This window comes from Corvus moneduloides, chromosome 13, assembly GCF_009650955.1.
Source record: "Corvus moneduloides isolate bCorMon1 chromosome 13, bCorMon1.pri, whole genome shotgun sequence".
In the NCBI taxonomy this organism is placed as follows: Eukaryota; Metazoa; Chordata; class Aves; order Passeriformes; family Corvidae; genus Corvus; species Corvus moneduloides.
Window position 1 is genome coordinate 414193 of NC_045488.1, and position 144179 is coordinate 558371.

General features: G+C 37.0%; 1 protein-coding gene across 4 annotated transcripts; it reads left to right on the plus strand.

Moving 5' to 3' along the window:
- Nucleotides 1-6384: 6384 nt before the first annotated feature.
- Nucleotides 6385-109462, plus strand: WDR72 (WD repeat domain 72). 4 transcript variants are annotated; one of them, XM_032123221.1, is made up of 20 exons: nucleotides 6390-6897; nucleotides 15269-15430; nucleotides 16448-16554; nucleotides 19524-19602; nucleotides 22354-22528; nucleotides 23032-23108; nucleotides 24878-24997; nucleotides 26102-26247; nucleotides 26608-26704; nucleotides 29087-29228; nucleotides 29529-29774; nucleotides 30312-30532; nucleotides 31835-32030; nucleotides 42819-43021; nucleotides 59078-59895; nucleotides 62290-62381; nucleotides 63874-63956; nucleotides 68250-68361; nucleotides 103195-103293; nucleotides 109051-109462. In XM_032123221.1, the coding sequence occupies exons 2-20, from the start codon at nucleotides 15278-15280 to the stop codon at nucleotides 109104-109106; spliced, it is 3222 nt and encodes a 1073-aa protein (XP_031979112.1). In that variant the 5' UTR covers nucleotides 6390-6897; nucleotides 15269-15277; the 3' UTR covers nucleotides 109107-109462. The 4 variants fall into 4 exon arrangements, with proteins under 4 accessions (XP_031979115.1, XP_031979114.1, XP_031979113.1 ...); XM_032123222.1 differs by lacking the exon at nucleotides 103195-103293 and having other exon boundaries at nucleotides 6388-6897; XM_032123223.1 differs by lacking the exons at nucleotides 68250-68361; nucleotides 109051-109462 and having other exon boundaries at nucleotides 6387-6897; nucleotides 103195-103287.
- The last annotated feature ends 34717 nt before the right edge of the window (nucleotides 109463-144179 follow it).

The following is a 144179-nucleotide window of genomic DNA, read 5'->3' on the forward strand; positions in this document are numbered from 1 at the left end:
TTGGTCCTGAAATTCAGAAATAAATAGAATATTCGTTTCACATTAACCTCAGGGTCTTTATGTACAAATTTTGCATGTCACTTCACATCTCCCTTCCTTGACTTCAATTTCATAAAGACTCAGAAAACTACCACTTTTCTATCTTTTGAAAATAGTGTTGAATTAGCATCTGTACTGTGGTTTTGGATCTTCTAATCAAGAATGTGTTGGAAAGAAGATAAACATTTCTAGTATTTTGCATTGTACCACTACAATAGTTGGGCAGAGGATCACATACTAGTGATTATGGCCCTTAAATGTGGGTACAGTTCTGCCCCCACTGTGGCCTCTGTCTCTTCAATGATGCAGTCATTTGGACCACTGACCTCACATGGCCCAGAAAGCACTGCCCTCTTTGTGCAGCAAGACAGCTCAGAAAAAGTGACCTTAAATAATGCAAAGAAATATAAATCTTGTTAAAATAGATTTTTCTTTTTTACAATCTATTCTAAGTTAACCAAGATTTTCTAAAGTTTTTGTTTTGCTGTTAGTATTGCTACTCATTGGTATGATTTTTGTAAAATTGCCTGCTGTCACAAAAAAATTAAACTGTGCTTGTATTAATTAAGAAGGAATAAGTTTCAAAAGAAACTTAGCTCATCAGAGGCCAAACCAAACATTTGTGCTCAGTAACTGATTGCCAGAAACACCAGTATGTTCTCTATGAAAGGAAATGGTTTGCAATCTCTCTTATTGGTGTTCCACATGTTCTTATGTAACCTTAGCTACCTTCTTGACTACTTTTATTTGACATTTAGGGACACCTAGTGGCTCATGTCTGACTCTGGAAAGCAGCAATAATTTCGCATTTCCAAATGAACTTCAGGGGTTTCCACATCTTACTTATCTCTTAAACCATAGCATAGGAAACATTTCACTTCGCAAAAGAAACTACAAAAATACAGAACTGTATTTCAGAGTACAAATGAAAAGTTTGAGACAACAACAACAACAAAGTCCCTTTTTTCATTCTTTTTGAAATTCACACCCAGGGAGTAACCATATCCATTTTTTTTAATACCATAGAAAATGTACCTTAATTATTTTTCCCCAGAAAATTCAATTTTATTCATCTTGTGCAATAGATTTATTACTTTGGCCTCTGTATCTTGTCCTAAATACACATCTCAAACAGATGACATTTTTCACTGTTTTATGTTTGTATGCATACAGTCCTGCCTTTGAACTTTTGATTTAATGGAGTGCTTGAACCTAATCAGCTCTCTTGGTGTTAGTAGTATTGCTCTACATGTGAAAAAAAAAGATGGCAGAACAAAGCTCCTACCAAAAAATTAGGTAAGGCTCAGTAATTCCTTCATCTCCACTCTTAAATGAAAAAAAAAGTCCCTCAGCAAACAAACAGTTTGACTACTCTGCTATTTAGCAGAATTTTTTCTAACCCAGTTAACCCACATAATCTTATGAGTATACCATTAGTTACATATGCTGCAAATTTAACACACCTGTTCTTAATGCTTTCCAAAATCCTCCATTTCTGGGACACTCACTGATTGCTTTTAATTTACATCAGCTCTGTACCCATATTTTTAAGATCATACTCCTCTCTTCAGCTCACTCTAAAATATTTGTATTCAAGAGAAGCCATGATACCATAGCAAAAATCAAAAAATTCTCAGGTATCTTTGTTTCCTGTCTACGTTACATAAATACATAGGAAGTCCTTAATTTAATTTTTTTTAAAGTATCTATAATATCTCAGCTTTTTCAGCCTTTTCTATTTAAAAAAATTACTTTCTACCCTAAAGCCACATTAAATACATACCTAAAAGAAATCAAAGTATTTCCTATCCTGTTTCTCTTGAAAAACAGAAGATAATAGCTTTCTGCTAGATTCTCATGTCCCGTGAAAGTATTAAGCGAGGAACTCTTAGAAACAAATATATATGGTCTTACAGGATCAAGAATATTGGAAAAGGCATGATCATGATCCTCATTACGAGAAATTTTAAAATTGAGAAAAGTTGTTACAAAAATTCCCTTATATTTTTCTCCCTTTCCACACTTATCCTCAGAAAAACACAAAAAATGAATCATAAGTCAATTTTATACATATAATCTTGCAAGGCAAAAGTGCGAAGTGAGGAACAATAGCAAGGAAAAAGCCCTCAAAAGTATTTGCGAGAAGAACAGAACACGGAGGTGACTCCCACAAGCTCACGATGCCGTTAAACTGCAACTGAACAGTAACGAGTCACGTTTTGCACGCCGAGCACAATCAATCAGTAATTAAGAGTTTTACCTTCCTCCCTGCTTGCACTTTGCTCCCTCTCGTGGCTAAAATTGAGTATGACGGTCCTTGATAATTACAATAAATAAGCAAAAACGTGCTTATTGCTCATATTTTAAAATTAATAACGTTGTGAAACTACCCCTTTTTTGGATCTAGTGGCTACAGTTTTATTATTTTCAGGGAAAAACTCAAACAAAAACTACAGTTTGTAAATACAATAAGAAAATAATTAAGAGGTTGAATTCTGTGTTACCAAACACTGCCTGGCTTTATTTCCACAATATAACAAATACAGGCTTATCTCACCCTTTTATCTGTCAGCAATTTGTGAAATTACATTTATTCTCATAAAGGTTTGCTGATTTAATCAACAGCATTCTCAAGCCTCCAGAAGTCTAGCCAATGGTGAACACACCCATATCTTATTTTAGCAAAACAATATCTCCATTGACATGAAATGTGACATTTTTTCATCAATATTTCATCACATTATACATAAGATAATACAATAAATTCTCACAACTTGACAACTATCCCGTAATGCAATCTAAGCTAATGCTGTTTCATATTTCAGTATGTGACATCTGTCAACAACGTTGTTAACCACTAATAGCTCTTGTTCATCTCAGAAACATGCCTTGATTGCTAATTGAGGGCAGATAAATATTTCAGTTTATTGAAATTGCTTTGCTGCCCATTCAGATAAAGAGGAAAAATCTTTAAAAGAAGATGAAGAGAAGGAAACTAGTGAAATTAATTATTGGATGATGATCACAATAAAAACAGAGACTAAAATTATTATATGGTCTGAATGATTAATAAAATAGTGAGCCAACACTATTTTTTGTGAGAAGTATGAATGTACAGGTACCTATAGAACCCCAGATCCTCAGAAACAGGCCCATTTTTTCACATTCACATAGGATTTTTTCAGTGTTTTGAAGTGCTTTTCAGTAAGAGTTGTCAGTCTTCCACAATAGAAGTAAATATAATTTATTAAATTAGAGATGGGAAAAGTAAATCACTGATGGGCAAATTGGCTGCAGAGTGTCTCCAAGTAGATGAATATTCAAGCCTGCAATGCAACATTGCATTTCTGAATCTAGCAGTACTTCACCAAGCCAAAATAAAATTTCTTCAACAAATGAAACTGAAAAATACTTTACGAAGCAAAGATTCATTTTATGCATTCTGTTACAAAGAATTATGTTTGGATAAAATGAGATGAAGTGGTGTGCAGACCAAAAATTAAGAAAAGAACTAGAATTAGAATGCAAGCTTTCTGTAACAGCCTATGAAAGCAATGCCCAAGGAATACAACTAGCAACTGATGCCTGTAGCTGTGATTCAGAAAATTCACTTTAGGAAAGAAGTCTGACTTTCTTCAGTAGAGATTTTTCCCATGACTACATTGCTCCCTGTCTCCACTATGTGCACATATTCATCACTGAACTGCCCCTCCCAATGCGGATTCATTACTGATTTCAATTCAAGAATATCTGCAAACATCACAAGTTATTCATAAAAGTTGAATCAAGGTAATTCTTACAGATTGTTTTCACATGCAAACCCAGCTGATATCACAACAGACAGGACTTTGACAAGTCTGTTCATACTGTCTTCCCCATAATGCAGGCTCTTCCCAAGAACCACTGCCACAAAACAGGGAAATACAGAAGAATACCTAATCTCTGAAATTTTATCTTCCTCTATGAATCTCGTCTTTGCCATTACATTTTTAACTTAATGCGTATGTGTATTTTTACTTATGTAAAAAATATTAAAGTGTTTACATGAAAAAAATATTGAGCACCATAAAATAATTAAAGGATCAAATCTTTGACCTCATCTAATTACTTTTCCTACTACTGCTATGACCTATAGGGGATTTCTCAGCGACATAACAGCATCATTCAGTGATTCTCTCTGCTCAAGGAAATAATGAGATGGCTAAACCAGGGATAGTGAGGAAGGGACACAGCAAGGCAGTGTTTCACAGGAAGAGTGATAAATCATAGCTCTGTGAACTTGATCACCATATCAACACTTTCAGAAATAATATGAAAAAGTTCCAGTAATGATTCCAATAACTGGTTCACCCTCATACTCAACACAAGCCCATTTTTTGGCTTTATAACTAAGATCTTCTATCCCGCTCTTGGAATATGCTTCAAAATCTCCCTTCCTAGTTTCTTAAGAGAAATTACAACAGAGCTCCCAAACCTTCAACAATGTCATATTAAAAATCTTGTGCCATCTGTAAGTCATACAATATGTCTTCAGAACCAAATAATTATTTTTAGAAGAACAGTGGAATGTGAACACTACAATTTTCAGGAGAAGTCTTCTATTGATTGCCTGAAGGGGGCCTACAAGGAAGCAGGAGAGGGACTTTTGACAAGGGTAGGTACAACAGGGGGGAACGAGGGAAGGCTTAGATTGGACATTAGAGAGAAACTCTGCTCTCTGAAGGTGGCAAAGCACTGGAAGAGGCTGCCCAGAGAAGCTGTGGATGCCCCACCCCCGGAAGGACTCAAGGCCCAGTTGAAAGGGGCTCTGAGCAACCCGGTCTAGAGGAAGGCATCCTTGCCCATGGCAGGGGTTTGGAACTAGATGGTCTTTAGGGTTCCTTCCAAACCAAACCATTCTAGGATGCTATGAAATATATTTATATGGTATTAATGTGTACTACTTTTATGGGGTAATTTGTTTTCCCAAAGCAACAAATACAATGTTGCAAGACAAAAGAGAAACCACAAAGTTTTGTGATTCTGTCTGAGCATAAGATGCAATTAAGGTCTTTGGTGTGACCTTCCCTTTGTGTCAAATTGTGCTAAAATGTATGTGACAGTTTTTGTTATGGAAACCTCCATGTATCGATGATTAAGGAGAAGCTGTCAAAATAATTTATTTAGGTTCACAGGCAGAATTCGCAACTCACATGAAGTGTCAAAAAGCACAAGCAATATCTAGTTTATCCATTAGGTTACTTGGTCTCATACAATTATATCACTTTCTTGATAGCATTTTTTGACTACAAAAACTTCTGCTGAGGTTCCAGTTATCACTATTGACTTTAAGGGGCCAGTGCTCACCTTTTCTGAGAAAAATAGTATTAAGGTTCTTCAAGTAAGTTGAGTTGTGTAGTCTCATTTTGCTTTCAATATTATTATTATTAAAATCTCCATAAGCAAGCCCAGAAAAGAGGTACCTCTGTAATTTTTCACGGAGATACCACATTTCAGTGTTCTACACTTGGCCTGATGCAGTCTAATCAAATGCCACCCTTTACATTAAAGCTCTATTTTCAGGACTTATAACTTGTCTACATAAAACGATTCATATGGTGAAGTGATTTAAGAAGTATCATCCTCAAAGTTTTTTATTCTATTGTATGAAAAATGTTTTGAAATCTAAATTACAGAAGTGCTAAGATAAAAGTTTGCAAGAAATATGCTTCAACAAGTTACAAACTTTACATGCTTTTGTTTTTATTTATTGCATTCACTTACCTGTAAAATGTAGCCTATTGATGCAGACTGTAATTACATTAGCACGTTTGAGAACATTACTATTTCTATCAAGGCAGATATCTTGGGGAAATATCCTTGGTGTAAATCTGAATTCAGTAATTCCAAAATAAAAACATTGCATACTTTAGTTACCACATTCATTATATTAAAATAGGAAAACCATAGGCAATAGAGTTCAATCTCTTGACATCCTTCCATCTCCCTGTGGATTTTAGGAAAACAAATGTAGGAAGACAAGATTTGAAAGAATAGAAAATTTTTTGTATATAATGAGTCTCGTGATTTTGTTTGCAGCCCTAGATGTGACTGTGACTAAGCAGTTCTGCAGTTAAGATGAACTCACCTGTGCATTGCACAGCCTGTTCACCTCTGCTCCTCGCAAGAATGTCCTGCAGACCTGAGCTTCTCTGGGACTGGCCTTTGAACAAAGAAGAAAAAGACTGAACATAAATCACGTTTCACGCTCTTACGGTATTAATTCAGTGTAGTTTATAAATTGTTTTCAAACAGAAACACATGAACTTACAAGACGCCTCCTCGCCCATGTACAGCCCTCGTGCCAAAGGCGCGCACGCAGCCCGCTGGTGACGGCCCTCGCACTGCCACAGCTGCCTGCGGGAAATCACGCTCCATCCGCCTGCTGCCAGAGCACCTGTTTTCACCGTACTTAAGGGAGGGCGGGCACACGAGAAGCCTCCCGTGCCTCATCGTCTAGCGGGGCAGCTTTGAGGGGCGGGCCGTACTCCTCTGCCCGGCACGCGGGGTGCGGCCCCGCGAGGGAAGCGCTGCGGGGCGGGTGGGGTAGCGGAAAGGCTGCAGTCTGGCTGTTCCCTACGTACTTCTTCTCCAGGCCGTGTTCGCTCCTCACCATTTCGCCCCGAGCAGCCGGGTCAGGGAGCAGCCGCGGGAGCTCATTCGCTCGCCGGGAGCTCGCCGGGCTGGGGGCGGCGCTGCCGCTGGGGCCCGCCGGCTGGATCCGGCCCGCGCCGGGGGTGCCGCTCCCGAGCGGGGTAAAGCCTGTCCCGGCCGCGTCCCCTTCCCTTCCGCGCCCGCGGTGCCTGAGAGCCGCTGGAGGTAAGGGCAGCTCCCCTCGTCCCCCCTCTGTCCTGCCGGGGCGGCCGCCCCTCGTCCCCCCTCTGTCCTGCCGGGGCGGCCGCCCCTCGTCGCCCCTCGCGCCGCTGGGGATGCCCTGTGCGGCCGTAAGGCTCCTCTTCCTCAGTTCGGGTTTGGCAAGAGTGCGTTCCCCAGAGCTGTTTCTGTGGGTGTGAAACCTTTTTAGCTGGGCTGTGTTTATTCTTTCTTACTTGGGCAAATTTCACTCGTTTCTGGGAGGTTTTGTTTGTCCGCTGCATGTTTAGCGTCAGCTTTGTAAGTTCCAGCTCTGATGTTAAATGTCTGATACTTCTGTTTTCACGGTAGTTTAGTGAATTACATAGATTCCATCAATTGCCTTGGCATGTATCTGTTCACTGGATTTATTGGAGAAAACTATTATTGGAGAAAACTACTAATGTGAGAACACAGAGTGCAAAATATTGGCTCCTTGAAGTGTGAAAATGCTTTTACGCTATTTTGATGATTTGTTAATGAGTATTCCTTCTTGAGTAGATGCAAAGCATTAGAGTACAATTTTTTTTTTTTTTTTTACAGCAGTCCCATTTTCTCTTGCAAATACCTCTGTTTAGAGAGTGGAGTTTTTTTGAGACTTTCTCAATTAAAAATTAATTAGGATGGCTCACTTAGAGTCTTGGGGCATTTCTATCATGATTACTTTTCTACTTGGTGCTAGGAATAGTAGTAGTTGTCCTAATAATACATTATGAGATTTTAACGTGTTAGTGATGTCCCTGGTACAGAACTATGGTCTTTTGGGGATTACTCATTGCAAAAATGGCTGTTGTGGTGAGATGGGTCTGCTCAAAAGGTTTGTGTCAGTAGGATTTATTACATGACAATACCAGGTTTTTCTTGTTTAAAAACTTTTCAGTGCTAGAATTTGAAGTTCACTGTAACAAAAACTCCAATCCATGCATTGCAATGCATTAAATAAGTTTTGGACTTGGATCCCACTTCATAATAAACAGTGTCTTTTTACTTAGCAGGTTAGACTGTGTATATAATAATCAGAGTTATTTACACTAAACAGCTGCATGCCCTGTAGCAAAGAACACTGCAGAGATGTGTTATTTGAGAGTATTCAAAGAGTAAAATTGAAAAATAAGTAGTTCTTCTTGTCAGAGTTTAGAAATCCTCATCATGATGCAATTGCTTACACCACTGATTAATGAGTATTACATGACAACTGAAAAAACAAGGCCTGGTGAAATGTCCTGGTTTTTTTATTTTCACCATCTGATGTCAACTTTGTTTGTTGTTTAAACATCGCAGAGTACAGTGCAGCTGAACTAAAAACATTACCTTTCTATGATCAACAGGGTTTTTTGTCTTAAGTGAATTCAAGGTCACTTAAGGAAGACAAAATTATTGACTTAAAACTTTGATTCATATTCCCTGCCTGTCAGTTTGAGATACTTGCGAATTTTGGTTTTAGCTTTCACATGTCTTGACTTTACCAGCTCCTGTATTTTGTGATAAAACAGTGTAAACAAAAATTACTTCTGTAATTAGGGCTAGTTCATTACAGAATTTGTGATATTTCATAAAAATGAAAGTCAATCAAAGCTCTTGTTGTTTACAAGTGAATTTGCTTATGTCTGTGGGATGTTTTGATGCAGACTCAAAGTTGATTACTCTCTACCCTTTCCAAGTTCTGAAGGCCATAAACTTGGAGATGACATTGCTTTAGTAGGTCATTTGATTCGTATGGGATTACGTTGGGATCATTGACTCTTTAAAGGGGATAAATGTTTTTCTGCTCAAAAACCAATTTATAATTAAGAAAATGTAAGGAGCTGTCTTTTTACCAGGATGGAGCACTGTCTTGCATGGAAAGCTGTTACTTTCAATAAACCCAGGCATGACTGAGTGTGTATAAAACTGAGGGCAGAATCTGTCTTTAAGTAAGATGCAATTTCATAGAAATCAAAGCTTAGATTCTGGAGAAACTGATGGCCCTTTCTGTTACATGTGCTTTCATTTAAGAATTGGTGTGTGAATGTCCTAAAACCTGATGGTAACTCTGCAGCAAAGCATTTCACCATTTGGCTGTGAGTAACTCCACTGGAGATGACTTAAGGTGATACTTTTTCTATGCTTGATGCTTTGGGCGTGACAAGTAACTTGCATGCACGTAGCTCTGCATAGTGCCTCAGCAGGGCTTAGTTTCTGGACATACCCTTTCTTGCAGTTACGGGACATTCAGAAACCATATTTCAGACAGTAAAAGTGGATTTTTTTTTTTTCCCCTTAAGAGGAGACATCTTTTATGGCTACACACACACTTGCAGAATATATTTTGGTCTTTGTTCTGTTTTTTGATTAGACTTGGCTTATATCCTTGGTATGTGATTTAAAACCAAGTTTGCTAGCTCAGATGCATTAATTGTTGTCTAATGTGTTTAAACAGCTACTATGTTGTTGAAGCCTTTAATGACAGTTGAAGACAGTGAAAATTTAAATTTTTGGACACATTTTTGATTTATCTACTTAGCAAACAATCATGTTGTGGTATTTTTCTAGGGAGCTTAATTTAATGTAACTGTTTATGAGGTAAAACAGGAACTTCAAGGAAGTGAAGATTGTTTTACTGTACCTTATGACAGTGTGAAAAGCACAAATGTTGAGTTGCTATGTTTTCACTGCCCAATTTTCCAGCTTAGGTGCAACATAAACTATCTTAATTAATATTGTGTCACCAAAAGGTTTTGAGATGGCCAATTGAATTCTGCCAAGATAGAGTCTTTTGATGAAAACATATCTTTATTGATTGTAGAAGAAGAAAATCATTCTTAAAATGAAATCCAGAGAAAAAAAATCATATCCCTCAGAGAAAATTTCTGAGTGGCAGGTTGAGATTAACATCATAAAATTGAATTTGTGCTGCAAACCTTTGATGTAATCAGCAGCTGGGAGATGGTGTTGCCCTTACTGTGCTCCTTCTGATTGTGGTGAATTATTGTGTGGAATGAAATAAGTGTTTCTTGTGTCACTCGTTCAAGAAATACAAACAAGGTATTACCAGGTGCTTCTTGCCAGTTAAAATGGGTTGTATCGATTCCTGGCCCAGTGCCTTGCTCCCTTGGACTGCAGGAGCAGAACATCCCCATCCCCGGGGAGGTGTGGGTATCACTCAGCAGTGACTCCAGCCCTTTAGGGTGTAGCCCAGTAGGTCTTGAGGGAAGTCCCATGGCATCTTAAACTGGATTACCAGAGAGAGTATGCAACATCCTTAAAGAGAATGCAACATTTACATCATAAAATAGAGAAAATTGTGAAAGCTGTACAGAATGGACCAGTAGACTGGTAGAAAAGTAGACTGCAAAGCTACTTTTAAGAAAAATAATTAGCTTTTTACTAAGAGTAAAACCAATATTGATGGAACTTTTTCTCATGCAGAAACTAAGAGAATATGTCAGATAAAACCAAAGAACAGACACGAACAGGAGAATGGGATAGATTAGAAACACAAAACCGTAGGAACTGGTCATGAAAAAATGTAGGCTCTGCCTAAATTTTACTTCCCAAGGCTTCCTTTACTACAAGGATGAACTACAACTACAAGGTTGTGCATGGGGGGAACTTACTGAATCCAATGCAAACTGCTAAATTCTGCTAATATTTTAATATTTTCAGGACTGTAAGCAAATTTCTGCACATTTTTGTTTTCTTTTGTGCCTGCACTGATTGCCAGACATTTAACTGGACTTTTAAGAAAGTGACCTTCTATTGACAGCTTGGAATGTGTAGGAAACATGAAGTAAGTATGGCTATAAGTTTAAAAATGTTGTGTTGGCAGGTTGACTGTTACCTGGAAAGTGATATTTTTTTGTAAGAAGTCTTTCTCCTTCTATAAATAAACTATAAATTTGTATTTGTTAGGGTTTTTTTATGGGTTATAGTGATGAGAAAGAAGTTTGTTGCAACCAGCATTTTATAAGGTGAACTGTTCTAAGGGGGGAGTCCTGCTCCTAATTTTAAGGGCCTTGATATACATATATATGAAGTGCTATATCTGAATTCATTGAAGGATCAGGGTATGTATTATCTTTATCAAGAAATGTCATTCTTACAACTGTAGCTAATAGTTTAACATGTTGAGGATACAGTCAAGCTTCCTTTAGGCTTTTGAGCAAACACTGGGAATGCAAGGACCAATAGGGAATGTGTGCTGCAGTCTTCAGTGGGGGCAAAACAGAACCCAGATTTTTCACTTCTGATCTCTGTGGGTGCATGCTCCTGAGGTCTAAGCCACTCTGCCATTCTAACCCTTTATGTTCCCAGGCCAGTGGCTTTAAGGTTATAACTTTTATTTTGAGAAAACACATCCCAGGGAAGGGATGTGTGCCTGAGGTTAAGCAGTAATTACACAGCTGTTATTGGAAGGACTGAGATGAGCCTAACAGAGAAGCTGAAAATTGTTTCATTTTCTTTGAAGGTCAGAAGAGGAGGCAAAATAAAGAAATATTTAGTATATATGGGGAAAGCATATGTTATGATGGCACTGTTTCTTTGTGGCATAATCTGACCTTTTTCATTCTCCTCAGTTCGTGACCAGTCCTAGTTGAAAAAGCTGAGTGATGAGGAAAAGACCTTGCATAAATATGTGCTTTGTAAGGCATTCAAGGTCAGACCTTCGGCTTTCTGACTCCTTAAAGCTTGCTTTTGATTAGACTTTTAAATATCTAGGGGCTCCTGTAGAATAAGAGGTGGTGTACTTAGCTTTCCAAATTAAGCTCTAATACTACACAAATCGTCCAAAGTTACTAAAGTAGTACAAACAAAGTCCTTGAAGCTGTGGAAATTTGGATAATTTTCCAAGTTAGCAGTGGTTCGTGGTGTGGTTTTGGTGTGAAAAGTATTCAGGAAACTAGAGACAGAATGGTAGAGATGTAACAAGTTAGTGATGAGATGGGCTGGTTTTTTAACTAAAACCAGGGAACTTCTCAGTAATGAAAGAGCACTCTTTGGCAGTATGGTTATAAGGGCAGGACAAATAGCTTACTAGGCTGTAAGCAGGGAGAAATGGGCAGTAGGACTGAGAAACATGATTTCAAGTTGAATTATGGGTTAACACTGCAAATCAGACATGCTTGAGTGGGCAGAGCTGGAGGAATTTGACAAGTGCTGATAAGCTACATGCAGCTCAGATACGCCTTGGGCAGTATTTGACTTTGTGAAAACAGTTTTTACCTTTTTGAAAGGAACAGTCTGATAAATATCTGTTGATTTTGTTTCAAAAAAGTTTGCTTTAGGTGGCATCAGTATCACTAAAAAATTTGATAAAGCTCAGTATTGTTAGACAAAATAAAAGTTAACCAAGAAGCATGTGAAGAAAAATGTTAAGAACTGTTGTATTAATAGGAAAATTCATATACCTTCTGCTTTCCTTCTCTTGGGCTGCAGTCATAATATAAAGGAAAACGTACAAAACATTCTTGTAACATTTCAGTCTAAGTTAGTTCTCTTGCAACCAGTGAGAGTTAGTAGTAGTAGTTTTTTATTCATGTTACTCATGAGTAACTAAAAGGTCTGCAGATTGTTATAAATAAAGTATGTAATTCGTGCTATATTATGTATAAAACTGGAATGTAATCAGACCGTGTTGAGACAGAGTTTCAAAGTCCCTCCGCCAGCCTGGCTGAGAGAAAAATTTCACAACACTAAAGGAAGTTCTCTCACAGATCTGGTCAGTGGGTGGGGATTCCACCTAGGTGGGGTTGGATCTTATCACTGGGACGACTTGATCGCCGCCTTCTGATATCTACATCTCATCCGATAAGGAATCGGACATTCCGGGAACTAAAAATAACTGTTCCAGGAACCAGAGATGGCCCATCCATCATCAGAGATGGCCCTTCCATCCCCAGAAATGGCCTACTCATCACCCAGGATGGACAATTCATCAGACCCAGGAAAGGCTTTGTGCAGCCCAACTCCGGACAAGAAAACTTCATGAATATGCTAAAATTACGAGAAGAACAGAATTAATTCGGACTTTGCCCAAAAACTGTATAAGGAACCAGAACTTGGGAGCTCTGGTGCCATAGAGATCAGATCTATGCGTGCTCACCCAGCTCCGACCCCGGGCTTGGGGCTGCTTTTCTCTATCGTGACCTTTGAGACTGATATTTTGGTCGCATAATAAATGTTATTTCTTTATAAATTTTGATTGGGCAATTCTGTTTATCTCAAGATCTTCTACACATTAGCAAGTTCTATCAATTTGTTTTCTTTTTAACGTCTGTTGATTTGAGTTCTCTATTACTCATCACTTGCTCAGCAGTAGGTCTTTGGCTAAGAATATTGATCTTGATTCTATGCTTTCCTTGTAAGAAAATATAATTTATGACTTAATATTCAATATTCAATGCAGTACAAACCTGAATTGTGCTTCCTTATGGTGTTTTACACTAATTGAACACTCCCATGGTACAAGTATAAATGACTACATGATATGCAAGCAAATGCATTTTAAAGATGCATGATTTGGCTTATCAAACCCTTTTGGCAGCCACCTCTTTATAAACCCTATGAAAAAGGCAACCTTTTTTAGCTTACCTGATAACTAAAAGCATATCATTAAAGATTGTCCAGAACAGCTTTTTCTTCAGGGCGTAAATTGCAAGAGAAAAGGATTTCAGTGTAACCAGTAACTTCATATGACTAGAGATTTGAAAAAAAAAAAAAAAAGTTTTAGAAAAGTCAGATTCTAATGCTGGGATCAATAACGTATCCTAGTATTTTTATATATTCACAAAGAGCTTTTAAATGAAACTAAGTGGGATTTAGCCTAATAAATTAATTATCTCAATTTTTTCTTAGATTCTTCTTCCTCTCCCCTCAGCATTCTGAGGTTGTATGGCAGGACCTCGATAATCTGCCATACCAGTCTTTTCAGCCTTTTTTGTCAGTAGCTGGGCCCTTCATCTCATTTTCCTTTAGTTCTGTGTCACTTTAGGCTTTTAGTAGTCATCATGAAGATACCTCTTGTCTGTGTCCCTGCTTTCAGCTGCTGTTGTGTTGGGTTACAGTTTCTTTAGGCATAACTTAAAAGGCTGCTTCTGTGCTCCATTTCTGTCCTGTGGTCTTTTCTTGAATTATCACAGGAACTGCTCTTCATGTCATTTCTCATCATTCCTGTATTACTTCCTTTGACTCACTGTTACTGGCTGCTGTGCATTTTGTTTTGCCCAGTTCCTGTGTCTCCTCACAAAATTTCAGATTTCCTGTCATGTTTTCTGACTGACTCCTCCCAGCTGCACTACTGTAGCATCTTGTTTCATTTTTAACATCTTTCCCAAGGATATGCAAAGGGCTCTGGTGTCTCGTCTTTCTCCAGGACAAATAGGAGCACACCTTCTCTGAAAGGTGAGTTTTGCTTAGTGGCTGCAAAACAGTTGCTCTGAAGTATGTCTTCAATCACATTATTGCTGTCTGGATTTAAAAAAAGGTGACATACAATACTTTTTGGAAAGAATAATCAAAACATTTTTTTTACTTAAATGACTCTAGAAAATGGTGAATCTGAAACAGCTTAAAGTCTGTTTCTTCTTGTTCACTGATGCTTGGGAATAACATGTTGACATATACAAACATTTTTGACATTGCTCAGTCTGTCAGCTGTCTGTCCATTGCCCAGCTGGTGGGAGTCAAAACTGCCCTCAGTCAAATGGACAACTCCATTACATCAATTTTTTGCAGTAGGGACAAATCTATTAGATGATAAATTTTTTGGACAAGGGCCTCGTGTTGAGCAACAGAGAGTCTGTTCATTCTTGCTTTCTCAGCTTGCAACTCTGCAGCCACCTTTTTTCTGGTTCTTGTCTCTAGAAGATGCCACAGAATGGTTGGGTTTATACTGCTTTGCCATCTTGGGCCTCATTTTACTCTTCCTTCCTGACCCACCACCAGTTCTCTCCTTTTGGCTGTAGTATCTTTCTGTTGCCTTACCCTCTTAGAAATCAGTCTTTATTGACACCCTGCTCCTGTGCCATCTCTGCTAGTTGGAGGGAACAGGGGAGGCGTTGTGTACTCCACCAGCCAAATTTTAGGGAGAAGAGGTGGGCCCATCAGAGCTAAGCCAGGCTGTGTGGGGCAGCACAGAACTCTTGTTGCTGATGTTTCAGTATTCTCATAGTACTGGTCCCTGAAAGTGTTAGTCTGATGTTGGCAACAGCAAGACAATGTTTCAATGACTCATCGACTTCTTACAGCAATATTTCATGGCTTCCCTCTTCAGATGTTCGTTAAATTCCCCCTTTTTTTAGGTTATTTTTTCTTATGTTTAATCTTACTGAAGATCATCATGACTTGTTTCTGTTTTCAGGTGTTGACCATGAAGACATCAGTACCGGCTGTGGCCGTGTGGGGGAAAACAGCTCCCTCTCACAGCATCACTGCTATCATGATTACAGATGACCAGCAGACCATAGTTACAGGAAGCCAAGAAGGACAAATATGTCTCTGGGATCTTTCATCAGACTTAAAGGTTAGTGTCTGCTGTGCTACAGTTCGCCAAATAGACAGGCTGGAGTTTTAGCTTTTATTATTGGCAATAGGATTATCCAGACTTGCACTTATTTAGATGAATTTTTAAAGATAGTGTGGTATTTGTTACAGGAAACTCATGAAGCAGAAAGTGAAATGCCTATATAAGCTACCTGTTATTTGCAGACTTTGGAGAATTTTTCATAGATTAGCATACCCTGTGGATTATAATTTGAGGCTGTGTGCTCTGAGTAATGACAGCAAGTAAATATATACAATTAACATGATTCCTATCTTGTAAAGGTTTTTTTCTATTGTAAATCAATTGGTGAGCATGACCTGTCATTTAAAGAAAAAGTATCAATAAAACCAAATCTGTCTACCAAGATGGAAGCAGCAAGATGAAACTTTTATTTTTGATGTAATTAGGATGCAAATTAATGCTTTGATGATTTAATATTTATTTTCCTGAGAATGGAGCAGAGTCAAAACAGTTCCTGTTTTTTTATTCTGTGTTTCTAGAACTATGTTCTATTCCTTTTTTTTATATTTAGTTGCCCCATTTGTACTCAAACAGCCTGAAAGTTTGCACTTTTATGAGGCTACCTTTTCCAATTAAGATCTTTGCATGCAGTGATGATAATCAGAGAGGTTATTTAAACCTGTGATACGAAACACATGCTTAAGAGCTTTGGTTTATCAGTTTCTACTTCACTCTGCCACTTTTGGTGCATGCTGTAGGGTGAAGGCCAGAGATGCTCTGCACATTGCCTGTTTTATATCATTTGGGGTTCTGTACATTCTCCAGAAGATGAATGCAGTGAATACAAAAACTGAACTTTATGCAAACTGCATAATTCATCCATGTCTTTCTGCATTCCAGAAACATGACTGAAGAACATAAGAATATAAGGCAGGTTAACAATTATGTATATCTGCAAGTAATATTCTCTTGGTTTTAGATATCCTTAGTTTATACAGAAATTGTTTAAGATAAATCATGATGTTATTTTCCTAGATTTCATCTAAAGAAATTCTCTTTGGCCATACTGCTTCTGTAACTTGTTTGGCAAAAGCAAGAGAGTTTGAGAAACAGCCATATGTAGTAAGTGCTACTGAAAATGGGTAGGTAACTCAATATTTCATTGTTCATTTCCTAAATCATGAAATGTATGTCAAATGTAGGTCAGATGATGCATTTGCAGAAATGTTTCAATCCACTTCCATGATACTAAAATGATAGCAACTGCTTAGGATAGTGACTACGTGGTTGGTATACAATAGTCCAACTAAGAGCTCGTCCCATGGACAACAGAAAGGTTTGGCAGATTCACATATCCACTTATAGACAGAAAAAGGGGTCAGCTAAACCTCTTCAAAGGGAAATTAATGCATTATTGGAGGGCATCAGCAAGTTCAACTGCATTTGAATATCATGGTGTTTTTCTCTGTTCCTTCCTGAACTCAGTCTTAAAAACTGAACTGGTAAAAGAGACTAATGTACTCTGATCTGGTTTATGTTTCCTCAGTTGGAATGTATGGAAGCACAGCCTGCCCTTGAATTAAAGGCATGTGTGTTCCTTGTCTATCTTTAAATCTGATGTGCTGTTTTGGAGAATATCCTTTCAGAGGGCCCTGGTCTTGCAGCTTTTCTGCTACATGTTTGTTATGACACAGCCTGTCACTTGAGTCAAACTAGTTTCTGCTAGGTTACACTTAATATTTGGTAATCTTTTCAACTGGGGTCTGAAGCCCTTCTGTTAAGGATTTCATCTGTTGAAAATAGTTAGGGCTAGCTAAGGGCTTTCTTTCTTAAGGGCTTTCTTAAGCAATTTTGTCTCACTGCTTAATTATATTCCCCTCTTATTTTTGGGTTTGTCTTTTCTAGTGAACAGGATGGTCCTTTTAAAATGGTGTTCCGTAGGCGTTACTGTCAATTGTCCTTCAGCCTATACCTTCCAGCACCTTAAGGCTCCTGCTTTCTCACTTAGTGGCTTATTTATCCTTTCCAGCTGCTAAGATCCCTGATTCTCTCGTTCAATCATGAGTATACTAGAAAGGAATAACCTGCAAAAAAACTATTTCAGGCTTCTTAATCTTGAAAGATTGGACTGCCTCAGTGGACAGGTAGTGGTGAACAGTACTGTTTATGTGTGGTGAGAGTGTGAAATCCACACAACCATTATATTGCCCTTCTACAGTTCTACTCAAGGGTTCTGAGCTGAAACTGTTTTTCATCCTAGTTCTGAAGTTCTGGTAGTGCAGTACTTCTTCCAGATGATACTGGAAACAAAGATACTGTATTTCCAAAAAAACTGGGGTGGATAGTGTTAAGCAACAGATGAGGATATTGTTATAGATATACCGTACAGAGATGTTCACATCCTAAAGATTCTAGCTCTGAAGGGATCGTTAGACTTGTTTGGAATGGGTATAGGTGGGATTGAATTGTTTTCTGACCCCTTTAAATGTTCAGTTTTACCAAATTACTGCTGACTTCTCATCTATATTATATAAAGGCAAAGAATCCATCACTGATCCCTGGAAGGTGGCAACAAGAAGTTGAGATAATTACAAATAGGAAGCCTTGTCTTCAGGAGATGGACCGTTTGCCAAACTGCATTTTCTGGCGTGTGAATAATTCACTTCTGCCATTTTCAGGCTTCCATCTCCTTGTAGTAAGGATGAAAGAAATCATATGGAAGATGATTCTATGATACTCTTCCCTGTTCCACTCCAGATTATCTTCAGAGTTTCTGTATCTGACTAATCCCAGAAGAATGAGCATTGAACATTATTTTTGTAGTTCTAATATGGAATCTATAAAGAATCTCTGATGATTCATAAGTTCTCACTGCTGTCCTATGAGTTATAAACCTGTCCTATGGCATATGCTCTGTGTAATGTGATATTGCTCATTCCTTATTAGTACACACAGTAAATTGAATACATCATCCAGAAGCTGAAGTTACATTCTGAAATGATGGCCTCGTTTGTGCATGTTTGTATGTTTGTATGTATCACATGTATCACAGTAATGTAGCTAAAGCAGTAGAGTTCTGATACAAACAAGGAGAAAATCATTGCCATGAAATATTTAACAAACAGTGTAAAACTTCCACTTAAGTTCTGACTTTGGATCTACCAACTTTGATGCTGCTATTCCTCAGCTGAAATATATTAATTAATAATATTTTGAGATTAGCATAAAATGGGAAAGCAGGTAGATTAAAATGTAAATCATTAAATAGCATTTCTGATATAATAAAATACTCTCCCCAGTGTGTTCTTTGTCTTCATACAGAAGAAGTCTTACAATGTAATGTCAGAAATGATGAAATGAATGTTTCAATTTTGGAAGTAATGTTTGTTTTTTTAATAAAATCTAAAAAGCATCAAAATTTAGCACTCAGTTGCTGGACTATGATAGCATCTCATACAACCTCATTTACAACATCTAATTTGATTGTGTCTCTTGTACTCCAGTCCCACTGCATGTTGAATAACGTGTAGATAAGGAGGGTGTGCTAAGGTGTCTTTTCTCAAACAACAATCTTAAATGTACCCAAGTGTAGCTGTAATGTTGCACGGGTACTCAGATGGTTGAGTGTATTGAGAGCAGATTTTGGGAACAGCCTCATGATGGCACTGTTTCTTCTTAACAAAAGTTGTTCCTCTCAAGGACTGAAGTCTGATGTGGGAGAAGGTGCATAATGCTTTTTGAAACGTGTGGTTTAAGTTCGGTGAAATGAATCATTTTCAGGAGGATGTAGTTCCAGTGACAGCTAGTTACAGTGACATGTTGACGAGCTGTAATGGCAGTGCACCTACAGTTTGTTGTAGACCAGAGTTGGTCTTAAAGTCAGGGTGGTTGCAAGGCAGCAGGGTGTAATTACCAAAACAAAAATAAACAGATACTGTATGTCATCCCCTGCTAATGACTGTGTTTTCTTACCCAGCAATCTGTAACAAAAAGCTTTATAAATGACCAGACTGCACTTAAATACAGCACTAAAGAAAAACTTGGTGGCACAAAATTATTCCAGCCAATTGAGTGGAAATGACAGAGAATAATATGAAGTTATCTTTGGCAGGGAGATGTGTGTTTGGAATGTCACTAGTGGACAGTGCATTGAGCATGCAAAGCTTCCTTATAGGCATACAGCAATCCATGTAAGTATAGCAACTTTTCATGGGATCTCTTTACAAGGGTTACAAAGGTTGTGCTTTATTAACATGATATTTTTCAGAAACAATTTTGAATGTATAGCTTGTTACATAGGAGGAAAAACCCTGTCAGAATATAAGTAGTTTTTATATCTTTTTCAGTTTTTTTTCTTCTAAGAAAATAATTGAGATTTTACTGTTCCTTTGAATTCCTTAATCAAATCAGACTGATTATTTTTAAGCTGTAAATATTTGAAATGCATTGATTAACTTACTGTTTGTGCGTCAGGTAGCCTAGTGAACTGGTCTTAATCTTTGCTCTTGTCTTCTATTAAAATCTGCATGGAAGCTTCAAGTTTAATGTTGGCTTTTTTGTGACATTTTAAAAGTACAAGTAATCTAGCCAGACATTGTGAGACAGTCTGCTGAAAGACTTATTTTTAAACTTCTGAACCGTTTTGGTCCTCAGCTCCTGACCTCCAAAAGACTGCTCTTCACCCTGTTGTCAAAAATACGCTCTCATTCATTGCAGAACTTTAGGAAAAATCCCATATTTTCAGAGACTTTCAATATTGCTTCAGATAATTTCAGGTGTCTAGTTGAAACTGTAACCAGGTTAAAAAAAGTAGATTTTGGAGTGTGGGAGTGTTTGAAATACACCTCAGTAAGATTGAGGGGCCCAACATATATGGGTTTGATTCTGGGGTGTGCCTTATTTCTGGATGTGTTAGTAGAAAAGAAGCTCCGGGCTCCTGTGTTAATTAAAATGCTGTTTTTCTTCAGTGAGGAAGTCAAGGGTGGAACTAAGGCTTCAAGTGATGGAAATCTGGAAATTCATGTACAAAGTACAGCCAATTTGGAATCCAAAATTTTTGAAGCTTCCAAAAGAAAATATTTTTCCTGACACTGCTTTGGTTGCTATGAGGAGTTCAAACATAGTTGTTAATTGTAAAGGGAAGAGGAAAAATCTTGGATATATTGCCAACAAAAATTTGGAAGATTAACTTAATTTTTTTGTGTGTGTATAAAAATATAAATTAAGAATTATTCTACACTTTTATTTGTGTGTATGTTTAAAGCATATATGTTCCTTAAATGGATGTATATTCACAAACAAAACAATACTTAAATTATAATTTATTAGAGGTGCAGTATGACCTGCTATGTTCTAGTGCTTAATTAGATTTTAATAGATGATGTTACAGACAAGTTCTGCAGGGAAGTAGGCAAATCTGGCCTAGCTGATTAGCTGACTACCTGTACATTTTTTGTGGAGATCAGAGGTGGAATATTCATTCTTACCCTTCAAGCAGGTATAGCAAATACTTGTAGAAAATAGGTGCTTCATCTCTATTAGAAAGAAGTGAGCTAAACCTAATTATGGCAAATAATTATTTTTCTTTAATACCTTGGGCAAGATAGCTAAAGGAAAATAGGAACATCTAACAGGAAAACTTTCTTAGGAAAAAGAAGAGATACTGCTAGGAGGGGAAACTATTCTTAAAATGCAGCCTTCAGATAGTTATAATAAAGTGGTTTTCTGTGTGTGTTTTGTTGTAGGTTTTTTTTCTTGTTGTTCCATGGGGAATAGTTGCTTGTGCTGTAGTTAATGTTTGGTTTTAATTGAACTACTAACCTATCTGCTCCAGTAGGTTCCTTTTGTTCAGTGTAGATGATTTAGCTATGAATGGCAGATGTCAAGTAGGGCAAACTGAATATTTGCCATTTGAAATGAAATTTAACACCAGGGTCAACACTTAAACATTTGTGGATCTTAACCAGTGTGGAATTTTCTCAGAGGAATAACTGACTATAGAAATCCTCTATTTCGAGCCTAATTTAATGGAAACAGTAATTGCAAATTCCAAGCACTTCTCCTCTGTTTATTCATAATGTCTCTAGTACTATTTATCCTATTTCCAGCTATTTATACTACTTTTGTTTTCACACTTCAGTTAGTTGACTGAAAAAATGAGAATTACTATATAAGCAAAAATGTACAGAAAATTTGTTAATGAGGTGCAGTTTTTTTGGGTTGTCTGATATTTTTTGTCCCACTGCGTGATTGTTCCCTGTATTTTAAGGTTAGTATTACATGTAAATCCCATTCGAGGTGGCTGCTTATGCATTTATAGAAATTGTGTACAAATACAGATAGAGATGGAATGCAGATGTCCTTGTGCATATAAAAGACATAGCACGAAAGAAATCCTCCTAGTCACTCTGCACTACTATCATGTCTGTTTTTTTCTTTATGTGATTGCAGAGAGAATCTTCTGAACATTAGGGCATTTAATGTCACAGTGAAGAATCTCTTATGGAGTAGAAATCCTTCCTGGAAAGTAATCAAAAATTCATTATGAAAAATTTAATTACGAATATCCTGCATCTTCACCTGTTTTTTCCTTTTTGTATAACCCTTGATGACTGGAGCTTTATCAAATGTTTGGAGAGAGGCCTCTCAGAGAAACAAGTCTCAAACTCCTTAGTAATTTATAGGGAAAATTAACACCTGAATTTCTTCCAAAACATACAAAATCCTAATGTATAGGAAGGACAGGTGCTGCTTTCAGTATGAAGCACCTTTTGCTAAGCTGTGTTCCTTGCTAGTGTCACTGGCAATATTGTATATGGTTTCACATATGCCTTAGATTTTTACTGATGCTACAAAAATGTTGATTATGAGAAGTTCAGTGTGAAAAATCTGCATGCCATTTGTGTAGCTGTGTGCTGACTCTCTGCTTTCTGCTTGGACAGTATTACCATTGCTCATTCCGAATGACAGGTGAAGGCTGGCTTCTTTGTTGCGGAGAATATCAAGATGTTCTTATTGTTGATGCTAAAACTTTGGGTGTTCTTCACACTTTATCATCATCTCAGTCTTCTGATTGGATAAATTGTATGTGTATTGTACACTCAGCAAGAATTCAAGGTATATGTTTTAAATATATTTATGTAGGCAAATAAAATTGTGATAAAATATTTCTGTATAGGTGGTATCATACTACCTGATTTAATATCCAATCGTGTTTCACAGAGCTGTTACGTAGAAGATGTTAATGTTTCATTAATAGCACAAGAGGTGTTTTTAAGGCTCCTAATATTGGTCATGCTTTATTTAATATGTTTTTTAGAGAAAAACAAAACACCTTCTCTACTGCATGTAAGCAGCTAATTTCTTGGATTTAAGTATAAATAAGTTTTGTAATATCAGAGAAATTAAAGCCACAATTCCACAGTTACGCCTTCTGTTAATATACTACTTACTGTTTGCTGACATGTTTTGCATTTCTGTGTATCATTTATTTACTTTTTTGTGTAAAACTGAGATTTCATCTAAGCAGTGTCCTACAGAATCCTTGTTTTAGTGCTGAGTAGGTAGGTGCTGTTTGAACTTGGCTTCAAGTTGACTATCTCACTGTTAACTTTACACAGAAGACTCTTTGGTTGCAGTGTCTGTAACTGGAGTTCTCAAAGTGTGGGACCTATCTTCATCTCTGAATAGTATCCAGGTCAGTGATAACATTAATGTTCTCAAGTAAAGGCTACATTGAAGCAGAATATGAATAAATTTAAATCTTCTGGATGTGTATTTAAATAGATTGTATTACTTTTGTTCCAAAATTTTGAAAACACATCTTCATAGTGTTATTTAAATTTGGGCCATGGGACAGCTCTTGTCTTGACAACTGTGCTACCCTTCAGCCAGGCTTCTTGTCTTTTCATATTCCAGGATGCTGAAGCTGCAATGCTTTGCTGCTATCCTGATAAAGTCTTTGAGCCCCTTCACTCTGTCCTTTAAGCTCAAAGCTCTTCAATATTGGCCTTTGTACTCCCTCTTCACCCTTGTTGCTCTCTTCAAAATGGTCCTTTAGGTTTTGTTTTCCTCAGTCTGCTTTTCACAATGCTGTCTTCACTTGGAAAAGGCTCTTGCTGTGTCAAGTGCCCTGTTTTTCTATCTTCAAGCTCACTTACTCTTTTTTGTGTTAATATTCTCAGCAGCTGTCACCTTTCGTGAACAAGTGCTAGAATTGGGATGCAATTTTTGTATTTTAATTAAACTCTAAAAGCTAGATTTACAAAGGGACTTCAACAGTACAGCTAAGTACTATGAGACAGATTGGCAAAATATCAATAGACTTCTCTGAACATTGGTAACTCATGACTGCCTGGTTCAACAAACTGCAGGGCATGGGCAGCACTACTTGTTCATGGGTGGAATCAGGCCCCTGAGGAGAGCCTGTCCAAAGTTTGATACCATCCCAGTGTTTTTGATTTATCTGCAGTGTTTTGGGGTGGGTGCATTTTTTCAACATTCCTAGAGCAAACCCCACTGCCATGTTGTAAAAATTGAAGACTCTGACAACTGGTTACAGATGTCAGAGGAACATATGGTGTGGTGCAGTCTTTTTACTACCTGGGGCCGCCTTTTGTGGAGTGACTGCCTCAGAGTTAGTAACAATCCAGCTAAATTCTAAAGAAGAGTATTTTAATAAGTATGGTTGGCTTTACTTGGAACTAACTGAAGCTGAATGTTGTTGTAAGAAAATGGCTTTCAGTTTTATAGCCATGATTCCAAGCATATGTACCCCTTCTCTGAGAGGTTTTGAGACTGTTGATATCTTTCAAAACAGAAAACATCAGTTTTAAGTGATTTAATCAATGATTTATAAATATACCTCCAATAGAATAATTTTGAGCATGATGACTTTAATAAGTCTTCTCTTCACACACAAAGTGTGAAAATACATACACTGTTTTTAACAGTCTTTACATTTAGCAATACCAAGCTAAGAAAGTTAATTACTCTTACACTACTTTTAAAGGTGTTAAGAGCAAACAAGACATGGCAACACCAACATCTCACTGTCCTGGTTGCAACAAGAATTAGTGGGAAAGTATTATATTCATCAGCTTTTCTGAATCTGATGCTCTCAATTTATAGGTTGTTGTAGTTATTTTTTGACTGAAGAATACTTAGCAGATACTCATTACAGCAGATGCTATTTATGGCCTGCCTTTAGTCCTTCTCCACATTCTTTATCATTTCTTTAAGTGAGATCAAGGTCTGAGCCACACTGAATGTTTACATTCTTCTGTTTACATGTTAATTGTGAACCCTGTTGTCTTTCTATGTCATTTTTAATTAACAAGTATATGTTGCTTTGAATTTTGAAAGTCTCTTAACAGAAAGTTATTTTCAGTGGATTGTTTCCATCCTAAAAGCTCAGATACCTGAAACAAACTTTATAGCTTTTTTTTTTCCCTCTGTTCTGTAAAGGAGAGACAAAGTGTGTGTGAGAAGGAATCAAAATCTCTGGACTGTATAAATTGTCAAGCAGTAAGGTTTTGTACTTACACGGAAAGGCTCCTTCTAGTTGTGTCCTCCATGTGCTGGCAGGTATATTACTGAGCATTACACTTTCTTTTTAATGTTGTTAATTTTGGAAAGCTAATATGATTTTTACATGCAGATATTTGTTTTTCTCCTTAGGTTAAAGAAAATTTTCACACATTGTCAGATATAATTATGCCTGCAACACTTCTCGGCTTATCTAAACTGTGTGAAAGAGATGAAGCTTTTATTTTTTATGAATGTATTTCTGCTTTAAAAGTTTAACACTAAATTGGCTGGAAAGAACAGGGATTTAAGTATTAGACAGTTTTAGAGCACTGGGGGTATTATAGTCCCCTCCACATTGCATTTGAAAGGGAGACAAAGATTAAAAAACCCTGTTTAAGTATGACAGAAGTACTCACAGTTGGCAAGTCTTCAGTAGCCAGGGACCTTTGTTTGTTGATAGAAGCCAGCTAAGGACCCCAGACTATATTGCTTTTACGTGTAGCTGTAATAAAATAACTTAAAAAAAAAAAAAAAATAGTAACAGTTGTAGAGAATACGATGTATTTAAACTGAAATTTATTGTAAAAATTCTGTATTTCTCTTTCCCAGTGCTACAAAATTTCTCTTACACTGATCGCTCAGGATTATTTTAACGTGTACACCTGACTCAAACATCTCTGTGGGGGCAGGACTGGGTTAAAAATTTTTACATACACCTGGGTCAGCTTTGAACAATGTAGTTGTAGACTATCCTTGAGATGTCTCTTGGGCTACTTAAATTCTGTACAAAAGCATTTATAGAGAAATTTCATGTGTAGAATGGATAGGCTTTTCATGGAAAAATATCTCCATCATGCATTGTTTTCTATTAATTTCTATAGTGAGACTATAAGACCCTAATGCTACTTTTTGGTGTGTTTGTTTTTTTTTTTTTTTTTTTTTTTTTTTTAACTGTTAGTATCTTTAACTTTGAGCTGTATGGTTTGACCCTGACTTTGCAGTAGTTTGTTAGTATCAAAACATGTTAGGCTCTAAAAAAAGCAGTTAAACTACAGAGTTGAACTCATGTTCTACTTACTGATCCACTGCCCAAACCCAGTTTAGATTAAAATGGATTTCCCAATACTATTTGTTTATATTTTATTGTTTTTCTGAACTTAGGTCTATGATTATTGTGATTTCTCCTTGCTTTGTACTGAGTTCTGTAAGAGTGGTCAGTGCTTTGCTGGTGGGGAGGTGCTGGCAGCTTACAGACTTATCATCTGGACAGAAGATGGCCACAGTTACATCTACCAGCTGCTGAACAGGTGGGCTCAGATGGGAAATTCACACAAAAAGTTCAGGTACAAGATGAACTTTGGGAGGGTTACTATGGAAAATCTCTGCATGTTGCAAATGATCAAAAACCAGAACAAAACCACTTTGGCACTCAAAGATTTGCCCTGAGTTTGACAGCCCTCAGTCTTTGTTTGACCCAGCAGGGGACATAGGAATAAGATTAGCCATGTAGAACTTGGGCAGCTGGTGCTGTTATTTCAAAAAGTCTCCTGTAATTACTTATTTGGTTACTTTTAATTTAACTTGTGAATCTTGGATGTTACTGTTCTGCTTTCTAAAAAAATTACTTTCTAAACCTTGTATGTTTTAATTTTTTTTTAATTATGCAGTGGCCTTTCTAAAAGCATGTACCCTGCTGATGGAAAGGTGCTGAAAGAAACAGTTTGTCCTCATTTACTCAGCTTTACTGGTATGAAGGAAAATAAGGTAAATTCATAAGGGTTTGAAAGTCTGTTTATTGTCCATTCACAATTACCTGAATAATCCCCAAAAAATTGATGAATTCATCAACAGATTTAATTGTTCTATTAAAAACATGAGTAATATTTATTCCTTCATTTTAAAATTGTTACTTACAAACTTGAAGATGCTCGTAGCATATTTTGTCTTTGATTTTGGCTATATTTAGGTTTTTTTCACAGTGGAAAAAATCCCTCTACAAGTATAGATAGACTGGTTGTTGAAGTAGCTGGTGTTTCTTTTTTCTAATTTTGATAAAAAGAGAAATATTTTTCTAGCATAAAGATGTGTTCTAAAATATTTTTAGAAACTTTACTTTCAAATCTGTAAAAATTAGTAAAAATAAATAATAAAAACTCCCAACAAATAAAACACTGTCATAAAACCAAAATAAAAAAAGGCAACCCAGGAGCAAAATGCAAGCAAGTTACTTAGTTCTTGTTTTATTAAGGAATGTACACATATGTCAATGAAACCACATAAATAGATTGCTTCCCATGTGTATCCACCCTGAATTGAGGGGGTCTGAATATGTGGCATCTTATCTGGAATACTGGCTTCAGCCTTCAGAGGCATAATCACATGCAGAACTTTCTTGCACTGTGAGCAGACTGATGTACCCACAGTGCATAAAATTAGACACATGTGACTCTCTTCAGAACCATGGTCTTGGCATGAAGAAGTCGCTAATGTTAAGAAAAGAGGAAGTTGGAAAGGTAGGTGATCTTTATACTTTCCTTCAAGAATTCATGTTTAGCAGAGCATGTCACACCAATTTCAGATTTGGAGTTACTGTGTGGACAAGTATCTCAAATGGACTGGGCTGTGTTGGAAAACCTTCATCTTCACTCACTTTCTATGTAGTGCTTTGTGTGACCACAAAAGAATGAATAAGGAAACCCAGTTGATTTAAAAAGTAGAATTTATAATTAGGAAGCTGGGGGATGGGAGGCAGGATATGTGGTAGGCCTTCTTACTTGGGCCAAAAATGGATCAAAACAAATAGATTATTCTGTGAGGCTTTGGTTCTGGTGCTTTTGCTAAGTCTGATTGCTAATGCTGTTTATGAAGTTGTAATTGTTGGAAGATGTGGATTTAATTCCTGCCTGAAATGGCATTAGTTTGAGTGTTTGTGTGACAGCTCAAGCAGCTCATTAAGCAGTTTTATGAAGATATGCAGCAGAAACATTTTTTGTAGCTGACTAGAAACACTGTTAAATATCTACCTGTGAGGTTTTGTGGTGTTCTTTCTTTCTCTTGACAAATGTAGGCCCTTAGAAAGTATGTTTGTTGCATAGTCCTGTGAAGCCTGACAGATCTAATTTTCAGTTGAAGGGAAATAGCATAAGCCATTCATCTTTTCCCCAAGTGCTGTGATCTAAAATCAGATGGGATAACTGCTGAAGGATGCCAAAAGGTCAGGAAAGGTGAGGGAAAAGAAACAGCCAAAACACCTGGCTTAGCAAATAATAGGGTTACAGTGGTGGTACAAAGTTCATACATGCTTCCCCCCAAATACATGCTTTTTAAAAAATACTGATCTGCTCTTTTTTAATATTTTTGCTTTAGTAATTACCTTACTACCTAAATAATTTTTATAGCAGATTTGTGAGACAACCAAATTACCTGTGTGATGATCCATTTTGAACTACATTTTGGGACTGTAGACTGAACCATTTTACAGGACATTTAATTATTTTGGAATGGACTCTCAAACTTCAGTGTTGTAAATAAGTGTATCCAAAATATGAGGTGGTCGTAGAGACTGATAAGGCTTCTCCTGAGCCTCCTTTTTTCCAGGGTAAACAACCCCAGCTCCCTCAACTGCTCCTTATCAGAACTGTGCTCCCGACCCTTCAGCAGCTTCATTGCTCTTTTGAGATGCTTCACCACCTCATGACTGAATGGTGGTGTTGTAGACTGCTACCTGTGTAAAAGCATAATTCTTACCTTTCATTATTGGAGTCATGCAAGCTGTGATGACTGAAGCTTTGCTGAATTTGTTTTGATGCAAAGATTATCAGCATTTCACTGCATTGTTTTTTCAGCCTGACTTTGGTGCTTATGCTGGTGAAACAGTAAACCTGAGGAGAACTCCCGGTTCAGTTTTCCATTTGAGGTGTAGGTTTAGCCAAGAATACTTGCAAAGCAGAGGTGATCTTTGAGAGGCTTGTACCAGGCAGAGTGGACTTGGTCTGAGCAGGATTTAGTGGCAAATGAGGAACCAACTGTGGTTTGTTTTATATATTTACGGCTTTTGGTGAAAAAAAGCCTTCACATTTACAATTAATTATTACATTGTTTTGTCAGTTTTCTTTCAGATTATTGATTTACTGTTCTTTTTCACAGAGTCTTCCCTTTGTCATGGGCTTCATGAATGAAAGAAAGGAGCCTTTCTACAAAGTTCTTTTTTCTGGTGAAGCTTCAGGACAGATCACTTTGTGGCACATTCCTGATGTTCCTGTGTCAACGTTTGATGGTTCTCCAAAAGGTTTGGCACTTCTGGCACACTTGCTACCATCTTTTTCATTATGTCTTGGGGTCAGTTTTCATTAAAATCTGAATTCTCATAAAAAACTTTTCACGCTAAAAAGTGATGCTCATTTATTCACTGTGTGATGATTGCCTGTAGTAAGAAGGAGTAGCAACTGCTGGCTTTCCAACCCTAGACTGCAGAAAGGATAAGTTAAGGGAAGTGATCAAAAGATGAAAATGTGTGTTTTATTTAGTTTGACTTTTTATATTTTGTCTTGCATAAACAAAAAAAATCCTCTCTTGCCCCACCCTCTAGAGATCCCAATTACAGCTGTGTGGACTCTTCAGGATAATTTTGATGAACATCATTCCATGTCAGAGGGCATTATTGATCAACTTCGTGGATCTGAAGATGGATTTGGAAGTGCAGTTGTCAGTTCCTCTGTGTACATACCTGCTCTTGATAAACTTGTGTGTGGATGTGAAAATGGGAAAATTTTTGTAACGTTAGGTTTAAAAACTGCAAGAGCAAGACTTTTAGAAAACATATCTTTTCTTAAAGGTAAGTTTTAACAATTTGTTCAGATTCATCTCAGTCAAGCACAGAAGACTTCATACTTCTGGCATCCCTTCCAGTGATCCCTGTAAAAATTCTCTGAAGAATAGGGCTGGTGGTCAGGGATGAAATGAGAAAAATGGAAGATTATGATGATCTTTCTTCTTCTGTAGCTGATCTATTGGATCACATCTTAGCACTACCAAGGTGCTTTCCAGTATTAGGAATCTGGGGATGGCTGTGGGATTGGATATCCGCTAGAAGTGAGATATGTGACATCTCACTATATTGGCAGTTTTCTTTTTTGTTTGCTCTCTAAAAGATCATTCCACTGAAGGGAACATAAAGGGTACATCTCAGTAGATGAAGCTCAGAGTGCAGACCTTTGTTCTCCGTTTTAGGAACAGGTCCAAAATTCTTTGATCCCATGTGAAGGTTGGTTATATTTAGTCCTTTGAATATCCTGACTTTTAGGAAGTACTGAAAAATATGGAACTCCTACTCTTAAAGAGCAAAAATAATTTAGGCACCATCTTGTTTCAGATAATCTACCTTACAAGGTTCTGAATGGTCACAGTAGCAGAGTCACTTGTTTGCTTTATCCACATGACAAGTCAGTAAGATTTGATCCAAGCTGGCTGTTATCAGGGGGCCAGGATTCTCTTGTGATCTGCTGGGATATATTTACTGGAGGAATCCTGCACCAATTTAATCTGCAGTCTGGTCCAGTGACAGAGCTCTTGCAATCCCCAGAACACTACAGAGTAAGTAAAAGCATAATAAATTATGTCCCCAAAAAATTATCTCTATATACCCATCTGTGTGTGTGTATATATACAAGAGAAACTAAAAAGAAACACTGTCTGGCAGTACTTTAGACCACAGCATTTTGTGCTTAATTTACCTTCACTTAATTGTTGTCTTTGAAAGTTGCTTTTAATTTCAGGGAGTTGAGTTCTTGAGTTTGTGGCATATTAAATTGAAGCTCTTATTCTCTCATTCTATTCACCATTTTTAATATTGTGATTATCAATTTATATGTCAATCTGATTAACTACTCCTCCTGAAATTTAAAGTGTGCTCAGTAAGGCTAGGAGCTTGAACACATTTTAATCTGATCTTTTCTATAGGTCCAAAATATATATATACTTCATTTTGGTTGCTGACACATCTTTGTGGTCCTTTGCATGTATGCTTTTGCATTTTATGATATTTAGAATAATTTAAAGTTGTGTTCTAATTAATTGAATTTTGAACTTAAATTTAGGTGAAGATTTACTGTACTGAGTGTTCTGTGTAACTTTGAATGTTGTATTCCATGGAGCTGGGATTTCCATTTTTTCCTCTTAGCCTGCAAAGACACATTTGATACCTATGAATGACTCACAGTTCACTGACATGCCAAAATTAAGTATTCAAGAAAATGGTTTGCAGTAACAAAGTTTTTAATGTTTGTAAGGCTCCTTTTCATCTTTGTTCTAAAAACTGAGTAGGATTTAATGCCTGCCTGGCTAGTGTTTCATCCTGGTTTAAAGAGATGACTTTTTTTTGTAGGGGAATTCCTCTGTGTGTCACCAAAAATTACTTGCAGGAAGGGAAGGCTTTGCAGTATCAGATCCATACAGTATGAAATCAATTTGTAACTTACTCAGTTTTTGTTTGTTAGAAATACCTTGCCCTTGGCTTTTGTTTTTAGACCTGATATAATTTTATATCCCATGAGCACCAGTTTGGTTTAAGGTAGTTTTTTTTACTACTTTCTCTTCTAGGACAACTGCTACTGTATATAATCACTGCTTTGATATGCTGAACATTGTGAATACATGGAATTTAAATAATTATGTCTAAAATACTGAAAAACCAAAGATGATGGTATGTTTTCCTGTCAGGGAATGAGCTGTATAGCCAGCCTGTTGAAAACAAGATGTTGGCTGAAAAAACCCACAATTTCCTGCAATCAGTATGTTCTGGGAAAGAAATCACTGGAGTACTTTTACTAGGCCTGTTAAAATGATGTGGTTATGAATGTGGTTACAGTGTTGAAACTGGAGTTTTCTGTTTTCCAGTTGAGAGACCAGAGTATAGTGTGCTGTGTGTGCAGTGACCACTCAGTAGCAATTCTACACCTTCAGAAGAGAGCATGTCTCTTACATGCCAGAAAGCATCTGTTTCCTGTGAAGAAGATAAAATTTGACCTGCTTGAGAATGTGCTAATTGTTGGATGTGAAGACAATTCAGTTTATATTTGGGAAATTGAAACAGGTAATAACACGGAGGGTTGTTTTGTTCACTTTCCTGAAGGTTTGTCTGTCACATGGTGTTATACGAGCATAATTTATGGAAGACCAAAACATTAGTAGAAATACTAACACATTGATTATATTAATTGGAGAGTTCTAATGTTCCTATAAACAAGCAAGCAAGAAAATTTTCTTATGTTTCAAGGTATGCTACTAGTAAAATAGAATCGCTTAAGTCAGATCCTGACAATCAGAAGTTTAGCTGACATGTCAGTGAACTGAGTAGAATATTCATTCATGGGAGCTATAAATAAAAATCAAACTTATTAAAAAGACTGATGTTTTCAGTCTAAACAGTCCCAAGTTGGAGAACAAAGTTAGGCTTTCTTCCAAAAGTTCATGATCTGAGATCTTTTGATTTAGTTGATAATCACTTAATAGTGGAAGATAATTGTAAAGCTCACAACTGTATAGTCAGCAGAACTAAAGCTGAGTGTTTTCAGGTTAAACTGTAGGTTCCCAGGGGATTTGAGAATGTAATGCTGATTCATGTGGGTAATAAGTGTAGTTATTTAAACTTGGACAGACAGAACTATTAGAAGTTTTAATGGTACTAGACACTACAATATGGGTGTCCAGGCAATTCTGAGCTGTGTGTCCTGAGAGGAGAAAGGTACATTGAGTCCAGAGCCCCTCTGAAATGCACAGCGTGTTAAAACTGTATCAAAACGCAGTTTTACTAACTGAACACTGAGGTCACAATTTACAGGTTATTACAACACGCAGTCTACACTGTTTGTTTTAGACAAAACAGAAAAAATCAGAGTATATTTGAACTATCTCTCCTTTACTCATAAAAACGTTGCCTATTTCAAGATTAATGAGGAAGTAAAATTGGTGCCACTGCTCATGCACGTTACATATTCAGACAGGGTGCAGATGGATAAAAGTGTGTATCTTTTGTTTCAAGTATCACAGAAGAATGAGTGCCACAATCACTGTCTCTTTAAGAATAGCTGGTACACAAGAAAAGATGCTGTTATTTGCTATACAGTAGCAATTAACAAATCTTTTTTTTTTTGGTTCCTGTTTTGCATTGCTGACTAAAAGGTGGCATTTAGGGTCAACACCTGAGAAAGCCTAGTAGGATATACTGTAGTTGCTTTAATGTTGAATTACATCTGTATTGCAGGAGAACACAAGAGGTCACGGCGTTGATCCTTGAAATTGGCCTGACCTAGATCAAGAGTTATGTAGATAACTTCAGTGGCACTCAGGCAGACAAAGCATTGTTCAGATGTATGACAGAGATGCACACAGCATCACTGAGGCAGCTCTGCAGGAACACAGCACCTTTCATTAGGATTTCATCTGTTGGCAAATGAATGGGCAACCGGACATAGTACCACCTGCCTAAACAGTTACTTCTGACTGTGTTCCCTGACTCAGTTAAATAGGATAAAATCTTAAGTGGTAGCCTTGTGCTTGAATTCCATCATGGAAAGGGATATAAGATAGCTTTTATTGCTTCCACAGCCAGAAAGTGTTTGTATTTCTTCTGGCTGTGCAGTTAGCTTCATGACTGAGGCTTTGCCTCTAAGTTAAAGTCAGTGGAGTATTGTGTCAGACTCATCTATCACTGGTTGCAGTTAAAATGCTGAATCTTAACAGTGTTCCTGTGCAAAAGTTAACGGATGACTGGGAAACCGCCAGTCTGGTTATAATTTCAGGCTGTGGATTAAGAAATTTCTATGAATATTTCAATATTTACACAGTTGTAGAGTCAGCAGTAATTCTGTTGAATTTGACAGATGACTTTTCTAAAGTTGAGGCCTAGTACCACTTAAAAACTGTTCTTCCATTAGGTAATTAATAGGATGACCCCTAAAGCAGATGGAAGATTTCATTATGCGTAGCAGTTCATTGTCCAGTTTCCTGTGACAGAGGTTGACACACTTGTACAGAAAGCATTCCAAAGGACTTAAAAATGTTTGTTTCAACAGGCTTTCATCATTACTTTATGAGGCAGAAGAAAATTTGCGTCCTAGGTTAAAATCTAAGTCTGTGCTACTTCATGTACAATTTGTTGTACTCTCTTTTCGTGAGGGTTCTAAAGATAACCTTATTTTACATACTCACTGGGAAGCTTTCTGAGTACTCTAATCTGCATATATTCTAAATAAATGGGATTTTCAGCATAGTTTATGCTGACATGTTAAATACCAGGAGTGTAGGCGACTGCAAGTGTAATTTGTCTGTATCTATTCCCCACTGACTAAGGCAAGACTAAAAAAGGTGGGGGGGGAAAAAAGGGAAAAAGGTAATTGCCTGCTCTCTTACATGGCTAGAATAAGATAAATTTAATTACATCCTTGTGTTCCCTTGATTTACAGAGCAAAGCAAAATAACTTGAAGTTTAGATGTTGGTATTGTTACCTGCATGTGGGTAGTGATATAGGAAACAGTACAGAAGCCATGAAATGATATCTGTGTAGTGTAATGTATTTCACCTAAATTTTAATATATGTATCTGGCAACTTTCCATTACAGTGGAATATCTTTCCATGACAATGAATATTGATCTAATCATACATTTGGAGTATTAATATAGTATGTGTGCAGGATATGCTCCAAACTTGTGTGCTAGAAGACAAATATGAAAATCAATAACAAATTTTAGTCTAATTAAAGTGCAGAATATTTCTTCCAATAGCCACCACTTGAAATCCCCTTCAATAAGGAAATTAGTTGTTATCTGTATTGCTTTTACATTTTCCTAACCAGCTGGTATCTTTGCTTTTTTAGAAAAATAAGTACCAGTATAATAAGATATAGTAATAAAAGGATCAAAGAACTTTTCCTTGCTGTGAACAGCATATGGCAACATGTCTACTAAGCCACCTTTATATCTAATATGTATTAAGAGTGAGGAATGAATGGGTAGACTTCAAATAGAAATCTTCCTTGCTCAGAGTTAATAATCTTCATTTATCAGCAATAAATTGTTTTTCAATTAGTACGAGTTTAAAATGAATTTATTCCTTGAAGTTCATAATACTTGCAGAATGAATCATCTACTAATTTCCTGTTACTTTTCTTTGCCTTGCGAGTCTTGCTCTGTTTTATTGTTTTACAATATGTTTAGTTTGAATTTAAAGAAATAATATCACTTAATAAAACTTCAATTTATTGTTACATTATCATACTACATATTTAGCTTTACACTGGCTAGATTGTATTTTTTTTTCATACTCCCCCAGGGAGTGCAAATTTTAAGAACTCTGTTACATGCTGCTAGCTCCATGAAAAAAAACTATTGAAACATGCCTAAAGAGTATTTTTATGAAGTCAGATCTCCTGAATAGCCAAAACTAACTCTATGCATAAAACCCTTGCTAGGAAAGGTCCAAATCATCAATAAATAATAGATAATTACTAAATAAACATCTAAATAGTATTTTGTTTGATCCACACTTTGTGTATTGCTTTCTCTGTTTGTGCTCTGCCTGAATCCTTTTCTCAATAGAATACTTTTTCTTGTATTTTGATGTGTTGATTAGCCCAATATCTGAGTGATTAGTAACAATAGTTCTGCTATTTTCTTCAAACTTTTGCATCTAAGCAAAGCAGAAATCCTAAAAATGACAATGTTATCTATAGATTCATTCTTAGAACACCCTAGGTGGTATGTAATTTTAAAACCCCCATGTTTTGATGTATTGAGTATACCAGAGATTTACATAGAAGTACCTGCTGTCTCAATTCAGAGGTTTTCTTGCTATTACTACCTGGTTTTGCAAATGTAGCATCAGGGTGATACTTACGTGTTTATCTTGGGGTTTTCAGTAGAGGTAAGTGAAAGACTGTCACTTCCATTCACTGCAGTGAGACTGACTCTGTTTGTCACCGTGTGGAAGGGTCTGTATGGACCTCCCTCAGCTGAGGAAGCAGGAAGAGCAATGTTACATCAAGTAATGCTGTCACTGTGGTGGGAGCAAGGCACCAGCATTGGAGGTGCAGCTCACAGAAGGCGAATGTTCAGCTTTGAGTCCATCCTTTAAGGCATGAAGTTTTTCTGGAACACTTGTTTCATGACTTTAACAAGAATGATAAATGGCTTGAGGCACTTCTGCTGAGAACGAAAAAAATCATGCCACTTTTAAGATAGCTGTCAAGCATAGAAAATTTTACCTCAAGCATTTAAAAGCTACACAGGTATCATTAAAAGAAACCGGGCTTTTAATGAGGTTGGTAGCCCTCATAAAATATGCAGTGTCTAACATTAGTCAAATCCATCTGTATGATCATTAAAAAAATCTTTACGAAAAATAGAGAAGAGCTCAGAAATACACTGAAAGTATTTCTTGTTGTGTTAATGCCACATTGATAAATTTAAATGTTACATGAAACCTCTGCTGTTTCAGAAGCATGCCTGCAATGGATGAAATGAAATTACTCTGCTGACAGTGATGTTATGGATCAAGTCTTTGATCATATTGATGGTCAAACATGCTGGAAAATTTTCAAACACTGTTTTGAGAAAAATTTTATGTAGTTATATATGCTCCAATATTTTTATAATTGGTGCCAACAATGAGCCTTCTAAATCTGTGGTAAACAGAAAGTATCACATGAGTTGAAGATTTTGTGAGGGGTGGGGTTTGGGTTGTCTGGTTGGCTTTTTTTTTTCCTGAGTAAACCTTTATTTAATATGTCTTAAAACTTTTCTCATCCCACCCAGAAATCAGGGATTAAACTGTTTAGAAGTCTTAAGGCTTAGATTTCATCGGGTGGCTGTGGGGAAATAAGTTGTATAGTTTTAATGAAACTTAGAGCTCTATCAAAGTAAATTTGGTCATTACTAAGATTTATGCTTAGATAATTGTAGAACCAACAATAATTATGATTTTGTGACCTTTTTGCCCTTGTAAAATTTAGTGATTTACAGTCTCTTTTGATATCTTTTTCATTTTCCCTGTCTCTTTATTGTTCTCTTTTTCTCTTTAGGTCATTGGTCAGAATTAGATCTGAGTGGGTGAATGTGGCCTAACTGATAAATCCTGTGGTTGTGTTTCATCTGCTGGAGGCCATGGTGTAGGGTCACAGTCATAGCAGTACTACATTCTTGTTTCTTTCTTAATGAATTTTGCGTAGCCTAAAGATCTGCAAATCTCCAAATAAGATTTAAACATGGATATATATGCCTTGTGGAACTTAGCACTTGGATTTGGGCGTATTTTTGTTTTAATTTGTCAGTCTTAAGTTAAAACTTAGCTAATGTTTTGCCTCTTTTTTTATTGCTTCTTATATTTTATGTGTGTAAGCCTCAGGTCAGTCTGTAGCTTGTAGTCGAATATTTCATAGCTCTCTAAATTTGAGTCATCATTCAGCAAATACTTATTGATGTAGAATAATAAAGGGTAGTGGAGCTTGGGAAAGTCTGTCTCAGAGTAAAGAAAAAAAAAGTGTCATCTTTTCCCCAATTTGCAGAAACTGAGGATGCCTGACTTGTCAGTATGTGAGGTGTATCTTTAGATTCATATGTATGCATACACATGTACATTTTTGTACTTTATGTATACTTGGAACATGTATGGAATTTAGCTGTACGTGTCTCTTCCCTCCAGTTGATAATTGATCTTCGTTCTTATTAATAAATAATATTTTATATGTATAAATATAAATATATATATATGAAGTGTAACTGAAAACTGATTGCTATGATCCAGTGCAGTCAGAAGAGTGCATGCCAGGGAGGGGTTTCATTCCAGACACTAAGGGGCAGATTCTCATTCCATCTTACAGATTGTGACCAAGGAGTAGATGGAAACTACGTGCCTGTCTTCCAAGTTCAGAGCTGGTACTTTCTTCCATTCAGCCCAGTTTAGCACATTTACTGTGTCTTAACAGTTCATGTTACAGGATTATTGTCCTTTACTGTTTGGAATAGTTTAGATGGAGTCAGGGAGAGAACAGGGGAGTTTCCATGTCCTTTCTTTTGGGGTCTTATGCCTGCATCAGAAATCCTGAGGTTAAGAACTGGCTGCATTGGGGAATTGTTCTTTTTACCCACATATGTAAAACAGCATTGTAAATTAGATTTCAGTAGTATTCTTAGTGTTGTTCTTCATTGCTTTCTTCAGCTGAAGGATGTTGACAGTAGTTCGCTAAGGCTCTTCTGAAAGTGTATTCTGAAGAATGTCAATAGCACACAGAGTTGGACGTGACAGAAATCTTCCAAATGCAAAAATCAGTAAGGAGGGTCTGCAAAGATGCATCACAGGGCATCTCCATTTTTAATCTCTTCCTACAAGTAAAATACCTTTAAAAATATTATTAGATTATTTTAATAGGCTGGGTTTTGTGTAATCTACCCCATTTCTATTTGCTAGATGGCATTTACTTTTGTCTTGGTATTAGTTGGAATATATATTCTTGAGGCAATGTTTGTTCCCTCTGTTTTGGGTCAGTTGATGTTGGAGTGGTAGCACTAGCAATAAGGAGAAATATTTCAAGCAAAGTGCTTGACAGCTGTCTTGGAGCAAGAATTGTAGAATTGTAAAATTCAAGCATTTTTGTAGCAAGGAATATAAAATTTCTGTATGCCTCACTCTACCAGCATAGAAGAAAGCATGTTGGGAGGGTTTTTTTCAGATGAAATAGGTATTTATGGAAAGGAAGATCTTAACAGAAAAAAAACCAACTAATGTTACAGATGGTACTTATGCTGAAAGGTAAGTTTTCTGTTTTGACTACTTGTAAAGAAAAGGATTTGTTGTCGACCACATGCTGGTTTTTAATAAAATCAATTCTGAAATAACTCCTCATTCACAGAGCACTGTTATGCTGTAAGAGTCATCTGAGTTACTAGGTCACAGCAGCACTGCAATATTGAGGATTTTCGATACTTCAGCTGTGACAGCAAACAGAAAGCACTGGAGCCTGATGATATGACAGGTCATGTGATGGCAGCAAATGCCTCGTCTTGAGACAGGAGAATATGCGTGACCTCTCCAGTAAAAATGCAGCATTCAGTACAAGCAGAACCCAGAGAACTGTGTGGGCAGCACTAACACCAAGAGACACAATTTGTAGTACTTGGTCCACAGGAAGAATAAGATGTTGTAACAGTCTCTAGCCAGTCGCATCTCGTGGTCTAGAGCTGCCCAGGAGAGTGAAATACTCCACTCTTGTCTGTTCCTGAGACTTGGTTGCCATGGTCACAGCTTTAGAGAGATAAAGACTTTCTTTTCCTGTGTTTTGTATGTATAGTAGGGGGTCATAGCGGTGGTGTTGCTGCCATGTAGACACCCCTATGTCTTCCTGTTCATCTGTCGTTATTTTGTGCTCCTCAATCAAAATCTTTTGGGCTTATTAGTATTTAAAATACTTCAGATTTGAGAGTGGATTTTATTGTTGTCCTCTTCCCTGTACTCTCATGTACAAGCTTTGTCTTTCCTTACTCTTTATTTTCCTTTAAAATCAGAGACAGCATATGCCCAACAAATAAGTTTCTGAACAATAACCACCCCACCCCAGTATTATTTTTAATAGACTGTTTGTGGTGATCAGAAAGTCTTTGTCATATGTATACAGATTTCTAAATCCTTTCCCCTTATGCTCCCTGTTTGTTTCTCTGAAAGATGTATTCAGGCATCACAGAATACAGTTCTCTTCCTATATTTTGTCTCCCTCAACTATTTGCTCTGTAAATGAGTAATTTGGGCTCTTCAGAAGGGTAAAGTTAAGCATATAATATAAATACTTCGTAGTACTTTCATAATCACACATTTTCCTATGCACATTTTGCCATTTTATTGCAGCTCCAGCTGTACACAGAAACCTGTACATACAGACGTTCACATACAGGGAACAAAATTGGGCAGTATATGCATGACAAGATGGGGAGTTTTTAAGAAAATCTTCTGGAAGGTGCTAATTAAAAGGGATTTGAGATAGCTGTTATGAATGATATAGAAATGATTTAAAGATGGAACTGAAGTTTTGAAATTGATTTTATGGTGTCATAGTGTTCTGTTAGTAAGAAACGAAACTGATTGTCCAGGGTATTTGCTATTCCGTGTTCCTGTCTATAAATGTGCTTTAAAAATAAAAATTAAAAAACCCCCAAACCTATTGTAACTTCCCTGTGTGAGAAGCCAAGTCCTGTTTCTTGCGTAGTGTGAACCCAGAAGAGATTTTTTCAGTTTAAAAGATGTTAATTTTCTCTTCTCCAAACTACTCCAAAAATGGTATGCTTGCAATGGCATCTCCTGACACAGTTGGAGTTCGCTAGTAGCAGAAATGTTCAGTAACCTAACAACCTGTTTGGTGGTTTCTCACATTGCATCTGGTAAGTCTATAATATCTAGAAGCATATCTGTCATCTATTTAAAATAAGATGTGTGTGTTAAATATGTAAAATATAAATTCATTTTCATGTACATTGAGAATACCTGTATATTCCATTCAGGCCGTTTCTTTGCAAGCTTAAGTTCTGCTGTCACATTTTCTGTATTTTTTACCACTTCTGGTATGTTTCTTTTTGTGTCAACTCAGATTTTTTTTTTTTCTTCAACCAGAAGTTGAAAAATTGGCTCTGAAGTTGCCAGAGAATAGCTCTGATATATGAAAAGTAACCCAAGTCTGTAGTATGGTAGCCTTAACTAAATTATATTCTATTATAAATCCAGTAGATTATCCCACAGAATGGTCTGACTCTGAGGCTGATGGTGAGGCACTCATATGCATCTGGAGCTAACAAGGTCTGTTTGCAAGTTCTGTCTAATACCAAAGACTATGCGTAATCAGGTCTTTGAAATTTAGTACCGTGCCCCCAAAAGTCTTGGATTTATTAAAAATTTATTGTAATTTCTCCTTAAAAGGAACATGATACCTGTTAATTTCACAAGGATGTTATGGTAGTCTTTCTGAAGCACTTGAGGTATCTGGAAGTGAGTTGCACTGACAAAAGTGTTACAGAAAACAGGGTTGGATGTATGAATGTGTGCATACAAATATTCACTGTGTAGTGGGCTTGCCACAGAAGTTGGTAGAGAAAGCTTAGTCCCCCCTATTTAACAGTAGGAAGAGCAATGATTTCTTTGGTGAATTTTGTTCATATTTTGCTCTGAATAATCTAGATAGTTCTATGGGGAAACAAGGCATATTTATAGCTTGAAAGGCTGCTTTACATCTGTAAAAGAGGCCAAAATAACATTAGCTGAGTGTCTGTATAATTTCCAAACTTCTTCACTTTGCAAAAGCTATAGTATTTTTAAGAATGTTTGCTCATGTCCAGTGTGAACTGTATAATCATCCCTTGTAGGCATCTGTGAAACAGTGCTTTTGTGTTCTGGAAATACTGAAATGTGTCAGTGCTGGGAGCTTTGTAGACAGTCTAACTATGAAGACCTTTTGGGCAACTTATTTTCCTTTCAGTAACCATTCTGTTCTGTAATGGTCCCTTGCACTGGCTGCAAGTCCTGGGGAAGAATTAAGAAAATGGCACATTAAAAACAATTTTGAGGCTTAGCCTTATTTCTTTCAGTGTAATATTACAGTAATCTGAGGTGTTCAACTGATTTTTATAGGGGAAAAAGAATCAGTTGCCCTATTTTCTTCTGCTCTGAATTCAAAGACTTTGTCATGTGAGTAGTAGAGGTGATACTGCAGTGAACAGAAATGGATGAGTTTCAGAGAAATAATTTCAGATAAAGAGATTTTATACACACGTATACACACAAACACTTATTGTATGAGATCCCTCAATCCCAGTCCAATATTTTTAGCAGGTGTTACTGATAGAACTTCAATGTTACACATTTTTTTCTTGTAGCAGTGAAAGGGAAAATTCATGTTGTATTACTTGAGGGTAGAAAGAATTCAGACTTAGGGGGAAAAAATTTCATGTTATAGCTGATATTTAATACTTGAAAAATCCTTCAGATGTGTTTTACCTCTGATATTTATAGGAAACATGCTATTTCAGCAATTTCTTTTAATTCCTATAGGAAATGTGTAGTATATAATAGTAGCTCATTTCAAATACATTTAAGCTCAGTTTATATATCTTTAATGTTAGTTATATTTAAATAGTATTACTAAAATTATTACTAAATAAAATTTTTACTAAAATAATATAACTGGGTATAACAGCCAGGGAATTTAGATTCCAGAGAGCCACACAAGCGAGGAAATAGTCTGAAACATAACATTCATATCCCTAATGACTAAGATACATCTATATCAGGTGTTTGCAAGCTACCTTTACATCTGACAATTTTTAGGAATGGAATGAAACAAATTCAGCTTTCCCTTGCTATTTGTAATCCAGAACACTAGAGGACAGCACTAAAATATTACATAAATGTGTTGTTGTTTACACTGTTAATAATACAGATGCTCTGGGAGGGCTTTGTAAGGAGGAAACCAATTGCTATTTTGAACAGTTAGGGCAAGTGATATTTTTGTGAATATTCTTGGCTCCCTTTGAAAACTGCATCTCACTCCACATGTATAAAATATCTGGAGTTTCTTGTGGTCTGAAACAAAGTTATTTGTTGCAGTGATTTCTTTAGCAATTAAGCTTTTTAAATTTAATTTTTTTGATAGCAGTAGTGTAGAATATATTTTTAATTGTAAAAATATAAAAATGTAAATAATGTAAAAAAAGTTATTTGCCTCATCTGTAAATATTTTCTGATTTATTTACTCACATGAAATGTACTATGTTAATACTATGACACCTGCACAAGATGTAATAGTATAGCTCCTTGAAAAAGTTATAACTCCTGTTGTGTTTCTCTAGGCACGTTGGAACGACATGAAACCGGTGAAACAGCACGAGCAATTCTTACTGCCATCGAAGATTCAGAATTCCTAGGGGCAGATGCTCTACTTCCTGTATCTCAAGAGTCAAAACAAAACAAGAATTCCGGATACAAACAGTCCAGCTTGTATAAGCATGGCATGGGCCCTTATCCTGCTCATACAGAAAAATCTTCAGATAAGGTAAGAGTGAAGAGTAGACTGTAACTCAAGAGCAGTGAGTTGTGATCCAAATTCTTTACCCTTTCACCTACTGATGTGTAAGTGGGATGGTAGCTTGGTTTTAAGTTTATAAAGGTTTCTTCTGGCTGGCTCAGTTTTTATGCCTTCAACCCCATTTCATGGACGAATGGGGAAAGCAGGCGGAGGGCCTGATGTAAGATCATCAGTAGATAATCTCAAAAGGATTTTCTCAGACTTATTACCTGTAGTTAGACCCTATTTCCTCGTGCTTCTAGCTTATGAGTGCACCTGTTAGTAGTACCCTCAGAACAAATGAATACACCTTACACCAATTCAAATGTGTATGTCTTGAGAACAAGCACACCATGATCCAATGCTATTGGTCTTTCACTGCTTTTCTAATGAGGCCACAGATTCCTCTTGTCATTCAGTGGTAGTTTTGGGCATGTGTTTTCTGTTAGCATCATCTCAGAATAGACTGCAAGTGCCTTGTTTTTACTAGTGTGATTAAATTTGGTACCTTATTGGTTAAAAAGAAGATGGTAATGCTCCTGGGAGGTACTGGGCTGCAAATAGGTATGACCATCTTCAGGAAAGATTTGGCTAGGGAGAGATTTGTATTTAGCTTTATCTAGAAATATTTTTCTACAGAGATCATTAAACCAAATAATTGTGACTGATGGAGATGATGTGCACTTTCTTTTTGTTTCTGATAAGTAATAGAAGGAAATAAGATGCTTAAAGTAGAGTTAATGTGCCATTAAAACTGAGAAAATGAGTACAGAGGCACCAAATCATGAGAAGTAAGGTTGAAAATGTAATAGTCTCTCTCTTTTCATGTGGCCTAGAGATATCTGTACTTTTATCAGGTATTTGCAGGTATTTAAAAAGTCTGTATTTTCTATTTGTAAAACTGATTATTAAAACTGTCTAATTTAATATGATCTCAAATTCAATGAGATGGGTATTGCCTTTTTCATGTAGGAAAAAAAAAATGGTGCAAACCTGTTTTCTTACACCATGTTTGTTCATCAGGAGGTAATATATTCACTAAACTCTTCATCAGAGTGTATCTTAAGAGAAGGGCTCTCATGTTGTTTGTTCTTGCTTACCAGTTTTTAATTAATGGGGTTTGGGAATTCTGTTCTCTGCAATAAACAGAGGAAGTCATGTCTGCTGTTCCTCAACCCTCAATGTACGTAGAAGGTATTTTACCACAAGTATTGAGAATGAAAAATGCTTCCCTCAACTAAAATGTGGAAACAGCCTTCAGAATGGTCTCTGGCCTTTTTTCTGGCTTTATTAATTATAGGAAATGAAGTACCAGGTATTTCAAAACTGTCTGATAAAATATAGCGTGATCCAAGTCCTCACTCTTGAATTTTATGGTATTTTCTTCATTGAATCTGCAAATTTACATATAACACTGAGTTTATAATGATTTTCGTTTAACTCTTAAAATTTTTCTTTGACCTTTTACTAACCTTAGTCTGAGTTCTAAAGTTATTTTTGATCCCATTTTCTGAAAAGTCTTATTAGAGCGTAATCCTGCTGAGCATGTTGTGGGGCAGATGGTGCACTAGTTGGCCATTGACACAGAATCTGATCTCCCTGTTAGTTTGTTAAATGGAATAGTTTCTTCTTGCCTTTTTAAATAGGAGCAAAAGAAAAAAGTTTTGATAGTAGTTTGGTGAGTAGTTTTAGGTATGTCTATTAAATTGAAAATTCCATGGGTTTAACAAGGTGGGAGGAAGGAAAATGTGCTGGTTATGACATATGGGAAGAGAGTTTTTTGTAAACTTTCAAGTGCAGAATTTAACATGCTTTGGGAATTATCATGATCTTAAATTTGGAGAAATATCACAACAGGAAATGGTGGAATTGTGATGATTTGTAGTGCCTTTCTTCGATCTGATGCGCATCTTGCCTGCTCTGATTTCTCAAAATAATATTCTATTTTCTTGTTTAAATATTGTTCATGAATTATCTTGTTCAAATGCAAACTTACTAAGCATACTGTTGATGTCTCTTAAGACTTCTTCTGTTGAAATTTTTTTTTTAGTTTCACGTTCTTTGTCATTACAAACCTGTTAGGTTTGTCTAAATTCATAATAAATTAAGTTCTGTACTTGAGAAAGCACTTTTCATTCATCAAACATATGTCATCCGGTGCATTCAGAGTTTCTTCCCAATTGCATCTGCTTTAGAGAGGATTCTGTGGATTGGTGTGGGAGATGCTGGAGGCTAAATGTATATAGTGTAGGTGAACCTGGGGAAAACACAGCAATGGAGGTCCCCTTAATGCTATTGCAGAAGCCCAGGGCTGGCTACACAAAAGGAGTGTGGAACTGCAGCTTTTTTAGCACTGTTCTGTTATTGCTGAAATGAGGGCTTGTTTTTAAGTCTGCTGTTTTTCTTAAGTTTTGTGCAGGAAACTGTTCTTTAGGTTTTTCAAAAAGTGCACACTTGACTCTTTTGCATCACTGTGTTTTAGCATCTTGAGATATTCTGGAAGCTGAGATCCCATGTAGTTAGTGAGAGGATTGTGGGTGTCAGACTTCAGCATTCCATACCCTATTAATTAAAGTATATAATTACTATGCACATGAAACTATCACAAAACTTTCGGATTATCAGAGGGTTTTAATATAGAATGATATTTCATTACCAATTTCCTTCTTTGGCAAATTGTGTATTAGAAATTTAACAACATACTGAATTGTTAATAACTTTTCTATCAAAAAACCCCACCATCATCAATTTTAGCATATATTAATGAACTCAATTTCAGAAGATTTATGTGACAGGAAAAATGAGTGGGTAGGTATTCTGTCCTGTAGGTATTGTGAGTGGTCCTTTTGTATGAGTGATCCACATGAAGATTACAAGTAAGATTAAGCATTTATTCTTACTATTATTACTTTTTTTTTTACCATTCATATTATATTTAAGATGAAAGAACATTTTCAAAATAATGGTCTCTCTTTCCTCCATCCTAAGAAAGAGATAAATATCCTGACACAGTAGTCCAGCTTCAAAGGCTTTCTTTCAAAACGTTTGCCATCATGTAAATCACAGATACAAAAGCAGAATGTTTTGATTTCATGGTGTTTTGACCATTTTAATTCTTTTATTGTGCTGCACGTGCCGGTGGGAGTACCAATAACAGATGACTGTGACAAATGCAGTTAACACAAGATCCATATTAATGTTGTAAAATCCCCTTGATATGTTTAAACAGATTTTAATTATTTTTAATGTCAAAAGACCCAAAATATATAGCTTAATAGTTCTTCAAGAAAGCTTTACTTAATATGTGAATGTAAAACCCTCTCATAAAAATGAAACTTTTATATCAGCCTTAGTCATTGACATAGGGTATTCATCAAGTCAGCAATTTGTGTGGCAAAGTGCCATTTGAATAGTGTATTGTTAGAATACTTATGGTCCACTTGACAAGGGCTCTTGCTGTAAATAGTGCAATTTGACTCCAGCTGTTAAAGAGTGGCTTTGACAGCAGCCAAATAGAATGGAGATGCTTTACTGCACCGCAGAAAAATCAATATTGGGTTCTTGTTCATGGTAACCTGTTTTCTCTTTTTTTTTTTTTCGGATTTATACAAGACTATCTAGAGTTCATTTGCGAAAGTTTAAATATTATTTTGAAAGTGAGGCTGTTTTATCTTCAGATTAATGTTGGTGGTGAATGATGCTTGTGTTTAGTTAAAAAGAAAAAGACAGTGCTTTGTGGATTAGATAAAAATGTGATGATGCACCATTATTTCAACTCCGTTTATAGGGATGGATGTTAGGATGTGGTTGCATAAGTTGTGTAACTAATGACAAAAAAATGTTCTTTTCTTTCTCTTTGTGTTTGTTTTCTTTTTGCAGTGCCACTGTAGTGTCCATGTCGATTTTCTAAGTATAGGGTTTTTTTAAAGCAGGTTTCTTTGTTGTTCTCCCTGCTACAACCCCCACAGATGTTGACAATCTGTAGTGCCATTGTAGATTTTCCTGAAGCATGGTCTTGCTAGTGCTGAACAGTTTTCCAGCAGTATTCAGTGACACAAGGTTGCTATGATACCTGGCCAGTAGCAATAGGTGTTGAATCACTGGTCTTAATTACAATAGAATCCACACTAGACTGTGCTCATGGTGTTTATATGGAACTAGCTCTCATTATACCTTTAAGTCATAGTTCTATTTGAAAATTGGAGCTGTGTGAAAAACTGGTTTTAAAAATAAATTGAAATGTTTCAGTGCGTCATATGAAGATTTCATTGATGCACATAAAAAGCTGGATATGTCTGGGAATTGTTTTCCTGATGTTCCAGAAATGGTTCATGTTGGAAAGTTTCCTACCTTTTCAGCTTCAGTCTTTTGGATATAAATCTGTGTTTTTCATGCACTAATATTTCTAGTGATTTCAATAACGTAATCAGAATGGTCTGGGTAAAAACACTGGAGGGAAGAGCAGCTTATAAAATCTGTGCAATAGCTGCTAAACCTTGAAATATTAAATTATACTACTGGAAATCTAGATCAGAAAAGGACATTTTTACTGTGTGTATATGACAAGGCAAAGATGGGGGAGAGAAATGGATACATTCATATGTGAACTTTTAAAAGTATATGTATTTTTGATATATTAACTCAGCAATTTCTTAAAATACCTTGTGTTAGGAGTTCTAAAAAACTTGATATTCGCTTATATAATAGCATGTATATTCTGCTCTGAACAAAAATACGTAAAGGCAAGAATGTCCAGAAGTTATAAATAATAAACGTATCTACTTCGTTGCTTCAAAGAATAAGTGAACCACAAATGAAGACAGTAGGGCAATAGCAGCTATTTGTTTTAGTATAGCAAAGGAAGCAATTTGAAAATAAAATTGTTATTGGAAGATTTGAAAATCACTGCTAGTTAAATCTTACTGATGGAAAAATTGACAGAAAAATAGAAATAATATACAAGCACAAATACCAAATAATACTTAGCAAATAGGTAATCAGGAGTGATACCATAAACAGTGGTGTCACAGACATGAATTCCTTTAATTTCTTTCCTTTTATAATATCTAGAGCCTTACTATGGTGAATTACGTATCTTGATGATTTTTCTGAAGTGGATTATTAGGCACAAAGCAAAATGAAAGCAGTAGAATATTTGTCATTAAAGTTGGTAACATCACATTGCTGCTGCAAGGGTATTTCTTTTTTTTGTTCTGGGACTAGTGTTCAGTAGCTATATTTAGTAGTTTATTAAGTAAGTGTAACAGGAAAATGAGTGAAGAAGAAAGGACTCAATATATACAGATTTTTTTTCTCTGTAATTCAGTTGCAAAGCCTTTTAGTACTACATTTCCTGTGAAATTTCACAATTAAGTATTTTATCAAGGGACCAAGATAGCAACATAACTACAGTGAAGTAATAACTTTGGAGTTATGAGACTAAATTTGTACCAGTTAAAAAGAATTATGATCCTGAGGGATATTGATAGCTTTGACCACATGCCATCTTTGATGGAAGTTACTGTAGTTTTTGAATTTCCCCACCAAGTCAAGAGTTTGTTGATTTGTGTTTTCTCCATTGACTGCCTCAAAGCAAAATTAAACCAAAAAGTTGCCATTGTGATATTGTGGCACATTTTAATCTTGCAGATGTGGATAGCAATTAACACAGGATGACAGAAATCTGACGTTAAGTCTTAACTACTTATTTCAATGCTTTTGACACTGGTTCTTTTCTACTGTTACTGTAGTGAAGCTGACTGACTTAGAACTTTTTTCCCTTCCTAGACAACTAATTGGAAAACATACAGTTTCTGTCTTATGGAAACGGTGTTCATGATATCGTATTTGCCACATAGGACTGTTTCTTTTAGGTCTAGGTGTGGAGCTGGGCACAATTTGAATTTTCCTATCTTGGATGTTATCTTTACTACTCTCTAGTCTGGAAGGTGTGACTTGTTCTGTAGATAAGCCTAATTGATCTTCCTTCTAAGTGTTCTACCTAATTCTAAAATAAATTACGTAATCTTTGTTATAACCTTTTATATTTTCATGTTGTTCAGTGGTGTTCTTTAAATTCTTCACAATTCATGATAGTCGTATGGTGGAATCTTTACCCTTCTGATAAGCATCTTTTCTGTTTTAAACATTAATTCCTTGGCCTCTTATAGTTAATTTAGTATTGTTTTAGTGAAGAAAAATTGTAACAAGAATTGAGTGAATTCAGTGTGAGACCTTTTCCTAGGTTTCCACCTCACACATCCATTAAAATAAAGAAAAAAGTAACTTTTTCAGAAGCACATCATCATCTTACATGCAACTTTAGAAATAGGAATTGCAGCAAACAAACGTTACCCTGCAAAAGAAAGACTTGCTATCTGCTAGCTTCCTTCTGATAGCTAATTGAAACTCTTGTCTTGGTTACACAGCAGAAATAAAATCCTACGTTAACCTATTCTTTGATTTCAAACAAAACAACAGCAGTGGTTATTTGTATATTAATTCTCAAATGTTAATTTGTTCTAGTGGTCAGATTTGGTTCTTGTAATACTTACAGGAAAGGATGACTCATCCAAGCAGACATCTGAGAATGTTTATTTCCAAATACTGTCCTTTAGGAAGCCTCTGCAGTAAGATTGAACAGCTTGGAAGGAAAGAACAGTTTGAAATCTGTGTGTGCAGAAACTTAGCTTCTCTCCTGATACATTCTAGAATGCTATAGGATCTGAAGAAAGTCCAGCTTGCCTATTCTTGAATTTTTAAGAATGCCACTTTCTAGAGCACAGAGGATTTTTGGTTTATTCTTTTTCTATAGTAGAAAGTCACTTGCTTGTGAATTGATCTACAACTTTTATGAAGATAAATTTTCTGGGTGGGACTCTTATAATTCAAGATGGGAAATGCACTGTCAGAACAGCCCAGAGAAAATACGTTGTTTCGTTTGAAGTCAGCACTCAGACATGTATTGCTAACTTAATTTCTATTTACATCAGTCCTTCTTAGGATAAAGCAATATTCTCAAGCTCCTGAAAGGTCCTGTTGGCAGTATCTCTGTATTCAGCATTATGTCTCACAGGTATTTGGATGTTCATTCATCCGGTAAATTGTTCAGTATGATAATTCCTAAATCCTGAGCCAGCAGTCTGTGGCTTTGGATTGCTGTGGCATTACTTGTCCAGTTGATGATCAAGGAAACTTTGGAGATGTTCCATCTTTTCTTCTAAAGTGCTGAGTGAGAATGAAAATTTTTCACTACCACCCATCTCTGAGCTGCAAATATTTCTAAAGATATGGTTAGGAAATTTACTTTTACATTCAAAATAAGTTAATATATTAAGATGTAGGCAGAGTCTTTGAATATCGAGTGTGTAAATAATACTTAATTTAAAAACCATCTTATTCCTTCCTTCTATCTACTTTTCATGGCACAGAGACTGTCCATATCAGAAATGGATCTTAGTTTGGGATGAGTGGATCTACAGTTCACTTTTATATTCTTTCTATGATAAAATTATTAGACAAGATTTTGTCAAAAGTATTGTGTTTAGAATTGCCTTTCATATAGTGTGCCCAGACAGGCATATGAATTCTAGAACAAAGCAGAAGTTGTCTGTAAAAAATAGTCTGTACATTTCTTCAAGTATTTTTCTGAAAAATAAAGTGTATACTTGTTTTCCTGGTGTTGAGAACCTATGAAGAATATTCAGTATATTAATTTTACTTGCCTGTTGTTCTTTGGTATCTTTTAAAGATTTGTCTCCAGAATCACTTTTACATGTACACTGTAATTAAATCCAGTAGAAAACTCTGTCGAGTGTTTGTTATGGAGAGAGAGCATTAACTTTAAAACAGAATGTGCAAAACATTAAATTTTCATACCAGGCCTCTACATTGAGCAATAGATGTGTTAGCAGTTCTTCCCGAACAATTGAAGTGTTTGTGCCCAGTAGATCCATCTGGACAACAATCTGCCTGACAGTAGCCTTCCATATGTGATAAAAACAGGGTTTATTTAGTTGCTTAGACTATTCATCACACAGCTTGAGCCTGAAGACTCCTTGGCTTAATTACTTACATTGTGCCACAGATGCATCCGGAGTGAGGCTGCAGTGGCTGTTCAAAGTGCCATGAAGATGGCAAAGCCTTCCACTGGGATTTAAAAAAAGAAAAAAGAAAGATGACAATGTTGGGGGGGAAAGAGGGTGACTCTGCTTGTGTTGCAATTAAGCTGATAGATAAAGACTGGTGCAAACTCAAGAAATATTGTAGCCTTTTCTTTATGGGCGGTGGATTCTTAGGAGGATCTGGCATCCTCAGTAATATGACCAGAGTTGTCAGGAATACCATAATAAAGGTCATGCAAGGTAAGTTCCAAACAGCTTATTTGTATTAGTTCATATGGGAACATTCATCATGAATTGACAAATTTGTTTGGGACTGCATTGTCCAAGTGATGAAGCCTCAGGTCAAGCAAAAATTGCATGTGAAAGCAAACTGGGGCACTACTACCGACTCCAGGGTTTTTCAATATAGTCCTTTATATATGAGTACAGAGCTTTAAAAAGGGTAAATGAATAAGAAAAAAGTTCTGAATGCCTCCATCAAAGGGATCCTCTGTCCTATGACTAGGTGAAGTGTCTGGAGGTAAGGAAATATGAATGACCTTGGGATAGGGACCCCATAACTGTGTGATACTCACCCTATGCACGAGGCCAGCATTGCTTTGTAGCAGGTAGGCCCAGCCTCTTTGTGCACTTTGGGGAGACCATGGATTCTCTTAGTGACAGAAACTCTTCACATGCTCCTTAAATTCGAAGCTCAGGACGTAGGCAGGGTTAGACAGGGGTGTGATGTGTGGACTGCTGATAGGAGCTAATATTGGATTAGGAAGTGCACGTGGTTTTTATGTGGAGATGAGAGTGTAGCTCATAATTTGCATCCTTTCTTCCTCGGCAGGTTCTTTTAGAGATGGTGTATGTTTAAGTGCTATTTCAATTGTATACTTGCTGCTTGTAACTATTTTTAAATAAGTGCATCTTTGCACGTATCCTGGATTGCTCATCCTTTCAACAGAGCAAGAAAATAAGATAGCTGTGTATTTGCAAAGAGGTTATGAGCTGAAGAAAGTAGGTTTGCTGATGGGATTTACCTGAAATAAGACATCATTCAATGCTTAGATTATTTTTAACTTATAAATACCTAAATAGGATTGAAAGACCATATTTCTATCTAATTATTAACATTTCTTCAGGCATGAACCTGAGAATTTGAAGTTTCTTTTTGGGAAGGCTTGGACCTTCATTTCAGATTTCTGTCTTACATTTCTTAAAGTCCTTGCTTTTTAAATTATTGCATCAAAATTCTAGTCATAAAATACATGAGTGTTCTGTACTCTCCAACTGCCTTAGTACTCTTCCACTGAATGGTGTTTGATCATGTGCTGTATGCTGTACTGTTGTGGGAAAAGGTTATACTAATTTTTCTTCTTGCTCGTCTTTTAATGATCTACGTAATTAAATTAGGCTTTCTAAATTTGGAAGTGACTTAATACTAATAGGTGTGTAAATTACATCAAATTTTTAGTTTTTTATTTGGAAGGCAAATCCAAAAAATACAATTTCCTAGTAGATAAAGAGTTGTTCTGTTCATGGTGTAGGTTTAAGATGTGCTATTTGAAATCCGAGGTTTTTGTGGAACTTGCTAACAATATTTTATGCTCATAAACCAGTTTGAAGCCCCAAACACAATTTCATTTATCTTTATATTCTAAGCTTTATAGAGTCTACAAAAGTGTCCATCTGTTCAGTCGAGATTGCTTCAAATAGTGAGTGGTCAGAGACTTAGCTGATAAAGGTCAAAGAAGCCTCTTGACCCCGTGATTCTTGCCAAAGCAATTGGAGCGTAGGGACTGATATACAGTTAGATACAGCTTGCTAACGTGAGCTCCACTTTAATTGGTAATGATAGCAAGAATACACAGTAAAGTCATTGCTGAAAGAAAACAAAAAGTATCCAATATAGTAATTTATTACCAGTCAGTGGGTTTCACACACTGGGTTGTTTTACCCCTGCAGTGGTCAGAGAAAGCAAAAAGGTACTCTAACACTTAACTGAAAATGGATGCCCTGCTGCTATCAGAGATGCATGGTGGTCAAACGATTGCCTGTGCCATTAGCTTGGTAATGTTTTCTCTATTGTAAACTCAGCTCCCCATGTTCTTCCTGTGCATCAGCTGCAGATTGAAGGCTTTCTCGTTTGTCTTCTATTTGTGCTGCCAATCATCAAGCTGCTGTTCACCAAGCACATTTCAAGGAGGCAATTTTTTTTACTCCTATCGACTACCATCTCTAGCAACTGAGGGCTCAGAGGATTTAGAAATAAATGTAATGCTTTAATTTACACTGTGCCAGCTATTTTGCGCATTGTTTATGTATTTGTTTTCTGTGACAATTCTATGAGACAATTATAGGTTTCCTATTTTACCAAAACTATGCATGAGATCCATGTTTTGGGGACACATTTGCAGGTACTTATGCTACTATTTTCATTAGAAAGGTTGAAGAGAAAATGTCTTTGCGAGTAAAGATAATTTTTAACCGAGTCAATAGTTAAAAATACACCAAAAATGCAAACCCAAACCCAACAAAAGCTAACGCAGATATTCCTTCCCACCATCAAGGATAAAACGTTATGTAGAATAAAATAGAGCTATTGTTGGCAGTATAAGTTACTGTATAAAGCCCTTAGGTTTGGTAGCCGTGCTTCAGTTAACAGTTCTTCAATCTCCACAAAGTATAGCAGGAGGGTAAGAGTAGCTAAATAGCTTTTACAAGCAGTTGGGTGATGTAGTTTATTTTTGTGAGCCCAGAGCCAGACCAGTGATGAGGTGTGATTCTGAGATGTTATGACTTCTGAACTTCTGTTGACAATCCAGTGACTGGCCTGATCAAGACACAGAAAATTCTTAACTATCAATAAATTTTGTTTGACAAATTCTACTACCCTCCCCTTTCATTTCTGTAACAGGTTCTCCACTTTTTAGTTTTATTAAAAAAAATAGTTTATTGTCAATGTTAATGATTGCTACAGAGTTAATGAAGTGATTCACATGTGTAAATAGTCTTTAAAGTTTCTATTTTCTTTGTAGTGTAACAAAAAGTTAGACTACAGTAAAGACAAATGACAAAAAAAATTCTAATTTCATTGAAATAAGCACATTGATATTGCATTATCAAACATCATTGTGGTATTTCAGAAATTATATCAAACTTCCTAGAGACTATAACATGTGGTGGTTTTAACAATTCTATATTGGGTTTTGTTTAAAAAATCTTGTTGGAAAATGCACAGTAGAAGTGGATATTCTTCACTGAGCAAACAGTAGGATGGTGGTATTTTACTGGTTAAGTTTGCTTTACTTTATTAATAGTATGTATATTTAATAATGAAACAATTACTCTTTAAAACTCCTTCAGATAAGACTTATTCTTTTATAATGTACCTCAGTAGGCTGTTGTATTGTATCTATATTAAAAAGCAATGGCCTAATTGCTGTCAAAATAGAAAAGTACATACCTTCAAAAAACCAAAGCAAATCAGAAATAGAAAATCCCTGACCTCAAGAAAAATAAAAGAGCAGTGTACCCTCTATGAATGAAAGAACCTTCCAGTCTCTTTGGCAGTATTTCAGTTAAGCTCTACACATTCTCCTCCCCAGTCTCCCCCTGACTAATCTACCTAAAAATTCCCATTAAAGTAAGTTCTTCAATTTCTGTCTAATATTTTATTGAGCCTTTGCAGGTGGCAAGCAATGGATAAAGGAGGAGATTGAACTTGTTCAGTGTTAATGGATCAAAATATGTTCTTTCAAAAGGGAAAGCTCAAAGGAACAGAATTAAATCCCATGAATATTGCATAATTTACAAAACTTATTTAGAATCAACATATGAGCTATCATCAACAGGATAGCTCACACATGCTTCGTACAACATGATTCATTCTGCAGGCACTGGGAACTTTGGGACCAATTTTCTGTCACTTTTATCCTGTTATGTTAGGGGTAAATTGAGAGTGCAGTGGATAAAGAAGGCCGAAAGTCTGGAAGAAAAGTCACATTTAATACTTCAGTACTCTTTTGACATAGGAGTTGCTACTACTTGCGCTGTGAGAACTGAGCAACTTCTATTCAGTGGTATCAAAGTGGCATCTGAGTATATTTTGAGTCTTGTTTGCCTTCTAGAATTTCTACTTTGTGATTTTACCACTTTATTTCCTTTATGTAAAACGAATGTCAAGACCATTCTTGTCAAATCTGTTTTTAGTACAAAACCCACAATAGAATACTTCTGGTAAAGAAAGCAGGTATGTGGAGAAAGTACATACATATGAGGAGTTGCAACAGTATGGGAATCCCTGCCAGCTAATGGAAGTGTGTATTTTAAGTGGAATACCATTCCCAGAACAGGTTGGATCCCAGTGGAAAAGGCCTTTAGAGATGAGGAGGCAGCTAGGTAAAATAACACTTGAATTGTACTTCCCATGAAATTTTTATGTGATATGTCTGTCTTAAATCTGTTAAAGATAATGGCATGTATTGATGCAGTTGGGGGCCACAGAAAGCCCAGCCCCCTGCTGCCCCCTTCCCATACTCATTGGGAAATTTTTCCTTGGGTACTAAGGTAAGAATGAGTAAAGGGGGAAAAGGTGTAGAAGAACGGGGTTGTAACTTTTGGAGCAGTGATGAATTGCATGCCAGAAAACTGGAACAGGCTTCCTAGAGAGGTGTACAATGCCCCAAGCCTGTGAGTGTATAAGGGGCATTTGGACAATGTCTAGTTGGACTAAATGATCCTTGTAGGTCCCTTCCATCTGGAATAGTCTGTTCTAACTCTTGTCTGATCCTGGCTCAAACATCTTCAGTGGCAAACTGGAGAGGTGTTAGGGGATACCAGCCATGCATGGAAAACAGCTTTTCATTTCAAAGTCTCCCTGTGCTTTCCTGGATGTAGAAAGCTTGTTCTGCTGTGGGGCAGTGATGCACAAGAGGTTCACAAGTCTCAGGATATAATTTTAGTCTGTTGTCAGACTTTTTGTTTCTTTAAAGCTAACAGTAGGTTGTCTGTTACTGTGCAGATACTGTAACAAAGAAATATCTATGGACAGATTCTTGATGGATGTTTCAGAGATGTTTATTTCCCCAGCTGCATGGCCGGGGCTCTGCCGAGGAGCTGCGGCAATCACGGACCCGAGGGTCCTTCCCGCGCAGGGAACACGCAGGAACATGCAAGGGAACACGGAACAACCGGTGGGGAACGAGGCTGCCCCGGGGCAGGGAAACGCCGTGCCTCCCCTCAGAGCCCCTCCCAGGGCTGCATGGCAGGGGCAACGGCCCCTGACAGTTGTCCACGTCAAAAATAAAATTTAGAACTAGAAATGGTTAAACTAGAAAAGAAAAGCTGAAATGTGTGATGTAAATACCTGTTAATCTGCTTTTCAGTAGTCAACAAATGCTGTTTCCAGCTCTCTAGTTTGTAGTTAGTTCTATGTGTTTCCTTCCGTTCCCTGTAATCTTCTGTTACTGGGAATAACTTGCACATACTTCCTAAATAGCATTTTATGTCTAAAGCTTTGGATGCCCACCTGCTTTCATTGAAATGAAATGCCTGTGGCAGAGAGCTAAGATAACTTGGCAGACACTTTTAGGATCAATGTCAGTAAACTTTCATATTGCCAATAAACCATAAATGTTTATCGTGGCTTCACATGTAGTGGCATCACCAGATGTCTCAATGGATTTGACATTGTCACTGTGTTTTCCTTTGTTTGGATGGTGATTTCACTAAAGGTTTCTAAATGGGAATCAACCAAATGTAAGTGTATAGAAAGAGAAAATGATAGGCCAAATAATAATAGCTTCAATTAATGTTAAAGCTAGCCTGTGAATTCCAGTGTTCACATTCCATAGGGTTCTCCCTATCTATTAGGAAACAGCATAATTAAAGATTAAAATAATCCTAGTGTTTAACTACAATGTATTATTTTTTGAAAAATGAAAAAGGAAAGGTATAAGAAGAAAACATGAACAAGCAGTTACAATCTCTTACTTATGACTCCCTATGGAGATCTTTAAATGAGATTATGTATTTAGAGTACATCCTCATCTGGTGGGAGCATCATTCCCTAAATAACAAAAAGCCAAATTGTATTACTGCCCAAAGCTAAATAGTCAAATGACAGAGTTTATACAGTTGATTTTTTTCCTTTGTGTTATATTAACAGTTTTAAAATAGCTAATTCTATAAAAATCATAATTTGTAATGTAAAAGGAGTTAGGTAAGGAGTGGTCATGAGAAAAATGAGGTAAACAACATTGCATTCCAGCAAGATCTTGTTGCTGCCCTGTTTATTAACACTTGATGGTTCATTTTGAGATTTAAATATTTTCAACAGAAAGTTCTTTGCATTAGTGGAGTGTTTCAAATTATCATAAGAAAATTAAAACTAACAATGATCTAGAAAATTCTGTATTGCTAGTGATACGGAAGCTGGTATAATCGTTTGCAAAAGTATTACTAAGATGAAAAGTTGCTTCTTGACATGTCTTTCTGCTTGTAAAGGTGAAATAGAGTGAGCATGGTACTGAGAGCATAAGCTTGTGCAGGACAATAAAAACATACAAGTCATAAATGCTTAAAGAAAAGGGCAGAAGTGTCAACGAGGAGTTTATATTCCCTCACTTCTGGTGTTACCCTGAAGGTAAAAGATACTTCTTTAGCAGATGCAGCAGGATTATGATATAAGATGTTGTGTCACTGTGTGAACTCATCTGCTGATTTTCAAAAGTGCCCAGAGACATCCCTTCTACTGGAGTTTGTCACAGAATAGTGTCTACCCTATGCCAAGGACACTGGTAAAAGAAAAGATGTAGAATTTTCTTCTTAATGACAATTTACTGTTTAAATAATGAAACTGCATGGCTAAAATGGAGTAAATTTTTTTTGTGAACATGATTTTGGACATTTCCCAATGTTCAGCTGACAGTTCATCATCATCAAGTTACTTCTACAGTTTAACATGTGAGTCTAAAGTTGTGAGCAGCTGTAGCTCTTCTCAAATCTTCTGGTTTCAAAAGCTGTGTTCTTTGGGCATTTATTAACTGTAATCAGCCATGTGTTTTTATATCAGCACAATTATCATGTCAGGAAGTACCACTGAAATGATGCTTTACAAATTACCATTACTGTGAAATTTGGGGAAAGTTGGGGAAGAAGTATGGAGAATTCTAGAAACATGCAGGTAGGAAACAGGATGGCACATGATAAAGTCAGATGTTCACAAACTTTGTAGTAGCTCTGTAGCCTTTCCCTCTCAATTATTTTCAGCTAAGATAATTAATTGTATATGTGGTACTTATTTTGTGTATGTATATTTATTACATATGTATATTTATTTACCTAGGTTCCTTATTGTTCTTGGTATGTGCCTAATCTCAGAATGAAGACACTTTTAGATAGCTTTGCATGTTTTGAAATGGCAAAAGGCGTAGTCTTTATCCCATACAAATCCCATCTATCTATCTATCTATCTATCTCCCATATATCAAATTGCAATAAGGCATGCACACTCTCAGGGTTTGCCAAAATTTTGCAATATTGTAGGATTTGCTTCTCTAGCTTTATTTTGAAAAAAACAAAGGTTTTATTCTTTAAAATTTTCCCAAAATCCTTTTAGGTTGAAATGAGACTCAGCAGAGGAAATACCAGCCTAGAGTTTTTGCAAAGATGCATACAATCTACAGTATGGCTGTGTAATTGAAGATGTTAAGGAGCCTGTTTTATAGTATTTACACACGGATGTTTCTGTGTATCTTAAGCTATTTAGAAGGAAATCTTTTTTACATAAGCAAAACTGAATAAATATAATTAAATTGAACTTAACAGAGTTAATACATTTTGTCTATTCCATAGGCAATTCTTTGTTGATGTCTTTAAAATTGCAGCATACTGTTAGATTTTTTTGTTTGGACATTTAATATTTTTCTTTCAGTTAAGTGATACCAGCTGCATCCAACAGCCCTTTACTATTTTACCAGCTAAGACAAAATGGAACAATGCAAACTTTCATATTCTCTTATTTGACCTGGAAAAACTTGAAGAACTTCTGTCGTCTCAACTCAATGGATTAAAATCATCGAAATCATTCCATAACCAATACACTCTAGAAAGAGCTAAAAGTACTACTGAGAAAAGGTCACTGACATTAAAAAGAAATAAAACTGCTGCCTTCGTACCTCAAGCAGATGGGCAGGCAGAGACTGTTTGTTCAGACCAAGTTCATAGGGATAATAATGCAGCCAGGCCTGCGGAAGAAAGTGGTGGCATGAAAAGACGGAAGAAAATGAAGAGTTCAAGAAAGATCAGAATGCAGCCATCAGGAGACATTGATGTGAGCGTCACCCCTGATACAGCTAAACTGCTTTTGTCATGTCTCCTACCATGGGGTGTAGATAAAGAAATAGACAATCTCTGTGTGAGACACTTGGATATCCTGAGGCTTCAGTGTCCTGTTTCTTTTGGACTTGTGTCAGATGAAAGCCACCTATCGCTAATGTTGCCAGGATGGAAGTGTACTGATTGTGGTGTGCTAGGACAACATGAAGTTTTCAACTTGTTTTCAGAAAGAGTCCTTGATTTATCAAAAAAATACCTTGCTGCAACTGAAGGACAATCTGCAAAGAAGGATGGACCTGAGAATAATGATTATGGAATAATGGATTTGGAAACAGTATTTTCCTTATTTAGCAGAATAGCTTTAATCAACAGGATAATTAACACACCTTCAGCAGTTACAGATGAAATTGAAAGGTAAGAACTTCTTCATTATGAGTCTTCTCTTCCTTTATAATGGTTAAAAAATGAAAAATAGAACAAACTTTTCTTAAATGTGTACTTTTTCAATTGAGCTTATATTTTTTCTCTAGAGCTTTGTGACAGATGTTCTTTGAAGAAAAGGAGATCAGGATAAAATTATCTTTACATTTCTGTTCAGCAGATGAAAACTGATGCAAGAATTTTTTTCATTAGAACTTGAATTATCCAGCTTCACACCCAGTTTTTCCAGAGATCACTCTTTTTCTTGCAGTTCAAACTAAGTAGAATAATGAGGTCTCTTTAGGCACATTGTGAGATGTGCGTTAAGGACATCTGTGCTGTTTAAACTTCCACTCCCTATAAGCAATATACTTCCTTTGCCATGGAACCCTTGGCTTCACAGATAAATAAAACATAAGAGACAAGAATAGTCTGTCCTAGTTGTACTGTCTGGAGTACAATGCCCCCAGTAATGATGGCAGCTACTGGGAGTGAATGCCTCATCGGCCCTTGTGTTGTGAGAATCATCCCAAATAGCATTTATGTTACTCAAAACAAATTTATTGACTAAATGCTTTTTCAGCATTAAAAGGAAAATAACATGCTCAACAGTATTTGACCAAGCCAAATAGAGCATGCTAATCAGGCAATGGATATTGTCCATGGATTTTTTTGTTGTTTGGCAAACGTAGGTTGGTCTGTATTTAGTTTTTTAGGGACAATTAACTTCAGTGTTGGTGATGCTGTGGCCCCAAGGCAAGAAGGGGGAACAGAAAATATTGATCTTGCTGCAAATGTCTGCATCTCCCACAAAGCTCTAGGCACTCAGCATCTCTCAAGACATGTGCACCATCCCACAGGCCAAATGCACGTCTCAGTTACTTTTGCTGTTAATCGTGTTGCCTATTGGTCCATATTCAACACAAGCTCTTTCATGAAAGCTTGTTTCAGGATTCCGGCTTGAACATGAATTCCTTTCCATGCAAAAAAGTACTTTATGTTTGCATTGTGTATTCCAGCACTCTTTTTGAAAGACTTTGTGTAATTGAAATTAATCAGGGTACCAGAATCAAACATTTTTCCCAGACATGCACATCCTGGCTTTGGAACATACATCCTGTAAAATTATAAATATTAAAGTTGCTGCAAGGAAAAAAATGTCTTTTTTTTTTTTTTTTTTCCCCCCCAAAACAATGCTATATCATTTTAAGTTTTCTCTAGGATACATAAAGGCATAAACCCTATATAACACCTTTAGCAAATGTTATTTTGGTGAGTTTTCCTTCTAAAAGTACAGTAGCAGCCAAACCTCTTTGGACAGTTGCTTTAGCCAAAACTACAGTATGCTCAAGGGAAAAGAAAGCTACATATTGAATTCTAATCCACCACAGTATTTGCAGAAGTAGTTAGTAGCACAGCTCTCACAGCTTGCAAGGGTTCTGGTGTTTGTCTGTGTTGATTTTTTGCAACTTGATGCAGCCTGTGAAAATAAAGGAACCTGCAGCAAAATATGTCGGATCATAAAAGTGGGACAGAAACAGGAAGAATCTGGGAAGAAAAGATCTTCAAAGAATTTTTCTGCTGCTTTTTGACATTTGTGTGTCTAACTTAAAGCTCTCAAGCTGCAAGCTTTCAGAGTTGTTTGGTATTGTAAAGTCTTTTGAAATATTATGACTCACTGTTTATTGTAGTGAATTTGAAAGGCAAATATGTTATTTTTAAATGACACATAAATGTAGCTTTTGCCAGGTCACTTTAGCAATATATTTAAAAGAAATAGTTTAAAATTGTGCAGGGGTTTGGAATGGTTTTTTTACTTTCTTTCTCTGCCATCTATATTGTTTGTTTTCAAGGGTTGGGTTGCTGAGTTAGTGACTCAGAGTAAATATATGTACACACTAGTCTCCTAAATTGTAGCCATCTACTGAAAATCCAAGTATTGTAATGATACTCTGAATTATTTAGCACTGTGGGGGAAAAAAAAAAGGAAACCTATAAAAAAGACTTTTAGTTTCCCTTGAACTTTTGTCCTATGTGTTAGAAAAAAAACCCAGGCAAGTTCTTTTGTGAAAATGATAGCTTAATTCAGTTCCTTACATATGAATTTATTTCTTTATTGAAAAATAAAACTTCACCTTTGGCTCAAAGCCTGTTAGGCTTAAATTCCTGCATTTGGATGGTATTTTTCAGTATTTGTGTATATGTGAATGTATCAGTGCCAAGTTGTAGGCAAAAGAACGCAAGCAGCTTCCTCTGAGGAGAAACTAAATTGTGGTTGATAGTAACTGATAGCAGAGTACCTACTGTAAAAAAACCCCAACCCTACCTTAATACATAAGATTTTTTGTATCTGTGTTCAGGTTTTGCAATAGTTTCATATTCTTTTAGTCCACAGAAATCAGAATCTGTACATGACAAAGGGCGAAATGTAGAAACAGTAACACTTTCATGCCCCAGTTTTTATGGAGACTTACCAAGCAGTAAGTATGTGAAGTGGCAGTATTTACTTTTAAGTGTTACGCTTTTGCATGCTTTTTGTTGCTAAAATATAGAATTTAATTTCAATAATGATAAAAAAATAGTGCTCTTTGTGCAGTCCAGTCTGCAAACATAAACTGAATTCCTATGTTTTCTTCTGTAAATATCACAAAAAACATGTAAACAAATTGTTAACTGGAATCAATAATATTTTTCCTGTCATGACAAGACATATAGCTGAGTTTCTAAAGACACTTTCTAGCAATCTGAAAAACAAAAATGTAATAAGACAAACACTGCCCTCTCCCCCCTCCTTCATCTCCCTCATCACCATTACGTGCCCACCCAATAATATATACGGCCCTCCAAGCAAACTGTTGCCTTAGTAATGCAAGAGCCATCCTGACTGTTCAATAATGCCTTTAGACTTTTGGCTTAGGGCAGAATAAAGTGATCTGTTCCCGTTAATGTCCCACAGGCCATTGTTCGTCAGTCTTGGCTTTGCAAGCCAGCCTTGGTTTGTTTACAGTACGTAACTAACCAAAGAATGTTTAAATAAAAGCCTAAACAGAATATGGACACTTGTCAGTACACATTACCTGAAAAATACAGTGTTCTTCTTACAGAATAAGCCATGTGTAGACTGAAAACACAACTTCTTTTACATCAAATCCCTGTGCTGTGTAGGTAAACCTTAATATCCCCATCAAAACCAGTTACCTTTCCTTCTCCAAGTCTAATATGCACCGTAACTGTAGAACTTGCAATGACAGCAGAAATGTCCATTGGAAAAAAGAGATGGAACATAAGATCAAGTGACAATAGAAAATAAGTAGGGGAAAGGCATGGAGATGGTGTAGAGGTGACTAAAATGTTCATTAACATAAAAATAGATATTCTGAGCGACCTAAAAATTCTAGGGTAACATAACTCATATGCCATCCTAGTTCATACAGTTGTTCAGATTTGCAAATTAAAATCTCCTCTGAGATTTGCAGATCTCAGAGGTTCTAGGAACAACCTGTTCTTTAGCATCAAGGACTTGCTGGACACCAGAACAGGGAATGCATAGTTAAGTAGTCCAAACCAGAAAATATTCTTAATATCTTTAGAAAATCGTGATGAAAGAATACTCTATGGGATATCAGTTCTGTTAAAAAAAAAAAAAAAAGAAAAACCAACAAAATAACCCCCCCAAAAAAAGCAGGAGAAAAAAAGAAAGCAAAAACAAAGCAAAACAAACAAAAGAACCCCCAAAACCAGCCAAAAAACCCCAACACTAATTTAATTTCAGATGTGAATAAATGTTAAAGCAATAGGTTGTCTGAACACTTTGTGCTGATTGCATCAGATGAGAGCATGTTCTAAGAAATAACATTTTTTCAGATCTTTTCGCGTATGTTGCTGAAATGAAAATTTTAAAATGTTAAAATACTTTTCTGTTTCTGTGCTTCTCTGTCTGTTTCAGTTCATAAGCTATATATGTATTTTCAGGTAAGAGTAGATGTCATTCCCCAGGCTTTGGGAGCATTTCATTGCTGAAGCTCATTTGCTGTTGGAACGAGCAATCTGTAAAGGTAGGAAATAGCCTGTGTCAGATGTAGCAATGTAACCCTTAAGTATCTTTTGCTGTAATTTAGTATTTGGAATCAGTAATGTGACCTAATAGTTATAATTTGTGGGGAAACCATTGCCTAAGTCCTGCCATTCAGGTCTGTGGAAAGCAGATTAGTATTACAGTATGAAGTATGCTGCTCATGAAACTGTTTTGCTTTTATGTACATGTTTAGATGTGACAAAGTAACTCTCCTGCTAGTCTTTCACCTCTTGATCATAGCATTTATTTAAGAAATGAGTTATCTCTTCTCTAACAACTACATGTAACTTATATCAAAAATGCCATTTTACGCTCCAGGAAAACAAAAGGCCAAAATAGGGGCAGTGTCTGTGCTAATGCATTATTATAGAAGAAAAAGAAAATGTCAAGTCTTTAATTATTACACTACTCTTTAAGATTGACTTGCAAATCATGTAATTATGGGTTCTTCAGGTCAGATGATGCCCATCCCTATTGTTAGTGCAGAATCTGAAGTCTTGAGAGATAAATAACTGTTTGAGAGTTGACAAGCAGCAGTGAAACAATCTGAGCAGTAAAATCTAGAGACCATGTTTCATTTTGGAAAAATGCATTTAAATAAAGTTACGTAGTTGTTTGAGTGAGTTAATATTCAGGGATACAAAACTTAAAATGTTATACTCTGACCACAATGGATTTTATTCCAGAAAGGGGAAATACCTGTTACAAATCTAGTTTATGGTAATGCATTTGAAATTGAATGCAACTCTGTGCTACTTCAAATGCAAATACTTTCCAGAGCTGAGTTTTGCAAGGGTGGTGCAGTAATAATTCCCTGTTCTGTTAGACAAAAATGGTTTCTGCAAATATTCCCATTCAATTGATTCCAGCATTTCATCTTGAGCTTATCAGTTGTTTATTATATCCCTATTGTCTGCAGGTCTTCCATATTGTTTCTGAATTATTCTTCTCTCCCCTTTCTCTTACAGTAAGAGGTTTTTTTTCTTTTTTTTGAAACCTCAATAGCTACAATTGTCACGTGGAATGCATATCATCTCTTGCTGACGTGGTCAGCCACTGAAACTCTTTAGAGAGTAGTTCGTATATTCATAAAAATTGTGCTCGTAGCATAACTGGTTATGTGAGATTAAGGTATTTATATTTTGGAGTGTATTTAGCACCTGATCAGTGTATACAGCGATACTGGTCTCATCTAGCACAGGAGGTTAGTGTGCTGGAAGGTATAGAATAAGCTGCCTCACACTTTTTCACTTAAAAAAGACTTTAAAACACTGAAATTGTCAGGTACTGCAAATATGCTCTCAATGCTTCTCAAATTTTAACATTATTCAGGTACAGCATTGTAGCTGCAATAAGCTTTGTTAACCCACTTAGTAGTGCAGATTTTGGATTGATGACCCCCAAAGTGCTATAAAACTTGTAAGATTCAAAAAAACAAGATGTTGGCAATAGGTACGATATTTAGTGACCAGTGGTTTATACAAAATTACAGTTTTTGTTAACAATAACATGGTTTTGTTAAAACTTTGTTTATGCAATCACAGTTTAATGGCCAGTTTATTAATCCTGAGCAGACTGACCAAGCACTCAAGTACATTTACCAAAACCATCACTTGTTACGCTGTTTTAAAAACTCCTAGTATTGTGATCTTCAGTGAAGGATGCTGGCTCTCAGGCATGACCCAAAGGAGTTACCAATTACTGATTGATTCCTCATCTCCTTACAGCACTGTAACAGATTCTGTGCAAACAAAGAAACTGAAAAAACCTGCTGCAAATGTTTTATCAGGGATCTGCTGACTTGTTGAAGGCTGTAGGGAGGTCTTTTTCTGAATGAAATTTTTAAAATGTGTGTATTTAAAAAATATTTTTAAATTTTGTTTTCCCAGATGACTTGAAAGGAAAGGTCATCTTCATCTGTTTTGCTGTTCTTTCTGATAAAATATAGCTGCTTCTTGCCATACTCCCATCCCACCCAGAAATTACTTGTGTGTTTGTCTTTTCAGATAGATATATGAAGAAAAAGAAACAGTTCCATAGAAGTATCTAGACAACTGTCCTGACAATTACTGTGCTGAATTAGAGGAAAGCACACTAGATAATTCAAGCTGATGTTTTGATCTGTATTTTTTGCTCTGTGATGTGACTGTGTTATGGAGGCACCTGGGGGGCAGTTTCCGCAAGTCTCAGACCTGTAGAGGTTATGGCCTGAGCAATAACCAGGAGTGATATCTATTGACTCCTCTCCTTAAACCCACTCATTAGAAAGAGAATAGTAATCCTTGGAAGTAACTGATGAAGTGTAGAAAAGAAAGCCAGGATAACTTAGTGTAGATGTAACAGTTCAACTTACCTCAACTTTTGTTCGCTTGTCTTTTTGAATTATTCTGTATTATTGCTGCTTCAGAGTCAAGCAATTACCTTTCACTTTTAATATCAGTATTTAGAGGTTGACATATGCTATTTATACTTTCCCAGTCAAAGAAGCCGCATAATTTCTGTCACATTTAACAATCCCAACTAAAAAACACAATGTATTTTCAACAGCAATTACAATTATAGGGAAAAAAATGAAAGCATATGTAGTAAATAAGGTAGCCAATTGATATGCAGAAGGGCAGTAAAGATAAGTGGAAATGATCAAAGAAAATGAAAGGTGCTCATGTAGATTTGTTATGTGTTAGAAACAGGAAAAACTACTGGGGAGTGTTAAACTTGGTGATAATGATAGATATAAATTTTGGGGTTAAGATTCAGCGAGAAGATAAAACTAAATGTGAAACCTCACCAAACACTGTGAAAATGCAGATTCAAGAAAGACACAGAAATAACATGCAGAGACATCTACAGGTGCTTCTACAGTAATATTACATTGTGCCATTTGTTGCACAATGGCACAATTTTTTGCTTTAAGATGTTAGAGGAAATTATTACAAATGCTGCCTGACTGGCATACGCGGGAGTGATACAGGTAAAGAGCATCTGATCCAGATTAGTGACAGGTTCTTAGAAGATTTCTTTTGTGTACCTGTGTAAGAATTGTTTTGTCAAAAATTTCCCCAGGACAATGAAAACATGTCCATGTTTCCTTCTCTTTCTTAATTATTTTATTGTAGTTATATTGGAAGAGTCTGCAGCAAAGTCAGGATCTGTAATCCCCAAAGCTCAGGGTTGTATAGATGTGAGGAATTGGAAACTGCCCTTGGTTTCCCCTGTAAAATAAAGTTCTGTTATAACAAGATGAAGGTTTGTGCTATGTTGAATAACATAGGGCCTGGGTTCACTTGCAGTGAACTTTTACATTGTGGACCTGACTATAGTATATTTGTCTATGATAAAGGATTTTGTCACAAAGGACACCCACAGCCTTTGTTCCATGTAAAGATTTGAATTCACAAGGGCAGTTAGAGATTTTGAGGACAGGTACTTGATTAGTGAGTTCAAACAATCTCTCTTCCATGCAGTTTGAGGGATCCTGCATATCAGCTTCAATTCATAAGAAACTTTTATGTGCTTTATAAGTGCCTTACATCTTTAAATGTTCTTTGTTCTCCTGGGACTTCTTTGCTAAAGAGAAGGAAAGTATTAACTCTATCATACAGCCTCCACACTGCATTTTCCTAATGCCCACATGTGGTGCTACTGCAAGTGCCATTTACAGGCTGCTCAGGACTCCAGCAGATGTTCTTTTGCATAAGACGAGATTGAGGTGGTATTTCTCTTTGTGTTAAAAAAAAAATGGGGTGTTATGTTTGAGCTAGAGGATAAGAGCATCACCACTAATAAAACATACTTGAATTTTATCAGAGAGATTAGATGGCAGGAATTCTAAAAAAATCAAAACACAAGGTCATTATTCAGTCTATCAAGCAATTTTTCACACATCAGGAAAAAAAAATGAAGATACTTCATATTAGCTGTTATCACCTTATGCTTTACTAATATATATTGTTAGTAATTGTTTATCCTTGAAATCAAGGAGGCGGTAGGTGACTGATTGTAGATTTGGCATTAAAGAAAATGAATGTTTATTGGGAAGCAGTCCTGACTGACAACTTACAGCATTTTATTGCTATCTAGTTAACCTTTTGTTCTCAGTGTATGTAGAGACACATGATTATCACTGTCTGAAAGATTTATTAATGTGTCGACTTTCTAATGACATTCACCAGGACAGTCTCAAGATTTTGTGCTAGTTGGTTAAAATTGTCAAATACTTAGATAAATAATTGAGATACTGATATCATCCAGTAATAATTTGCATTTATGACAGATTATTGAGGCAATGCAAGCAGTGCTGCTGGCAGAAGTTCAAAGGACTGTTAATCCCTTGAGAAAGACGACAATTTGCAGAGAGCCATTGGCCATAGTAGAGAATGGAAATGGTAAGTTTTGGACACTGCCAAAGACTGAGGAGAGGGATTTGCAATACATTAAAAATCATAGAGTGGTTTGGATTGGAAAGGATCTTAAAAATCATCTCATTCCAATCTCCTTCCACTTGACCAGGGTGCTTAAGGCTTTGTCCAGCCTGGCCTTGAACACTCCCAGGGATGGGCCATCCACAACTTCAGGCAACCTGTTCCAGTGCCTCACCACCTTTACAATAAAGAATTTCTTTCTTATATTTAAGCTAAATCTATCCTCTTTCACTTTAAATACATTACCCCTTGTCCTATCACTACATGACCTTGTAAAACATCCCTCTCAGAAAATTTTCTTTGCCTTGTAGGTGGAAAATTTATTGGTATATTATTTTAACAGAACTTCTTCTAGTAATCGGAATTTGCTAAAGAGAAGGAAAGTATCAACTCTATCATACAGCCTCCACACTGCATTTTCCTAATGCCCACGTGTGGTGCTGCTGCAAGTGCCATTTACAGGCTGCTCAGGACTCAAGGAATATTTCACAATATCTTATTTCTTTGTGAAACAGGCCGAATGGCCTATTTCTAACCTTATCAGGCTATGAGTTTTCTCTTATCATTCTCAAGGAGTTAAAGGACTTTCACACTCTCTTGTCACCTCTGAATACTAAAGAAGAAAAGGTAAAGTTTCTTTGGTTGTATAATAGTTGTGGTATTTGCAAATAAAAGAAGCACTGTGTTTGAAATAGAATCAATAAATCATATTGGAAAGAAGTTTTACAAATTTATCTTTCCAGTGACATCAGACCTTACACAGCACTAAAAATTAATTGCTTAAATTTTATAACTTCATAATGTAATACAGAATATTTTATTTTTCTTTTAGAAATAACCTCCCTGCAAGGAGATATCAAATGCATTTTACAATTAGATCATTTCATTTTACAAGAAGCCTACTCTTTGCAACTTTACAATGGTGCTAATGTTTATGGTAAAAAAGATTGAACCTGAATTTATGTTATGAAGTTATACTCCTTTTTTTTTTTTAGCCCATTAGCTGAGTCTTAAAATTAAGTGACCTAAATTTTAGATCCAATCTTATTAGTGAGCCTTCACTTGGGAAACTAATTTATTATCTCATTGAGTGTGTGTGTCTGTCATGAAAATTTGTTACCAATATCCTTGTTCCAGCATACTAAAAATGATCACTGATACTTGCCTCAAGCCACACTACAAAGTGGTGTCTCTATAATTTTGGAATACAAAACACTTTCAATAATTGTCATATATGGGTTTATACTTCACTTACATTGAAGGTTGTTTTGAATCATTTTGTTTATGTGGTTTGGCACAAGATGCATTGTTACTAAAACAGCCCCAGCTGTAAAGTTCATGTATAGATTTAATTTCCAATTTCCTGAATTTTCAGGGTGTATTTCAAGGTAGTGTTTTGACAGAGATTTACAGCTAGAATGAAACTAACTGGAAGTTGCAAATGCAGGTATCTCCAAACTCCAGATGTGTTTAGGTCTTTGGGTTTATTTTAAAGCCTTCTATACTAGATTAAAAACCATTTATGTTATGTATGAAGTGCTGGGATGATTCTATGATTCTAGTAGTGAATTGATGTTTAATTCTAATGAAGTCTCAAAAAAGTTATGAATGCAGAAGAGTTACTTCCACTCTGTGAAAGAGGGATTTGTCTGTTTGTATGTCTAATAACAGATGATTTTTACTGTCATTTTGTTCTTAACCTGATTATTTGATGGTTATTCAAAAAACAACTAGAAAATTGCTTTGCTAGAAGGAGAACAATATGCATAAGCATTTGTACTGGCTATGATTTTCTTTCATACTTCATGATCTGAACTACATAAATCATGCTGTAAACAAAAGTGGAATTTTTTTACATAATGAGAATTTAGTGTAGTCTGAAAGAGGCAGAAAACATAGAGAATGATTGGAAAAGGGTTTTGCATGGTGAGTATTTAATATTATATTAGATTTCTTTTTGTTCTCATTTCCATTCGTGTTTGTTGAATTATTTATCACAGTATGTAAATAGCTGGTATGGTTTTGTAGTATGTATTGCAAAACTTGATGAGTTCGTAGAGAATTGAAAAAATCTCTTTGTGATTTCTAATATGTGAAAGAGTATAACTATTTGTGGCTTGTAATGATATGCAGAATATTAAAAACCCATGCAGGAGTAGGTCCACAACCAGTGTAATTGTTAAGACAAGTAATTATGTCTGTGTTTAGTAATTTCTCAGATAGGTATGTCATCCTGTATTTTATTAAATACTCTGTAGTTACAGGTTGTGCAGTATTTGGCATCTTGTGCAATATCAAGGTAAAGGTTAAATATTGTTTCAAGTTATAAGTCATAATTCAAGACTGGGTTTGTACCCTCTGATCCAAAGTAAAAGTATCTGAATTTTGGCTCCCATCATGATTGCATTGTATTTCATTTTTCTTTAATTGGAATTGATAGATTAGATCTGGAGATGTTTAATCTTACTTAACAAATTTCTGTTGAAGTCAACAGAATTTTTTCTTAAAAAGTCAAACTTTCAGGATTTGGCATTCCATTTGATTCTTTAAAGTTTATAGTATATTATATAATTGGTTTGGGGTTTTTTTTTGTCAGAAAGCTCCTTACTCCTTTAGAGCTCCTGCATCCTTACTTTATGGTTAGGGGTGATCAGATGTAGGCAACAGCTTCACTTGATGAATAATTTAGAATGCTGTATTTTTCTGTGGTTCCATACCGACAGAATTGCTTATTTGAATAAAAAGACCTCAAACAAACAGGAAAAAAAACCACAACAAAACCAAAAGAAAAAACCCAAGTCACCCAACCCATATTTTTCCAGAAACTAAGATAAAGACTTAAAAGAAACCCCAACAAACTATGTATGCAAAGCAAGCCAGAGAAAGGGCTAACTCTGTTCTGTCCTAGTACATTCTTCCATTGTTGCTAAAAGGAAATATAAATGCGAACTGCTGCAATTTCTTTGTTAATGTCAGAGATAATAATTTTGGACCTGTTCCAAACATATTGATAGCAATCTTACTATTGATTTCTGCAGCATTTTCTTCAGTTCTTTAAAGAAGCTTAGGTTTTCCCTAACTTTTCTGACATTCGTCATAATTCTGAAAAAGGATATTGGACTTTTTATCCCTTCTTGCCTGTTTCTGCACAGCAATAATCTCAGGTTAATAGTACCATTTAACAGGTTGTCAGTGTGGTCTTGTTTTCCACTCTCACGTGACCCAGAGGCAGTGATTCTCAGGTCTTGAAAGTTTATTTATCTACTTTTATATCCAGTTAGCATAAAACTAAGAGGAATTTTGCTGGCATTCATTTTTCATTTGTAGTGTTTGATCTTATGGCATACATACCTAGTCCATACCCAGTCATGTGCAGATCAGAGGAAGTGGGGGGGTAATACCACTGTTGTCATAGCCCACTGATGGGACACAAAAATACTGGATATTCCCTCCTGTAGTAGATTTGAACCTGTCTCTTTCTCAGTGGTGACTCATTGCTTATCCTCAAGGCACTCAGCAGTGAGCCATCTACAGAAATTCTTTCCTTTTCCATGGAAATCTCAAAATATTTGCAAGGATAAGAGCTAGGAATGAGATTGTCTCACCTCCAGGTGCATTTTGTGTGTGATCAGGACTGTGATCTCCCAATAGCTACTGCACTGAAGCAGTTTCCCATGTCCCATCCTTTGATGCCTATTTCTTCTAATGCATGGGGAGCCAAAAAATTCTTATCTGAAACAGCATTCCAGTTCTTCTGGAATTGTGTGCCTCCGTTTTTTGTAAAATGGGAAGAACTGGATTTATTTACCTTTTAAGAAAATTGTGGGGATAAATGTGTTTAAGAACTTAATACTCAGATAATAAATTGAGGAAACGGTGCACGTGATATCCCAGAAATGCGAAAAACTGGAAAAGTGAAAGGACAGCCAAGTACAGGCTTTATTCCTAAATACAGAACAATACCTTAACTGCCTCCTATATTTGTGAAAAAATTAAATGTGAAAAATTGCAACACTAAGACTGGTTTGCAATAAATTCTGGCTTGCACTAAAAAATTCCTAGTTTAAGCAACTGCTAATGATTCAAGCTTTTAAGTATATTTGAAAGCTATTAGCTATAACCTCATCTTTTGTATGTGGTTTTGGAGCCCTTTAAACTATTCAATTAAATAAATTGGTTCTTGCAGGAAAAAAGCTTCTGCTGATAAATACCAGAGTGAAATTAATGGTGGCAATTGAATTCCATGGGTTAGTGTAAAGAATTGTCAAAGACTTATCTAGAATATAACAATATGTTTTGTTAAAATGAGGAATCCGTTCAGTAATGGTAAATCAGTGAAAGGCGGGCTGTAACAGCTCCTGTTCACTAGAGAGGAATAGTGACCTGCAGCACGGGGCTTTAAACCCTTCTATTGTCAGGGTTTCAGAAATCTGTCCAGTTGCAGACAACTTTTTTATGTCAGCTCTTAGGAAATAATTCTGTGTCTGTCTTTCTATATAGCAAATGAAACTCCTTGCCTGCCTGCTAAGTCTGAAGGTTTTGTCAAGGAAGTGCAGCTCTTTAAAGAGAAGGTTTGTTTTGTCTCAGATATTTTCTTTCACGTTGTCATCTTGTTACAACCTACTGCCTTTTTGTATTAGTCCAGAGATACATTCTGGCTCTGTATTTAAACAAACAAAAACCCAAGAGACAATCCTGACTTGGAGCGTTAGCCCATTCGGATCACTGATACCAACAGAGGTCACACAAGATGAAAACTTTTGTTGCTGGTGGGAAAATAAACTTTTTGGGATGTAAATGCATTGGCACTCTTTTTTACTACAAACACATTAATATAATTTATATTGTTTGTGTTCTGGTGAAATACTAAATGCCCAGAAATTCCAGCAGAGTCTGAGGATCAGTTTCTGGTCTAACACTTTACATTCTGATAAACATGCATCTGTCCTCATGTCCTTACATCACCCTTACTATGTTTCAAGTTTGGATTTGGGCTGGTGATGTATGTAATATATTCAATCTTTGAACTGCTTACCCTGCTGCGGCTGGGTTCCATATCCAGCATGAATCCAGTAATCAAACACAATCTGGAAAAAGGTGTCCAGGCGAAATATGTTGGAGTCCTAGAAATGCACGTAACCAGAAAATGAAAGCTATCAGTGCAGCTCTAGGGAAATTCCTCTTCTCTTGTGAATTGACTGTTTGTATGATCAGGGATTGTTGGCAAGGGGCGAGGGGGTAACGGGGCACGCAACAATAAACTCAGGGGAGGATTTCTAATAAACAAAAGGCTAAAGAGAAGAGGAGAATGCAACACAAAGGAACCAGGGTTAAAAAGAAAAAATAGGAATATGGAGAAGAAAAAGATTATAATAGATGCACGGCAGTGTGAACATGTCTAAAACTATGCCAGGTTTCCAGTGGAAATCATGTCCGGGAAACTGGTTGCTGGTTTTAAAAAATGGAAGAATATAATTTGATCCCATTTCTGGTATGACAGAGGTTATTGAGATTAACTGGAATGAGGAAATGAGCAAATTTTCACACTGTGCATTATTTTGGATCAAAAGAACTTGAGAAAAGAGACTATTAAATGCACAAGCAGTTATGAATCCATGTACCCTAACAGCATGGGTTTCAAAGAGCATAAGAGAAAATGTTCCTTTTTTACCACATTCAAATCACTTCAAAAATGAAAAGACAATTCAGTTGTCCATATGAAAATCAAAGCCAATAAACATCTTTCATTATGACAGATGTCCAGAAGGAAAGCGAGGTGTTTGTGTTAGGTTTTTATAATCTCTTTGCTAAACTCACAAATTTTTCCTTTTTTTTTTTTTTAATATGCTGATATTTGAAGAAACCCAAGGTGCTTTCTCCTATGTTTCAAGATTTTATTGCTTTGGAGGAACTAAATTGCTTAGGAAAAAGTGCAACAGGACACCTACTAATCATGACATTACATTTGCATGAACCCACAGTAAATTCTTTTCAAGAGCATTTCTGTTATCTGGTTAGGTCAAACTAGAGTCCTGTTCAAAATAGTTGAAATCTCAGTAAGGTCACCATTGTCATGAGATAAGCACAGGTTTGGGTCAATATGACTGAGAATGCTGACATGAAGAAATCTTTACACTTCAGGAATTGTTTTCATTGCTGGGTCCTCCAAAATGGATAAACTAAAATGTCCTTCTGAGCCTCACAGTGCCTGTGATTAAAACTTGTAGTATTTCAAATGAAATTCATCAAAACTGTCCCTCTTCCTAGGTAGTCCCCCTAAAGTATTCCCAAGCTTTAGTGTTAGAGCAACATCTGAACCAAACACTATAATCATATCTTCTTGCAGTTTGTACTTTCCAGCTGTTTCGACTTCTGGTTCCAGATGTCTTCCTATCTGGCATCTCTCACATTTTTCCAGTGTAACCCTCTTCCAGAGTTACATGTTCCATCATCCATCTGGATTTCTTCCAGCCCATTTTATTCCTTTACATTCCCATCTTTGACTTCCTCTATTTACCAAGAAATAAGAATGTTAAATATTATCTCCAAAATGAAATTTCTTTTCTCTTTCCAGTCTGTTCTTCTTATTAGTGCAAAAATTTCATCCAGTAAAACCAAGTTTTTTGTATGGAGCTGATATTTTGTGCTCTTGGGCAAGTTCATATATGTAACAATTCATTAAACTATTAGACATAAGGTCATTTAAAAAAATTCTGTGTCAGGCCATTTTTGTGTGTATGCATTAGGAATAAGCAGTGTAAGAATTGTATAATAAACATTTCATCACTATTAATGAGAATTAGATTAATCCGTAATCTCATTTTAGACTGAGAAACAGCAAACCAATTAATCTAGCATTTATTTGATGAATGGACTTTGAGGGTAACCTGGTGACAGCAGTAGCTTTCCTCTGTACGGAATATGCATTAAAAATGAGTGTATTGTATCCTAGTTTCACATTACAAATATTTCCAGTAAAAGAAGACAAATCAATGTTATATTTTAGCATCCAACTTGCAGTTTACCTATACCACTGTATCATGCCCTATATATCTAATTAAAACTGTAGTTTGATCCAGTAGTCTTTAATATTAGTGGTCAAGTACTAAAGGAAGTAAGCTTAAGGACTCATTCTAGAACTACAGCTTATTTCATTCCATGCATCCTATATTTTACCAGAGGACTCCTTAATGTAGCAGAAATCAGATTTGGTGTGTATTTTTACAGAAAATCAAATTCTACAGGCGCCATCTCAGACTCCTACAAAACATTAGGAAAGATAGGATTCACTGGTCAAGGAGGCATAAAGATCACATAGATCCTAAATTCAAATGCACAATAAACTTTTGTTAATTTTGGTTGCTCTGTGGTTTTTTCGGTGTTTACTGAATGCAAAGAATCTCTAATGCTCTAGTTAGATCTTTAAAGGTAAACACTTTGGGGAGGGAGGAGCTGTTAACACAGAGATGTAATGTTCTCACTGGTTCATTTTTAGTCTCTTCTGTTTATTTGGAAGCTCACGTAGTGAGGCAAAGTGCAACACTAATCTTACAAAGATTTCAAGGCTGGTTCTGACTTAGAGCTTCCACATATTAAGTGAAGGGACTGCAAATACTCTTACTTACTTGGTCTGCTCTGTCTTCTACTGGTTTTTGTTTTGTTTGGGGTTTTTTTTGTTGTTGTTTGTTTGGTTGGTTGGTTTTTTGTTTGTTTTTGTTTGTTTGCTGGGTTTTGGGTTGGTTCAGTTTGGCAGTTTCCCTGCAAAGCCATTCCTTGTCACGTCTTGTTTCCTCAGTCTAAATGTCTCCTTGCTTAAATCATTGTTCTTAGTTGAACACAATGTTCAGACTTGCTAATAGTATATAATTTGTAATCCTTATAGTTTAGTTGGAGCCCTGATTTTCTTGTGACTAATTGAGTACACAGAGTGATGGGTCAAATAAACCCATAGAACTGGAAGACATGTAAACACACCACAGAAAATAAGTGTATAAGTTGCAATGTAATGTTTTCATTTCTTGTGTGTAATACTTTTTTTTAATCAATTTGTGTCAGTATAACATCAGCTTTAATTTTAGTCACAAAGGTAAAAAGAACAAAACCTGATGGTTTTCGCCTTGGTTAGGTTACATTTTGAAGTTTGTCCTTCTGCTATTTTAACTTGGTAATAATCAATCTCTAACTGCTCAGATGTCCTCTGTATTATCTACTTTGTTAAGGAACACACAGGCCTTAGTGACGCTTCCCTATTTCTGTGTTTGTCCTTTTTCACTCACCCAGCTTCTGTAAAAGCTTGTGAATAAAATAGCAGAAATAGAGTACTTAAATTCTAACACTTCCCTAGAATTTTTTGTCCTGATAGTTCTTGCAAAGCTGGAGATTTTCTATGTGGGTCTGTTATGAGAAGTGGGCTGAGGTGGGGCGGGGGGAAAAGTACTTCTGTGTATAGTCCGTAATTAGCACCGAAACTGAGCTCAGTGCTACCAGCCATAGATAACAACACAGTATCAGAATACCTTGTTCATGTTTATAAGATGCCATCTAGAATTTTTCTGTGCTGTATTGGTGTTTTTGAATCTCTCACCTCCTGATACTATTTTTATTAATTTCTTTGCTGTTTGATGTTCATGTGCAATACTATGGGTACACAAAGGTAAGGAAAGACTTAAAGTGGTTCTACCTTAAAAAGATTGTAGAGCTGGATGCCTTTCTGCGAAAGGAGTGGTTCAAAAGAGCATGGATAAAAAGGGATGATCCCCAGGCAGAAGTTTTCTTCTCCATGTTATGTGATTATATTGCTGCCATGCTTGAAAAAGGCTTGCAAGTTTGGCAATATTTTCTTTGGGCTCTGTTCTGGATTTTCCTTATCATGGGGAATAAAATCTTGCTGAGAAACTTTGATTGCAGTTGCCTATGGCTTGTATTGGGCTATTAGAAAGGCAGAATAATCTGCAGTGTACAATTAACAATTGTTGTCATGCTTTGTTTAGTTTTCTGTCTTGTGAGTGGAACAACATTTACTGAAGGGTTTTTTTTTTTAATGATATATGAAGCAAGGTACCTTCTAATTTTGCATCTTGTGGTTTTTTTTAACTTCTAAGAGATACAGAATTGGTTCCTGAACCTGGTCTGTAACTATATATATTTGAAATGTTTCTGTCCTTGAATTCCAGAATAATGGGCTCTCCTACCTTATTTGGAAGGAAATTATAGAATTAAGATCACTCATATTGATCTAACAGTATCACTATAATTATCTGGCAGTAAGACAAGTGTTTTAATAGATTTGTTTGTTTAAAAAAAAACCTTGCAGAAAGTGAGAAAACACTTCAAGCTGCTGCTAATAGTTTTCAGTAAGATGGAAATTTTTCATTACATGTTTTGTGAAAAACATGGTGAAAGGTAAAACTACTTTATTTATACAAGTCACAGTTAGTATGGAAGTAGAGAGTCCCAGCTAACACGCAGCAGATGAACACAACTGAACAGTGCTTGTCTCTGATAATGAGATCAAGGCATCTGTCTCAGCAAACAAAAAATGGAAATAGCTCAAAAGAAGCCTTTCTTGCCTACTGAGCTTATCAAGAAAATATTGAATCAGTTGGAGGTACATATATATCCATCACCACTAGAATGTATCTCAACAGAACTGTTAAATTTCAGGGTGGAGAACGTGTCCATCTCTGGCTGCGCTTCTGCACCTGTACACATCTTCAGAAGGCTTAATGCATCCATTTGTATTTCATGTCTCATGTGTTACAGAATCTATTTCTCTTTGTTATATAAAGGTAAGCTCAGTGTTGTTTCAAAGCAGATGGGCATCATTAATAGAAATAGTATTTCATATTTGCATGGTGCACAGAACTCATCAGCACAATGACTCCCAGATTCTGAAACTTGAGTTGTTCAGTATTCTCTCATGCCTGGTTAATACTTAATGTTTCACTATATGCTTTATTTTAAGGACCAAATTTATGTCCACTAAGTATCCTATCTTGCTTCAGCATCGTGTTTTAGTTTTTCAGTTGCACTGCTAATAAAGATGACTATTCCAACGTTAAAGAACACAGAAATCTTTGTGGTATATCTGAGGAAATTTTTTGTCAAATTCCAAGTGTTTCAGCCAAAGCATTTTGTCTCCCTACTCTTGGAAAAATCCAACTTATATCCCACCTAAGATATGTATCACTAGTTCCCTAAAGACCAGGTGCCTGTATTGTTCTCATATGATGGATGTTAGTCACATCACCTGCTGCACTACTAGGAGATGCTCAGATAGCCTAGTGAAGAGGGTGAAGTAGGAACCTGAATCCTGAAAGTATTTCCTGTAGAATAATTTGTAGCTTGTCTGTGTGTTCTTTTCCTCTCCACCACCCTTTTATCTGCATAGGTTTTGGATTTCCTTTTTCTTTTCCTTTTTTCTCAGAAATGTAAAAAGAAAGAAGCAAAATCTAGCTGACATAATTAAAGCATATGCAAGCTCAATTTTATGTACTGATATATTCTACTGCTAAATTTTTCCTCTTTCTTTTGGACATGAAGTGGTGTCAGGGTTTTGCATCTCACCAAACTGTCAAGTTTAATGGTGGTAATGAACATAAATCTTTGTCTTGACTGAAAAGGCAATTTTTTTTTTCAAAGAAGGTAAGCAGACACTAGTTCTAGCTTGTGTTTTCAGTTAAAAGTAGCATTTTGGTATGTTAGGCAGGTCATTCTAATAGGTGTGTCTCATAACTTTAGCAGATCAAGGCCATTCTCAATGCACAGGAAAAAAATTACTATTTTATTAGTATGTCCCCTTGAAAGGTTCAATAGGAGCCCCTTTCAGTAGTGACCATTGTTATCCATGTCAAGGTGTGATGTATACTATATGAATTACACTTCTGTCAGCAGACTGTATTGGGGAAGAGTGGAGAAAAAAAAAAGTCCATGACTTTAAACCTGTGCTTTTATGTAGTGAAATTTAATGGTTTAGTTACGTGGTTAGGAATGTTTTAAGATAGGACTTGTGTGTGGTTGAGGACTTATGCTGGTGACCAGCACACTGGAAATAAAGTAAAAGCGCCAGCAGAAGATCTGAGCTAACAAGCACAGCAAGGCACATCTGCCTCCCGTGTTCTGGGAAAAGCAAAGCAAGGCACAAAAAAAGAATAGACTGGCAGATAGGGCAGAGAGAAACGTTGTTTCCAGTCTCCCTGTGATAATTGCATGTAGCAGATACATTTGCAAAACAGTTTCTTTGAAGTTCCATGTCTTATAAGGGAGTAATTTTCCTCAGCCTGGAGTAAGCTGGTTTTTGAATGGTCTTGGATGCTCAGCAGAAAACGTGTGCTGGTTTTTACTTATGTTCTAATACAAATTATAGCTATTATAAGATAATGTCCTTTTTCACTCTTTGCCTGTGCTTCCTAAAATGTGCTTGTCACCATTTGTGTTCTACTATCTAAAGAGGCTTTAAGGAATAGAGCTACTCTGAAATAGTAATTCCTCCTTTCCTTGCTGCCCCCTGCCCTGAGTCATACCAAAATTGATACTGCAGTTGAAGCCTTAGCTCTGTGATGTGGGAACATTTTTCCTAAATTGATGAATGAATAGCATGACAAGCATAATCTAATTTATGGAGAGACAAAATTGATAATTTTGGGATCAGTGGTCAGATGTGTATGTTTTTTATCTTAAAAATAGATACATAATATTGCAGTATATTTATATGTCCATTACATACTAATACAATAATACAAAATTAAGAATTTTTAGTCTTTTCTTGCTGTCTCTGTGTAATACTTACAATCCTTTCTGAGATTTTAGAATAGAATGTGAGGGGGAACTGTCCCTCTTATAAAAGATACTGTTGTAGAGCTCAGTGCTTTTAGGAATCAAGCAGTAAAAACCTTGCAACAGAACAAAAACCTTTAAGAACCTTGTTTATTGAATTCTGTTGGCTAAAACTGCCAAAAATAAATTAATAGCTGTTACCACTGCAGTGCTTTTTTTGTTCACAAGAAAAATACCTTGACATATTTTTTCACTCTGTGATTGGTGCACATTTCAAGGGTATAAATTAATCTTCAGAGGATCCTAGGGAATATCTTTCCTGGACACTTCACTTATACATCAAGTTGGCCATGTTAGCAATCTAATCACAATCCTGTAATTCAGTGGACAACAATTCCTTATTGTGAACAGCATAGCAGCTTTTACTATCATTTAGGTCAGCCTAAGATTGCTGATGCACCATATGTTTCAGGCCATGGATGATGGATGGTATCCTCTGGTGCCCATCCCTAAGTGATTGGAAAGATTGAAGACACACAGTTCACTTAAGCTTGCTTACTATTACATCAAGTAATCAGTGTGATAGGCAAACCTGTGCTCTCTGTGTCACACTGCCCAACTTTCTGCAGGGATATTGTGTCAAAAAAACAATCTAAGAACGTTTCCAGATGACAGGCCAGTTACTAGAACAACCATTTAACAACTGGATTCATCTAAAAAGCTTAATAACATGGAAAAGTCAATACATGTTTTTAAAACACCTTTATTTATTTGAACCAGACATGGTGTTTTGTTTTTAAAGGGTTTTTTATTTCCAGATTGAACTTACGCAACCAAGGTATAATAAAGCAATCCCTTTCATAGTTCAGCCTCTAGTTTGTCAAAACATAGTGTTCCTAATGTTAATCAGAAATACTGCTTTGAGATAATATTAAATGCTTTAGAAGTTGTTTACAATTTTGTGGTTAGAAACACGTGACATCAGTTTAAGACTGAAATCTTTTATTTCCCAGTGCCTGTGTCTACTGACAGCACTCAGTGTTGTTTCCACTTTCCTCAGCTCTATTGGACCAGTATTAAACTCAGAAAATTGAGAGCATCTTCCTTTTTATGAGGTGGTATTGTGCTGAGGAGTCTTTTATATGCTACGGGATGAAAAGCCTAGATTATATTCTAAATCTCATTTTGCATAAAAAAATCCTGCCAGACTTGCAGCATGTGTGCCAGCAGTCAGAATAGATCCAACCAAATAATATCAAGTGAGGTGTATAAAATGTTATAATTTAAAACTACTACTGGTGTATGTTACTGTAAAAATGATGACTTTTTAGTTGTAGAATAACTGAGTTGAAAGCTCAGTAATAGGTCATAGTACCTGCATGCCACTTCAATCATGAAAAAGGAGCTAGGCAGTTCTGTGAATTCAAACTCTGTAAAATACTCACATAGGCTGTCATTAATGATCATATTTTTGTGTATGCATTTTTTAATTGGAAAGCATAGGTACTGCATGCACTTTGGTTGAATACCTCATAGAACTACATGTTTTCCTGAAGTAAGACACTATTTATTTTGAACACTAAATTCTGGCATCTATTCTGCTGTTATTTAATTTGGTCTCAACTTCTTTACTTCATCAGTTACTGTTTTCACAGTTTTTGTGTTGGCCTAGTTAGGTAACTGTGGTGTAATACCAAAATAAAACATTTTTCATATTGAAGTGTGCAGCCAGTGATAAGTGGTAAAATTGTAGTTCTAAATCCATTTGAAAACTTGCCACTCAAAAGTCAGAATTTCAGGGCAGGCTTCCTCTTGTCAGTCCTTTGATAGATGGCATGCTGAATTCCATAACCAGACAATTTAGGCAGCAGCCTCCAAAGTAAATATTAAACCAAGGTAATGGAAAGAAAAAGCTGTTCTGAGGGAAGAGTTTGGGGAGTAGTGATTAACACTGACTTTCAAACCAAGGGTGTCAAAGACATGGGGAGTAGATGTGTTGGTATTAGCAAGACTCATCACTGCAGAACAGAAAAACTGAATAATTCTTGTAGACAGTGTCTGAATACATGAACCTGTCCATGTTAGGACTGAGGTTTTTGCAGTCAATGACACTTTGGTTGCTTACTGAGATGCTTCCTGGGGAGATATGCTTACTGCTTTACTGTAACTTGCTTTGCTCTGAGGATGCCTACAGTGGAGCACTAGAGCTGAGAAAGTAACTCAGAGTGAAGTCTACAAATGAATGCAAGGAGGAATTAAAGGCATTTCAAATATAACATGCACTAGACTAGAATAGTTGTTTAGTCCAGGACACTACTTTGGCCTTGTCAATGAGAGAGAGAGAGACCTATAATTAAGGAAAAAGGACTTCAAATGTCTGAAAACACGTTTTTCTTCAAAGGACTGTTGAAGAGAGTGAATGAGAGCAATTTCTGGCAAGTTGCTTTAGCAACCCCACTAGCCAATTATGCCAATAGGAACTTTAACTGAAATATGGCCCAGAGTCATCTCATACACTCTGAAAAATTCTTTGTGGGATTTTTTGCTGTTCTAAAATCAGAAGTGTCAGTCAATGTGGGAAGTGTGGAAGTGACTGGTCATAGTATTTGGCTCCAAGTTGGCCTTCCAAATTGAAAAGGCAGTGCAGCCCTAGCCAGTGTGAATCACAGGCAGCTGTGAGAGCGCCAGGCAAAATATCCTCAACTTGTACTGTGAAGAGAAGCGCCTGCTCTTGCCTGAATTGTGCCCCACGAATCAGGATTGTTTAGGTGGCTGTAAGTACTTCATATTGGTCAGGTAGTGTAGTATCTTTTCCTAAAAAATAGTTTTTGTTAAGTATCACAAACAGGGAGATAAGTATTCAATTTCTGCTAAAAGTAAATGTGCTGTAATCATCCTCAGGCTTTGCAAAGATGTATTCTATGATATCTGTAGCATCACATCAGTGAAGAATGGAACCACACCCAAGTCGTTAGGAAGGTGGGATTTACATTTTGGAAAAAGTAAATTAATTCATTTCTGAGAGAGGCAGCACAGGTAGATTTTGGCTCTTATGCATAGCAAGGATTTTGCTGTATCTTTTAAATCAGGCACTTTTCCCTGAACAATCAGTGCTATCACTGCAATAAGAATTGTGTGAGAAAACTGATTATATTTTTCAATCACCACATTTAAACAGAAAGGAGGTTAAGCTTTTAACTGCTGCAATCTGTTGCCCTTTTAAAATCATGTAAGGATGGCAGACACGTTAAACACACTGGATTGTTGGTAAAGTTAACTGTGTGCATCCAAAAGTGGCAGAATATGGACTAAGGTGCAACCTCAATCTGCGCTGTAATAAAGTAGCTGTTCATCTGTGGTCAGAGATCGTCATGAAAGACCTTGAGTTCCTTCACTTTATTTTGCAGAAAGGCCATCAGACAGCTTTGCATCATCTAACTCTATCAATCAAGGACCTCAACCACTGCTTTCTGCTGAAAGCTTTCCTGTTTGGCTCTGTTTTTCACAGACAGCTCAATAACTTGTCTGTGGAGCTGTGATAAATGTACCATGGGCTTCTAAACTGTCTCTTTAACACTGAACTGAATTTCAACTCGTAGTGCTTGTAACTAATTGTTTTCATCAGAAATATGTTTTTTAGCAATTATTATTCTAGACTCTCTGATTATATCTTTTTTTTTTTTCCTTTATCCTATGGCAGTGGTAACATTTGAAAGCTGCCCTGCATACAGTGGACTGCTAGAAAACTAGATTTTACTCAGTGAATGAGCTGCCTAGTATAAAGAATAAAATTACAGGGAATCTGTATGAACAAGAAGTGCACATTTCTAATACTTTTTTTAGACAAGTGTGTATGAAGACTAGAACTTCCTTGCCTCTGATTTGTGAGCCGGTCCTAAGTGAAATCCAAAAGAAAAGACTGAAATTAAGTCCAGTTTAAGGATTGAGAAAATATGATGACTTTTGACAAAAAAGCTTGTAAAATCTGTCATAGTAATTAAGGTCCTAAACAAGAATACAAACAAAAGCTTTATGGATTGGGTTGTTAGACATCGTGAAGCTTATATGCAGAGAAACTGTTCTAAATAAAAAGGATAATGCTTGCAGTATGTTTATTACTGTGATAATGTACAACTTTTACTTAGAAAACTCTCAGCTGATTAATTCATGCAAGTTGCAAAACTGTAGTACACATTCAGAATAAAACAATATTTTCAAGGGAAAGTGGCATATGTAATTACTTAAAAGCCACAGGTAGCAAAAACTGTTCTGGAATATATGAATGTGGCTCTTACCAAGCGTACTTTTGCTAAAAACTGGCAACTAGGGCTTTGATTTTTGGCCCATATTTAGATAAAACATACCAAGATAAACATCTAATTTCTAGTTTCCTTTGTAGTGATTTTGGGAGGAGGAGAGGAAAGAGCATAAGGCACGTTAATTGCTTTTGGGAATACTCTACTCCAGGTTAAGAAGAATAAATATTGTACACTCTGAAAAGCATGTTGATTTTTAGTGAACAGTACTAATTTACACATTCTTCATTTAGAGTACAGAGGTAAAATGGATCCTATGGTGGTTGTAGTCACAGCATAAATGTGCAGAAAATAAAAAATGAAATGGGATGGTGGTGTTGTGTTGCATGAAAAGCAGAACAAGTGGTGGAAAAGAGCAGCCCACCATGCATTAGCTGTCACTACAATGTTGCAGGGGCAGAGGGTACATCAAAACTCAGCTAGATTTGTTTAACAATTCTAGTGTGTAGTACCTCTCTAAGATGATTTTCTGTAAGGATTGCTTCCTGTTATTACAGTACTATTTGGGTACAGAAATTTTTCTGACTTCTCCTTTCCATACATAGATCTTTGCAAGCCTATAGAGAGATCCACTCTGTCATTTGCATTTGTTTTCTCCTACTGAGAAAAGCTTAAGTAGAATTTCTGCTCACAGGTGATCCCACTGGGAGGATCTCCTCCTCTCTCTCGGATTAAAGCATTTTCAGGTGTTGGTTAAGAGATGTACCTCAAATCCCTGAATCTAATTCCAGATTGCACTATTCTGCTTCAGACTGTTTCACTGGTAAATAATTAACATAAGTACAGTTGATTCATGTAATGGAAGATTTACTTTGCTAGGCAGAAGCTTCTGCTGGTGCACAGCTTTGTAGGGTCTTGTTGAGGGAAAATGGGTATGAAGCTGCTGTGAGCAACTGTTGACTTCCAAAATTTCTTGTACTCTCTTAGCTATGAAATAGAGAAGCCATTTTAAGATAGATTGAATGTAATGTTTTTAAGGAAATCTAGCAGACTTACAGTACACAGTTATCTAGTGGCAGGACAGACATCAAAGCAGCAAGACTGAGTACACTTTACTGATGCACTGGATGCAGTAAGATAATCTTTCTTGGTAGTGGAAACCACTGCTGTCTTAAGTACATGAGGCAAAGCTACAGGCAGGTTTTTGAGCAACTTCTGTAATTTAATCTATTTATAATCAAATTCTATTTCAATTGCATGCGGGCAGAGAGTGCAGGAGCTGGTTGCTGTTACTGGTTCCCTAAATGAATGCACTAAGATTTAGAAGCTGGGTTCACTAACAATGAGTTTAATTGGTATCTACACACAGTGCTGAAGTCCCAAAATTGTATTCTGGGCACACACTTGACTCAGTGAAAAATTGGGCTAGATTATGTAGAGACAGTGTGTAATTCCCCTTGCAAAGTCCTCACAAGTGCAGAGGGTAGGCGAGTGGCCAAGACAATCCCTTGCGCGAGCTACCCAAGCTGCTGGCGGCTACAAGGTCTTTAGAGGCAGTGATAAATTTGAGGGTAGTCGTCTGACTTGCCTTAATCAGCACTGATTATAAAGATCTAAATGGCTCCTGGCAGCCCCTGGATCAGAAGGATACAGATGCTCTCTCCCTAGTGGTATGCCAGTCACCACTGGGTAGGTAAATTCCATCTATAAATGTCAGGGGTAACATTTCAGTCAAAAGTTGTACAGTGGCACTCAGAAGAGCTAATGTACTGTGAAGATATAAGAAGAATGTAAATAACACTGCAAATATTACAAATTTATTATGTACATTGATTGGGAGGCCTTTTGGAGAGGTTGTGTTCTTTACTGACTCTGAAAAGCTATGGCTTAAACAGAGGACACCTTAAAGATAGGCAAGAAGAATTAACAATATAAATGTAATTTTAAAAGCTGATTAGCTTAAAGAGGAGATAAATGGGAAATAATACTGTAGACGTATACGTATTGTTTGACAAAATTTAATTAAATAATGATTCTTTATCCTTTTTCACAATTCAAGAACATGCAGGCATGCAATTAAATTGAAAGTTTGTAACTTTAGAAAGTTTAAAAGAAAATACTTCTTCATGTAAGCTAGTGTCTCAGATTCCCCTTCAGTGAAATAGGACAGTATTTTTCCTCCATCTCCAGCAAATATTTGAATTTTTCTGAGTTCTTAAATACTAGTTGTTGTATAAGTTAAAATTAGTTATGCAAAGGAACACAGAATTGAATAGAGTGCAATAACTTTTCTATAGCATTTTTGACATAGTAGATGCTAAAAGACATCTTCCATAGAAGTATTAATACTGACTTTAAAAACACAGAAGAGCTAGTTTTTATGGTTCCTGTAGTTGATTGTGTTCACGGTGAATTATTTGCAGATGAAGAGAACCTAATCAATTATCTTTCCTTACAAATCAGATCTCAAAAATGATATTTAGAAATTCGGCCTTACACTGCTAATTCATGCAGAACATAAATATATAGTTATATTCCTACAAATTTAAACAAGCAGCGGTAACAGACCTGGGCAATGAGATGATAGATTGTGGAACTCAGACCCAGCACCCAGGGTGAAGTCAAAACTCGGGGTTTCTGAGGTCTGGAATGGAGTATGACTTTTGCAGAGTGAAATATAAAGGTAGGGGAGAGAATGAATTCTAGCACACTTCCCTCCCTTCTTCATGAACCGTGAACTGTGTAACTCATTTCTAGGTGGAAGTGTTCATGAATCAATGAGAAGAAAATAGTTCTTGGTCTTGCATACTCTAAGCTTGTCTTTTACTCACTAGGAAGAAATATGTTAGTTTGAATTTAAGTAAAATAAATTCAAACTTAAAAGTAATTTTTGTTGAGTTTTATTAAAAGAGGTGCCAAGAAAATGCACTATCAAAGTCTGTCTTTTCAAAGTACATCCACTGAATGGGAACCATATAAGCGTGAAAAGACCTTAGAGGAAATGTTAGTCAGGTGTTTTATTTTCTGGTTGATGGCCACCTAGGAGAAGCAGTAAAATAATCATTGTAGTGCGGATTACAAAGTATGTCATATTGCACCTCACTGTAAATATCACTTTAATTTTTTATGGCACAAATTATTTGTAAGTTTATTTTATATACTGCATAGGACTTAAATGTCACTGGATCTAAAACCTTTATCCGGGAAGCTCATTAGTTGAGCTGTCTGCGTTTGTGTATCTGCCATCAGCATCTGGTGAGAGGGCTGCTGCTGACCCTGCCAGACTTGGGTCATGAGGTCAGCAGGTCTCATTTATTATTCAAAATTGCTTTCTGACCTTTTATCAGCTAGGTCAAAGAATGCTGCATTCTCCTTGGTCGAATTTTATAGTGAAATCAGTATCACGCACAGATAATAAAATTACCAATTCACGTGAATCTCATTCCTCCCTCTCCAAAAATGTACTCAGTTTGAGGTTGAAGAAGTTGGAAGAGTTGTCTGTACAAACATGTCAGCTTCAAGATCATGAAGGTGCCTTGTCATCCTTGTGAAATAACCCACGTAGCTTCACATCTAGCTCATGATTAGATTGTGCATCTGCTTTCTGCTGCTGTGGTACAGAGGCAGCCAAAGGCAGAGCTCTGTAGTTAACAGATGACCTCTCATTTTTATCACTCCCATACTTTTGCAGAGTTACCTATTAACAGTTTCAATTTCTGACATGTTTTCACTGGTAACGGTATCTTCTACCTTCAGTTGCACATGTGTATCAGTTGCATATGGGAGAACTTAGAAGCACGGTAAAGCAAAAAAAGTCAATAAATACGAAAACGTTTTCTTGGAGATGATAACAAAATCTGGAAATAAAGAACATTGAGTCCAAAATATTTTTGGATTTGAGATGTGATCTAGATCTACGAAGTCACTGACCAGCATGATTTTAGTCCAAACAGAATCCAGAAGCACCCTGGCAAAATTCGGAAGAACTGATGATCTGAAATTCTAATTCTGTGATGGTTAAAATAGAAAGCATAAATGACATTGCAGCATGAAGCATATTTTGGGAATATGCTAAACACTAAAGTTTGAAGGGAAAATTAGCCATCAGATCTTAACTAGCCATACTACAGTATGGAAAATTGGAAACCAAAAATGGCAGATTGATTCTTAAAGGGAGCTGTGCAGTTCAGCCTTATCCCTCTGGAATGATTTCATCCTTTTTAAAAGAAGGAGCCAAAGGTCACATTGGTCTTGCCCTTGAAGCAGACAATATGAGATGTCAGCTTGTGCTTTCTGACACTGCATATGATGAATAACCTTGATGTAGTAATAAACAAATAACCTATATTAATGTTTAGAAGCACAGTGAAGTATTAATGCAATATATACTTCAACAATGTATTGCAAATATACTGCTTTCAGAGAAGTGGATTTCCTTTAGTAATACTGTCCTAAATTTATGGTTTCTTAAATGTTGCTGTAAAATACATTCATTAAGTAACAGAATGTGTATGTATCTTAAATATGATGAATCATATGTACCTAAATGAAGAAAATTGCTATTAACAAGTAGTGATAAATTAAAATTTTATTTAAAAAAACCTGAACATCTGTATTCATGTAGGTACTCAAATTATTGTAAATACTGTATTTCTAGTGTTTCAAATATCTGTAGTCAATCACATTTGTAAATGCAGCTGTCACTAATTAGTATTCAGTAAGGTTATCAGCTCTTTTTTGGTCTTTCTAGTAGAAGAGAAAAAAAAATGTGTACTGGTAAGGTGTGCATAACATTTGGTTGGTATGAAGTGTTTTCTTCTAATGATGTAAGCTGAAAGTCTGCTTATTGTGGGGAGAGTTGTACCACGGTGCAGTAGTCCTTCTAATAAATTCCTTAGCTTTAGGAACAGTCTTGTACTCATTACAGTCTTGATGGCACATTAAGGGTTTTTGTGGTTGGGTTGTTTTTAAGTGAAAGTTAAACAAAGCCATTTGTTATTAATGAAATGCAGGATAGTATTTAGCCCTGTGCAGAGTGTTTGAAGTGCAGACTTTCTCTTGTTCGTAAGTAATGTCTGTATCTTGCAGGTATTCTGTAATTTTGTACAGCATACTTGTTGGCTTCTACCTACAAGTAACCTATTTTTAGTATAAATGAGCTGTGTGGAGATTTCTCAGTGTTCCCTCTGAATCTTTGAGAGACATGGCCGTATGCTGCCATATGCAAGTTAACCCCAGGTCCTGTTCTAGCCTTTATTGTCATACAGACAAACAAAAAAATTATGGTGCAATAAATATACATTGTTGTTTGTTTGAGAAACACTTACTGTCTTAATATTTGTGAAATGCTCTAGCACATATCCCAGTGTACTTTAGAAAGTGAAAAAAGGCATTTATCATTCCTCCTTATGCATGTTATGAATGTTACATGTTCATGAAAGATTTGCAGATGTGTGCACAGAAGGGACCAAGTTTGCATTTCATAGTATCATAAAAATGCTTCAAAGGTTCTTGAATTTAGGCTCAAGAAATGTGGAGAATGCCATCCAATTGCTGGATGAAAGAAAGCAATACTGCTAGTTAAAGTGAGAAGCAACTCGACAATAATACTTGCAGACATATAATGAGTAGAAAAATACATAGAAAAGAGTACTTAACAGATTAATGAGAAAATAAATTTCATCTTCCTTTTTTAACAAACATTTAACTGGTGAGAGATTGACTTGTTATTACAAGTGAACAAAGAGAAAGGAGAACCCCTCTACTGTCTTTACACTGAGTGGTAAGTGAAGCTCCCTGAGAAGTCACAGGTAAAGAAAATAAATATGTATCCAAAAGAGGGTGCAGTCTCAAAGAAACCAATAAAAAAATCTGTTCTTTAGCAGGTGACATTGTTAGAATAAAAAATAAGACAAGAAGGAAAGTGAGCCCTGCCTGTTCATTTGCACTCTGTATCTGTCTTCATGAGCTAGAACAAATCAAATCAATTGTTCTCCTAAACCACATTTTCGCTTTCCTTTAGCTCTGAATCAGTAATTTTCTGGGAATGGAACCTGAAGTGGCAGCTGTATATGCAACTATAAAAGTGTCAGGTAGATAGAGGTAGTGTGTTTTACAACGATACAGTATGGTAAATACTGCTGTGATCCCAGGTTTTTAATACTGAATTTAATATTTCCCATTGTAAGAACTATTTAAATCTGTTCTTTAGCCTTTCATATTTTCCAGGACAAATAGTGTCTCTAAGTTAATACCCCTAGGTACTAATGCCTTACACAGCTGTAGATCTGTTTGCACCCTCTTGAAGTCCAGTAGGCCACATGCACTGTAGGTAATTTTTCACATACTGCCACAAGAATTCTTGCAATTCTGTAGCAATGTAAAAATGTGGAGCTCTCTCGCCAGAGGTAGGCTGTTCTCCTCTGGAAGAAGCATTGGGTTATGGGAGCAGTTTATGGCTAGAGGTCCACCTGCATTTGTCATTTGTGATAAAGCATGTGCAAAGACTGGGGTGCCTGTAAGCTTCAGTGGGCTCTGTGTGTTTAATTAACAACTGAAAGCAGCTATACTGTGGTGCTACAGCTGTGCAGTCTCAAATCACTGGAATAAATAGTCTGAAGCTCTATTTTGAAGCTTAGAATTTACTTGGGTTATTTTGGAAAGGATTAAGCAGATTCCTGTGTGCCAGTTATAAGTGAACTTGTCTTCTGTTCTTTTGAATGTAGTTATGGAAATTCATCTTACTTTTACAGTATCTGTTCTAATCCTTTTCACGTACCCGTTAGAATTTCTACACTGCTTGCTTCAGCTCGGTCACCTTGGCTAAACTCAGATCGTGGTAAATCAAGAACAGCTCTATTGGTTTTTATAAAAGTGCACCTAGTCAACACAGAGGTGAAAAAGGGAGTGAGCATTCTGTGATTTATTTTACAAGACTGCTGTGTTTTCTGTTAATTATGCTACAGCCATTGCACAGTGCTTTTGAAACTGCAGTCAAGGTCCTGCTGCACATTTGTACCTTTTTTGTGCAGGAGCCCTTTTGGCATTTCCACTTCACTCATCTTACAAGCTGGAGTGCAACCTTCAGTGATCTCCTGAACTGGCAGTTTTGTATCCTGAAACACTAAATTTGTTTTTATCCTTCCATATGAACAAGAATATATATGACTGTCCCTAGATTCACCTCTGAATGTGCAGACAAGTTGGTAGTTGAAAGGAAATAGGAACAGAAACAAATCAAGCAGTAAAAGAGACGAATACCAGCAATACAATTTGAAGTATCTGCAGCAGACAGGTAGGACACTTCCTTCCATATGGAATTTCTTGTTGAGGACTGGATAATTTCCAAATAGTCAGTGTATACGTACCTTTTCTAGGTGTGAATTGGAATATAGATGTACACAAATAAACAATACCCTAGTGCACTTAAGTTTCAGAATACCTAAATAAAGATATTCCAGATACTTTTGACAATGTATATTACAAAAAGCAACAGAAATGTTTGTTTTCAGAACTAACAAGAAGCTAATGATCAGACATTAATGAAAAATCAAATTCTAATCAGTGATTTGGCTACTGTGGTAATACAAATACAGCCAGTGAATGTAATGTTTCACTAACCCTCATAATTTTATGGCAAATCTTACGGTATCTTGTGTGTTTCTTTCCCAAAAGTTCCAGTTCATATGGTAAAGTGATAGTATGCAATTATTGCTATAAGCAAATTACTCTTCCTGAGGATTAAAGGCTCAACACCCCAAAAGGCTAACACTTGAAAAAAAAAACAAAAAACCAAAACAAGTTAAAAAATAACGTAAAGAAAACTTTTTTCTTCTTCTCTTTTTTGCTTTTTTAACCTCATACCTCTGGGAGCTTCAGTCCTTTGCTGAAAGTGAGCAATACCAAAACTGGTGACAGACTTTTAAGTTTGGCAGCATTGAGCAGCATCCTCCTGTTACATTTGACCAACCTTATTTAAGCAAAGTGCAGTGAATTTGACATTTTGAAATATCCTGCCACTTCTCCATCTAGATAATTTCTGCCTCACACATACACAGCACTTGAATGCATCAAAGAGATCATGGAAGAGCTCACACGTGTTACTCCTTGGCTCTTTGTCCCACCATGGTCCCTAACTCCAGTAAGAGCATGGTCCTGTACAATGTCTCACCTGGCAAGGCAGATCTACTGCACTTTTTGGACCCATGCTTTTTAGTTCTTCACACGTGTACTTTCACACAGCCTCTGGAGCACAAAGACAGTTGTCAGTCAGTCTTGGAAGTGCCTGTGGTGTCTGTCTTGCCTCTTTATTGCCTGTCTCGAAGGGAGGCTCCAGGCTCTTGTTCCCTTACAGATAGGTCTTGCTGATGGCCTGAAGGATGGGGCTGAGTGTAGGTGGAGTGAAGGTGCAGTATTTGGCAGGGGTCATCTTTTACCCATTAAGTACTTCACAGATTCTTGCTTATGTACTCATATGAGGGAGTGACACATTTGTTTTCTGTGGTGCTTAAAGTGGAGAGTCTGTTTCCCAAACCTGTGTCTGTTTTGTGGTAACTGGAGCAGATGATCCACATTAATTACCAATATAATTATGTACCATCCAGCAGTTTGACAAGCACCTTTCTGATACTTATACATAGCAAGAGGTATTGCTTATTAATTCAAGAAATAGCAAAGCCCAAATTTTGTTCTAAATTGGATCAGGAGAATAACTGCTTTGATCTAAATCTGTCTTAAATCTAAACTCATGCTTCTGTAACACAGCCCAGAATTATTGTCCTTATATACAAAACTGATTTCCAGCTACAAAAAAACAAAGGGGACAGCAACCCCTAGTAACTGGTGCTTGGGAAGAAATACAAAATTGTAGTGTGAGATGTTAGTTTGATGCCCTAAGCACCAATTCACTACAAATCTTAGCCAAGTAACTGGAAATCATTAATTAAATCCTGTGCAGCCAAGAATCATGCATAATGTAACACAATCACTGTGAACAGTCCACTCCTGATCATTTAAATTTCCTTCTTGCTCTTACAGACATGAGGAGCTTGTATTTGAAGTAGTCCCTGATGAGATTTTGCCGTTACATCCTTGGAGAATGTCCTTGTGCATATTTATAGAACAAAGTAGAAGGATTACCTATGTGTGTTTTTTGCTTTTAGGGTACTAAATGCATTAATATAAAAAATACATACCTTGGTACAATATGACTTTTGACTCTATGGAAAATAAAGGCCCTAATGCTCTAAGCCTTTAAGTAATCACAGTCTGATTGGGTCATGTTCATAAGATACCCACTTTTAAATTGAATATGCAATTCCCTGTGAAAAGTACGATTTCCATATCTTCCATTAATTTTTATGAAGAGGATTTTAGTAAGCAGCCCACTCTAAAGGGCAATGTTATTTCTAATCCATTGTCATGTTAGGGGTGAGAATAGATAGGTTACTCCATCAACACTGCTAATGTTCAAAAAGGCAATTTATTTAAAGGATGGGCACAGGAGGAGAAGGAAGTGGAGTTCACAAATTAAAAACTGCACAGCAGTTTCACTGCAAAGCATCTACTAGTCATAGAGTACTATCCAATTAATCCATTACTCTTAGAAGAGGAATCCTTGTATATCCAGGTACAATCCTTGCCAAATATCTGGACACAATCATAGGCTTTTAGGATTACAAGTAACATAATAAAGGATAATGATCAAAAATTAAGCACACCAATACAGAATGCTTGGGTTAACTGGACTTGCCATGTGCACTGTAAGGCAGCAGACTGTTAGGTTTAAAGTGAGATTAAGGAGTTGTGTAACCTGCAATTATGCTGGTTTTCATTAAAAAAATAAGATGATTTGGCTCAGTAGGGTCCTTCCTTATATTTACCTCTGTTTAATTGGATTTGGAACTGCTTAAACATCTTTGAGTTGAAGCTTATAAGAAGATGATCCCAGCTGTTTTTCAAAGCTTAAGACAGCAGGCAGACAACATGATCATGTCAAGACTCATACTAAAGCCTTAATCCTACTTTTTCATCAACTAGTACTACAGCTGAGTCTTTAACCTTCTAAGTAATAAATGTGCTTTGGATCTCTCATAATACATTTGCTGTCATATGTTATTCTCTGATAATAGTAATTTTTGCTTCCTTTCTAAAGAGTACTTTAAAGAATAGTCTCTATCTATCTGAATTTGGTGAGCTTTAGTGTAAGCCTGTATTTTCAGTCCTTTTAAAAATACTACTTAAAAACTTGAATGTATTGAAGTCTGTTGTTCTCTATGGGAGCAAGGCAATGCATTGATATGTAGCTCACATTGCTGTAATGAATAATCAACTATATTGGTAACTGTTTTTCATTGTACATGAATTAATAGATCAAATACGTTTTATTTTCAATAAGAAAGAAATGAGAACAACTTTAGTTTCATTCAGGTCTTTTTCCTAGGAGCTGTCCCCATGACCAAAAGAAAATTTTCCAAATTTCCAACCTCAAAACTTGCATTATTTTGTGACAGCGCATTATTTACTTTAATAATCCTAGGGTTGAATAGAGATTAAATGTTCTAATGAGTAATTCCTGTATCTGTAAGTAGTGCACATACAATCATCTCTGCTTTTTCTTTTTCTTTCCTTACTTTTCTTTTTTTCTTCTTTTTCTTTTTCTCTTTCTCTTTCTTTTCCTCTTTCTCCTTCTCTGTCGGGTAGTGCTCCGATTTGTCCTGGTGACACAGGGCTGCCAGCAGGAAAGCAAGCGTAGTTAATGCTCAGCTGCTCAAACCAGTCAAGCAAGCTAGCAAGTCCCAGCTGTGCTACTTGATGTTTTTTGATTGCACCTAGTCCTCAATCTGTGAACTGTTTTCTGGACTTAGATTCATCAAGCTCTGCCGCTTTAAAAACTCATGCAGGCAGGCATCCTAGGATATGCCATTATAAGCTGCTGCCAGGGGATCTTCTAGGAGATAAATGGAATCTGTGTGAAGTAAATTAGTGTGAACCAGTCAATCTGTGCGTCAGCCTTGAGCCACATCCATGGGTAACTAGCTTGCTGACTGAAAAGTCCACTGTCTTTTGCCTATCAGAGATCTCAGCCACCAGGAAGCAGTCCTATACAACATTAGTTTCTTGGAATAATGCCTGTTTGACCAGCTAGTGAAACTCTTCAGTATACAGTTCTGTACTCCTTGAGTTTACTTATTGCTTACAATTGAACTGAAAATCTTTTAAAGTCAGATAACATTGTAACAGTAGGGAGCATCACAGAAATGTCTTGGAAATAAGTACTTCCACTTTCCTACAGCAGCCATTCAGCAGAGTCATGCTGTGCTGCAGTTGGCTTTACCTCGCTATCAGTAATACATCTCCAAGGCCGTAATGCAAAAGAATAACAATAATCTGGCCAGAAGAGGTTAATAAAGACTCTCTGTGTATTTTTTTTTCCATGGATTAAGCTATTTGGACAGCTTTGATCGAGAGATGGGAAGACTATACAAGCTGTAACACTCATATTATGCACAGGGATGTGTCAGTGTCATAACTGTGCTGCACACTTTTGTTTTGGTTTGGTTTTAAAAGCAAATTGAGGCAATCTACAGCAAGAATTTCTCTGTAGAAAGGCACTTAACCAGAATCCTCTGCAAGCTTCCTGATTAATGATTTTATACTTGAATACCAAATCAATCTACTGTCATGAAAATAATAATGTCAATACTATCAACTATGCAATTTTAAAAAGAGGAAGTATTTCTTTGTTGGTTTTGTAGGTGCTACTGATACTGATAGAATTCACATCTGCACTGTGTGCTCTCCCGCACCATTGGTCTCATGTACAGAAACCAGGGGAAGTTTTGTTGTATTTCTTTAGAGAAAGGTTCATCATCCTTGCTGCTTGGTGGTCAGACACTGGAGCAGGCTCCCCAGAGAAGTGGTAACAGCACCAAACCTGACAGAGCTCAACAAGAGTTTGGATAATACTTTCAGGCACAGGGTAGGATTCTTGGGGATGGTGCTGTGCAGGGCAGGGAGTTGGACTTGGTGATCCTTGTGGGGCCCTTCCATCTCAGCATATTCTGTGATGTTTTTAGAAATTTAGATAGGCGAGGAAATGTTACGTACTTCAATTGAGAAAGAAACTGATGATCTAGTAACTAACAGATTTCGGCTTTCTTTACTAATCCTGTAACTGTTTTTTCTTCCTTGTTGTCTCCCAGTTATTGGTTGGAAAAAAAAAAGAGAGAGGGATAAATAATGTTGATCAAATAATCCAGTCTAACATCATGTTTGATCAAAAGACACACTTAGGGAAATTGGAAAAGAGAAATTTAGGCTTTCTAGCCAGAGAGGGCATTGAGAAGAAGAAACAGCATATAAAAATAGGAGAATTAATAAAAGGCAGCTTCCTTTTTTAAATCCGCCTGAGTTTTACAGAAGCTTGTGCTTCAGAGCTGTGCGGTAGATGCTGTGTGGAATTTTATGGGAAAGTATTTTATTTCTTGCAGCAGAACCCACAGAGACAAATTTAACTAGTTAGGTGTTATATAATATATACTACACAGAATACATGGATAGAATCTGGTATAAATCACAACTAAGATCAAGACAACTGCTTTAAAATTGAGTGAATGTTTCATTGCACTAATGAAACAAAAATGGGATGTCCTTTGAGGGCATAATTTGTTACACGCCATTATATTTTAGTTGAGAGAAGTCCCTCTGGGTGAATAAAACTTCAAGGTATGTTGGGAAAGGAATCACTGAAAATTTCAGGTTTTCTGTCTGGAGGAATGCTGCCCTCATAGATATAAGGAGAGAGGAAAATGGACTTTCAGGGGTTTTTTTGATATATTAAGACCTTTCTCACATACAGAAGGAAAAAATGTTCTTTAGTTGCAATTCACCTGGCAAGTGGCATGAGCTCTGTTTGCATGTGCCTTCAAAGTGCAAGAGCCAGCTCAGGCTTCCCAGGCACGTGGGTTGGTTGTTCTGCAAACTGAGCTCTGCCGTGTCGTATAGGTCCTACTTCTGCATTCATTGTAATGGATTCAAGTTACAGGACCTTCCAGTTTCACTAGTTCCATATTGGCTTATTTCAACTTCCATATGCTGCAGCATTCACTTCAGAATAATAATGTGTTTCTCTAGGTTAACATCTTCATCTTTCTTTTCAAAAATAAAAATGTAATGAAAACTGCACCAGTGTGATATTTAATCATCAGAAGATAACAACCGGCTATTCTCAATTAAATGACAACTACATACTCTGCAGATCTTTTCAAATGACGCCAAAAATTCTGAAATGACCAGCAACTGATGTCTTCTGTCAGTGAGGTGAATTAGCGGTTTATAGGGCCTGAGAAATGGTCCAGGAAAAAAATCGGGTTCATTTCAATAAGGATGAGAACAGGGATCTAGACTGAGGTAGGATTAATCTCCTGCAAAGAGACAGGGTGGGGAAGAAAAAGCAAAGTAACAGCTTCTCAGGAAAGAATCTGGATCACAAGCTGAGCATGAGTCAACAGCATTCCTGATGTGGCAACAAAGGCAAGCACCATAAAAGGGAGTCTCACCCAGAAAACCTGTGCAGTTATCCTGGAGCTGTGCTCAGCACTGGTGCGTCAAGGGCGTGTCCCCACCCAGCCAGACTCCTGCCTGGCTCCATCTGAGCTCCATCTGAGCAGGGGCACCTCCGTGTCCTCCTTTCCTGTGTCTCTGGGACTGGGGGCAGTGCTGCTGATACTTCTCTTGGCAGCTCATGAGTATGTTCTGCATTTCTTGTAATGCTCATGAAATAATCTGACCCTTGTAGTTTGGCTGGAAATACATGGAAAAAGCTAAGTAGATAGGACCTTTCAGTCTGGAAACGAGCTAAAACAAAGGATTTCAGCCACAGGGGTCATGGGGAGAGTGTGCAGGGCTCGTACCTGTGCCTTTTCTGAAACAAGAAGTTGCACACTAAGCCAACAGGGACTAGGCAGACAAACAAAATGAGATGCCTTCCTATGTGATAAAACTACAGAGTTTGCTATGTCAGAGTGAGTTAGGGTGTAGGATGTTAAAGATGCAAAAATTCCACATTTAAGGAAAAACTGGAGAAGTTCGTGAAACAGAAATCTACCGTGAGTTATCACAAGAGGGGGGAAAATTGTTTGTAATTCCTTAAGTTTCAAATTGGACTTTAGGAGAAATTTCTGGTGAAGAATTATTTTATGGTTGTTGGACTCTTACACTGGTATTTTTTAGTCTCAGCAAATATGTCTCTTCTTATGCTTTTCACTATATTTTTATGATATCTATGAAATGTGCTTTTAAAATAGTACTCAAAGCATTTATTGCTCCATCAAGCTTCTTAGATATAATACAGTAAGTGCCTGTAGAAGCCATGCAGCTCAGAAGTGGCACTGCAGCACAATTGTTTTATCCATTTACAAAAATAAATACTAGCATTTTGTTTCCCTTTACAGCTTTTTTTGTCATGCAGTTTTATTTAGATTCTGGTTGCTTTCTATTCCATACTGGACCTTAAATATATTTATCACCTGTATCCTCTCTTGCTATTATCTTCGAATGAAAAATAATTTTTGTTACCCTATCCAGTTGTTTTGAATGACAAATAAGTTCTTGTTTTCTCTGCAGACAGTCTTTAGGTTACCACCTTACCAATAACACAGGTGTCTTATTAGAAAATGTTAAATGGTTTTTTCACCTGTGTTATGCAAACTTCTTTCTCCAGTGTGTCTGCCCTTTGAAAATTGGTATGCAGAGCATGTTATTTAGACTTCAGTGTAGGATATTTCCAGAGTGCAACAAGGCTTTTCAGAGTTTCGATCAAATGTGTGGAAATAAATGACAGTGATGAGTTGTTGCTGTATTTAGTGATTAGGCTATTTTCACAAAGAACAGCTTCAACAGTTTGTTCAAAGACTGTTCTTTAAAGATTGATCACCAGTCTGTGTTATCTTTATGGAAATTATTTGTTTTTATTGTGTGGAATTGTTTGAAATATTTTGAAACTAGATACATAAATGTTTTATTAAATACTATGATCTTACGGCATTCCTTTACTGTTCTAAATCCCGTATCTATTTTAATGACTTTTTCTGTTTCAATAATGTAAGAGAATGGGTATCAAGTTCAGTAAACAAGTCCTAAGAGCTCATAAAGATGCATCAGAAAAAAATTCTACAATTCTCAAGATTGATCCTGTACAATGAAGATTTATGTTGTCTTTATATGCTAAGTTCAAGGTCATTTGCTTCAATGAAATATGTTCTTTTACCTTATCTCCATGCTTACAAAGGTAATAGCTGCTGTCCATGTAACAATGGAAATTACACTGCACTAAATAGAAAGAAAATGTTACTGGAGTTATAAAATAAGAAATGGTTTTTAAGTTTCCTACGACTCAGATTTGGGGCTCATTTATACTGTATTTATGTCACTTTGACTACGGAGATTACCTTTCAAAGGGAAGCAAAAGTAATTTTAAGGTCCATTTAAACCCAAAGTAGGACAGAGTATCTTCTGAATAAAGATGACACTGTTTATGTTTAAATAACTTAAATTCCATCAGCGTCCTCAGTATAAGCAATTCAGAACACTGTTTCTCCTATTGATATCTGTACATAAAATCCTATTCCCCTAAGGGAACATGCAGTAAAGTAGGTGCTAGTGCTGAGATGTTTTTATATTTTTCCTTGATTACATAATGCCATTTTTACTTTCACTCTTTATTTGGGCCAGACTGTACTTTCCTTATTTTTAACTTTTCAATTCCCTTTGTTCTTCTATGATATTTTTAAGAAACCTTTCTTTTCCAATTGAGCATATAACGTGATGTTTTAGAAAAGAAAGATCTGAAGGTCTCTGCCTTGGTCCCTTTCTTGCTCACTGCATACACTCATTATGTAACTTCATAAACCAGGGTCTTGTGAAGTTTATTTGCCTGGGTTTTGTCTAGGGAGGTGTGTGTGCTTCTGAGCAGGTGACAGGGCTGAGGGAGACTTCCCTTACTTGCACCAGTGACCCATCCCAGCCTGTCCCAGCCTGTCTCCTGGTTTTCTGAAACAAGCACTTCCCTCCCTTCACTCACACCTGCTGAACTGCCTTCTTCAACAGCTGTTTTGACATAAGTCCTCCAGAGTTCTGTCTCTCTGTCCCCATGAAAATCCTTTCCACCCCTGCTTTCCACTCACTTTAAACTGTTCCTGATGACCAGCTATTACTGTGAGTGTTTCATGCTTTTTGGTGTTTTTCAGCTCTATCAGCTCTGCCTGTCATTTCTTCTCATTTTTTGTCTTTCTTGGCTTTTAATGACTCCATCCTCTCCAAAATTTCCCCAAATCTCTGCAATATCTATTCAGAGACATCAACTGGAAATCCTCCTGCTTTGTCCAAGCATCTTGCCCTCCTGTCTTGGTTTCTTTCTTGTTCACTTCACGCCTTCCTCCTGAGGTACCTCATCTGTGCATAGACCTGCTTCTAGTTGTGTTTTAGTTGTTATGCTCTGAGTTACTTCTCAGTTGAATCTGGTACCTTCACTAAGAACACTGCTCCGTGCTGTGTTGTAAAATCCAGCAGGTCAGTCGAAATTATCTGACTTGTGCTGCCGTGGCCCGGGAAGGAGCAGAGCACTTGAGCAGGTTTGTCCTGGTCCCATGCAAGGCAGTTGGAACTCCAGCACAGAGTTCCAGTAAGGGAATTCTCTGCCAGCTCCTACCTGGGACTGATGCTGGTGCTGTGGAAGTGTCTTCCCTCTTTGGCTCCCTATGAGAGTTCTTTACTGGTTGAAAGTACACAGTTTGTTTTGAAAGGCTGGTTCTGAATTTCTGGTCACTGCTATGAGACCAAAACAGACAGGTCTTGTGATTTTATGCTTTCTCTCCAAAGGCATAGCTGTACTTCTTGTTTTCTCACTTTCCTCACAGGATACTCTCTTGGAAATTTTCCTATTGTTCTACTTCAGAGTACTTCTGACTTTTAAATTCATGCAGCTGTAGACTCAATCTATCACTCAGCACAGTGGAGCTGACTCCACTGTAGGAAGAGCTGTCTGAGAAAAAAATGTTCTAAAAATTTGGCACAAAATTATTTTGTTTTAAATATAATACGAATACTTGTATATTCCAATTTTTCTGTTTTGAAGGGGGAATCTTCAGTTAGTCTATTGAAAATCATTTAAATATTTAAATAAAAAATCAGAGAAAAGAACAGATATCTTTAAAGACATTTCTTACTTCACATATCATAGCTTTTTTATGTGTGAACAAGAACATTTGTTATTTGTTACTGTAATTGTCCTTCAATGTCAACTCACCCCGTGCACGTTACCATGTCAACACTTCCTGCTTTACCTGGACAAGGTTTTATGTACTGATTTGTTTCTCTCCAAAGCAAATATTTTAATCAAAACTTACTGGTTTTTTGTTTTTTCAGGTGAAATGCATGGTGTCGCTATCATAGATCTTATTATTTATTATGTTTTAATATTACATTTTCAAAGTTCTGATTCCACAATAGTCTTGAAACCCTGATTGCTTCAGACAGACTCTGTTGCAGGAGTCAAGAATGATGGAACCTTTTGGTGACCTGGGATCAATAGCTGCAAACTCTTGGAAAGCACAGAGCGCTGAAGTGGAATATGTGTCTTTTGAGCTCCTCATGTCTGCATACTGCCCTGAGGCCTTGTTGGTTCATTCGTAATCTTGGAGAATTTAAATAGGTGCTTGAATTACATAATCCTTCAGCAAATATTCATTTGGTCTAAAAAAAAAAATCCATCAAAATTTATAAGGGAATTTCCTCTTTTGAAAAGAAGACAGAAGAACACTGAGATTGTGCATAGCCACTGGTATCCTCATCCCCCTGGAAGTTTGGAACTTTGCTTGGTTTTTTAGATACTGCAAAAAAAAGAAACGTTTTCTAGCCACTGCTCTTTTTCTAGGAAATAGGATCAGCTAAGAGTTTTAACAGGACAGAAAAATTGAGATCTAGGCTTAACTGTGCTGTTCCTTGATAATTGTACTTTATCTTCAAGCTGTGTTTGTGGCTCCATATGGAGATATGAAGCAGAAGAGAGGGAAATGGACTTTGACAAGGGAAATACCTCTCTTCTGCTCAGGAAAAGTTATGTGGGATCTGTTCAAAAGCTAAGGGAATTAGAAAGTCATATATAGACAAGTAATGTTTCCCTGAAAATATTTGTATGCTCTGAAATGAAAATGGTTTTAGCGATTAAGTAAAACATGTAACCAAATTTGGTAATCTTTAAACTGCAACTCAGTCTGGGTTTCACTGCACTTCGGAATTACTGCTAATTTTTGTACACATTCCAGCTTGTTGTATACAACATATTTTCATCTTAAAGTAAACACTATTTCTCTCCCTCCAGAATGACTCCAGTAATTACAAAACCATCTAATTTATCTTTTATGTTCTTTACTGCCTTCTTTGGTTAAACAGACAAGCATTTTTTTATGACTTCTAAATTATTTTATTATTTGAGGATTCTGTAAGTAAAAGCTGGTTTTCTAGTTCAAAGGGGCCTCATTTAAGATGTTGCCTCAAACTTCACGCTGCATAAATTCTTGTCTATAGATTTTTCAACTGTCCTGTGCTTACATATAAGCAGTTTGAGTTTTTGGGTTTTTTTCAATCTATTACTTGTTTCTACAAATTATGTCTTCAGCATTGAAAGCTCTGCAGAAAATCAGGAAGTGTTGGTTTTTGCATACATTACATTTCTCCCTCCCTGTGTTTTTATTCTTTATTGCTCTAGTCAGTGTGCTGAAGCATGACAAGAGCTCCAACTCGGCAAACTTCCAAGATGTGGAGGATACGCCTGACAGATGTGTCTTGGAAGAGTGTGAGAGTCCAGGTGAGAGGTGTTTAAAGACAGCCACCAACTATCAAGTGATAAATCTGACACAGCTTTTGGGTCACAAAAAAAAGCACATTGTAATGCTGTTTCCTTTTTAGCAGCTGCAATGTCAAATTAATGGTCACCTCCAGGGGTCACGGTGTGGAGCTGTTATCCTTTCCTCTTTTATCAGGAATTCAGGTCTTAGAAAGGATAAAGGCTTTATGACCAAAAAGAAAGCTGACACTACTAGTTCATTATGATTACTTTTGGACTACACTGCTTACTTAATATATGTACAACGTCTGACCCTTTGAAGGTAGCGTGAGATTATGAAAAATTAGAAGTACTGTATATACTGCAGCTGAATGCAGCAGCGGACACTCAAACACCGTATCTCTGGAGGAAAGCAAATTGGTGGCATTAAATAGCTTGAATCTTTCCCTTAAATCAGCTCACAATCTTTATTTCATTTTAATGACTCTTAACATTGATTCAGCTAAATACAGGAACATCCATAAAGTGCATCCTTTTTGGTAACCGAAAGATTTATCTTCATGTAGTTTCATTATCTTTCTCGTTATGGAACATCTACGAAATTTATTAAATGAATCCCAAAAGGAAACAATTAAATATAAATTGTATCAAGTCACAGCTGATTAAAAACATTCTGTGCGACTAAATACTAAGATCTTTTAAGCAAACTGTGAGCTTGACCCATATACACTACACACATAACCTGCACATAGCCCTCATTAGTGAAAGAGTTAAACGTCTTTCTTCACTTGGTATTTTCCTTCCCTGCTTTATCTCGTTTCTCTGTACCCTCCTGCATCTTTGTGTGCTGATCCGTGTATCATATTTTTGATTCATCGTCTCTGCGGCCTGTCAGCTTAGTTAAGAGATTTCCAAATCTTGCAGCCTGTGCTGACAGGGGGCAGCTGCCAACAGTCCCCTGATCCTTCCCCAAGGAACACTGCTGAGATTTAATTTTCAGTCAAAGGGTGCAGTCTGAAATCCATGTCAGGTCCCCTAAGTCATCTCAGAACCCGGATAGGACCCATGTCTGGGGGATTATATTTCAGCACACTCCACTCTTCCAAGATTCCTTGGGAGTTCAACTACTGTCATATACCTGATTTGAACTACATTCCCTTTTCATCTTTTCCAGAGAAATGAACACCAGTATATGTTACAATAATTGAAACCAATGAATTGTAAATCTCTATTCATTTTAAAGCCACACGGACTTGGATTCAATGTTGTCCAGCAGAAACCAGCATGAGATTTAGAAAGAAATAGATAATCTACTCAGAGAGGAGCCAAGTTTGACAATATGTAGTGTTTAGTATCTCCTTCAGAAACTGTCTGTAGTCCCTTCAACAGTAATTATGGGCCAAAATATGGATTGTCCAAGATTTGATCAGTTTTGAAGTGAGGAAGGATTAAAGCAAGGTGGCACTAAAGAACATGTTGAGGGGAGAATGAATGTACCTTGAAGATAACACTAATTTTAACCTTAAATTAATTCTCTCTGGCAAAGTGTACCTGTTTGGATGGGAACTTACATACCCACTTCTGCTCTCTGCATATCTATATGAAGTAATGGAAAGAATAAAAGCCTGTCAGGAGGTGAATATTGACTGGCAAAAATACATGTTGATAAAGCATCCAAACTTAAAAACTGAATTCCAATCAGTCCATCTGACATCATTAAACTAGTAATAAACAATGAATTGCTCTGGCTTTTGTTTCTGTCCATTCCTGCATTTTAAGACATCTTGTCTTATAGGTCTGAAAACCTCAGGAGATTTCACTACTGGTCTCACTGCTTTCCACTGAGAATTTGTGGCTTGGTTGTCATGGAGACATCGTATTTCTCCAAGAATTGCTCATATTGATCCGTGGACAGGCGTAAATGGCCAGGCGAATGTGAGGAGTAAAGGGGGTTGGGCAGTACTATAAAATGACCAGAGGTTATGGGTCGGAAATAAGCTCATAGCAAACACTTAGGTAAAGAGAAAGAAACAGTTTCATTTTGTTTCAGGGTTTCATTTTTGCACTTTATGCCATTGTCTTCTTTCACTATAGACTGAAAGAAACTTGTTAGTCACTTGTCATGTCAGATCTTTGGTGCTTGTCCTGACACAGCTGTCAGCCTTCCAGCTCTGTGCAGTTCAGGGACACACAACAAAGAGCTAGGAACATGAATTATTTATTGCTCCTTGTGCGGATGAAATTCTGTGATAAGAAATTAAGACACTTCTGACAGAAGTGCTTGTTTGAAAGGAAAGATTTGGTAACACAATACATTTACTTAAAGCTTACCATTTACTTTCAGTAGCAAACATTGAAACAATAATATGACATTCAGTTGGCTATGATTTTCTCAGGTGCTTTACCTTTGAATCATGGAACCTGAGAATGCTTGGGAAGTCAGCATTTGGTTTGGTGAAACCTGTGACTTTAGAATCTCTCTCATGCATATTCAAAGTCCAGGCAACCTTACAAACTTAATTTATAAGTTTTTATTAATTAATCTATAATGAGTCTCTTGTGCTTCACTTACAAGAAGTTGTCATAGGTGCAAAAGTGATGTTAAGAAATATATTTATTTTATTATCTCTTCTGATGAGGAAAAGGTGAAAATATGACAATATACCTGGAAGGAATTCCAACCATTCCTAGAAAAGGTTCTTTATTACAACTTCTACCAGATTCAGGATGGCTGCAGAGCAGCCATTAACACATTTGTCTGTGTGTTGTGTTTTTCACTGGTGAAAGGTGCAGTCTCTGTCCTTGACATTAGAATGAGCTTTATTTTCAAAGTAATCTTTATTTTAAAAATCACATAAAGCTTACTCTGTTAGTTTTACTTTCACATTTTCTGTGGCTGCACATGTTCTCACTGCTCTGGGTGTGGGCCTCCAGCAATTGTAGGAGGCATATCCTCAGATGAATAGCAGGAATCCATTTGACTACCCAAGACACCAATCCAAGATTTACCTGTGATTTCTTGTGTTCAATGTGTGATCTGAACTACTTTTAGATAGGTAATGAAACCCCTCAACCTGCACTTTTCTCTTGGATAATTCCCAGTAAACACTTTTCACATGTGATGGACACAGGTAAATACCAGACTGCAGTTTCTTGTCTAAGTGAAATGGATTTTAGTTGCTCCCTTCATGTGGCTACAGGCTGCCATTATCTGTGATAGTGGCTCATGTCTATTTTAGGCCCCACACAGAGGAGATGCTGGGCTTCTCTCCCAGATGCCTAATAGTAGGTTTATCACTGCCATTTTCCCCCACATGCTGAGGACTACTCCTGTTTGACATGCAAAGCCTTAGCTTTTCAAACTTGTCTCTGCTCTGGCCTTGAACGTAATAATCAGATAGGAATTGCAACAGTTTTCTGTAGAACTTGACTTTTAATCATATCAATCCCCCATAAAGAATTCACTATCGCTTAAAGTGCTTCTTTCTTTCAAGAAATATTCCCAGCAGTTTTCCATTTTACCAGACAAGTTTTCTGCATTTAAAGAAACTGAGAAAGAGGCTGAAAGTGAGTGTCCATGGATATGTTAGTTAGACTTCTAGGTCTGAGCTGTTCACCTGAGTTTTCTTGTACAAACGGTGGAAATTTTACGCCCCCAGATGCAGATCGTCGTGGCCAAAGGGAATTGCTTGAGATGGTTCCTAAGGGGATTGAAAATACTCTGAATCTTGTTAGTCAAAATCTGAGGATTGTAGTAGGACTAAGCACAACTTGAGGTGTCATAGCTTTCATATGTGGGGCAGTCCCACTAAGGAGGGTTCTGCAAGTGCAGCTCCTGTGGGAAAAAGGAACAGATTTGAACAGAAGTCACAAGAAACAATGTAGATGCAGATGCCTCTTCCCTCTTATTTTCCCCAAAATACACATTGCAGTAGAGTAGGAAATAGACTATTACTTCACTTGACAATAGAGGGAAACTGAGCCTCACTAATGGAAGATTGAATTTGAAGCTGTAGATGGAAAATAACAGTGTTTTCCATCTTTTAGATAGAAAACACGTAAATGGTAAAAACCCTGTACACTTACAGCCTTAAGTATCAGTCTCTGCCTGAATCCTTGCCTAGTCCCTTCTGCAGCTCATGATCTCTCCCATCCCTTCATTCCAAAACCATTGCACATATTAAATTTTCTTTCTCTTCAATTTTTCACTTTTCAGGACAGAATGTAATTCTGGGTGTGTAACAGATAATCGGGAAAATCCGAGCAGTTTTTGCAGTCTTGCTTAATTGCTTGTCCTGTTTGGACCTTGGCACAGAGATGGGAAAGGTCTCTGTCCCTGAAATACAGTCTGTGAGAGGCAGAACTGCAGTGAATAGAAATGAAAATGTATGAACAACAGCAGATTCTTATTAGCCGCACTGTGCTTAAAAATACAGCAGTAAAAGTGTGATTATCTTGTTGTCAGGCAAGTTATAATTACTGCATCAAACACTCACTCACCAGCTCAAAGTTCTGTCCACTGAAGAGTGTTTTTTAAGTCAGCATTGTGTCTCTATGGCTGTTGATCAGAACACAGGCAGAATGTAAAAGTAAATATTCAGTAGATTTCCAGGTACAAAGCACCCTAGAAAATCAAAATTTTTTGTTTGCATCCTCGTGAAAAGCAGGAGGCAATAAACGAGGACTGACTTGGGAATGGGGTGTTGGAGGCTGTTTCTGGTGAGGATGCATGCAGCAGGAAGAGGATGCAATGTAGGGCCAGCCCACTGGTCACAGGCACTGATGGCCATGGGACTGTGTATAAAATGTCAGTGCCCAGGAATTACTCCAGAAAGAAGTTCTGGAATTTCCAGTGTAAGCATGGATGAATGCATCATAATGTCACTGCAGTAGGTGTAGTGTCATATCCTGTCAGTGTTCTGGGTTACTAGAATCATGACTCTATGTTTTGGTTTGATTTGTGGTTTTTTTTGTTTTCTTTCAGTTTTGTTTTTTTAAGAGCAAATTAAACTGTTAACTCAGAAGATTGCATAATAATCATCTAGAAAATGTGTGTGTCTCTGTGTCTATGATACAGATAGAAAGATCATAGATGATAGGATAAATTTACAAGATACTCATGAGACTGGGATAAAAGGTGTGGTACCTGTTTGAGCAGTGTTTCTAATGCAAGTAATTAAAATTAAGGTTTTAAATATTACCATACATCAAATTAAAAGAAACCACAAAGGTAAAAGTTGGTGATTGAAAGCTTTTCTGTGGAATTCTAAAAAGCCTTGACAATGTGACTTATTACTTCTGTTTACAGGCCTTGTAGGATTATTTCTGCTAAGAGAAAATATATATCATTTCATGATTATTTTTCCAGAGGAAACATAAAAATACTTTTAATTTAAAATAGAAATTACTTTTCTGCTGATCCACTGGAGCGTTTTCCTTTAAAACAAAACAAACAAAAAAATAGAAGCAGAGGACTGCAGGAAAAGAGTTTTGAGGAGTGCCATACATTCTCTTGAGCTGTCTTAGGTTCCATACTGCTTCTTGTGGTATATCAGTTGCAATGTGAATGGTCTTCTGGAGGTAGATTTCTGGATCTTTTAACACTAACATGAGGGTGCTGAAAGCTTTTATTCCATTACAAATTATAGAGTTTGTTACTCTATAAAAAGACTGTAAAATAACATATATTTTAGTAACAGTCTCAGCTATTACCTCAAATTGTAAAATCATTGAGCCTCAAACTGTAAATCATTAAGAAATCATACATTTCTTTTCCAGATGACATGAAGCCACATCCCTGGATATCTAAGGTGTGCTCCTGTAAGGTGTGTTAGAAAAACCCTGCTGAGACAAAAGAAATAGAAGATGTAGAAGGACAACCAAGGACCATATGTGGTGTGGTGGACATGAAATGGCTTTTTGTATTTATTCTGGTACCTTTAACAATTCATTTTCAGAAGAAATACCTTCTGTAAGATCAGCTGCTTTTGGCTGATTTACTGGCTTCAATTCACACTTCCATCACTGATAGATTTACATGTATTCAACTAAATTTTGGTAGTTTTGATATAGAAAATATCAGCTCTTTATTTTTAGGTGTCATTCACTTGTTTATGTAGTGATCCTGAATCTTTACAACTTTGATTGCCATTAAACAATTATATCAATTTTAGTATTGTTTTTACATACATCAAGTTTAAGTTTTTCTCTCTTCTTGCTTCTGACTTTTCTTACCAATAGCATTTTAACACTGAGAAAAACCAAATGCATTTCAAATAATTAGAATATTTGTTTTCACTGAAAAGAGAAATTCACTATTTGAATTAAACATGGAATATTTAGAAATAAATAAAATACAAAGAATGTTCTGTGCACAGGAGAGGATGGGAAATTGATAACAAATCTGGTCATGTCTAGGATGTAAAGTTTCCTTTTCTCTAAATACTACCATTACCATCATCTGTAGAAATGCAGTACCAGTATGGAACTGGAGAAGCCCTTGGAGTCCTCTTCTGAAATTATACACTTCACTGAATATCAATTTGTGCTCATTGGGAAAAGCAGCTATTCCTTTTTTTCTTTTATTTTTTTTTTAATTATATCATTATATTTGTAGGATATGTGCAGCTGATTAGACCCATTTATCACCTGATATTCTGATGGACTTAGGCTGGTTTGACAAATAATAGCTGCTCAGAGCCGTAAGCTCACTTTCTGTATTGCCAATAGGTGGAGTGTTAATGAAGGCAAAGATATTTGAGAATTTGCCTTCAGGATCTGTACCTTATGGTGGAAATCCTGGTCTGATTTATCCCTTCGAATTGTCACGTTAGCCGTAAAGTGCCTTAACTAGGTGAGTGGAAATTCTTTCAGTGTGGAAAGATTCTCTGGTAATGAATCTCTTTCTTCCTTGTGGGGGTATGTCATGGCTGCAGGAGTGATAAAGCCTGGTTTCTGTTGCCACAATATGGTTTGAATGAAGCAGACATGAAAGCTGCTTCCTTCTCTTGTTTTATAACCCGTAAGTCCGTGTCTCTCAGTGCAGTGTACGGCCTTCAGACACATGGGGTGGTGGAAGGGCATTGTGAGAAGTATCCCAGTTTTTATTCGGCTAAGGAATATGTAATTCAAATTGGCTGCAATCCAGAGAAGACAAAGGTAGTTAATGTTATTTTTCTGTGACTGTAAATACCATGCAGAAGAATGGCATCTTTGGGCAGAAAAGTCAATGGTTTTGATTTCAATACCAATACCAAAAGACATTTGGTATTTTGCAGGAACAACTTTCCTTGTTTGTGGAAGGCATTTTCCTATCTAAAGTGTATCTTTTGTTCATATTTGCTTGTATTTGAATTGTGGTGACTGAACACTGAGTGCTTTGGCTTCATTCTTGCATTTCTTCTGCTGGATGCATGGAATAATACTGAGGTATTTATACCTGCACAACACAGCTGAGAGCAGAATGTGTCTTCAGCTGACATATATCCTTCTCTTAACTTTTGTGGCTGAATGAGAGTTGCAAACATCAAGAAGGTAAAAATAAAGTTGTAAATTAATTGTAAGTTGTTAGTAGCCTCACAGGAACCTTGCAGACAGTAGAAAAAATTACAAAGGATGGACCCATCTCCCTCCTTTGCTCCCCTTCCATGTAAAGAACCACATCCAGTTGTTGCAGCAGACTCTTCCACAGACATCAAGAAGTCCATTCACAAGAAGCATCATTGCTTTGCATTAGCATCTGCTCACTTGGGCCAGGATAACAAATCTCTTGAAAACTCTTCCAGCTAGATATTTCAAAAATGGATGTGTTCAAGGAGGTCTCATAGCTCAAGGAACTGGCGCTGTCCATAACACCCAGTACTGCTGTAGTAGCAATTACATTTGTGCAACATGATATTTGATTGCTTGTCTTTAATTGTGCAAAGCAGTGCACATCAGCAGCCTGCCAATACAGCCAGCCCTCTGGAATGGTTTGTGCAGTGATGATCAGTGTTCAGCACATGCTTGTGCGTGCTTTGTGCTAATTATCATTACAGGATCAGTAAGGTAAGGCAGGAACTTTTTTATTAGGTGCATTTATTTCCCAGTAAAGCAAATATATTCCCCTTGTCTTCTGGATGTCTTTCAAACAACCAACTTTATAATATGTGCTCATGATGAACTCGCTCAGAAAAATCTTTTTGCAACAAAGTGGCAATTTCAGAGCTGAATGCAGAAATACAGATGCACTTCCTGCAGTAAGTACTTCTTGTAGGCCAAGCTGGAGAAGCATTTTGTATGAGCGTGGTCTGATGTACCACTGCATTCATGCTTATGGAGATGGAGTTGACAACAAAGTCCTAAGGCAATTAAGGATATATTTTTCTATTGAGTTGCTCTGAAGAAATCTTGTAAAAAGGAGTAGTATGCTAGTATTTTTGGGTAGCTGTATAAATTTTAAGTATGGGGTAAAAAATTCAGGAATACCTAAACTGCTTAAGGACCATGGTGTTTTGGTTTGGCTTGGATTTTTTTCCATCCAGAAGTCGTGGGGTTCAAGGTGTGGTTTCAAAGTCGGGGGATTACTGCCCACTCCAGCCTCAGGCTTCTGTCTCCTCACTTATGTTTGCACTGCTGCTGTGTGCCCAGCCTGTGCCAAGGCAAGTACTGGCCTCAGGGCAAAGACCAAAGGAGGAGCAAGCAATGCAGAGTGGAAATGTGGGACAGGTCACACAAAAGTGAGCATGAAATTGGAAGTTCAGTGTGCCATATGCAGGGGTCTTACTTAAACGTAGACCTTTGGCTTTCAATCCAACAAGCATTTTTTACATTACATGCATAATTCATTATATTATTTTAAAAAATTAAAAGATGCTTACTGCTTTAGTATAAGACCAAATCAAAATGCTTTGGCATCTCTTATTTGAGGGATTTTGAGTTTTCCAGATAATTCGTACTTTGTCTGAATGGTCATTCTGAATGGTCACTGACTTAGGTTCCTGTCTGGAAACCTCCCTAAAGTTTTAACTGTTCATTTATATCTCCAAATCCAAACATTATATTTTGAAATCTCTTGTGCCATTTACATATTTTAAATTTAATCATTGTAATAAACTGCTTCCATTCTGGGGTTGTATTTTGTGGAGTAATGCCTTTTCCCAAACCAGTGAAAGATACTCTGAAAGCAAATTGGCATGGGACTTGAAATATGTGTATGAGATTCAGTGTTTGAAATAAAGAGACATTTTCACAAAACCACTATGCAGTGGAGCTGCAAGCACCAAACAGCAGCAGCCTAGCAAGGGAAACGGTTTTGCACATCTGACTGAGCTGAAGTGTTGAAATTCAGAAAAGAAGGAGCCAGGTTCAGGAAGCAGCATTACCTCTGCCCAGGATTTTACTCCTTTTGAAAAGAGCAAGTTCTCTGAAGGCAGACGAGGACAGTGAGCTTCAGCAAAAATCCCAGTCACTGTGCCAGTGCTGAATAGCATTGCACCCACATCCATGGTGGGGGATCTGTGAAGACAAAGTCCTGCTTCTTGTAATGGATGTTTCTGCTGGATTTCGCAGGCTGTTCTTGCATGAGAAAAGGATGCAGAGGAATTTCAAGGACTGGTCTTCCCCTTTTTGCTTCCTCACTGAATATGTAGTCTGAACTGCTACACAAAGATCTTAGCATTACTGTTAGCATTTGGGTTGGACTGTCACTTGAATAGATCCCCAAAGTGAAAGTTCATCAACCTTACTTTTGGAGAAGTAGTTCTCAACTTGGATGAAACATAAAATCCACACAATAACCCAGGATTGTCTTACTGGAGTCCAAGGGAAGTTTGTTTCTTGAATGACACCTGCTGGAAAGTCTAAAGTGTGTCTGAGAGGTGTGCTGTGGGACAGAGGCAAGTCACAGCAGGAACACCTTCCCCGTCTTCCAGTGGATGTGGCTGTGAGAGGTGAGTACAAGCAGAGCTGTGCAGGTGAAGCAGTGTGAGTTGCTAAACTGTTGAAGATTATGAAAGTTAGCAAACATCTGCAGAGTTTTTTTAGAGCAGACTGGATTTGAAAAAATTTCTTAGCAATACAAATTTAATTACATTTATCTTTTTCTTTCATGTATTTCAAGAAGGTTTAACATCAGAATATAGAGTTGTGCAGCCTGAATTTACATTGTGGCATGCAAATACAGCAATAAAAACTGGCTTTCTTCCTCTGCAATACTCTCAGAAAGACAGTTGTGAAAAATAGCATCACTGGAGTAAGTAGTGTATGTTGTTTCATTAAGTACATTAATCCCTCCAGTTTTGCATTAACTGGCAGATTTTCTTTCTCTTTTTTTGGGTGAGGGGCATTTGAAAGAATAAAACCCATAAGAAAAATATTAACAATATCCAACACTAGAAAAATAGTGATAATTCCCTTATTTGTTCTCAAATTTTATCTAAAGAATGTGTGATCTTTTTGATAATAAGAACATGAGGAAATCATACCCTAAATCATCATGAATTTTCCACATAGAAACTCAGAGTAATAAAAGGTTCTGTTCAGTTTCAGGACTGTATTTTCTATCATCACACTGATCTGCAGACTTACAGCTCTGCCCAGTAAATGTAACATACAGATTTTTGTTGTTTGTTTTGGTTTATAGTGTTCCTGCCATGTAGATGGCAGCAGCACTCAAGCCTTGAAATTCGCTCCAGCTTTTTCTTAAGTTTGTTCGAAAAAAACATGCTTAAGAATATTATTGTTGGGACTGAACTGAAAGCCTGATGACTTTAAAGATGGATATCAGTTTAGTAACATGTGTGTCTAAAGAAGTTTTCAACTTCATAATATCAGTGTTTAAAGGACAGTAACTCATATCGTCTGTATTAATATAGTTGCCGCTATTATTTTTTTCTACACTTTTTTTTCCTATAAATTTCTAGGATTCTTCCTATGCACTGGGTTGCAAGACACACAGCATGTTTTTGAAAGTTCAAAATTGTATTTCTTTGCAGAATGAGCAGCAGCCTGGGCAGGAAAGCTCTTGACTGTGGACATCCTTGTCAAAGGTACAAGGAGGAAGGAGAGAGGAAGGTAGTGGGATACACAGTGTAGGATTTTGTGCTACAGGTTCTACTAATGCCAGTGCTTTATAGAAAGTATCATTAATTGTCCTGGAAAAAAACATTTTGAAGGTCCAAATATCTTTATCTTTGCGTAGTGTAGAGCTGTCTACACTGACATTTACTTTGGCTAAGAAGTAGAGAGAGATTTTGAAAGGGAAGCAACATAACTGAGACCCAGAATCAAAGCTGTCTAGCAGCCTTAGTCTCTGCAGCATTATGAAACCTCAGGGAGACTTGGTGGGATCATCTCCAGGCCCTCAGAGGTAAAAGCAGGTGTTACACATGAAACTGTGCTCAGAGGGAAAAACTAGCACAAGAAAGCACAATGATGGTGCCTTGAACTAGAAAACACTTTAAATGGTGGGGACAAACAGTAGTGTTTTAGTGAGCAGACCAGCACTAGCTCCCGCAACACTTCTAAACCAGTAGGATTCCATAGGATCCTGTCTGAGGATGCATTGGGTGGAGGTTGAATCCACACTGTCTATGGAATCAGCTAAGGTAACTGGGAAGGTGGGCAGACTGTGGCACTGAGCCATTGTCATCCAGCTGCTACAGCTGCAGATCTGGGCAGGTCTGTTCTAACCCTCTGCAGAAGCTCGGAGAGAAATGGGAACTGATATCCCTCTGATGCCCTTTCTGTGCAGTGTGAAATAGAAACTCTTGGCACAGGGTATCATCCAGCTGCTTGTCAGCCGCTCTGCAGAGGCCAGGGTTCCAGCAGGAGGGTCTGTCACAGCTTCACGCTGCACTCAGTGGATGGGCTCTGACCAAACAATCCTCTAATGTCTAATGGGGCTATGACCAAAAACACGTTACAGATGTTCTGATACGTGTTCTGGAGTGACAGCACTCCTTAACTACTGCTTCAGGCAAAGGACTTACAAAGGGAAAGCAGGAATTCTTGCCTGATAAAATGTGTGACAACAGTAAAAGTGGATGAGTGATGAGAAAAGAGCAGCAACTGGACACGTGTTGCATCAAAGCACTGGGGTAGCCAGCTTTTGTGTCTCCTATACTTGCTGAGTACAATGCACTGGACACTGGTAATGGGAAAAGCACTTCCCTTCTTAAATGTCTTCCAGACTAATGCATGCTGAGAGCAAATGTATTTTTGCTACTTTTAGGATGTGTTTTGGAGATTGGATGGGTTTTACTTCTCACTTCATAGCATCCATTAAATCAATCTTAGATTTCATTCCAGTGAGCAGATATTTGTCAAAAAGCTGCTTCAGGGTCTCCCAAATCCAGTTCTTTTTTTCTATATTTTCAAAATTATGCTACTGCTTAAGTAATAAAACATATCTTTTCACCTTCCCTCTACCTCACTGGTAATATACACAATATAGTTATGGGAGAGTTCTATGCATTGCAACCAAGCATACATTTAGAATTCATATTAGTGCTGATTATACATGACCTATAATGAAAATATATTTTAAAAGCTCCAAGGAACTTATTGTCTCTGTGTTAGTGTTATCTCTGTGTACTACATTGGAGAAGTTTTGTGAGGAGATATATAAAGGGATGTCATGGTGTTTTGTAAGTTCAGTACAAAAGAAAAATGCCGTAATAAAAATACTGGTAGATTTTCATTACCCCTGCCCAAACTTACTATGCTTAAGCAGCAAAATCACCTGAGAAATACAATATAGAAACTCATAGAACTACTGAACAGGCTTTCCTTAGGGATATTTTTGCAGAATCACTTTGGAGTATAACTTCTCCTTAGGAACTCGAGATTTGCAGCAATAATACTTCAAGCTTTTAAAGAAGGTGATGAACAATTTTAATGGATTGGATACTGAGAACATATCAGAGAAGACATCACAAGCAAAGACTCATTCCAGGCACTCTTTCTTATATTTGTTGCTTTGGTTATATGAAGTGACAGCCCAATGAATCACTGGGTGGTCTTTTGGTCTGACAGTTTGGGTATTGTCCAAGCAATTAACAGGCAGACAGCCAGTTGCAGTGGCTAGTGATTAAATTACAGAGGTTTTTTGGTGGTTTCCATAAAGAAATCTCTGGGAAGTGTTAGATGGATCTACCACCTATCATATGACGAACACATGTCCTACTCTGTGTACTTGTTTATTCAACTAGATACTTAAGAATATTACTTCACTTGAAAAGAGTTGATATTTAAAAGACATTCCCGGGTTTTGGTTTCTCCTGTCCTAACCTTGTGTATGAGGAGAATTTATGATACTGTTGGAGTAAATCTTCAGCTTTGTGTGGTTTTTTGGATTAGATTTTAGAAATGTCTTTTCTCATATCTTAAGTCACATGTCTGACTAACTGCATAAGTACTTCACAGGTTTCATTCTAGATGTTCCATTTAAAAATGCCTTGTCTCATTTAATTCCTTTAAGCAGATATAATTGATGTTAATGTTTTGCTTAGCCATGGAATATATAGCATCCTGTGATACTCCCCTTTTTTACAACACCTGTATCTATAGATGCTCTTCTCTGCTCCTGCTATTTGGCTGTTTGATTTTTCCTTTGTGTGTAGGAAAAATCTGTCACACTTTTTCAGGAATTTTGAGTTTTTTCTTCCTCCCATGATAGCCAGTGGTTAAACTTCCACCGGGAGAGAACAAGGTAAAAGCAGCAAAAAGGAAAAATAAGAAATAAACTCTATTAGCTAGAGTAAATACACCAGCACGGTCAAATTATGATCACCCTGGTCTCCAAGCTGCACTCTGGTCTTTTATGATAATTCTGAACAGTGCTCTGAAGGTGGCTGTAAATGTCAATAGTCTAGGAAGACTGGGAATTTCTGGGAATTTGCATAGGATACATACAGCCATAACTACAATCCTGCAGATGTTGGGAGCAGTGCCCACAGCGCTGAGCTCGTGGCATTTTGGAAAGGGGTATGGGACTACATAAAGAATCTCACCAACATTGTTTTCCTTAGTATTTAGCCTTTTTCCAGGGGGTAGTTTTTCTGGATTAGCCAGGAGAGTGCCCTTGCTGGCTAGCAGGAAGGAGAGGAGCTGGTTCTGTGCATTTTAATGCTTTTACAGCTTCTGTAGTAAAATACATTGGAAATAGAAGGGAAGCTTGCTTGCTTTCCTTAGAGATAGATCCGGCTGCCTTCCACACAAAAGGTTTTGCCAAGGCTTTAATAAAAGGAATCCCCACTGTAGATTACTCTTATACTTATCCAGTATTCAGTCCTGGACCACATCTTCCAGCAGCTTTTATTTAGCCAAAGCTGCTTCCAAAAGGGCTCAGGGGCATCACTCGGTCAGCAGCAATCAGTGGGTTAATACAGCCTGGCTTCTGCCTCCTCAGATGTTCAGGAGAAGATAATGAGGCAGGGATAGAGCCTGCAGGTTAATGAGGTACCCCAACTGGAAGCCAGAAATCTGAGAGGAGAGACTTGGGAAGCAGAAGAGGAAGGGGGAAATGTGAGTGTCTTTATATTCAGGTGTTACTCAGTTGAGAGAATTGCTGGGGCAGGATTGTTTTCCAGTACTATAAAGACCATTTGATCTGTTAGTGCACTGCTGAAATTACTCATCTACCTGGCAAAAGCCGTCTGCCTTTTACACTCCTGTTAAAATCAATACTGAACTACATTTGGAACTCTGTTATGCTAAAAAGAAGTGCCCCCCTCCCAGCCCTAAACAAAACACCAAAATCCAAAGGCGCTCATGTTAGGATAAACACTGGAATCCCTCTAACAAATTCTAATCAGTGCTTGGGTAAGCATTGTTAGAAACATCCGTCATGCATTTAAATAAAATCTATTAATAAAATGAATGAGTAGAACTTAGACAAGTATAGAGAGGTAATACAGTCAAATAAATTGCCCTACTATAGGGAGCTGTTGTACTTTGCTGTTTTGAATATCATCATGAAAGCAGCTTACCTTTCAGCTGAGTCGTTTCAATAATCCTGGGCTATAAATGATGCAGCCATGTAAATAACTCTGACAGTTGCACTTTGACCATATAATATGAAAAATAGCTTGTTCTCTATAATCACATTGTCAAAAAATTCCTCTTTCTTATCAGTATGCGACCTCCTGCTACAGACAAGCAGAATACAGAACAATCTGCACAGTCTGCAGCATTCAAGGTACTATTCTTACTGGTATTATCAACGGTGACGATTATCTCTAAATGCTCAACAGTAAATCCAGAGGAATAAATGGGAACATTTTTCCTAAGTGGTGTATAACAATACCTGACATTTATATAGCACCTTTCATCTGTAAGAATCCCCAAGTGCTTTACAAAGTCTGCTGGGATCACTTCACCCACCACTGAAATGTAGCTATCTCTATGGTGAAATTCAACTTCTATTCCACACCACTGCCATTGCACAACCGTGGCTTTGAAAAAAGTGACAACTAAGTGAAATGCATTGAACTGTTCTTGTGAAAGCTATCATAGGGTCCTCTGTGGCAGTCCATGGCTAAAACTTTGCAGTGGCATCCAGAGGAAAAAACAGCAGATACTTCATCCTCCTCTGCCCTCAGACTTCCTTCCCAGCAAGAGCACTTCTGTTCTCTTTCTGTTCTCAGAGCTATCAGTTGAAATGCTACCAATGAATGAAATTCTGCTAATGAAATCACACTAGTAAACCTGGGTGTCTGGAGTTATCTTTAAAAAGTAAGTAATAATGAAAATAAAATGCTTAAAATTTTATCAGACAAAAACAGGCGTAACTAATCTATAACTGTGCTTCTCTGACAACCTTTGTCTATTGAGCCCAACACCATGAAATTAAGCACTAATCTATTTTTCCTTATGAGGTATTTATATTCTTTTTCGTGGTTTTGGTACTACAGTTGTGTATTTATATGAGCAGGTATGACTGGGCCCTCACTGTGAGTTGACTGTAGAAACAGATGCTGTATTTGTACTGGCAAATTTGAGTGAGAAAACACTTGCAGGTATGGAAAATTACATAAATTGATAAAGTGATGGAACAATCTCCATGCTCTTGATCTGCAACAGCTAATACACTCCTGATGACCATGCCTGATAGGAAGTGTTTGAACATGTCCATGCTTTTCTGGAGGGTAAAATAATTTTTCACTCAAACTTACTTTCCGTTCTGCTGGCAGTTGGCTTTATTGCCAGAAAACTGTCTGAGGGACGTTTAGTTGCTATTACAGATATGTATACAAAGGATATGCACAGAATGATGGAATGTACCTAAAGCAGAATATTTGTGCATTCCTGAATGTGATAAAAGTCAGTATAAAAGTGGATTGAATCCTCTTCAAGAGAAATGCATGCCATGCAATATGAGCAATCTTGAAAGTACTCTACCAGTATTAATCAAATCATGGAGCTGAAAATACATGTTCTTGCTAGAGTTTCCTATTACATTTTCATCTCATGGAAGGATAGGAGTAAGCCCAGCAAGGAGATCTGAACCCTGCTGAATTTTGGAGAGCTTAGCTCTTGCTGCTGGTATAGATTTGATCTCTCCAGCTCAGGTTTATGTCTGTAATATGTCACTTTAAAAAAATCAAGGTCCCATTTGGGTTCACTCCACTGCAGTGTTACTACTTTATCTTATATTTCATCTCCTCTGTGGTCTTGGCTCTTCTTTGGCAAAATGTGAGTTCCTTTTCTTTTAAACCTGGGGCAGCATTGGACATATGTCACCAGTGAACTACAGAGTGTGTGGGGAAATTAGCTAAGTAGACAGAACCACTTTACTGCTGAGAATAGAGTGGTCTCTGCTCTTCCTCAGCTACAGACAAGAAAGAGAATCAAGAGTGTTTCAGAAGTTACTGACCTTCTGAAACTAAGCTGTTACATTTCTTTAATGGAACAAATGCAGCTAAACCAGTTAATATTATTTGCCATTATATTAAGAGATTAAATGTAATTTTCCATCTCCTAAGGAGCTACGTTTTACTTTTGAAATAAACTGTGGAGTAAAGCTTGAAGAAACAGCAAGAACTGTGAATCTACTACAAGATATTCTGAGTGGCATCTTAAGAATGCAGGGTGTGAGTAGACTATCAGAGTTTATCCTGCACATAAATCCCGAAAATCCTATGGCCAGGGAGACAAAATTACACATGCTTATGATGAATGTCTGGTTTATGAAACTTCTATGTCAAGGCGTAAAATATCTCCTATTAGAGATGCTAAATTAAAATGTTTAGTAGGTTTTTAAAATGCATTAAAATTTAAAGTTGCAAATATATGTTAAGAACATTTATTTGGTGTGACCCCACTGAAACAGGTTTACTGATTCCAAACTATTTTTGAGTCAAGCCTTGTATATATGTACAGCATGTGTATGTGCAGGTATTTATTTGTATCCACTACTGTATATTCCATATTGAGTCCTATTTTAATAGTGAACGTGAAGATTGCAGTTATATTAGGAAATTTCAGCTCTAGGGCTGCAGAAAGAATGGTTGTGGCAATGCTTAACTCTTCCCTCTGCACGTATGTACTGCACACCAATCTTTATGTGTATCAGTCCATGTCCATTCATAATCAATACAGTCGCCTCATCATACTCCTCTATGCTTTTATATACACACATATGTTTAGCACTTTTAGAGGTATTTTAAAGATAAATGTGTCTCATTTTGGTCCTGACAATCAGACCACAACAACACAATTGATAGACTTGGCTTCATGTTTGAAATGTTAACCCATTATGAGGCAAGTCTTAGCAAACACGCCAACAAACAAAAGATAGGAGAATCTTACCACTTATTTTCCCTGTCTTCAAAGACCTCATCTTTCAGGCTGAAACTTACAATGCTGCTTTTTATATTTCATTATTATTTGACTACTGCATCTTCAGTAAAAGCCATATCCTCCTTAAATTTCCCAGGTTTTTTTCCTTTAGTTGACAGACAGTTGCTAATCACATGTATAATACCCTGAGCAAATTTCAGGCCATAGGGGGATAGGATAGCTTCCTGCATATTTTACCCCCTTCCATCTGTATTTTTGCCAGTGTATGTGACAGTCTGCTTGCATTTGTGAATGAATGCTATGATGTATATTGTCTGCGTTAAGAAGAGGGATCATGTGAATGTTAAGCCTTGAAACATAAATGGTGAAGTTAAACTGAGGCTTTCAAATTCACACATACAAGGAAAACATTTACTGCTCTCTCTGCCTGATTCTCAGCAAAGAATCTGCTGAGCACACACAGTCAAATACTATTTATACCAATCCTGGGCAGGTATTTTGCATTTGCCTGGCAGACAGGATAGGGCAGCATCTCTCCTCTGATTGCTGTGCTGGGCTCTGCTGGTGATGTCTCTGCCACTGAGCACAGGGGTATCAGAGCTTTTAGCCAGTCTACAGCAGTGACATGAGAGCTCCAGGGAGATTGTTTTGAGAAGAATCATCCACTCCTGAAGCTGGATTCCAAGTTTTCAAGTTTTGGCATATGGATTTTAATCTCTGAGTTTCCTTAACAGAAAGCAAATTCTGTAACTTCCTCTGCAAGGTCTGTTTGACTTTGCTGGAGGAAGAACGCTTGTTCAAAGCCAGCCTGGCAATCATCATTCATCACCCAGTCAGTCACATGCAGATACCACGGTACCTTCAACAAACGTTCTGTATTGTAACCTCTAGGTTGGTTATTAGTGTTTCCCACAAAGTTCCAGAAGTCATAGGACATTTTTGAACTTTATGGGATTTATATTAACTCATAGCAATCTTTGCAAGGTTGCCAGAAGGTGTAAAGAAACTAATAATTAACTAGATTCCTCTTAGTAATTTAGAAATATTGATGAGTGCTAGTTCAGGTGGTTGCTACCAGCAGTATATTGCCTGCAATGCTTGACTTCTCATAAGAAGGAAGTCTTCTAAACTCAACACAATCTTACTTTTCCTTTCTTCATATTTTAATGTGCCAATTACTTTTGTTATTGTATCTTTGATAAAATTCATTTTCAGCAGCTGCTGAAATATTTAAATCCTGCCAAAGACAGTCATCAACTGTGGAGTCCTGTGTCTAAAGCAGGTGCAATAGTGTCCTCAAAACTTGTTGTAAACAAAATAATTCTCTCTAATAATGAAAAAGTATTTTACTTTGTATCTGAGACCATATGAATTAATTTCAGGACCAGTTAATAGGATGTCATAACGGGTATGTAGGATACCTTAAACTGTAGATTTAGTCTTATTTTGGACTATGAAGAGAAGTTGAAAAACGTTTAGACTTTGTTTAAACACTTGTCTTGTGTACAATTCAGGAAAAAGTACCTATCTGATAATGACAGTACCACGTGCAGCTTTTCCCAGAGAAGGCTGTTTACTTAAGGCCTGAAGCAAGGGTCAGTTTTGAAGAAAACTTGACAAGGACAATTTCTTACTTACCTTTATTAGCAGACAAAGCACAATAATATTAGTGATGGGTGGTTGCATTCCAAGCATTTCACTCACCTGAAACACCACAGAGCAATTTATATGTATTTGTGTTTTGCTCTCACCCTAGTATTACACAGCTAGCTGGGATTTCAAAAGAAACCCAAGAGATAAAGCATTCAGCTCTGAGAAAGAGCTGCTGAACTGCCTGAACTCTTCTCATTCATCCACAGCAGTGCTGGCTTTTTTCTGAGGCCCTAGGAGTGGGAAGACCACACTCCTGACACTTCCTTGCATCACTCCTCTCTCTGTAATATTGTCACGTGCATGGGGCACTTTATGGAACTATAAATGAGGTTCCTTTTTTCTTCTTACCTAGAAAGGCTCTGCCAATCCTTTCGAGCAATTTTGCTCTTTAATCCATCTCACTCCTCTTTTCCCAAGATATAAACCCTTGTGTTCCTCTGCCTTTTGCAGCTTTCACTTAGCTGTGGAGTTCTGAGGGGTATGTGAGGTTCTTTTACCCCTCGGTTCACTGAGATACCAGCACAGAACTGACTCCTCCCTTGAAGCCTCACCACTGGCCAGAGAGTGATTTTCCTCTGATACCCAGCCCTGATCAGTACATGGTATTGGGAACATTTTGTCCTTACCCATTCACACTCTCTGTGCCCTGTTAGTTCTGAACTACAAATACAAGAGGTCAGTGTTTCCTGATCAGCTTTTGCATGGATATTCAAAACAGCTAAAAAATAAAAGGGACATTTATTTAGCTCTAGAAAATCTGTTCATAAGTGGTTTGGGTTGAAGCAAAGTATTTTTCCCTTGCTTGTAGAGCTCTCTAATCAGGATCACGTTCTTATCCAAAACACTGAAGTACCATCATCGCAAGATCTGACATTACTGCATTTTTCTGCCATATATTCTAACGAAGACAGTTCTGCATCATAAGTTTAGACCTTTGTCCTGTAGCTGGACAAGCAGCCCTGGAGGGTAGTTGTCTGCTTTTGGGGAGGAGCAAAGATGGTCTGAGGTCCCTAACTCATCTCTTGTCCCTTTAAGGCAGAAAGGTGCAGGATTTTAATGAATTTTGCTTTTCAGTATGTGTTTTTTTCACACATCAGACACTAAAGTCTCCATGGATTAAACCTTTTTATATGGCAAGCTTGTGTGTCCATCTGATTCACCCTCTGGTTTTGAGCTGTGGATCAGTTTTTCCATGATGCCTTTTGAAAGATGGAGGTATCAGTTGAGAAAACCAGAGCAGGCAGTTTCCTGTAATCATCTGCACCATCATCTGTGCTGGATCATGGCAGCAGCTGATCAATAGAGGAGTATTTAAATATGTTAGAGCCTGAATCTGATATTCTACATGTTTAACTGCATAAACAGATCAATGGGACGGGATTGATCTCCATTGATATTTGGCAGTTTTCAAATACAATTAAACCACATTTGGAGTACTGAAAGCACTTGAAATAAACAACTGGGCACTATTTATAATTTAAAGAGCTACTCAAAAAATTTAATAGATCAAGTGGTTGTTTCAGCAATGCCAGTATCAAGGGAAAACATGAAATCCATATGCTGTATATAAATAGCAAGCTGAAATTGATGGCAAACTGAAATTCAATGTGTTCTTTAGCACATACTACTATATACAAATATTTCCGTATTTATGAGATAAGGATCTGCAATTAAATTGTCATTAACAGATATAGATGAATGATTATGCCTGAGCAGAATCTGGGACTGGAATTATTGGACATGCTGTTGACAAAATGGCAACCTTACCTTTCTCAGATCCCTAAAACAGTGGAATTCAAGAGTTTCCTAGCAATTTTTTGGTTTTGCTGATCCCTGTTGGCTGTGTCTGACAGGGTTCTAGCAATTCCCTGTATTCCCTGTATTCCCTGTATGCTGACACCTGGCATCTCTATTGCTCCTTCTGAGAGCCTGGCACCAGTGTGTGTTTAGGCTACCATCAAAACCTGTTTGCTCAAGTAGTGGCAATCTAGGAAGGTCCTTGGGTTCCCTTTGAGGGTAATGTCATTGTCACCACAAAGGCATGTCAGAGAGCTAAAGGCTGCTCAGAGTGTTTGACTCATTGACATGCACAGTAAATAGGTACTGGTTGTCATAAAAAGAACCAGTGCCCACAAGTTTCAAGACTGGCCAGTTCGAGAGAACCACACCAAAGCTGACCTGAAGAAAAATCATTTTGGGAAATGAGAATGATTTGCCATTCTGGTCTCCCTCTGGGCAGTTTTGCACAGCAACACAGGTGCAATTGTAATGAAACCTACTGAGGGAGCTGAGGTCCTAGGCCAGAACATACAAGGTGATTAGGAGGGTTACTTCCTAGAGAATTCTTTGCAAAGAAAGGCTTATGGTTCAAATCAATTTGAAATACATAAAGGAAACATGGATCTTTAAGACTACCCTCAGCTATAAACTCAGAGCACTGCTGTAAACCCCAGGTTCTGTAAAGACATAGACTTGATTCATTACAAGGACACTGAATGTCAGCTCAGCAGTACATTTACCAGACAACTCCAGTGTGGGCATGGAGAAATGTAATTTTGCACTTCCTACTGACAACATTCTGAAACACAGCTAAACAGTAGCAATGTGTTTTTCTTTCACAGGCATTTTGAAAACAATCCACTATTTTTTTTCTAAGGTCCTTATCCTGAAAAGTTAGGAAAGTGATTTCCATGTATACCACTTACTTAATGCAGTGCCAGTGTAAAAAATCAAGGCTTTACTGGTGATGTGGGTTGTGAAGAGGAAAATATAGCAAGTTCCTATTGCACAGGGAGGACTGCATGCAACATGAAGACAGCATGAAGACAGTAGGGCTTCCCAGTATATGTCTGTAAGAGTTGGGACACTGCAATCCTTGACTCTTCAAACCTTCCTGAACCCCTCCCATCTTCAGGAGCACTCTGAATGTGCATATGAGAGTGTACCCTTCTACTGAAAGTGCATGCATATCATTCCCAAGGGTACTGCTTTTTCTGTTGATGATATTAGCAATATTTTCACCTGAGAAGCTGCTGCAGGGTGAGATTCAGAGGTTACGTTCAGTATACAACTCTGTGTTGTTCCAATGGCCATGGACCATTCTGCTACCAGCCTGTGTTGCACAGAGCAGCACAGTGAAAACTGTAGAGGAGAAATACTTTGGCATTTTACCTGAAGAGACATGGTGATGACTTATAGTGCACCCTGAACAATATTTCTTCTCTGTGCTTTATCTGGACCAATAAATGCTTATTCTTCTGGATGCAGGAAGAGCTGTTTGTTCTCCTCAGCTGACAACCCATTAAAAAGAAAATAAAGTAAACATATCAGAATTATTCCCCTAAAGCTTCCATCAAGCCTTCTGCCATGAGCACTTTGCTGCTGTTTTTGTTTTTTTCCATAGCCAGCTTTTGGTACTCAGGGGCAATCTATCTTTGGGAGAGAGAATAGAATCGCTCTCCTTCCCCAGGATGTATGATCCAAGAGCTAAAAATAGAGGCTATCCGGAACAACATCAGAGGGCTGCATAACAAATAAGTAGCCAAAATTGTTGAAGAAATTTTCTTTGGGTGTCAAGCAGTACAATATCCTTAAAGAAAAAAAATACAAAATCTTACAGGAAGCAATTATGAGATAACTAATTAAAAGTTATTTCCTTACCCCTCGCAGTAGTGGTCAGTTTAAATACTGAACCTGTGGCAAGGAAATACCTGAATTTTGATTATATGTCCTAAAAAAAAGCATTCAGGTTTTCCTGTTTACCATCAGAAGGTAAAGGAGAAAGAAGCATCACCAGGACAAAAAAATCCACAAGGTGCTGTTTCACCTGAATTTTTCTGTAAGGACTGTCAAGCACTGGGCTTTAGGACCTACTGGAAATGCAAACTCTTAACAGCTTTCAGGCAAGCCCTTGTTTTCAGCTGATCATTACCAGTTCTGACCTTTTAAATCTGCTGCTGCTAAGGGAGAATCTGGTCTTTACAGAAAAGCTGTTCTGTATTCCATTCATAGACAATGGAGAACTTAACTATATTTACTGGTATTTAACATATGGAGCATATTTGCCTGGAAGGTAGATGAAATCTCCTGCATTTAAGATCAAATCAATTTGAATTTGAGGTCACATTTGCAGAAGTCAATGTTCCGTAAAATCAAAGAAGAGCTTAATTCAGCTATTTTTTCTCTGTCCATCACCTGCGTAGTTTCACACAGCGGAGTTGTGCGAGCCTTCCTCCCACGAGGAATCCTTGCACACACAAACAGACATGAAGCTTCAGCAGGACTTGGATCTTACTCACCTGAGTGCAGCTGTGAGTGTTCAGGTCCAAGACAAACTTCCTGTTCTTAATTCTTACTCCCACAAATAGTCTCGGTCGTACCTCTCAGACTCCTCACACACGTATCTTACCTGCTTAAAGGGAGGCTCTCAGGACCAAACCTCTTTTCTTCAGATGAGATGTATCCAATTTGAAACATCTAATTCATGTGCTTCCAGGACTAAATGGAGAAAATAGGCTGATGTGATTTCAAGGTGAAAGTGTGTGTATCTTCATTCATAAGCAAGTGCTGCTACTTCAAAGGAGAAGAGATTTGCAGGAATCAATGATCTGCAGTATCTTTTTGCTTAAAGTGTAATTGCCATCTAAGAGCAATGAGGGATTTTGCTACTGCAGAGGTCTGGGAAACACAAGCCCAAAATACAACTTTCTGGTTGGGAGATTTCTAATATTGGGACATTGTCTTTGCATGCTACTAACCCATAGCCTTTTCCCCTGGAAATTTAAACAGCAGAGGAGGGAGTAGGAGCTGCTGTTAATTTCTCCTTCTACTTTCCCTGAGAATGTCTGATGAAGCAGGTCTGAAAATAGCATTTATATTGTTAATAAAAGTATTTTTTGTCTTTATTTTTAAATGAAAATATTGATTACTTAGCCTTGATGAAATAATGAATAGACATAGTCGCAGTGTAGTGGGGGGAAAAAAAAAGCAGTATTAATTGCTCCCTTGTGGTATAAAAGATTTTATTTCATTTTTTAACATAATGGAAACAACAGCAGAAAAATAGTGCAGAAAAGTGGGGGAAATTCAGAAATGCTTATTGAATGGCTTTTTAATTTATGTTTTTCACAGCCCACCTGGGATGGTCAATTGAAATGCATCTAGCAGCATTTTCTGTTCTGATGAAAATTTGTCATCTATTTAGCAAATGAGATTGAATGATAAAATAGAACAGGAACAAACAGTATTATCACCAGCCCATTACTAACAGATTGCAGGAAAAGTTAATGGAAGTATCTTTCTGGTTGCTGTTATTTAGAGCTTAGTAAACACATGGCAAACTGTAAACTTCTCTGTTACATAAACATAACTATTGCTTAGTTGTTGAGGTTTTTTACTAGATAAAATAACTTTTTATAGAACGGAGACCACTGTTTGAACACATTTTGGTAAGATGTCTTGATAAACATTTTGGAAAACCAGTGATATGTTCAAATAATATTTGCAGGAAATAAAGAAATGAGAAATTGTGAAAGGAAAGGGGGAGGGATTTCTTTTTCTGTGTGATATGCCATGTATTTGTAAACATTTCCAAGCCAAGCCCTTCATTCCTGGGTGTGCCATATCTTTCACAAAAATAAGGACTGCACTTCTACCATTTCTAAGCTAGCATTCATAAGAAATCTTCTCTCATACTGCTGAGTTGGCAGTCCACTCTTCACTTACCTGTGGTGCTGGGATTTGAATCTGTGCTTCCATGCAGACTCTCAGGACAAATTCACCTCTGACGTAAATTTGCTCAGTTCCATTGAAGTCAGACGAGTTGCTTTCTCTTGCACCAAGGCTTAATTTGATCCTCAATGTTCAGATCACTAAGCTATCCCCTCTGGCCTAGCAATTCTCCTGTTGAAAGATTGCCTTCTGACTGTAAATGCCAATAGTCTTTTTACTCTGGAAGCTGAAGAAATAGTAAGTGCATGTAAGGGTTTCATGAAGTGCTTCACAGGTGAAGAGACAGCCCATTGCATCCTCGAAGTGTCTCTTACCCTTCAAATGAAGAAAAGTAAGTCTGAGTGAATGACAGATTACTGTATTTTTGTGACTGCTACATCAAAACCAAAAGAGTTTGGGCCTTTAGAGATGAGGAAAATCATTGTAACTCATTTCCCTACAGGACCCATTCAGCTCTGAATCAACAGAGCTTGTAGCCCTCTGACATACAGATTGACCTGAGGGGGAAGGGAGAAAGAAGGATGTAATTGTGCCAATTAATCTGGAAAGGCATCTGAGAGAACAATGTCTTTAAAGAAAGCCTGGTAATGATCCTGGTTAGATTAGAGTAAATCTAGAGCAATGTCACTGAAACCAAAATATCATCCTGTACTTGCTGGTTATAACCTGGATCAGAATTTGGCCTGGAGTTGATTACTCTTCCTGGACTAGCACCTCTCGAAGGAGAATATAAATAGTTGTAATTAATATCAAATATTAATAGCAAGTATTTTCAGTTCCATAATAAGAAAACCCAATGAATTTACAGTGTTGCTCCACTATTTTTGCATTTTGCTACAAAACCCACAATGTATTTTGAGCAGGAATTTTGTGTCATGCTTATGAGGAAGGGAAACAGAATTGGTAATGTGTACAGCTCTGAGTAATAGGTTTATTCTAAGACCTGATATTTGACAGAGGAGTCAGGACATCAGGAAGCCTAGTAACATCTTGCAAAAGCAGAAAGACAATGAGCCATCTATAATTTTGATGTATTTCGCATTAAAATATTACCAAATCTGGGAAAGGAGAAAAATGTAGAGCAGAAGTACATTCTCCTTCCTGAGGAATGGGGGCATTTGTGAGTCCTAGGGAGCTCTACAGCCAGAAGTAGTAGGAGCTCTCATATGCTGCTCCCTTTGTCCATCATGTCCCCTGTCCTACTGAGGCAGAAGCAGAGCCATCCTGTTTGCTGGCTCCTGCCATTGGAGGGGCTGCAAGCCAAGGAGAGACGTGCAGACTCCAGCCTTTGTGTGTACCTACACAACGAGGAACGTGAGCAGGTGCCTCTCATCCTTCTGGGCCCACTTCCTGATGCAGGATTTACTGGACATATTGGAAGACACACTGACAGTAAAGCCACTGTTCACACATAATTTAAATAATCCCTGATTAACTAGTGAAATTATAATTTTAGGAAGTATTGAGTGAATTGGAAAGTGTGGAGTCCCACTGAAACATAATATTGATTTGATGCCTTTTAATTTGTTAGAGACTGTAACTAGCAATTCTATTCACCTATTTACTCTTCCCAAGTTATTTGTTATTGACCAGAAACAGTTCTGGATGAGAGCTGTTAATACAGAAGTGCTGGGATCTGCCCAGACCTGAACGGGGGAATGAATGGTTGGAGGTGAACCTAAGACAGGTCTGAGTTGTAGTCAAGGCTGTTTAGTTCCATATTTTTCAAATCTCTCTATTCCCTAACTTGGAATTGCTCTTTCTTGGAATAGCCTCTGCATGTATAATTGTCAATGTAAATGTAAAATATAAATCAGCACACAATGTCTTAGCCTGAGCCACAAGAGACTTCCAGCACTCTGGCAGCAATGATAGCCATTGATGGAAATGTTTGAAAAAGAGGACAGAGCAACTAGCTTTTAATTTTCACTTATTTTGAAATGATAGTAAGCTTTTCAATCAGAGATTATGCTACTAGGTGTAGAGAAAAGGGTTGTGAATCGTAGCTTTTTGGCTGCCTTTAGCATGATCACTTGCACGGGTTCAATTGCTTCGTGGGTAAGGGTTTTAACACAAAAGTGCTATAATCAAAATTTTCTCTTCTCAGCATTGAGGATTAGTGCTAACTGTTCAAATCAGGGCCTGCTGGAATGGTACGAGTCTTTTAGACTCAAGAGCCGCTGCCATTGTTTCTTTGATACTGCCAGACACAATGAGACATTAGGTCTGGATTTAAATCCACCTCTTTTCTTAGGAAGATGCAGTTGGGAGATTTAAGATCTGGTCCTGTAACTTCTGTTTCACGTGAACAATCTCACTGCAGATTAAAGACTAATCATACAAGGATTTGGAGGATTGGGCCCTTTGATTTCTCTTCATGTTAAGGCTCCTTTATCTGGATCATCCTGTTGATTATCCTTCTCCATCTTTTGCATATGGCTTTAGAAATAATTAGAAGGAAATAAGATTTTCTGACTTTAACTTAATCAGTAACATGTGTACTTGGAAAAGTTACATTTTTACATGACATAGAATGCATCATCCAAAAGCAAATATCTCCAAGGTATTTGTACTCACTTCTAACTGACAGCCTGACGTTATCACAACTCTGTGGCTGCTCTTTGTTCTGACTCACCGACACTGTGAATGTTTGATAAATGTTACCTCTTTAATTCTTGGTAGCATTAGGAAAATGTTAAGAAATGTTACAGCAGATAACCTTCCTAGACCAAACAGCAGCATTAACCATGTGAAGTTAATAACTGACTACGGGACATTTACTTAATTTACCTTTAAAAAAAGTTTTACTCACACTGCTCAAACTTTCCCTTCATTTTTATCTCCTTTTCTCCAAGGCCACAGATAAGATTTTTCTCTTACTTACTTGCAGGTCAGCTTTCCATGACACTCGGGTCTGCCTACAACCAAAACCAAATATTTATGGGTATGCAGGTATGAAACACCATAATGATAAATGTATGATAATGCACCAGAATGAAAGATTTCAAGACAACAGTGTTTGCTGTCTGAGCTGGACATTTACTTAGTCGGTGTAGACAGGAGCAGGTACTTTGATATAAATCAGATGAAGTGGTTTTGAATGAATAAGTCTATATTGTGAAGTATGACTTCAGGGATCAGGACATACGGGCACACAGGTGTCATTTTGCAATGAAAGCTGCTAATGCTTTCTGTGCATGTCTAAAAACACTTTGTTTCAAGGTTGTGCTTCTGAGGAGATAGCTCTGCAGGTTTCTTTTAAAGAATGAAGTGCTAAATAATGGATTAAAGGCTAAAAAAGGATTTGAAAGGTCTTCACCGTATTTTTAGCACATCTCAGTTATACTTTTTACTCCTTAGACACACACTTCCAGACTGTATTTAAATTTGAAGCGTGTCATGACACTGCATATTCTTAGAATGATCAGATAGACTTGGAAGATTTAATGTTTAACCTTCATCAATTATTACACAGAGCTCCTCACCTAAGTAAGCAGATGCTTCATTTTAAGCATTTAGGAGTCACGCTAGTGTTATTAAACGTTTTGTCAAATCAAGGACATAATGGACTTCCATGAAATTCACAATAAATCCTTCAAAAAATATAAAAATGTGCTTCGTTTTATGCAGTTTAGTGAAGAATGTAACTACTGGAGTATTTACATTAGATGCTTTTGCTGCCTGAAAACCCAAGCAGAAATTCTCTTCCTCACTTTTGTCATTAGTAAGAACACAGATCAGTTCCTTTCTCTGACTTCCTCTCACAGGAACTCTCATGGGAATCTGGCAGCCAAAGCACCACAAGTTTCACTTGTGTTGAGTGTGAATGGAGGCTTCTCCAAGAGAAACTATTGACAAAGGTATGTCAGGAAAAGCTGTACTTTAAAGCAAGCACAATCTGGTGCTGTCATTTCTTTTTCATATCCTGATGTATAATCATGCCAGTTTACGCCACCCTACATAATCATGCTACTTGGGACATATTTGGAGGGGGTCGTTTGAGGGCATGGGTCAAGCGCAACCAAGAAAAATCACTAATTGTTCATCTGTGCCAAACAGATACCAAACAGGGCTTAACTGGTGCTAAAAACCTAGAGACCAGTTTGCTGATACCTTTCTTTAAGGACCCCAATTCATTTGGTGATTTGATGTCACTGCTGTCGTTCTTGGATCCCACATAAGCTGCTAGGAATCCATAACCTACTCGATTTTCAGAGGTAAAAAACAGTTCTATCCAGTTGTGGATATTAAGGCAAGTGGTTAATAAGAATGATCTTTCAGAAATTAGCAGTAGGAACAGTAGCAAAGTCCAAAATCATCAACAAAACTATGGGAGATGGATTAGCCCTAATTTTTTTTTTCCCTTTCTGTCTTAAGACAAACCTTACTATGCTAATTTTTCAGCTTGTTCTGTAAGCCCACTGCCATTCTTGCAGCATGATATGAATGACATCATCTCCTCTTTAAATTTTTGTAAAGTTCAGAGTACAACACAGATAGAAGAGCAGAGATGATTATTTTATGTCCTAAAAATTATTTACTCTCAGTTACCTCCAGGGTTTGTAGGGTTCTGTCCTATTTACATTTCTTTAATGTATGAAAATCACTGTTGGTATGTATTCTCATTTCCAGTGTTGCAGTCCTTAACCTTTGCAGCTGTAGTTTCTTGATTTTACTTGACAACATTTAAAATTCAACTTGAAATATGAAACAATTTCCTTTTGTTTACAGAGTTCTTATTTACCTTGTATATACTATCATGGCATCACTGACGATGTGCTTAACTGTGGTGACCTGTTACATCTGTTGAAGTGAACACCAAAAGACCATTTAATCACTTGTAATGTTTTTTCCTTGTCTGGGCCAGGGTTTTGTAAGGGTGGAGTTCTGCTAATGCACATTCCTGCCGGGAAGCTTCCCAAGGTGGGGCACAAGAGATGCTAAGTGGCAGAAGGAAGATGAGCAGAAGCCATTAACGTTTCCCCAGCAAGGTCAAATTTGATGTTTCCTTTGTTTGTAGTATCCAAATTAAGAAGATGTTTCTCTGCTGTGAATGTTGCCTGTACATAAACATACTCCTGGGTAATCTCAGGCTGGTCACTTCTCCTTACCATTAGCCACCCATTAACAAGCTGATGGAAAAGGACCCAGCACAGCTTACACAAAGTGCTGACTCTTTTCCAGGAACACCAAACTTCTCATCAGATTCATCAACACTTCAGACTATCAATATACAAAGTAAAACATTCTTGTTCTGAAAGTTTATGATCACAGGAGAAACCTTGGCATTCTTTCTTCTTATTTTTTTATTGAAAACATGTTGGGGAAAAAGAGGTGTTATCTTGCTCTTTTTTTTCCCTGAAGCCAGTATTACCAGCCATTTTACTTGTACTTTACTATTATTATCTAGGTGATGGCTGTGACATGTTGATCATATATGGCAGTGAGAAAATTGATTTCCCTCAACAGAAATGCTTCCAATTTTCCCTGAGCCATAATTTTATGTCCACACCAAAATAAAAGGGTCATTTTCCTTAAGATGAGGGAATTGAAATCTTTGATAAAAGCCATAGTAAATGTTGTACTTTTGATTGCAGTAACTGCAGTTTTCACAAACATCTGCCTGTCTGTTCCGTGTGTATGTGTGTTTCTGGGTGAGAAAAGGAGAGAGAAAGGAGGCAAAAAACAGCTTTTGGAAGGACTGAAGTTGCTTTAAGAAGTTCTGCAAATCTACAAATTCTTCCTGGACACAATTGTTTGTTTTCTCAGGGAAAATTAGGACTCTAGTTTTCAGTCAAGCTTCTCCTTTCCAAAAATTACTCTAGTTAAAGACACACTTTGAAATCACCTATTTTTGAGTCTGACTGCCTAGTTTTCTTGTATGATTTTGAAAATAAGTTTGGAAATTATTTATATTCATAAAATTGCAAAAAATTTACATTTCTTAAGATACTATAATCACAGTACACCCCCCCCCAAAAAAAAAGTAAATAAGCTTTTTTCTCCCTTAAAGAAGGATCTCTTCTATTTTTTTTCTGAAAGAGGATCTCTTTTATCCTTAAACAATCCTGTAGCTGTGTTTGTTAAATTACCATTTCAGAGAAAATATTGGAACTGATGGGCTGAAAAGTATATAGGCTGATGAGATGAAAAGCTACTTAAGACTTATTCTTCTGTTGGAAAATTGTTTAAGTATATAATAGACGTTTTTTAAGTGTTTGTTTTGTCTTTGACTCTCTACAATAGCAAGTATGGAAGGTCTGGGAAGTTGACCAGGCAATCCACAAGCAGGGTTTTTCATTTAAATTGGTTTTGTTCAATAGTCAGAAGGAAATCTATGCTGAATCCTTGAATATTCAAGAAATCTTTTAAAACTGACCTTTCGGTACTTTTGTGCATTGATCTTTTATGCCCACAGTCCCATGTGTGAGTGTAATGCTTGTGATAATGTCTCACTAGAAGTTTTTGCCTCTATCAAACTACGGTCTTTGATATCTCACTTCTACAAGATGAAAGACTCCCATAATTGGCCTCATCTCAGTTTGGTTTGTGGAGTGGCAAGGGAATTGTGCCCAATCAAAGTTGTGTTTCCAGAATTTACAGTGAAGGAGACAAGAACTAGAGACAAAGCATGAACAGTCTTTTCCCTATGAGTCTGATCAAGTCTAGTACCTCAAGACAGACATAAAGAATAGCTGTTATTTTGACAGCAATACTGTATCAGGTAAATAAGAAGTTGCCTCTTACTTTCATAGAAGTGAGACAGAGTTTACTCAGTTTGGTGGCTTGATGGTTGTTACTTGGCTGCATTTCTTCATACATGACTTTTTTTCAGTCTTTCCTTTGCTTATAAATAGGGAAATGTTGCAAGAACCCAGCACTTAAGGAATACAGGAGTGCCAAGTTTAATTAAGATGCTGAGATGACGTTAAAAGCGAAAGAGAATAGTGATTTAGAAGTGCCCTTGCATGTTATGTATATAGTGTTCACAACATCCAGAAGATGTGCATTTGACAGAAGAGTTAATCTTGTGATCTCTTTGCTTATTTCATCCATACTCGAGAGAGGAGAGAGATGGAGGTCAGTTCAGATGGATGGGTTCTGATTGTTTCACCAGGGACATAAACAGGAGGCAGTAAGTCATGAAACAAGGATAATGTTGAAAAAAAGTCACAAGAGCTTTTTCTGAGACAGTAATTTTCCCAAAGCCAAGAAAATTAATTCTTCCCTTTTGACTTGGAAGGTATTTTTTATCAATATAATTTTAATAAAACCATAATTCTAATATTTATTTTTAACTTCAGTGGATTAGATTACAACAAAAATAAGGCTGTGTCTTTTGCACAGCTAGAGTTGGGAGGGCTTAGTTATAAGAGGACTTTTGCATTTTGTGTTCTCTGCATGGTGTATGAGAGCATAGATTGGACAAATTTTCTGAGACTGCTGCTGATTTTTGGGGTTTTTTATTGAGGTACAGCACACAAGTTCTCCTGTGCATGATATTCACATGCAGAACTAGTGTCAAGGCAAGTACATTTTGAGGACAAAAGGAGTTTTGCACTTTGCTTGGAACTGTTGGAAAAAGTCACCCACAAAAATGGAAAGAACATACACAATCAAATGCAAGATCCACTTTCTGGTGGAGTGAGCAAGAGGGGAGGTAGACAGGTTTAATATGACATTATCATGTCTCATCAGATAGAGCCAGCTCTGTAGCATAAAAGAACTTGAGAGACAGAAACAGATTCTAGAATGGGGCTTTTCTTTTTCTTCCTAGAATAGACACACTCTTGAGCTCTCCTCTTTAATATTAATTCAGAAAATAGTCTAAGAATGAGAAAGTTTGGCTCTGAGGCAGCATTGATGCCAGCAGTGACATTATTGGTGCCTTTTGCTATCCTCTCTCAGTGAAAGGAAGAATGCAAACACACTGAAATGTTCCTGGACAGCCAATAGCAGCCTGATTCGGTCTTGGAGACTGACAACCATGTTTTACATGGATTGTGTTTTGCAACTTTTTGTTAAGTGTTTGGAATTGTGAACTGGGCTTTATGGAACACTGAGGGCAATCATCCACTACAGCTGAGAGTGGATGATGGGAAATGGGATGGCAAAGAGGAGCTGTGACTGCTGGGGCGCTGAAATTAAAAGCAGAGAGTAGCTGGGAGCTAGGTGTGCTTGGAGATCTTAGGGTACGTGGTTATTCATAATACACACTCCCTGTCCTCTTATTCCCAGAACTTCTTAAGGGAGACTCCCCAGCATCTTTTATTGCTGTGTAAGTGCAAAACCATTTTGGGGCAGAATGTGGCATTCTGAGTTGTTCTCAGGATTGTAGGGCAGGTTCTACCAGGAGCTGTATCTGAGCAATTCTGTTCACTTCAGAGAGGTCCCACGCACTTAACTGAGAAAGGAGCCCAGACCATCTTGGGTATGCAAATCAATAAACATGTTTGTGATCCACTTGGCCTCTGGCTCTTTAATAGAACATTTCCACATGAAACAATTTCTTAGGGATTTTTCAAAAAGACAGGAAATGCAGTTGTTAAGGTAGAACTCTTCAGGGTTCCTTGGAGCACTGGAGAATACCCAGTTTCACCCAGCCAGCAGATTAAAAAAAAAAAACAAACCCTGATGAATATGTACCATATTAAACAATAACACTACTATGGGATATTCCTAATTCAGCTCAAATTTATCACCTAGATCCCAGCAATCCCAGATTTTTCAGATGCAGCTCTTGGTAGAACCTCCCCTACCCAGGTCTGTCTGACCAAATTCCAACAGCCCTTACAGGAGGAAAATTTTGACTAGCATTTGCTAGTTTTAAAAAAGACATTGTTTCTTTGAATAAAACTGAGATATAAATAACTGGTATTCATAGTCAAAATGGGAAAAAATGCATTGAAAACAAAGTCTGAATTGAAAGGGTAAGAAACTGACATTCTGGAAAAGTAAAAACCATTTTGACACATGCTCATACAAAAAATACTTTTGAAAGTGCTGCTTTACAATGCTTGAGTTCACATCCTATACTATGTCTGTAAAGGAAAGTAAAAATACTTGCTGTTGTTATCCCTAACATTTGCCTGTGATTTTCCTTAGAGAATCTGCATTCTTTAATCCTGGATTGTTTCTATTAGACTAAGGTTATTTGTCCTGCCTTTTCCTGTCCTTATTATTTCCCTGGATCTGAACAGATTTAGAATTCGTTAGATCCCACTTTTTCTCTCAGGTACTTTTTCCACCATCAGAAATTCTATTTCTTAAGGACCAAATCCACACCTACTTAATGATAATTTAAGAATCCTATGAGGAGACACAGATGATGGTGCCTTACTAACATCTGCAGGTATCTTCAAGTTTTCAAGAATGGCAGAAAATGGCTTACTTCTCTAAATGAAACTGATATAATGAGAAATAATATCTTTAGAAAAAGAGAGTAGTATATCACTGCCAGATATGCAACTGTGGCTGTTTCCAAGGCACTCAGTCCCTTTGGAAATTGAGTCCTGAAAATCAAACACAGAATATGCAAAATTAAGATCCACCCAAAAGGGTTGCTTCTGGAAATTTGAGTCTGACTAAAATATAGATCATCCAAGCCAGAATCAAGGCACAAAACTGTTCCTATTTTATGCTCAGCTCTTCCAGATATATTTCCAAGTGGGCAGTTTGCCAGTACGGGATAATGTTACCAAAAAATATTATTTCTCTTAGCAGCCAAGTGAATTACTGAAACAAAAGACATTGGCAAATGAGAAACAATCCACCAGGCAGACAACAGCTGTCCTGAACTATGATGAGGAAGTGGTTGGCACATCCAAGGTAAGAATCAAGAGGAACTTCAGAAAACATTCAAACAACTGGGGCAAAGCTTATTCCGGATCTCCTCCAGGGGTGTCCTTTGCTGCATCAGAGTGCTCCATCTGTGACATGGGTCCAGTGCAGTAAATTTCATTGCACATCCATGTAAATCCATGTAAATCATTTCCTGTCATACATATGAGGTTACTAAGCCCTATCTGCTGATGGAGCAGTGTAATTGGGACATAATGGAGGAGAAACTTTAACTCCATAGCAGTAATACTGTTACAGCTGTCTTTGTATCTTACTAGAATATTTCAGACTCTATACTGTTTCTTGTTTATCTATTTTGAATAGTGCAGAATTTTACACCTTTTATAAGAATAAGGCTCTATTTCTTTCATGATTTTTAATTGATTTCTCCATGTTTCTCCTCAGTTATCTCATCCAGACATGTCTCGTAATTCTGTAACATTTGATTTGGTGAAATATTATTGCATACTTATACTATAGACTGCAGGTAGAGATGGTGCAATTGGGGCAAGTAAAATGTTAAATTATTGCTTAAGGAGCGCAGACTAGTGGTCCACCATTAGGGATGTAGGTACAAAATCTCATACAAGAGACGAGTCTGATTGCTCACTCCTCGCCATATAAGAAGAGAAATTCCTGAATTCAAAGTTGGAGGTTGGAACCAAAGAGACAATTGCAAAGCTCAAGGAGAGTCCTCTACCTTTCCTTTTTAATGGGTAACAGGCCTCACTGACTGTTATTGGAAGTGATTTGGCACTTCAACATGCGATAGGCATAGAGTGAGATTTTTCAAAACCATTACGCATCTAATTTACATTGACTGAAAATCCCATGAGACACCTAAATACCACTGGACAACCTTACTGTGTCAATTCATAAAGCTCACTTATCTTCCTGTTTCTCACATTGAGCAAACTCCTGATTTTTACCATGTGAATCTCTATAAATTCCTGTTCCCTTGATTAGGATGCCAAGTTTACATGTAAACAATTTTCAGCTATTATAGGAAACCTTTACAAGCAATGCATTTTTCCTTTTTTTCTTTTAATTTTCTTTTTTTTTAAAAAATATTTGTTGCAGTTCTCTGCAGTCACCCTGCTGCTGAGCATGCAGATTGGACTCAGACCAGGGCAGTGTGATGCAACAAGCTGAATTTCTTGACTGACCTTCAGCCTTCCCCCTCCGTGGCGATATACAGCTTTCTGTTCTGCTAAGTGAAAGCCAGAAACAGGGGCCAACTGAAAAGTAATTCTTTTCACTCTTTTGCAGAAACAACAAAAAGGTTTCTTCTGTATATGAGAAATTCTTTTGCTCATCTCTACTGGAGACTGAATTGTTTATTGTATTGACTGCACATCATTGTGGGCTGGGTTTTAACAGATACGACAATTTATCTGTATCAAGGATTGGGGGGGTGCTGTTGTGATACATTAAATACCTTAGCAATCTTTTTTTTTTTCTTTCTATCTTTCTTTCTCTCGGTCTTTTTTTTTTAAAGCACTAAATCTCAGCATGACTATATCCTGCAGTGGAAAATTACTACCATTCAGAAATGTGCCTGGCTGCATTACAGTTGTATATTTGAAGACTCAAAGCTCTATCTGCAGCACAAAAGCAGGCTCAACAAATGGCTTAGCATCTGTGTTCCTTTATCACCACACTTTATGGCAGCATTTTCTACTTGGTGCAAGTCAAGGTATACTTGTGAAATTAGTAATTTTTGCTCTTTATTTTATATAACAATTATGCATCTTCATTGAAATGTCATATTATGGTTAATATCCATCTGAAATTGCTTCTAGTAGGGTGAGAATCACTCTATGAATGAGTGAATGAATGTTTTTACAGGACCAGGTGACAAAATTTGCAATGACCTGTCTCTTTATCAAGATGATTGTATGGGAAGATATTTAAAATGAGACATTATTTTTAGACCAAATTCAGAGAGACACACTCCTTCTCAGCTCTGTGTGTAAGATAGGAAAGGTAACAGGATCCTGCTATACCTACCCTTTTGGGGGGTTGATTTTTAAGAATTTCTCTTTCAATATGCACTTGGATCCACATTAGAAGCAGTCAGAGGCTTTTAAGGGGAGAAAATCTCAGGACAGTGTACAGAATCAGAGCCAGGGTCGTGACCTTGACTATTGATCCAGCCTCTCTTATTTCCACAGCTTGCTGAGGCTTGTTCTTCCAACCTGCTGGTGTACATTAGAGCAGAAATCCATAACATGGCCATGTTCATCCAAGCACAGGAAGAAACTAAATTAAATGTTAAAAAACAATCTGAGGCTGGAGTTGGAGACAATTCATCATGATCCTAGACGTCAGGCAGGTAGGATGACCAAGAGTTCCTCAGCCAATAGACCCCAAACAGAATATGGAGGGTCCTCACTGCCTCATTTGTCAGGTACAGAGCAGATAGTCGGAAAAACACTGAGGGAAAAAAAGTATACCGAAGGTCAGCGTTTTAATTCCCAACCATGCACAAATATTCATCTTTTGGAATGCAACCTGTAATTGAGGTTTAAAGGAGAAAGGGAGGGCAGTAAAAAAATATCTGACATTAATAAATTAGCAGTCAAAACTAGAAGAAAATAAAATTTAGCATGGAAGTAGTGTAGTAAAAATTGAGGTCCAACTGTGTTCTTACAACTCTGGAACCCAGGTTTAGGAGAGAGAATTTGACTATGGACTTGAGTAACCTATTAAAATCAGCAGTCAGTCTCTTTCCTTTTCAAAGATTATCTCTGTGGACTGCTAACCTTCCTTCTTGATGAAAATGGTTTATAGCTGTATGATCTGTGATGCACAGAATGGAGAATGAAAGAGAGATTCTGTAGGCTGGTTGAACTGTTTAGAAACTGCTCTTTGCTTTGTCACAAACTGTTGTTATTTGTACTGGATAAAGAACACATCCCTTTTATGCTCACTCAAAACATGTAACCTAAAGGATCCTTCTCAGGTGGCAGTATTTTGGGAACTACAGAACATACACACCTTGGCAATACTGTGCAAATACTGTGGTGATTGAAAATACTCACAAACTCCACTACAGTGTGAGTGCTGTTCAAATTTAGCTGGCTGATGAGAAAGAACTTGCCAGTTTTGTGAACATGAATTAAATTTCTGGTTGTGGTTGAATTGTGTTCTCTTTTGAGAACATTGATAAGCAGGTATCTGAGCTGAAAATAGTCTTCTCCACTTTAATTTTATTCCTAAGTTATGTTACACTATTTGTGCATTATCAGCATGTGCTGTTAAACCTCATCATGCTGAATGCCAATCTGATGAAACATAATAAGACACAACACAGTTTGACAGCTAATATTTAAAGAAGAAATCTTATCTCTTGCTATCTAAATAGCAAAGGGCTCCCATTCAGACACGTAGAGATTCTTAGTGGATATCTTGAGAGAACAGTTAACCTGAGCTTTCTCAGAATGGTTCCCCAGTACAGACAGCAGCTTTGTATGTGTGTAAACTCCAAACACAGTGCACTCTTACAGATAGGTAAATTCACACCAAACAATTTCTGAACTTCCTTTTTAATTTGTGCTGCTCTAAGCAGGAATATGTAGGAAATAGGGGTGAACTGATGGAATTTTGTTCCATAGATCTCTCTTACCAAATACTCTGCAATATCCAAATGAGGTAAGGTATTTTGACAAGCTAATGAAAAATGAGGTGATTTCCAGTTAAAAAATTTGGGGAAGATGTGGCATATCAGGTATAGGAATTTGCTGAACATAAATTCCTGCACACTGTGCGTCAGAAATTGCTCTGTTTTCTTGTCTGGCTCTTTACAGTTAGCCAGGGCGATTATAATTTCATTTTCCTGCATTATTGTTACTTTCTATTCACACAGGCTTACCAGAGTACTTGAAGATCTACATTTTGGTAGAAAATCTGTATTCTACTGTTAAAGGTTTATGCTTCGCCATCTTTTTCAAGCATCTCAGTTTTTGGGCTCTTACTTTCCTGCATCATTAGCTTGATTTTTACCACCAAAAACTAACTTACAGTTAATACTGTTAACTTACAGTAATTTCAAAATAAAGGAAAATTATGGATACTTATGGTAAATATTGGGGTAAAATTACTACATGCTGAATACTTGATATAAGAGCATCTCAGATTTCCTTATTTGGAAAACTTGACCTGAATATATCTGAGTTTTGTGATAACTTTCTAAATTGTAAAACCCTTTGAAATTATTCAGGTTGAAAGGAATTCAACTACTAGTGAAAAGATCCATCTGTTTCCCAAAACATTTTTTTCTTTTCTGAAAATATAGGATCAACTTTATACCTGGCAAAATCAAGCAGATTTTGTTATGTGTACATCTGCTGCCACTGAATTGCAGAAACACCCGATCCAGGCTGCTGAGCCTCTGTGATAATCTCTGTCCAGTTGATGAATTGTGCCCATCCAGAACCCACTCTGAGAGAGATGATGTCAGCACGCACGTCCTGATGATGCCTCACCTGTGCACACACCTGTCCTTATCAGCACAGCATCAGATAAACCTGAATCCTCTGAAAGAGCTGAAACCAAGTGCAAAGCCTTTCTCAATTGGTCCAGGTAGGAACTGTTCTTACGGCAGTTCTGTAGCATTCTGAGAAAGGGGTACTCCCCAGTTGTGCTGATAATGCTTCATGGCTGTTCCCTGCAAGCCATTACTCATGACAATATTTAACTTTCTGATTTCCCAACAATCAAATAACAGAAAACCACACCAGCGGGGTCTGGAATGTCCTTTCAGGGAAATTCAGGCAAATTTGGACAAACTCAGCAACAAATTCAGCTATTTCCCATAGCACACTAGCAGCTTGAATCTACATACACATTTGTGTTGTGTTAATGATTTAGTGTGTTTGAATGAGCAGTAAGAGACAGAATGAAGGAGAAATGTGTCGGAAGTTATGGCTCTGAGAATCCACTTAATAGCATGACCCAATAAACTAATTTTTTTAAAAATCAGAAACAGATTTTTCTGAGAAAGTTGATGTAATATGGCAGCCCTAGACAGTTTAGGGAGACAAAAACGCCAATGGCACATAGACGACCATTTTGCACTGATTTTGCAGTCACTGTTAAACCATATAAATCTACATTTTAGTGTCATAATCCAGTGTTTACTGCACCTTAATCCAAAAGACTTTGCAAAGTTATCTACACAGCCTTAGGGCACCTTCAGCTGTGTGTGCTTTCCATAGACTGAATGTGATCCTACATATTGTTTCACCCTGAAATAAGAAAATAATACATGAATGAAACAGGAATTTTTAAGCTGAATGTAAGCTGAACTAGACTCTGTCTTTTACTGCATCGCATAAAGACTCTTGAACATTGTTATTTGACCATATAGATTTCTGAAATGCCATAAAAAACATTTTCCCATTTCATTTGGAATTGGTATTCTTAACTTTTATACCCAGTTAACATCTTTAAAAATAGATTTGAAAACAGTTTTGTGGTACAGTAGTTAGAATGAGAATCTCTGAGGATACGTCATTTTAATTGTTTGCTTAACTTAGCTGTGAATTTTGACCCACCTTTTTATTGCACTTGAGCCCACGCTTCCTCTTCAAAACACATCAGTGCAGTTCCCCACTGCTTAGGTAATAGGCAAGAGTGTGTCTGATAATTTGCTTCACTGGAGTCCTTGTATTTTATTTCTTGCATGAAGGAAAGTGGCATCAGTATTTAGATGTGCAGCAATAGAAACAGAACAGGGTTTAAATGTAAAAGCTTAATTCATCGTGGTCTCTTTATGGAGTGTAATCCAGTAGAACTCAATAATGTTCTGCAGTGAAAAAAGCACCATCAAAAGTAATGTTTGACATTTTTTAGTAGTACTGCACAGTTACAATTGTCTTTTTTAAGACATCACTGAGGAC

Bases quoted from the DNA above. Each gene is read 5' to 3' on its own strand.
- WDR72 (XM_032123221.1), top strand. From the start codon at position 15,278: ATGAAGACATCAGTACCGGCTGTGGCCGTGTGGGGGAAAACAGCTCCC. The intron at 43,022-59,077 runs GTAAGAGTGAAG...TTTTTCTTTCAG, and splicing joins CAGAAAAATCTTCAGATAAG to TTAAGTGATACCAGCTGCAT. The intron at 59,896-62,289 runs GTAAGAACTTCT...ATATTCTTTTAG, and splicing joins GTTACAGATGAAATTGAAAG to TCCACAGAAATCAGAATCTG.